At 45.5% G+C, this 144,179-nt stretch overlaps 6 protein-coding genes and 3 long non-coding RNA genes across 9 annotated transcripts; 4 read left to right on the top strand and 5 right to left on the bottom strand.

Moving 5' to 3' along the window:
- Positions 1-89,440: 89,440 nt before the first annotated feature.
- Positions 89,441-90,004, bottom strand: LOC143220117 (uncharacterized). Its single transcript, XR_013011570.1, has 3 exons — positions 89,784-90,004; positions 89,632-89,704; positions 89,441-89,519 (listed from the first exon to the last, which is right to left on the bottom strand). It is a non-coding gene; the product is annotated as an uncharacterized LOC143220117 (long non-coding RNA).
- Positions 90,005-91,723: 1,719 nt separating this feature from the next.
- Positions 91,724-93,860, top strand: LOC143220127 (uncharacterized). The gene is made up of 3 exons (XR_013011572.1): positions 91,724-91,809; positions 93,232-93,383; positions 93,492-93,860. It is a non-coding gene; the product is annotated as an uncharacterized LOC143220127 (long non-coding RNA).
- Positions 93,861-98,080: 4,220 nt separating this feature from the next.
- On the top strand, positions 98,081-100,622 carry LOC143220123 (uncharacterized). Its single transcript, XM_076445860.1, has 5 exons — positions 98,081-98,416; positions 98,627-99,121; positions 99,666-99,790; positions 99,985-100,192; positions 100,269-100,622. Exons 1-5 carry the CDS (start codon positions 98,336-98,338, stop codon positions 100,620-100,622), a joined length of 1,263 nt encoding a protein of 420 aa, XP_076301975.1. The 5' UTR covers positions 98,081-98,335.
- Positions 100,623-108,773: 8,151 nt separating this feature from the next.
- On the bottom strand, positions 108,774-111,158 carry LOC143220126 (uncharacterized). Its single transcript, XR_013011571.1, has 5 exons — positions 111,085-111,158; positions 110,960-110,992; positions 110,781-110,893; positions 109,934-110,696; positions 108,774-109,434 (listed from the first exon to the last, which is right to left on the bottom strand). It is a non-coding gene; the product is annotated as an uncharacterized LOC143220126 (long non-coding RNA).
- Positions 111,159-111,235: 77 nt separating this feature from the next.
- On the bottom strand, positions 111,236-113,353 carry LOC143220118 (uncharacterized). The gene has a single exon (XM_076445855.1). It carries the CDS (start codon positions 113,294-113,296, stop codon positions 111,236-111,238), a length of 2,061 nt encoding a protein of 686 aa, XP_076301970.1. The 5' UTR covers positions 113,297-113,353.
- Positions 113,354-113,524: 171 nt separating this feature from the next.
- Positions 113,525-117,127, top strand: LOC143220122 (uncharacterized). Its single transcript, XM_076445858.1, has 10 exons — positions 113,525-113,751; positions 114,221-114,660; positions 114,731-114,763; positions 114,862-114,894; positions 114,996-115,028; positions 115,119-115,151; positions 115,228-115,260; positions 116,011-116,131; positions 116,517-116,676; positions 116,763-117,127. Exons 2-10 carry the CDS (start codon positions 114,614-114,616, stop codon positions 117,125-117,127), a joined length of 858 nt encoding a protein of 285 aa, XP_076301973.1. The 5' UTR covers positions 113,525-113,751; positions 114,221-114,613.
- Positions 117,128-117,197: 70 nt separating this feature from the next.
- Positions 117,198-118,643, top strand: LOC143220128 (uncharacterized). The gene is made up of 5 exons (XM_076445863.1): positions 117,198-117,246; positions 117,339-117,371; positions 117,438-117,550; positions 117,635-117,852; positions 118,352-118,643. The coding sequence occupies exons 3-5, from the start codon at positions 117,535-117,537 to the stop codon at positions 118,490-118,492; spliced, it is 375 nt and encodes a 124-aa protein (XP_076301978.1). The 5' UTR covers positions 117,198-117,246; positions 117,339-117,371; positions 117,438-117,534; the 3' UTR covers positions 118,493-118,643.
- A 679-nt stretch (positions 118,644-119,322) lies between these two features.
- LOC143220121 (uncharacterized) lies at positions 119,323-120,455 on the bottom strand. Its single transcript, XM_076445857.1, has 2 exons — positions 120,422-120,455; positions 119,323-120,167 (listed from the first exon to the last, which is right to left on the bottom strand). Exons 1-2 carry the CDS (start codon positions 120,453-120,455, stop codon positions 119,323-119,325), a joined length of 879 nt encoding a protein of 292 aa, XP_076301972.1.
- Positions 120,456-121,553: 1,098 nt separating this feature from the next.
- On the bottom strand, positions 121,554-124,642 carry LOC143220120 (uncharacterized). The gene is made up of 4 exons (XM_076445856.1): positions 123,625-124,642; positions 123,205-123,519; positions 121,690-123,158; positions 121,554-121,568 (listed from the first exon to the last, which is right to left on the bottom strand). The coding sequence occupies exons 1-4, from the start codon at positions 124,640-124,642 to the stop codon at positions 121,554-121,556; spliced, it is 2,817 nt and encodes a 938-aa protein (XP_076301971.1).
- Positions 124,643-144,179: the final 19,537 nt, after the last annotated feature.

Genomic DNA, 144,179 nt, shown 5'->3' with positions numbered 1-144,179 from the left:
ACAGCTTTATTCTCAGGTTCCGGTAGACCTGTGGTGAAAATGCGAGCTTGCAATTCTTCGAATCCAAAAGCTTTCACTTGTGCTTAACAGCAGTGGTCCCCAACAATTTTATAGCCGCGGACAGGGCAACGTTTGATCATTTTATTGCGCATCGATGAGGGGGGGGGCGTCAATTGTTTATATTGTTACGGTGGCTTCGACCACTTCTCGCCGGTGAGACGGTGAGCCTCGCAGAATAAATTCCAATTTTACTTCATCACGTCGTGCTCCGACGAATCGAAATACCCTTTGTGGATGGTCGCGTATTCTTCGAACGGGTCCATCTCTGCTACGGTTGCAGAACGAGACCCGGTGCGTGGTTCCACTCTGTGTTGGTGCAAGTTTTGGTTATACAGCTTAATTCTCAGGGTTCGCAAGACCTATGGTGATATTAAGAGCTTGCAATTCATCGAATCCAAAAGCTCCCATTTGTGCTTTACAGCAGGCTCCCCAAAATTTTTATAGTCGCGAACCGGTCAACGTTTGATAATTTTACCGCACCACGATGAGGGGCGAGACGTTAATTGTTTATATTTTTGCGGAGGCTTAGGCCCCGTCTCGCCAGTGGGACGGTGAGCCTCGCAGAACAAATTCCAACTTTTCTTTATCACGTCGTCAACCGACGAATCGAAATACCCTTTGTCGATGATCGCGTATTATTCGAACGCGTCCGTCTCTGTTTCGGTTAGAGAACGAGATCCTGCGCGAGGATCCACTCTGTGTTGGTGCAATATTGGGCTGCACAGCTTTATTCTCAGGTTTCGCAAGACCTGTGGTGAAAATGCGAGCTTGCAATTCTTCGAATCCAAAAGCTTTCACTTGTGCTTAACAGCAGTGCTCCCCAACCATTTTATAGCCGCGGACCGGGCAACGTTTGATAGTTTTATGGCGCCTCGATGAGATGGGGGGCGTTAATTGTTTATATTGTTGCGGTGGCTTCGACCACTTCTGGCCGGTGAGACGGTGAGCCGCGCAGAATAAATTCCAATTTTACTTCATCACGTCGTGCTCCGACGAATCGAAATACCCTTTGTGGATGATCGCGTATTATTCGAACGCGTCCGTCTCTGTTTCGGTTGGAGAACGAGATCCTGCGCGTGGATCCACTCTGTGTTGGTGCAATATTGGGCTGCACAGCTTTATTCTCAGGTTCCGGTAGACCTGTGGTGAAAATGCGAGCTTGCAATTCTTCGAATCCAAAAGCTTTCACTTGTGCTTAACAGCAGTACTCCCCAACCGTTTTAAATAAGCGGACAGGGCAACGTTTGATAATTTCATTGCGCATCGATGAGGGGGGGGGGGGCGTCAACTGTTTATATTGTTACGGTGGCTTCGACCACTTCTCGCCGGTGAGACGGTGAGCCTCGCAGAATAAATTCCAATTTTACTTCATCACGTCGTGCTCCGACGAATCGAAATGCCCTTTGTGGATGGTCGCGTATTCTTCGAACGGGTCCATCTCTGTTTCGATAGGAGAATGCTATCGTGCGCGTGGTTCCACTCTGTGTTGGTGCAATATTGAGCTCCACAGCTTAATTCTCAGGGTTCGCAAGACCTATGGTGATATTAAGAGCTTGCAATTCTTCGAATCCAAAAGGTCCCATTTGTGCTTTACAGCAGGCTCCCCAAACTTTTTATAGTCGCGAACCGGTCAACGTTTGATAATTTTACCGCGCCACGATGAGGGGCGAGACGTTAATTGTTTATATTGTTACGGTGGCTTCGACCACTTCTCGCCGGTTAGACGGTGAGCCTCGCAGAGTAAATTCCAATTTTACTTCATCACGTCGTGCTCCGACGAATCGAAATACCCTTTGTGGATGGTCGCGTATTCTTCGAACGGGTCCATCTCTGTTTCGATAGGAGAATGCTATCGTGCGCGTGGTTCCACTCTGTGTTGGTGCAATATTGAGCTCCACAGCTTAATTCTCAGGGTTCGCAAGACCTATGGTGATATTAAGAGCTTGCAATTCTTCGAATCCAAAAGCTCCCATTTGTGCTTTATAGCAGGCTCCCCAAACTTTTTATAGTCGCGAACCGGTCAACGTTTGATAATTTTACCGCGCCACGATGAGGGGCGTGACGTTAATTGTTTATATTGTTACGGTGGCTTCGACCACTTCTCGCCGGTTAGACGGTGAGCCTCGCAGAGTAAATTCCAATTTTACTTCATCACGTCGTGCTCCGACGAATCGAAATACCCTTTGTGGATGGTCGCGTATTCTTCGAACGGGTCCATCTCTGTTTCGATAGGAGAATGCTATCGTGCGCGTGGTTCCACTCTGTGTTGGTGCAATATTGAGCTCCACAGCTTAATTCTCAGGGTTCGCAAGACCTATGGTGATATTAAGAGCTTGCAATTCTTCGAATCCAAAAGCTCCCATTTGTGCTTTATAGCAGGCTCCCCAAACTTTTTATAGTCGCGAACCGGTCAACGTTTGATAATTTTACCGCGCCACGATGAGGGGCGTGACGTTAATTGTTTATATTGTTACGGTGGCTTCGACCACTTCTCGCCGGTTAGACGGTGAGCCTCGCAGAGTAAATTCCAATTTTACTTCATCACGTCGTGCTCCGATGAATCGAAATACCCTTTGTGGATGGTCGCGTAGTCTTCGAACGGGTCCATCTCTGTTTCGATAGGAGAATGCTATCGTGCGCGTGGTTCCACTCTGTGTTGGTGCAATATTGAGCTCCACAGCTTAATTCTCAGGGTTCGCAAGACCTATGGTGATATTAAGAGCTTGCAATTCTTCGAATCCAAAAGCTCCCATTTGTGCTTTACAGCAGGCTCCCAAAACTTTTTATAGTCGCGAACCGGTCAACGTTTGATAATTTTACCGCGCCACGATGCGGGGCGAGACGTTAATTGTTTATATTGTTACGGTGGCTTCGACCACTTCTCGCCGGTTAGACGGTGAGCCTCGCAGAGTAAATTCCAATTTTACTTCATCACGTCGTGCTCCGACGAATCGAAATACCCTTTGTGGATGGTCGCGTATTCTTCGAACGGGTCCATCTCTGCTACGGTTGCAGAACGAGACCCTGTGCGTGGTTCCACTCTGTGTTGGTGCAAGTTTGGGTTATACAGCTTAATTCTCAGGGTTCGCAAGACCTATGGTGATATTAAGAGCTTGCAATTCATCGAATCCAAAAGCTCCCATTTGTGCTTTACAGCAGGCTCCCCAAACTTTTTATAGTCGCGAACCGGTCAACGTTTGATAATTTTACCGCGCCACGATGAGGGGCGAGACGTTAATTGTTTATATTTTTGCGGAGGCTTAGGCCCCGTCTCGCCAGTGGGACGGTGAGCCTCGCAGAACAAATTCCAACTTTTCTTTATCACGTCGTCAACCGACGAATCGAAATACCCTTTGTCGATGATCGCGTATTATTCGAACGCGTCCGTCTCTGTTTCGGTTAGAGAACGAGATCCTGCGCGAGGATCCACTCTGTGTTGGTGCAATATTGAGCTGCACAGCTTTATTCTCAGGTTTCGCAAGACCTGTGGTGAAAATGCGAGCTTGCAATTCTTCGAATCCAAAAGCTTTCACTTGTGCTTAACAGCAGTACTCCCCAACCATTTTATAGCCGCGGACAGGGCAACGTTTGATAATTTTATTGCACCTCGATGAGGGGGGGCCGTCAATTGTTTATATTGTTACGGTGGCTTCGACCACTTCTCGCCGGTGAGACGGTGAGCCTCGCAGAATAAATTCCAATTTTACTTCATCACGTCGTGCTCCATCGAATCGAAATACCCTTTGTGGATGGTCGCGTATTCTTCGAACGGGTCCATCTCTGTTTCGATAGGAGAACGCTATCGTGCGCGTGGTTCCACTCTGTGTTGGTGCAATATTGAGCTCCACAGCTTAATTCTCAGGGTTCGCAAGACCTATGGTGATATTAAGAGCTTGCAATTCTTCGAATCCAAAAGGTCCCATTTGTGCTTTACAGCAGGCTCCCCAAACTTTTTATAGTCGCGAACCGGTCAACGTTTGATAATTTTACCGCGCCACGATGAGGGGCGAGACGTTAATTGTTTATATTGTCACGGTGGCTTCGACCACTTCTCGCCGGTTAGACGGTGAGCCTCGCAGAGTAAATTCCAATTTTACTTCATCACGTCGTGCTCCGACGAATCGAAATACCCTTTGTGGATGGTCGCGTATTCTTCGAACGGGTCCATCTCTGCTACGGTTGCAAAACGAGACCCTGCGCGTGGTTCCACTCTGTGTTGGTGCAATATTGGGTTATACAGCTTAATTCTCACATTTCGTTAGACCAGTGGTGATAATATGAGCTTGGAATTCTTCGAATCAAATAGCTCTAACTTGTGCTTTACAGCAGTGCTCCCCAACCATTTTATAGCCGCGGATCGGGCAACGTTTGATAATTTTACGGCGCCTCGATGAGGGGGGTGGGGCGTCAATCGTTCATATTGCTACGGTGGCTTCGACCACTCCTTGCCGGTGAGACTGTGAGCCTCGCAGTATAAATTCCAATTTTACTTCATCACGTCGTGCTCCGACGAATCGAAATACCCTTTGTGGATGGTCGCGTATTCTTCGAACGGGTCCATCTCTGTTTCGATAGGAGAATGCTATCGTGCGCGTGGTTCCACTCTGTGTTGGTGCAATATTGAGCTCCACAGCTTAATTCTCAGGGTTCGCAAGACCTATGGTGATATTAAGAGCTTGCAATTCTTCGAATCCAAAAGCTCCCATTTGTGTTTTACAGCAGGCTCCCCAAACTTTTTATAGTCGCGAACCGGTCAACGTTTGATAATTTTACCGCGCCACGATGCGGGGCGAGACGTTAATTGTTTATATTGTTACGGTGGCTTCGACCACTTCTCGCCGGTTAGACGGTGAGCCTCGCAGAGTAAATTCCAATTTTACTTCATCACGTCGTGCTCCGACGAATCGAAATACCCTTTGTGGATGGTCGCGTATTCTTCGAACGGGTCCATCTCTGCTACGGTTGCAGAACGAGACCCTGCGCGTGGTTCCACTCTGTGTTGGTACAATATTGGGTTATACAGCTTAATTCTCACATTTCGTTAGACCAGTGGTGATAATATGAGCTTGGAATTCTTCGAATCAAATAGCTCTAACTTGTGCTTTACAGCAGTGCTCCCCAACCATTTTATAGCCGCGGATCGGGCAACGTTTGATAATTTTACGGCGCCTCGATGAGGGGGGTGGGGCGTCAATTGTTTATATTGCTACGGTGGCTTCGACCACTCCTTGCCGGTGAGACTGTGAGCCTCGCAGAATAAATTCCAATTTTACTTCATCACGTCGTGCTCCGACGAATCGAAATACCCTTTGTGGATGGTCGCGTATTGTTCGAACGGGTCCATCTCTGCTACGGTTGCAGAACGAGACCCTGTGCGTGGTTCCACTCTGTGTTGGTGCAAGTTTGGGTTATACAGCTTAATTCTCAGGGTTCGCAAGACCTATGGTGATATTAAGAGCTTGCAATTCATCGAATCCAAAAGCTCCCATTTGTGCTTTACAGCAGGCTCCCCAAACTTTTTATAGTCGCGAACCGGTCAACGTTTGATAATTTTACCGCGCCACGATGAGGGGCGAGACGTTAATTGTTTATATTTTTGCGGAGGCTTAGGCCCCGTCTCGCCAGTGGGACGGTGAGCCTCGCAGAACAAATTCCAACTTTTCTTTATCACGTCGTCAACCGACGAATCGAAATACCCTTTGTCGATGATCGCGTATTATTCGAACGCGTCCGTCTCTGTTTCGGTTAGAGAACGAGATCCTGCGCGAGGATCCACTCTGTGTTGGAGCAATATTGGGCTGCACAGCTTTATTCTCAGGTTTCGCAAGACCTGTGGTGAAAATGCGAGCTTGCAATTCTTCGAATCCAAAAGCTTTCACTTGTGCTTAACAGCAGTGCTCCCCAACCATTTTATAGCCGCGGACCGGGCAACGTTTGATAGTTTTATGGCGCCTCGATGAGATGGGGGGCGTTAATTGTTTATATTGTTGCGGTGGCTTCGACCACTTCTGGCCGGTGAGACGGTGAGCCGCGCAGAATAAATTCCAATTTTACTTCATCACGTCGTGCTCCGACGAATCGAAATACCCTTTGTGGATGATCGCGTATTATTCGAACGCGTCCATCTCAGCTTCGGTTGGAGAACGAGATCCTGCGCGTGGATCCACTCTGTGTTGGTGCAATATTGGGCTGCACAGCTTTATTCTCAGATTCCGGTAGACCTGTGGTGAAAATGCGAGCTTGCAATTCTTCGAATCCAAAAGCTTTCACTTGTGCTTAACAGCAGTACTCCCCAACCGTTTTAAAGCCGCGGACAGGGCAACGTTTGATAATTTTATTGCGCATCGATGAGGGGGGGGGCGTCAATTGTTTATATTGTTACGGTGGCTTCGACCACTTCTCGCCGGTGAGACGGTGAGCCTCGCAGAATAAATTCCAATTTTACTTCATCACGTCGTGCTCCGACGAATCGAAATGCCCTTTGTGGATGATCGCGTATTATTCGAACGCGTCCATCTCTGCTACGGTTGCAGAACGAGACCCTGCGCGTGGTTCCACTCTGTGTTGGTGAAAGTTTGGGTTATACAGCTTAATTCTCACATTTCGTTAGACCAGTGGTGATGATATGAGCTTGCAATTCTTCGAATCAAATAGCTCTAACTTGTGCTTTACAGCAGTGCTCCCCAATCATTTTATAGCCGCGGACAGGGCAACGTTTGATAATTTTACGGCGCCTCGATGAGGGTGGGGGGGCGTCAATTGTTTATATTGCTACGGTGGCTTCGACCACTCCTCGCCGGTGAGACTGTGAGCCTCGCAGTATAAATTACAATTTTACTTCATCACGTCGTGCTCCGTCGAATCGAAATACCCTTTGTGGATGGTCGCGTATTCTTCGAACGGGTCCATCTCTGTTTCTATAGGAGAACGCTATCGTGCGCGTGGTTCCACTCTGTGTTGGTGCAATATTGGGCTGCACAGCTTTATTCTCAGGTTCCGGTAGACCTGTGGTGAAAATGCGAGCTTGCAATTCTTCGAATCCAAAAGCTTTCACTTGTGCTTAACAGCAGTGCTCCCCAACCATTTTATAGCCGCGGACCGGGCAACGTTTGATAGTTTTATGGCGCCTCGATGAGATGGGGGGCGTTAATTGTTTATATTGTTGCGGTGGCTTCGACCACTTCTGGCCGGTGAGACGGTGAGCCGCGCAGAATAAATTCCAATTTTAATTCATCACGTCATGCTCCGACGAATCGAAATACCCTTTGTGGATGATCGCGTATTATTCGAACGCGTCCATCTCAGCTTCGGTTGGAGAACGAGATCCTGCGCGTGGATCCACTCTGTGTTGGTGCAATATTGGGCTGCACAGCTTTATTCTCAGGTTCCGGTAGACCTGTGGTGAAAATGCGAGCTTGCAATTCTTCGAATCCAAAAGCTTTCACTTGTGCTTAACAGTAGTACTCCCCAACCGTTTTAAAGAAGCGGACAGGGCAACGTTTGATAATTTTATTGCGCATCGATGAGGGGGGGGGGCGTCAACTGTTTATATTGTTACGGTGGCTTCGACCACTTCTCGACGGTGAGACGGTGAGCCTCGCCGAATAAATTCCAATTTTACTTCATCACGTCGTGCTCCGACGAATCGAAATGCCCTTTGTGGATGATCGCGTATTATTCGAACGCGTCCATCTCTGCTACGGTTGCAGAACGAGACCCTGCGCGTGGTTCCACTCTGTGTTGGTGAAAGTTTGGGTTATACAGCTTAATTCTCACATTTCGTTAGACCAGTGGTGATAATATGAGCTTGCAATTCTTCGAATCAAATAGCTCTAACTTGTGCTTAACAGCAGTGCTCCCCAACCATTTTATAGCCGCGGACAGGGCAACGTTTGATAATTTTACGGCGCCTCGATGAGGGGTGGGGGGGGGCGTCAATTCTTTATATTGCTACGGTGGCTTCGACCACTTCTCGCCGGTGAGACGGTGAGCCTCGCAGAATAAATTCCAATTTTACTTCATCACGTCGTGCTCCGACGAATCGAAATACCCTTTGTGGATGATCGCGTATTATTCGAACGCGTTCATCTCTGTTTCGGTTAGAGGACGAGATCCTGCGCGAGGATCCACTCTGTGTTGGTGCAATATTGGGCTGCACAGCTTTATTCTCAGGTTCCCCAAGACTTGTGGTGAAAATGCGAGCTTGCAATTCTTCGAATCCAAAAGCTTTCACTTGTGCTTAACAGCAGTACTCCCCAACCATTTTATAGCCGCGGACAGGGCAACGTTTGATAATTTTATTGCACCTCGATGAGGGGGGGCCGTCAATTGTTTATATTGTTACGGAGGCTTCGACCACTTCTCGCCGGTGAGACGGTGAGCCTCGCAGAATAAATTCCAATTTTACTTCATCACGTCGTGCTCCATCGAATCGAAATACCCTTTGTGGATGGTCGCGTATTCTTCGAACGGGTCCATCTCTGTTTCGATAGGAGAACGCTATCGTGCGCGTGGTTCCACTCTGTGTTGGTGCAATATTGAGCTCCACAGCTTAATTCTCAGGGTTCGCAAGACCTATGGTGATATTAAGAGCTTGCAATTCTTCGAATCCAAAAGGTCCCATTTGTGCTTTACAGCAGGCTCCCCAAACTTTTTATAGTCGCGAACCGGTCAACGTTTGATAATTTTACCGCGCCACGATGAGGGGCGAGACGTTAATTGTTTATATTGTCACGGTGGCTTCGACCACTTCTCGCCGGTTAGACGGTGAGCCTCGCAGAGTAAATTCCAATTTTACTTCATCACGTCGTGCTCCGACGAATCGAAATACCCTTTGTGGATGGTCGCGTATTCTTCGAACGGGTCCATCTCTGTTTCGATAGGAGAATGCTATCGTGCGCGTGGTTCCACTCTGTGTTGGTGCAATATTTAGCTCCACAGCTTAATTCTCAGGGTTCGCAAGACCTATGGTGATATTAAGAGCTTGCAATTCTTCGAATCCAAAAGCTCCCATTTGTGCTTTACAGCAGGCTCCCCAAACTTTTTATAGTCGCGAACCGGTCAACGTTTGATAATTTTACCGCGCCACGATGCGGGGCGAGACGTTAATTGTTTATATTGTTACGGTGGCTTCGACCACTTCTCGCCGGTTAGACGGTGAGCCTCGCAGAGTAAATTCCAATTTTACTTCATCACGTCGTGCTCCGACGAATCGAAATACCCTTTGTGGATGGCCGCGTATTCTTCGAACGGGTCCATCTCTGCTACGGTTGCAGAACGAGACCCTGCGCGTGGTTCCACTCTGTGTTGGTACAATATTGGGTTATACAGCTTAATTCTCACATTTCGTTAGACCAGTGGTGATAATATGAGCTTGGAATTCTTCGAATCAAATAGCTCTAACTTGTGCTTTACAGCAGTGCTCCCCAACCATTTTATAGCCGCGGATCGGGCAACGGTTGATAATTTTACGGCGCCTCGATGAGGGGGGTGGGGCGTCAATTGTTTATATTGCTACGGTGGCTTCGACCACTCCTTGCCGGTGAGACTGTGAGCCTCGCAGAATAAATTCCAATTTTACTTCATCACGTCGTGCTCCATCGAATCGAAATACCCTTTGTGGATGGTCGCGTATTCTTCGAACGGGTCCATCTCTGTTTCGATAGGAGAACGCTATCGTGCGCGTGGTTCCACTCTGTGTTGGTGCAATATTGAGCTCCACAGCTTAATTCTCAGGGTTCGCAAGACCTATGGTGATATTAAGAGCTTGCAATTCTTCGAATCCAAAAGGTCCCATTTGTGCTTTACAGCAGGCTCCCCAAACTTTTTATAGTCGCGAACCGGTCAACGTTTGATAATTTTACCGCGCCACGATGAGGGGCGAGACGTTAATTGTTTATATTGTCACGGTGGCTTCGACCACTTCTCGCCGGTTAGACGGTGAGCCTCGCAGAGTAAATTCCAATTTTACTTCATCACGTCATGCTCCGACGAATCGAAATACCCTTTGTGGATGGTCGCGTATTCTTCGAACGGGTCCATCTCTGCTACGGTTGCAGAACGAGACCCTGCGCGTGGTTCCACTCTGTGTTGGTGCAATATTGGGTTATACAGCTTAATTCTCACATTTCGTTAGACCAGTGGTGATAATATGAGCTTGGAATTCTTCGAATCAAATAGCTCTAACTTGTGCTTTACAGCAGTGCTCCCCAACCATTTTATAGCCGCGGATCGGGCAACGTTTGATAATTTTACCGCGCCACGATGAGGGGCGTGACGTTAATTGTTTATATTGTTACGGTGGCTTCGACCACTTCTCGCCGGTTAGACGGTGAGCCTCGCAGAGTAAATTCCAATTTTACTTCATCACGTCGTGCTCCGACGAATCGAAATACCCTTTGTGGATGGTCGCGTATTCTTCGAACGGGTCCATCTCTGCTACGGTTGCAGAACGAGACCCTGTGCGTGGTTCCACTCTGTGTTGGTGCAAGTTTGGGTTATACAGCTTAATTCTCAGGGTTCGCAAGACCTATGGTGATATTAAGAGCTTGCAATTCATCGAATCCAAAAGCTCCCATTTGTGCTTTACAGCAGGCTCCCCAAACTTTTTATAGTCGCGAACCGGTCAACGTTTGATAATTTTACCGCGCCACGATGAGGGGCGAGACGTTAATTGTTTATATTTTTGCGGAGGCTTAGGCCCCGTCTCGCCAGTGGGACGGTGAGCCTCGCAGAACAAATTCCAACTTTTCTTTATCACGTCGTCAACCGACGAATCGAAATACCCTTTGTCGATGATCGCGTATTATTCGAACGCGTCCGTCTCTGTTTCGGTTAGAGAACGAGATCCTGCGCGAGGATCCACTCTGTGTTGGTGCAATATTGAGCTGCACAGCTTTATTCTCAGGTTTCGCAAGACCTGTGGTGAAAATGCGAGCTTGCAATTCTTCGAATCCAAAAGCTTTCACTTGTGCTTAACAGCAGTACTCCCCAACCATTTTATAGCCGCGGACAGGGCAACGTTTGATAATTTTATTGCACCTCGATGAGGGGGGGCCGTCAATTGTTTATATTGTTACGGTGGCTTCGACCACTTCTCGCCGGTGAGACGGTGAGCCTCGCAGAATAAATTCCAATTTTACTTCATCACGTCGTGCTCCATCGAATCGAAATACCCTTTGTGGATGGTCGCGTATTCTTCGAACGGGTCCATCTCTGTTTCGATAGGAGAACGCTATCGTGCGCGTGGTTCCACTCTGTGTTGGTGCAATATTGAGCTCCACAGCTTAATTCTCAGGGTTCGCAAGACCTATGGTGATATTAAGAGCTTGCAATTCTTCGAATCCAAAAGGTCCCATTTGTGCTTTACAGCAGGCTCCCCAAACTTTTTATAGTCGCGAACCGGTCAACGTTTGATAATTTTACCGCGCCACGATGAGGGGAGAGACGTTAATTGTTTATATTGTCACGGTGGCTTCGACCACTTCTCGCCGGTTAGACGGTGAGCCTCGCAGAGTAAATTCCAATTTTACTTCATCACGTCGTGCTCCGACGAATCGAAATACCCTTTGTGGATGGTCGCGTATTCTTCGAACGGGTCCATCTCTGTTTCGATAGGAGAATGCTATCGTGCGCGTGGTTCCACTCTGTGTTGGTGCAATATTTAGCTCCACAGCTTAATTCTCAGGGTTCGCAAGACCTATGGTGATATTAAGAGCTTGCAATTCTTCGAATCCAAAAGCTCCCATTTGTGCTTTACAGCAGGCTCCCCAAACTTTTTATAGTCGCGAACCGGTCAACGTTTGATAATTTTACCGCGCCACGATGCGGGGCGAGACGTTAATTGTTTATATTGTTACGGTGGCTTCGACCACTTCTCGCCGGTTAGACGGTGAGCCTCGCAGAGTAAATTCCAATTTTACTTCATCACGTCGTGCTCCGACGAATCGAAATACCCTTTGTGGATGGCCGCGTATTCTTCGAACGGGTCCATCTCTGCTACGGTTGCAGAACGAGACCCTGCGCGTGGTTCCACTCTGTGTTGGTACAATATTGGGTTATACAGCTTAATTCTCACATTTCGTTAGACCAGTGGTGATAATATGAGCTTGGAATTCTTCGAATCAAATAGCTCTAACTTGTGCTTTACAGCAGTGCTCCCCAACCATTTTATAGCCGCGGATCGGGCAACGTTTGATAATTTTACGGCGCCTCGATGAGGGGGGTGGGGCGTCAATTGTTTATATTGCTACGGTGGCTTCGACCACTCCTTGCCGGTGAGACTGTGAGCCTCGCAGAATAAATTCCAATTTTACTTCATCACGTCGTGCTCCATCGAATCGAAATACCCTTTGTGGATGGTCGCGTATTCTTCGAACGGGTCCATCTCTGTTTCGATAGGAGAACGCTATCGTGCGCGTGGTTCCACTCTGTGTTGGTGCAATATTGAGCTCCACAGCTTAATTCTCAGGGTTCGCAAGACCTATGGTGATATTAAGAGCTTGCAATTCTTCGAATCCAAAAGGTCCCATTTGTGCTTTACAGCAGGCTCCCCAAACTTTTTATAGTCGCGAACCGGTCAACGTTTGATAATTTTACCGCGCCACGATGAGGGGCGAGACGTTAATTGTTTATATTGTCACGGTGGCTTCGACCACTTCTCGCCGGTTAGACGGTGAGCCTCGCAGAGTAAATTCCAATTTTACTTCATCACGTCGTGCTCCGACGAATCGAAATACCCTTTGTGGATGGTCGCGTATTCTTCGAACGGGTCCATCTCTGTTTCGATAGGAGAATGCTATCGTGCGCGTGGTTCCACTCTGTGTTGGTGCAATATTTAGCTCCACAGCTTAATTCTCAGGGTTCGCAAGACCTATGGTGATATTAAGAGCTTGCAATTCTTCGAATCCAAAAGCTCCCATTTGTGCTTTACAGCAGGCTCCCCAAACTTTTTATAGTCGCGAACCGGTCAACGTTTGATAATTTTACCGCGCCACGATGCGGGGCGAGACGTTAATTGTTTATATTGTTACGGTGGCTTCGACCACTTCTCGCCGGTTAGACGGTGAGCCTCGCAGAGTAAATTCCAATTTTACTTCATCACGTCGTGCTCCGACGAATCGAAATACCCTTTGTGGATGGCCGCGTATTCTTCGAACGGGTCCATCTCTGCTACGGTTGCAGAACGAGACCCTGCGCGTGGTTCCACTCTGTGTTGGTACAATATTGGGTTATACAGCTTAATTCTCACATTTCGTTAGACCAGTGGTGATAATATGAGCTTGGAATTCTTCGAATCAAATAGCTCTAACTTGTGCTTTACAGCAGTGCTCCCTAACCATTTTATAGCCGCGGATCGGGCAACGTTTGATAATTTTACGGCGCCTCGATGAGGGGGGTGGGGCGTCAATTGTTTATATTGCTACGGTGGCTTCGACCACTCCTTGCCGGTGAGACTGTGAGCCTCGCAGAATAAATTCCAATTTTACTTCATCACGTCGTGCTCCATCGAATCGAAATACCCTTTGTGGATGGTCGCGTATTCTTCGAACGGGTCCATCTCTGTTTCGATAGGAGAACGCTATCGTGCGCGTGGTTCCACTCTGTGTTGGTGCAATATTGAGCTCCACAGCTTAATTCTCAGGGTTCGCAAGACCTATGGTGATATTAAGAGCTTGCAATTCTTCGAATCCAAAAGGTCCCATTTGTGCTTTACAGCAGGCTCCCCAAACTTTTTATAGTCGCGAACCGGTCAACGTTTGATAATTTTACCGCGCCACGATGAGGGGCGAGACGTTAATTGTTTATATTGTCACGGTGGCTTCGACCACTTCTCGCCGGTTAGACGGTGAGCCTCGCAGAGTAAATTCCAATTTTACTTCATCACGTCGTGCTCCGACGAATCGAAATACCCTTTGTGGATGGTCGCGTATTCTTCGAACGGGTCCATCTCTGTTTCGATAGGAGAATGCTATCGTGCGCGTGGTTCCACTCTGTGTTGGTGCAATATTTAGCTCCACAGCTTAATTCTCAGGGTTCGCAAGACCTATGGTGATATTAAGAGCTTGCAATTCTTCGAATCCAAAAGCTCCCATTTGTGCTTTACAGCAGGCTCCCCAAACTTTTTATAGTCGCGAACCGGTCAACGTTTGATAATTTTACCGCGCCACGATGCGGGGCGAGACGTTAATTGTTTATATTGTTACGGTGGCTTCGACCACTTCTCGCCGGTTAGACGGTGAGCCTCGCAGAGTAAATTCCAATTTTACTTCATCACGTCGTGCTCCGACGAATCGAAATACCCTTTGTGGATGGCCGCGTATTCTTCGAACGGGTCCATCTCTGCTACGGTTGCAGAACGAGACCCTGCGCGTGGTTCCACTCTGTGTTGGTACAATATTGGGTTATACAGCTTAATTCTCACATTTCGTTAGACCAGTGGTGATAATATGAGCTTGGAATTCTTCGAATCAAATAGCTCTAACTTGTGCTTTACAGCAGTGCTCCCCAACCATTTTATAGCCGCGGATCGGGCAACGGTTGATAATTTTACGGCGCCTCGATGAGGGGGGTGGGGCGTCAATTGTTTATATTGCTACGGTGGCTTCGACCACTCCTTGCCGGTGAGACTGTGAGCCTCGCAGAATAAATTCCAATTTTACTTCATCACGTCGTGCTCCATCGAATCGAAATACCCTTTGTGGATGGTCGCGTATTCTTCGAACGGGTCCATCTCTGTTTCGATAGGAGAACGCTATCGTGCGCGTGGTTCCACTCTGTGTTGGTGCAATATTGAGCTCCACAGCTTAATTCTCAGGGTTCGCAAGACCTATGGTGATATTAAGAGCTTGCAATTCTTCGAATCCAAAAGGTCCCATTTGTGCTTTACAGCAGGCTCCCCAAACTTTTTATAGTCGCGAACCGGTCAACGTTTGATAATTTTACCGCGCCACGATGAGGGGCGAGACGTTAATTGTTTATATTGTCACGGTGGCTTCGACCACTTCTCGCCGGTTAGACGGTGAGCCTCGCAGAGTAAATTCCAATTTTACTTCATCACGTCATGCTCCGACGAATCGAAATACCCTTTGTGGATGGTCGCGTATTCTTCGAACGGGTCCATCTCTGCTACGGTTGCAGAACGAGACCCTGCGCGTGGTTCCACTCTGTGTTGGTGCAATATTGGGTTATACAGCTTAATTCTCACATTTCGTTAGACCAGTGGTGATAATATGAGCTTGGAATTCTTCGAATCAAATAGCTCTAACTTGTGCTTTACAGCAGTGCTCCCCAACCATTTTATAGCCGCGGATCGGGCAACGTTTGATAATTTTACCGCGCCACGATGAGGGGCGTGACGTTAATTGTTTATATTGTTACGGTGGCTTCGACCACTTCTCGCCGGTTAGACGGTGAGCCTCGCAGAGTAAATTCCAATTTTACTTCATCACGTCGTGCTCCGACGAATCGAAATACCCTTTGTGGATGGTCGCGTATTCTTCGAACGGGTCCATCTCTGCTACGGTTGCAGAACGAGACCCTGTGCGTGGTTCCACTCTGTGTTGGTGCAAGTTTGGGTTATACAGCTTAATTCTCAGGGTTCGCAAGACCTATGGTGATATTAAGAGCTTGCAATTCATCGAATCCAAAAGCTCCCATTTGTGCTTTACAGCAGGCTCCCCAAACTTTTTATAGTCGCGAACCGGTCAACGTTTGATAATTTTACCGCGCCACGATGAGGGGCGAGACGTTAATTGTTTATATTTTTGCGGAGGCTTAGGCCCCGTCTCGCCAGTGGGACGGTGAGCCTCGCAGAACAAATTCCAACTTTTCTTTATCACGTCGTCAACCGACGAATCGAAATACCCTTTGTCGATGATCGCGTATTATTCGAACGCGTCCGTCTCTGTTTCGGTTAGAGAACGAGATCCTGCGCGAGGATCCACTCTGTGTTGGTGCAATATTGAGCTGCACAGCTTTATTCTCAGGTTTCGCAAGACCTGTGGTGAAAATGCGAGCTTGCAATTCTTCGAATCCAAAAGCTTTCACTTGTGCTTAACAGCAGTACTCCCCAACCATTTTATAGCCGCGGACAGGGCAACGTTTGATAATTTTATTGCACCTCGATGAGGGGGGGCCGTCAATTGTTTATATTGTTACGGTGGCTTCGACCACTTCTCGCCGGTGAGACGGTGAGCCTCGCAGAATAAATTCCAATTTTACTTCATCACGTCGTGCTCCATCGAATCGAAATACCCTTTGTGGATGGTCGCGTATTCTTCGAACGGGTCCATCTCTGTTTCGATAGGAGAACGCTATCGTGCGCGTGGTTCCACTCTGTGTTGGTGCAATATTGAGCTCCACAGCTTAATTCTCAGGGTTCGCAAGACCTATGGTGATATTAAGAGCTTGCAATTCTTCGAATCCAAAAGGTCCCATTTGTGCTTTACAGCAGGCTCCCCAAACTTTTTATAGTCGCGAACCGGTCAACGTTTGATAATTTTACCGCGCCACGATGAGGGGAGAGACGTTAATTGTTTATATTGTCACGGTGGCTTCGACCACTTCTCGCCGGTTAGACGGTGAGCCTCGCAGAGTAAATTCCAATTTTACTTCATCACGTCGTGCTCCGACGAATCGAAATACCCTTTGTGGATGGTCGCGTATTCTTCGAACGGGTCCATCTCTGTTTCGATAGGAGAATGCTATCGTGCGCGTGGTTCCACTCTGTGTTGGTGCAATATTTAGCTCCACAGCTTAATTCTCAGGGTTCGCAAGACCTATGGTGATATTAAGAGCTTGCAATTCTTCGAATCCAAAAGCTCCCATTTGTGCTTTACAGCAGGCTCCCCAAACTTTTTATAGTCGCGAACCGGTCAACGTTTGATAATTTTACCGCGCCACGATGCGGGGCGAGACGTTAATTGTTTATATTGTTACGGTGGCTTCGACCACTTCTCGCCGGTTAGACGGTGAGCCTCGCAGAGTAAATTCCAATTTTACTTCATCACGTCGTGCTCCGACGAATCGAAATACCCTTTGTGGATGGCCGCGTATTCTTCGAACGGGTCCATCTCTGCTACGGTTGCAGAACGAGACCCTGCGCGTGGTTCCACTCTGTGTTGGTACAATATTGGGTTATACAGCTTAATTCTCACATTTCGTTAGACCAGTGGTGATAATATGAGCTTGGAATTCTTCGAATCAAATAGCTCTAACTTGTGCTTTACAGCAGTGCTCCCCAACCATTTTATAGCCGCGGATCGGGCAACGTTTGATAATTTTACGGCGCCTCGATGAGGGGGGTGGGGCGTCAATTGTTTATATTGCTACGGTGGCTTCGACCACTCCTTGCCGGTGAGACTGTGAGCCTCGCAGAATAAATTCCAATTTTACTTCATCACGTCGTGCTCCATCGAATCGAAATACCCTTTGTGGATGGTCGCGTATTCTTCGAACGGGTCCATCTCTGTTTCGATAGAAGAACGCTATCGTGCGCGTGGTTCCACTCTGTGTTGGTGCAATATTGAGCTCCACAGCTTAATTCTCAGGGTTCGCAAGACCTATGGTGATATTAAGAGCTTGCAATTCTTCGAATCCAAAAGGTCCCATTTGTGCTTTACAGCAGGCTCCCCAAACTTTTTATAGTCGCGAACCGGTCAACGTTTGATAATTTTACCGCGCCACGATGAGGGGCGAGACGTTAATTGTTTATATTGTCACGGTGGCTTCGACCACTTCTCGCCGGTTAGACGGTGAGCCTCGCAGAGTAAATTCCAATTTTACTTCATCACGTCATGCTCCGACGAATCGAAATACCCTTTGTGGATGGTCGCGTATTCTTCGAACGGGTCCATCTCTGCTACGGTTGCAGAACGAGACCCTGCGCGTGGTTCCACTCTGTGTTGGTGCAATATTGGGTTATACAGCTTAATTCTCACATTTCGTTAGACCAGTGGTGATAATATGAGCTTGGAATTCTTCGAATCAAATAGCTCTAACTTGTGCTTTACAGCAGTGCTCCCCAACCATTTTATAGCCGCGGATCGGGCAACGTTTGATAATTTTACCGCGCCACGATGAGGGGCGTGACGTTAATTGTTTATATTGTTACGGTGGCTTCGACCACTTCTCGCCGGTTAGACGGTGAGCCTCGCAGAGTAAATTCCAATTTTACTTCATCACGTCGTGCTCCGACGAATCGAAATACCCTTTGTGGATGGTCGCGTATTCTTCGAACGGGTCCATCTCTGCTACGGTTGCAGAACGAGACCCTGTGCGTGGTTCCACTCTGTGTTGGTGCAAGTTTGGGTTATACAGCTTAATTCTCAGGGTTCGCAAGACCTATGGTGATATTAAGAGCTTGCAATTCATCGAATCCAAAAGCTCCCATTTGTGCTTTACAGCAGGCTCCCCAAACTTTTTATAGTCGCGAACCGGTCAACGTTTGATAATTTTACCGCGCCACGATGAGGGGCGAGACGTTAATTGTTTATATTTTTGCGGAGGCTTAGGCCCCGTCTCGCCAGTGGGACGGTGAGCCTCGCAGAACAAATTCCAACTTTTCTTTATCACGTCGTCAACCGACGAATCGAAATACCCTTTGTCGATGATCGCGTATTATTCGAACGCGTCCGTCTCTGTTTCGGTTAGAGAACGAGATCCTGCGCGAGGATCCACTCTGTGTTGGTGCAATATTGAGCTGCACAGCTTTATTCTCAGGTTTCGCAAGACCTGTGGTGAAAATGCGAGCTTGCAATTCTTCGAATCCAAAAGCTTTCACTTGTGCTTAACAGCAGTACTCCCCAACCATTTTATAGCCGCGGACAGGGCAACGTTTGATAATTTTATTGCACCTCGATGAGGGGGGGCCGTCAATTGTTTATATTGTTACGGTGGCTTCGACCACTTCTCGCCGGTGAGACGGTGAGCCTCGCAGAATAAATTCCAATTTTACTTCATCACGTCGTGCTCCATCGAATCGAAATACCCTTTGTGGATGGTCGCGTATTCTTCGAACGGGTCCATCTCTGTTTCGATAGGAGAACGCTATCGTGCGCGTGGTTCCACTCTGTGTTGGTGCAATATTGAGCTCCACAGCTTAATTCTCAGGGTTCGCAAGACCTATGGTGATATTAAGAGCTTGCAATTCTTCGAATCCAAAAGGTCCCATTTGTGCTTTACAGCAGGCTCCCCAAACTTTTTATAGTCGCGAACCGGTCAACGTTTGATAATTTTACCGCGCCACGATGAGGGGAGAGACGTTAATTGTTTATATTGTCACGGTGGCTTCGACCACTTCTCGCCGGTTAGACGGTGAGCCTCGCAGAGTAAATTCCAATTTTACTTCATCACGTCGTGCTCCGACGAATCGAAATACCCTTTGTGGATGGTCGCGTATTCTTCGAACGGGTCCATCTCTGTTTCGATAGGAGAATGCTATCGTGCGCGTGGTTCCACTCTGTGTTGGTGCAATATTTAGCTCCACAGCTTAATTCTCAGGGTTCGCAAGACCTATGGTGATATTAAGAGCTTGCAATTCTTCGAATCCAAAAGCTCCCATTTGTGCTTTACAGCAGGCTCCCCAAACTTTTTATAGTCGCGAACCGGTCAACGTTTGATAATTTTACCGCGCCACGATGCGGGGCGAGACGTTAATTGTTTATATTGTTACGGTGGCTTCGACCACTTCTCGCCGGTTAGACGGTGAGCCTCGCAGAGTAAATTCCAATTTTACTTCATCACGTCGTGCTCCGACGAATCGAAATACCCTTTGTGGATGGCCGCGTATTCTTCGAACGGGTCCATCTCTGCTACGGTTGCAGAACGAGACCCTGCGCGTGGTTCCACTCTGTGTTGGTACAATATTGGGTTATACAGCTTAATTCTCACATTTCGTTAGACCAGTGGTGATAATATGAGCTTGGAATTCTTCGAATCAAATAGCTCTAACTTGTGCTTTACAGCAGTGCTCCCCAACCATTTTATAGCCGCGGATCGGGCAACGTTTGATAATTTTACGGCGCCTCGATGAGGGGGGTGGGGCGTCAATTGTTTATATTGCTACGGTGGCTTCGACCACTCCTTGCCGGTGAGACTGTGAGCCTCGCAGAATAAATTCCAATTTTACTTCATCACGTCGTGCTCCATCGAATCGAAATACCCTTTGTGGATGGTCGCGTATTCTTCGAACGGGTCCATCTCTGTTTCGATAGAAGAACGCTATCGTGCGCGTGGTTCCACTCTGTGTTGGTGCAATATTGAGCTCCACAGCTTAATTCTCAGGGTTCGCAAGACCTATGGTGATATTAAGAGCTTGCAATTCTTCGAATCCAAAAGGTCCCATTTGTGCTTTACAGCAGGCTCCCCAAACTTTTTATAGTCGCGAACCGGTCAACGTTTGATAATTTTACCGCGCCACGATGAGGGGCGAGACGTTAATTGTTTATATTGTCACGGTGGCTTCGACCACTTCTCGCCGGTTAGACGGTGAGCCTCGCAGAGTAAATTCCAATTTTACTTCATCACGTCGTGCTCCGACGAATCGAAATACCCTTTGTGGATGGTCGCGTATTCTTCGAACGGGTCCATCTCTGCTACGGTTGCAGAACGAGACCCTGCGCGTGGTTCCACTCTGTGTTGGTGCAATATTGGGTTATACAGCTTAATTCTCACATTTCGTTAGACCAGTGGTGATAATATGAGCTTGGAATTCTTCGAATCAAATAGCTCTAACTTGTGCTTTACAGCAGTGCTCCCCAACCATTTTATAGCCGCGGATCGGGCAACGTTTGATAATTTTACGGCGCCTCGATGAGGGGGGTGGGGCGTCAATCGTTCATATTGCTACGGTGGCTTCGACCACTCCTTGCCGGTGAGACTGTGAGCCTCGCAGAATAAATTCCAATTTTACTTCATCACGTCGTGCTCCGACGAATCGAAATACCCTTTGTGGATGGTCGCGTATTCTTCGAACGGGTCCATCTCTGTTTCGATAGGAGAATGCTATCGTGCGCGTGGTTCCACTCTGTGTTGGTGCAATATTTAGCTCCACAGCTTAATTCTCAGGGTTCGCAAGACCTATGGTGATATTAAGAGCTTGCAATTCTTCGAATCCAAAAGCTCCCATTTGTGCTTTACAGCAGGCTCCCCAAACTTTTTATAGTCGCGAACCGGTCAACGTTTGATAATTTTACCGCGCCACGATGCGGGGCGAGACGTTAATTGTTTATATTGTTACGGTGGCTTCGACCACTTCTCGCCGGTTAGACGGTGAGCCTCGCAGAGTAAATTCCAATTTTACTTCATCACGTCGTGCTCCGACGAATCGAAATACCCTTTGTGGATGGTCGCGTATTCTTCGAACGGGTCCATCTCTGCTACGGTTGCAGAACGAGACCCTGCGCGTGGTTCCACTCTGTGTTGGTACAATATTGGGTTATACAGCTTAATTCTCACATTTCGTTAGACCAGTGGTGATAATATGAGCTTGGAATTCTTCGAATCAAATAGCTCTAACTTGTGCTTTAAATCAGTGCTCCCCAACCATTTTATAGCCGCGGATCGGGCAACGTTTGATAATTTTACGGCGCCTCGATGAGGGGGGTGGGGCGTCAATTGTTTATATTGCTACGGTGGCTTCGACCACTCCTTGCCGGTGAGACTGTGAGCCTCGCAGAATAAATTCCAATTTTACTTCATCACGTCGTGCTCCGACGAATCGAAATACCCTTTGTGGATGGTCGCGTATTCTTCGAACGGGTCCATCTCTGCTACGGTTGCAGAACGAGACCCTGTGCGTGGTTCCACTCTGTGTTGGTGCAAGTTTGGGTTATACAGCTTAATTCTCAGGGTTCGCAAGACCTATGGTGATATTAAGAGCTTGCAATTCATCGAATCCAAAAGCTCCCATTTGTGCTTTACAGCAGGCTCCCCAAACTTTTTATAGTCGCGAACCGGTCAACGTTTGATAATTTTACCGCGCCACGATGAGGGGCGAGACGTTAATTGTTTATATTTTTGCGGAGGCTTAGGCCCCGTCTCGCCAGTGGGACGGTGAGCCTCGCAGAACAAATTCCAACTTTTCTTTATCACGTCGTCAACCGACGAATCGAAATACCCTTTGTCGATGATCGCGTATTATTCGAACGCGTCCGTCTCTGTTTCGGTTAGAGAACGAGATCCTGCGCGAGGATCCACTCTGTGTTGGTGCAATATTGGGCTGCACAGCTTTATTCTCAGGTTTCGCAAGACCTGTGGTGAAAATGCGGGCTTGCAATTCTTCGAATCCAAAAGCTTTCACTTGTGCTTAACAGCAGTGCTCTCCAACCATTTTATAGCCGCGGACCGGGCAACGTTTGATAGTTTTATGGCGCCTCGATGAGATGGGGGGCGTTAATTGTTTATATTGTTGCGGTGGCTTCGACCACTTCTGGCCGGTGAGACGGTGAGCCGCGCAGAATAAATTCCAATTTTACTTCATCACGTCGTGCTCCGACGAATCGAAATACCCTTTGTGGATGGTCGCGTATTCTTCGAACGGGTCCATCTCTGTTTCGATAGGAGAACGCTATCGTGCGCGTGGTTCCACTCTGTGTTGGTGCAATATTGAGCTCCACAGCTTAATTCTCAGGGTTCGCAAGACCTATGGTGATATTAAGAGCTCGCAATTCATCGAATCCAAAAGCTCCCATTTGTGCTTTACAGCAGGCTCCCCAAACTTTTTATAGTCGCGAACCGGTCAACGTTTGATAATTTTACCGCGCCACGATGAGGGGCGAGACGTTAATTGTTTATATTTTTGCGGAGGCTTAGCCCCGTCTCGCCAGTGGGACGGTGAGCCTCGCAGAACAAATTCCAACTTTTCTTTATCACGTCGTCAACCGACGAATCGAAATACCCTTTGTGGATGATCGCGTATTATTCGAACGCGTCCGTCTCTGTTTCGGTTAGAGAACGAGATCCTGCGCGAGGATCCACTCTGTGTTGGTGCAATATTGGGCTGCACAGCTTTATTCTCAGGTTTCGCAAGACCTGTGGTGAAAATGCGAGCTTGCAATTCTTCGAATCCAAAAGCATTCACTTGTGCTTAACAGCAGTACTCCCCAACCGTTTTAAAGCCGCGGACAGGGCAACGTTTGATAATTTTATTGCGCATCGATGAGGGGGGGGGCGTCAATTGTTTATATTGTTACGGTGGCTTCGACCACTTCTCGCCGGTGAGACGGTGAACCTCGCAGAATAAATTCCAATTTTACTTCATCACGTCGTGCTCCGACGAATCGAAATGCCCTTTGTGGATGATCGCGTATTATTCGAACGCGTCCATCTCTGCTACGGTTGCAGAACGAGACCCTGCGCGTGTTTCCACTCTGTGTTGGTGAAAGTTTGGGTTATACAGCTTAATTCTCACATTTCGTTAGACCAGTGGTGATGATATGAGCTTGCAATTCTTCGAATCAAATAGCTCTAACTTGTGCTTTACAGCAGTGCTCCCCAATCATTTTATAGCCGCGGACAGGGCAACGTTTGATAATTTTACGGCGCCTCGATGAGGGTGGGGGGGCGTCAATTGTTTATATTGCTACGGTGGCTTCGACCACTCCTCGCCGGTGAGACTGTGAGCCTCGCAGTATAAATTACAATTTTACTTCATCACGTCGTGCTCCGTCGAATCGAAATACCCTTTGTGGATGGTCGCGTATTCTTCGAACGGGTCCATCTCTGTTTCTATAGGAGAACGCTATCGTGCGCGTGGTTCCACTCTGTGTTGGTGCAATATTGGGCTGCACAGCTTTATTCTCAGGTTCCGGTAGACCTGTGGTGAAAATGCGAGCTTGCAATTCTTCGAATCCAAAAGCTTTCACTTGTGCTTAACAGCAGTGCTCCCCAACCATTTTATAGCCGCGGACCGGGCAACGTTTGATAGTTTTATGGCGCCTCGATGAGATGGGGGGCGTTAATTGTTTATATTGTTGCGGTGGCTTCGACCACTTCTGGCCGGTGAGACGGTGAGCCGCGCAGAATAAATTCCAATTTTACTTCATCACGTCGTGCTCCGACGAATCGAAATACCCTTTGTGAATGATCGCGTATTATTCGAACGCGTCCATCTCAGCTTCGGTTGGAGAACGAGATCCTGCGCGTGGATCCACTCTGTGTTGGTGCAATATTGGGCTGCACAGCTTTATTCTCAGGTTCCGGTAGACCTGTGGTGAAAATGCGAGCTTGCAATTCTTCGAATCCAAAAGCTTTCACTTGTGCTTAACAGCAGTACTCCCCAACCGTTTTAAAGAAGCGGACAGGGCAACGTTTGATAATTTTATTGCGCATCGATGAGGGGGGGGGGGCGTCAACTGTTTATATTGTTACGGTGGCTTCGACCACTTCTCGACGGTGAGACGGTGAGCCTCGCAGAATAAATTCCAATTTTACTTCATCACGTCGTGCTCCGACGAATCGAAATGCCCTTTGTGGATGATCGCGTATTATTCGAACGCGTCCATCTCTGCTACGGTTGCAGAACGAGACCCTGCGCGTGGTTCCACTCTGTGTTGGTGAAAGTTTGGGTTATACAGCTTAATTCTCACATTTCGTTAGACCAGTGGTGATAATATGATGTAACGAATATAACAGAGGCGCGAGACTCTTCTCTCTCCGGCCCGTGAATCCCGCGAGATGGCCGCCGCGAGCGCACGCGGCTTCTCGCAAGTACCGCAACGCCGACCAGGGAACCCGCAGCCGCGACCGCGAGAGGGCCACCGCGAGCACCCGCGGTCTCTAGCGAGAACCGCGGCGACGGCCGCGAGATGGCCACCGCGGACTCGCGCTTTCTCGCGGGGATATAAATACGCGCCGCGGACCCAGAGAGGGGCAGTCGGGTTCTCCGATCTAGTGGAACGATCGCTACTAGTGGCTACTCCACGAACGCTTTCTGACACCGCGACCGAGAATCAGGCTTCCTGTCCGCTTACCGCCGACTCCGTTCCGAGATCCCTTGTGGCCGACGCCCTTGGGAATCCTTCCGACCTGGCGAGACGTATTCGTGGCCGACGCCCCTATACTCTTGCACTCCGATCCTCGTGGCTGACGCCCTTGGATATCCTCCGACCGAGTGAACCGTGTCTGTGGCCGACGCCTTTTCACGCTCACACCGCCAGTCCCCGTGGCTGACGCCCAGGGACCTCCCTCACCGCTAGTACCCCTCTTGTGGCTGACGCCCTCGCAGGGTGTACTCTCCTCGTGGCCGACGCCCTTGGAGCGCACCTCCCGCTACCTCGACGCTTGTGGCTGACGCCTTTGACTAGAGGTAGATCCATCCCTCTCGATCTTCCGATTACCGTCACCAGCATCGTCGCTCTCTCTCTGCTCCGCGGAGCCGTATCTGGAATAGGGTCACCGGACCAGCCGCCGCGATTAGCTTAGGGTCACCGCGACCACCGTCCGCGTTGCCGCCGCGTTAACTGTACGATAGTCCAGCGTGGGCCAGCGTGTTCACTAGAAGTAAGTTCCGAGCGTCGGACCTTCGGGTCATCCGAATCTCGCCGCGTTAACTGTACGATAGCCCAGCGTGGGCCAGCGTGTTCACTAGAAGTAAGTGCCGAGCGTCGGACCTTCGGGTCATCCGAATCTCGCCGCGTTAACTGTACGATAGCCCAGCGTGGGCCCCTTGGTTGTTAGAAGTAAGGAGGACGATAATAAACATTGTTTATTTGACCACACCTGGTGTATCTCATTCGTGGCCGAAGAACTCTCGACGACCGACTGAGCCGGCATTATCTCCCGACCTATATCCGTTACAAATGGCGCCCGAACAGTCTGGATAATAGGGAGAACCACGGATGAGTGCACAGGTAGGGTGGATATACCGACTGAAGAAGGAGGAACTACGGGAAAAAGCCGAGGAGCTAGGAGTAGACACAGAGGGAACAGTCGACGAATTACGAGCACGACTAGCAGGAAAAATCCGCAGTATGCCGAAGGAAGATTCCGCAACGGCAGGGCCCTCACAAGAGCCCCAAAAAACCGACATACTGAAAACAATCAGTCGGTGGGGCGCCAATTTCGAAGGGAAAAACCCCGAAGACTTCATTGACCGCCTGGACGACCTCCATGACAGTTACGAGGTCAAGCCGGAGCAAACATTACGATGCTTAGCGGAGATACTGAGGGGAAAAGCCCTCCTGTGGTATCGAAACGAAAAACACAAGTGGGGGAAATGGGAAGATTTCCTACGAGCATTCAAGAAAATGTTCATACCCCAGGATCGCCTATTCAACATGGAAGACGAAATAAGGAACAGGCTACAAAGACCAGGGGAACCAACATGGGAGTATGTGGTAGACATACAAACGCTCATGCGGCGGCACGGAGGTTTTTCAGAATCCGAGCAAATCGCCAGGGTACACCGTAACCTCCACCCCGACTATCGAAAGTTTATACGGCGGGAAGAAGGAACAACCATCCAAGTTATCCTCGAACGGGCAGAGGAAATAGAACAAATAACGAAAGAAGAGAGAACCCGCTCTTCAACCAGGGCCGCCGCCGCTATAGGGCCAATAAAAACGGAGGCCACAGGTAAAGAACCAGACCCAGGGGTCGAAAAAGCAGATGTCATAAACGAGAAGTACAGCCGAGAAACGTGCTGCTGGAGGTGCGGACAGAGGGGCCATCAAAGAACAGAATGCCGCAGGCCCCAAAAACTATTCTGCTCGTACTGCGGTACAACGGGGCGATCAACCTTCCGTTGCCCGTGCAATAATGTGACGGGAAACGGGCCCAGAGCCGGTGGCAGAGGCACCGACCGGCTGAACAGCACAATGCCTCCGCAGACACAAGTCCGGACAACAGGATTTTTACGCAGGTAATTATCTACGGGCGAAAGTTTCAAGCGCTCGTAGACACAGGAGCAACACGGTCCTACATACGCCAGGACGTAGCCGAATGGAGCGCACGGAACGGAGCGAAATCCACCCCCACCGAACTGACCGTCCGAATAGCGGATAACTCAGCGGTCCCACTAGAAGGGGAAGTAGAGATCATAATGGATCTCTGCGGAAGCACGGTAGCAGTAACCTGCCCGGTACTACCAACGCTGTCACAGCCAATACTAATCGGCGTCGACATGCTCCGAGCACTAGGGGCCACAGTAACGATAGGCCCTCACCACTGGACATTCCAGGATAAAGCCGATACAATTAACGGACCGGAAGGCCTAAAGAAATGTACGAAGGAGCAAGAAAAACAGCTACAGGCACTGCTAGACGAAGAACTGCCGAAGTTCGCTCTTCTCCAGGGGACGACTCACCTGACCACCCACCGGATCCAACCAAAGACAGAGGTACCAATAAAACAGCGGTACACCCCTCGCAACCCGGCCACGCAGCAGATAATAAACGAAGAGGTCGATCGGATGCTAAAGGACGGAATAATCGAACCGTCGAAAAGCCCGTGGAGTTCACCGGTAGTAATAGTCAGAAAAACCAACGGCAAACCAAGATTCTGCATCGACTTTCGACGCGTGAACAGCGTGACAGAAAAAGATGCATACCCCCTGCCTCAGGTACAAGCCACATTAGAGAAACTAAGGGGCGCCAGGTATATCTCAACAATAGACCTGGCGAATGGCTATTGGCAAGTACCGTTGGACCAAAAAAGTCGCCCGATCACGGCATTCACAGTACCGGGCCGAGGCCTATACCAATTCAAGGTAATGCCATTCGGACTACACTCCGCACCCGCAACCTTCCAACGGCTTCTAGACACGGTAATTGGGCCAGAATTAGAGCCCAAGGCCTTCGTATACCTGGACGACATCATCGTTTTGGGAAAAACATTCGGCGAACATCTACGAAATTTACGAGAGGTACTAAACCGACTGCAACAGGCGCGGCTAAAAATTAATCCGGACAAATGCCAATTCGGCCGTACCGAACTCCGCTACCTGGGACATCTGGTAACAAGCCAGGGAGTACATACAGACCCGGAAAAAGTCAAGGCAATACGCAGCATCACCGCACCGAAGAACCTAAAGGAGCTTCGACGTTTCCTGGGGATGGTATCATGGTACCGCAGATACATACCCCACTTCGCGGACACCGCCGAACCACTGCATAAGCTTCTGCAGAAGAAGAGAGGATGGACGTGGACCGACACGGAAGAAAAAGCGTTTCAAACACTCAGGGCACAATTGGCACAAGCCCCAGTACTAGCCTGCCCCGACTTCGAGAAACCGTTTTATTTGCAAACAGACGCAAGTAACCACGGACTCGGGGTAGTGCTATCACAGGAAATCGAAGGGGAAGAACGAGTAATAGCGTACGCTAGCCGCACACTGAACGGAGCCGAGAGGAACTATTCCGTAACGGAGCAGGAATGCTTAGCAGTGGTATGGGGGATCCGAAAGATGCGTCCATACCTAGAAGGATACCACTTCTTCGTAATCACGGACCATCAAGCACTACAGTGGCTACAGAAGATCGAAAACCCATCAGGAAGGCTGGCCAGATGGAGCCTAGAGCTCCAACAGTACAACTTTACGGTAAAATACCGTCGGGGGGAACAGAACTTCGTAGCCGACGCACTGTCCCGGCAACCGGAGAACGCAGATCTGCTCGAACAGCCAAAGGATACCTGGTATGAAAACATACGGAATAAAATCAAGGCCAAGCCAGATCAAGCCCTAGGGTATAAAGAATACCAAAACCAGGTATACCGCTATATCCCGGACACAGCCGGTTTACAACCGGAAAGGGAGTGGAAAAGATGCGTCCCGGCCACGGAACGGCCAAAAATCCTACAGCTGATGCACGACGACCCAACGGCAGGTCACCTGGGCACAGCAAAAACGCTACACCGGCTCACCCAACGGTATTTTTGGCCACGGATGAGGCACGACGCCATAAAATATGTCCGTAATTGCCGCAGTTGCCTCCAATACAAGGCAATACAGCAAGCCCCAGCCGGAGAAATGTTTACGACACCAGCAATGGGACCATGGGACGTCGTCACCGCCGATTTGGTCGGACCACTACCACGATCAAACCAGGGCTATACAACATTAGTGGTAATGCAGGACAAATTCACGAAATGGACAGAAGTCCGACCACTACGGCAGGCCACCGCACCAGCAGTAACAAAAGCGTTCGAGGAGTTGGTCATCCTGCGACATGGATGCCCTCGGATCACCATCACAGACAACGGGAAGCAATTTGAAAGCAGGGACTTTCACACACTTCTCGAGAAATACGAAATCCAACACCGGAAGACGCCTCCGTACACACCACAGTGCAACCCAGTGGAAAGAACAAACAGGGTAATAAAGACCATAATCGCACAGTACACAGAGGAAAATCACCGGACATGGGATCAGACGGTCGCATCAGCCATCTTCGCGTACAACACCGCGAGACATAGTGCCACAGGGATGACACCGGCATACCTGACATATGGCAGAGAACTTGCAATGCGAGGTACAGACAGGCCACCCTCCGGACAACCCGGGGAAGATCCAACCCGAAAGGATTACACACACCGGAAAACAGAAATAGGCCGACTGCAGGAAGGATTCCAACTTGCGCAAAACGCGCAAGCAAGGGCAACAGAAACCCAAAAGCGCCACTATAATCTTCGCCGAAGAAAGTGGCTACCAAAGGTAGGAGATGCAGTCATGAAAAGGGAACACCCATTATCCATGGCTGCAGACGGATTTTGCGCAAAGTTGGCACCAAAATTCTCCGGTCCATACACAGTACGGAAAATCCTCGGGCCAACAGTCATCATGGTTCAGGCCGGCAGAGGGAAACACCACCGGGTACACACTCAAGACATCAAACCGTGTACAGGAGAAGGGGAAGACCTCCCAGGCGAACCAGCCACAGGTATAAAAGGCAGCAAGAGTCGAATAATTATCACTCAAGCTCAAGATGGGAAAAGCGAAGGAACCTCGCCCGTCATCAACAATAAGAAGAACAGCGGTGCCGCTCAGAAGGCGACCCGAAGACAGACCGATAGAGGCTCGAATCCGGCAAAGGATACGGGAAGGATCGGCCCGGTGGCCGAATCAAACTCACCGGCAACGGACACCGGTACGCTTGCCGCCGAGACATCGAAGCAGCCAAAGACAAATCGTTCCGACCAATCGAGGGCAGCCGCGGATTCGATCAGCCCGGATAATCCGACCGCCGACACAGCAAACCGCAGGGAACCCGCGGGTCAGCACCAGCGGCCAGATCAATTTTGGCCACACCGCCGGGAAAGAGGCAACAATGACGGCCAAGGTGGTCGCGAGTGGTGGCGCCAAACCGAACAGCCTGGAGGACGAGCTGCGGGCGATACAAGAGATGCTGCAGGCAATGGAAACACCCCTACCGGTGTCTCCAATGTCTGCACCCTCACCCGAGGAGAAACAACCGGTGGAAGCACCAAGCACGGCAGAGATGGCAGCCCCGACGACGGCTGGGACGTCAGCAGCAGGGACAACAGTAGAGCCGACAACAGCAGACGCCGCCCCGTCCACCCCAACCCCCCCAAACCCCCAACACCCACAACAAGTCGGAACGAGGAGCCCACCCTCGACCCCGAACCCTTACGGGTAGTCCCGACCCCCAGGGAACGAGATCTGCCGGGACCGATCGCCGCGGGAGAGGAACCCTGGACGTACTACATCCGGACGGACCTCCTCCAACCCAGGAGGCAGGTGAGGATGCCCGTCCCAGGGGGACGAGTAATTTTCAAAATGGGCAGAAACGGGATTCTGTTCGCCCGGTACAAACCGGGATAAAAAGATTATATAGCAGGGTGGTGTGTCCGTGAACGGTAAAATGTTCCTATTAGTAAATAAGACAGCGTCTGGCAATAAACAGTAAGTGCAGCGTACCCCTTTTACCTGTCGTAACCGTAACCCGAAGTAACGTACCCCGGCAGGGAAAAGTCTCCCGCCCCAACGTAAGAGGGGGATGTAACGAATATAACAGAGGCGCGAGACTCTTCTCTCTCCGGCCCGCGAATCCCGCGAGATGGCCGCCGCGAGCGCACGCGGCTTCTCGCAAGTACCGCAACGCCGACCAGGGAACCCGCAGCCGCGACCGCGAGAGGGCCACCGCGAGCACCCGCGGGCTCTAGCGAGAACCGCGGCGACGGCCGCGAGATGGCCACCGCGGACTCGCGCTTTCTCGCGGGAGAAACTGTACGCGCGGGGATATAAATACGCGCCGCGGACCCAGAGAGGGGCAGTCGGGTTCTCCGATCTAGTGGAACGATCGCTACTAGTGGCTACTCCACGAACGCTTTCTGACACCGCGACCGAGAATCAGGCTTCCTGTCCGCTTACCGCCGACTCCGTTCCGAGATCCCTTGTGGCCGACGCCCTTGGGAATCCTTCCGACCTGGCGAGACGTATTCGTGGCCGACGCCCCTATACTCTTGCACTCCGATCCTCGTGGCTGACGCCCTTGGATATCCTCCGACCGAGTGAACCGTGTCTGTGGCCGACGCCTTTTCACGCTCACACCGCCAGTCCCCGTGGCTGACGCCCAGGGACCTCCCTCACCGCTAGTACCCCTCTTGTGGCTGACGCCCTCGCAGGGTGTACTCTCCTCGTGGCCGACGCCCTTGGAGCGCACCTCCCGCTACCTCGACGCTTGTGGCTGACGCCTTTGACTAGAGGTAGATCCATCCCTCTCGATCTTCCGATTACCGTCACCAGCATCGTCGCTCTCTCTCTGCTCCGCGGAGCCGTATCTGGAATAGGGTCACCGGACCAGCCGCCGCGATTAGCTTAGGGTCACCGCGACCACCGTCCGCGTTGCCGCCGCGTTAACTGTACGATAGTCCAGCGTGGGCCAGCGTGTTCACTAGAAGTAAGTTCCGAGCGTCGGACCTTCGGGTCATCCGAATCTCGCCGCGTTAACTGTACGATAGCCCAGCGTGGGCCAGCGTGTTCACTAGAAGTAAGTGCCGAGCGTCGGACCTTCGGGTCATCCGAATCTCGCCGCGTTAACTGTACGATAGCCCAGCGTGGGCCCCTTGGTTGTTAGAAGTAAGGAGGACGATAATAAACATTGTTTATTTGACCACACCTGGTGTATCTCATTCGTGGCCGAAGAACTCTCGACGACCGACTGAGCCGGCATTATCTCCCGACCTATATCCGTTACAATGAGCTTGCAATTCTTCGAATCAAATAGCTCTAACTTGTGCTTTACAGCAGTGCTCCCCAATCATTTTATAGCCGCGGACAGGGCAACGTTTGATAATTTTACGGCGCCTCGATGAGGGTGGGGGGCGTCAATTGTTTATATTGCTACGGTGGCTTCGACCACTCCTCGCCGGTGAGAATGTGAGCCTCGCAGTATAAATTACAATTTTACTTCATCACGTCGTGCTCCGTCGAATCGAAATACCCTTTGTGGATGGTCGCGTATTCTTCGAACGGGTCCATCTCTGTTTCTATAGGAGAACGCTATCGTGCGCGTGGTTCCACTCTGTGTTGGTGCAATATTGGGCTGCACAGCTTTATTCTCAGGTTCCGGTAGACCTGTGGTGAAAATGCGAGCTTGCAATTCTTCGAATCCGAAAGCTTTCACTTGTGCTTAACAGCAGTGCTCCCCAACCATTTTATAGCCGCGGACAGGGCAACGTTTGATAATTTTACGGCGCCTCGATGAGGGGTGGGGGGGCGTCAATTCTTTATATTGCTACGGTGGCTTCGACCACTTCTCGCCGGTGAGACGGTGAGCCTCGCAGAATAAATTCCAATTTTACTTCATCACGTCGTGCTCCGACGAATCGAAATACCCTTTGTGGATGATCGCGTATTATTCGAACGCGTCCATCTCTGTTTCGGTTAGAGGACGAGATCCTGCGCGAGGATCCACTCTGTGTTGGTGCAATATTGGGCTGCACAGCTTTATTCTCAGGTTCCCCAAGACTTGTGGTGAAAATGCGAGCTTGCAATTCTTCGAATCCAAAAGCTTTCACTTGTGCTTAACAGCAGTACTCCCCAACCATTTTATAGCCGCGGACAGGGCAACGTTTGATAAATTTATTGCACCTCGATGAGGGGGGGCCGTCAATTGTTTATATTGTTACGGTGGCTTCGACCACTTCTCGCCGGTGAGACGGTGAGCCTCGCAGAATAAATTCCAATTTTACTTCATCACGTCGTGCTCCATCGAATCGAAATGCCCTTTGTGGATGATCGCATATTATTCGAACGCGTCCATCTCTGCTACGGTTGCAGAACGAGACCCTGCGCGTGGTTCCACTCTGTGTTGGTGAAAGTTTGGGTTATACAGCTTAATTCTCACATTTCGTTAGACCAGTGGTGATAATATGAGCTTGGAATTCTTCGAATCAAATAGCTCTAACTTGTGCTTAACAGCAGTGCTCCCCAACCATTTTATAGCCGCGGACAGGGCAACGTTTGATAGTTTTATGGCGCCTCGATGAGGGGGGGCCGTCAATTGTTTATATTGTTACGGTGGCTTCGACCACTTGTCGCCGGTGAGACGGTGAGCCTCGCAGAATAAATTCCAATTTTACTTCATCACGTCGTGCTCCATCGAATCGAAATGCCCTTTGTGGATGATCGCGTATTATTCGAACGCGTCCATCTCTGCTACGGTTGCAGAACGAGACCCTGCGCGTGGTTCCACTCTGTGTTGGTGAAAGTTTGGGTTATACAGCTTAATTCTCACATTTCGTTAGACCAGTGGTGATAATATGAGCTTGGAATTCTTCGAATCAAATAGCTCTAACTTGTGCTTAACAGCAGTGCTCCCCAACCATTTTATAGCCGCGGACAGGGCAACGTTTTATAATTTTACGGCGCCTCGATGAGGGTAGGGGGGGCGTCAATTGTTTATATTGCTACGGTGGCTTCGACCACTTCTCGCCGGTGAGACGGTGAGCCTCGCAGAATAAATTCCAATTTTACTTCATCACGTCGTGCTCCGACGAATCGAAATACCCTTTGTGGATGGTCGCGTATTCTTCGAACGGGTCCATCTCTGTTTCGATAGGAGAACGCTATCCTGCGCGAGGATCCACTCTGTGTTGGTGCAATATTGGGCTGCACAGCTTTATTCTCAGGTTCCGCAAGACCTGTGGTGAAAATGCGAGCTTGCAATTCTTCGAATCCAAAAGCTTTCACTTGTGCTTAACAGCAGTACTCCCCAACCATTTTATAGCCGCGGACAGGGCAACGTTTGATAATTTTATTCCGCCTCGATGAGGGGGGGGGCGTCAATTGTTTATATTGTTACGGTGGCTTCGACCACTTCTCGCCGGTTAGACGGTGAGCCTCGCAGAGTAAATTCCAATTTTACTTCATCACGTCGTGCTCCGACGAATCGAAATACCCTTTGTGGATGGTCGCGTATTCTTCGAACGGGTTCATCTCTGCTACGGTTGCAGAACGAGACCCTGCGCGTGGTTCCACTCTGTGTTGGTACAATATTGGGTTATACAGCTTAATTCTCACATTTCGTTAGACCAGTGGTGATAATATGAGCTTGGAATTCTTCGAATCAAATAGCTCTAACTTGTGCTTTACAGCAGTGCTCCCCAACCATTTTATAGCCGCGGATCGGGCAACGTTTGATAATTTTACGGCGCCTCGATGAGGGGGGTGGGGCGTCAATTGTTTATATTGCTACGGTGGCTTCGACCACTCCTTGCCGGTGAGACTGTGAGCCTCGCAGAATAAATTCCAATTTTACTTCATCACGTCGTGCTCCGACGAATCGAAATACCCTTTGTGGATGGTCGCGTATTCTTCGAACGGGTCCATCTCTGCTACGGTTGCAGAACGAGACCCGGTGCGTGGTTCCACTCTGTGTTGGTGCAAGTTTTGGTTATACATCTTAATTCTCAGGGTTCGCAAGACCTATGGTGATATTAAGAGCTTGCAATTCATCGAATCCAAAAGCTCCCATTTGTGCTTTACAGCAGGCTCCCCAAAATTTTTATAGTCGCGAACCGGTCAACGTTTGATAATTTTACCGCACCACGATGAGGGGCGAGACGTTAATTGTTTATATTTTTGCGGAGGGTTAGGCCCCGTCTCGCCAGTGGGACGGTGAGCCTCGCAGAACAAATTCCAACTTTTCTTTATCACGTCGTCAACCGACGAATCGAAATACCCTTTGTCGATGATCGCGTATTATTCGAACGCGTCCGTCTCTGTTTCGGTTAGAGAACGAGATCCTGCGCGAGGATCCACTCTGTGTTGGTGCAATATTGGGCTGCACAGCTTTATTCTCAGGTTTCGCAAGACCTGTGGTGAAAATGCGAGCTTGCAATTCTTCGAATCCAAAAGCTTTCACTTGTGCATAATAGCAGTACTCCCCAACCGTTTTAAAGCCGCGGACAGGGCAACGTTTGATAATTTTATTGCGCATCGATGAGGGGGGGGTGCGTCAATTGTTTATATTGTTACGGTGGCTTCGACCACTTCTCGCCGGTGAGACGGTGAGCCTCGCAGAATAAATTCCAATTTTACTTCATCACGTCGTGCTCCGACGAATCGAAATGCCCTTTGTGGATGATCGCGTATTATTCGAACGCGTCCATCTCTGCTACGGTTGCAGAACGAGACCCTGCGCGTGGTTCCACTCTGTGTTGGTGAAAGTTTGGGTTATACAGCTTAATTCTCACATTTCGTTAGACCAGTGGTGATAATATGAGCTTGCAATTCTTCGAATCAAATAGCTCTAACTTGTGCTTTACAGAAGTGCTCCCCAATCATTTTATAGCCGCGGACAGGGCAACGTTTGATAATTTTACGGCGCCTCGATGAGGGTGGGGGGCGTCAATTGTTTATATTGCTACGGTGGCTTCGACCACTCCTCGCCGGTGAGACTGTGAGCCTCGCAGTATAAATTACAATTTTACTTCATCACGTCGTGCTCCGTCGAATCGAAATACCCTTTGTGGATGGTCGCGTATTCTTCGAACGGGTCCATCTCTGTTTCTATAGGAGAACGCTATCGTGCGCGTGGTTCCACTCTGTGTTGGTGCAATATTGGGCTGCACAGCTTTATTCTCAGGTTCCGGTAGACCTGTGGTGAAAATTCGAGCTTGCAATTCTTCGAATCCAAAAGCTTTCACTTGTGCTTAACAGCAGTGCTCCCCAACCATTTTATAGCCGCGGACAGGGCAACGTTTGATAATTTTACGGCGCCTCGTTGAGGGGAGGGGGGGCGTCAATTCTTTATATTGCTACGGTGGCTTCGACCACTTCTCGCCGGTGAGACGGTGAGCCTCGCAGAATAAATTCCAATTTTACTTCATCACGTCGTGCTCCTACGAATCGAAATACCCTTTGTGGATGATCGCGTATAATTCGAACGCGTCCATCTCTGTTTCGGTTAGAGGACGAGATCCTGCGCGAGGATCCACTCTGTGTTGGTGCAATATTGGGCTGCACAGCTTTATTCTCAGGTTCCGCAAGACTTGTGGTGAAAATGCGAGCTTGCAATTCTTCGAATCCAAAAGCTTTCACTTGTGCTTAACAGCAGTGCTCCCCAACCATTTTATAGCCGCGGACCGGGCAACGTTTGATAGTTTTATGGCGCCTCGATGAGATGGGTGGCGTTAATTGTTTATATTGTTGCGGTGGCTTCGACCACTTCTGGCCGGTGAGACGCTGAGCCGCGCAGAATAAATTCCAATTTTACTTCATCACGTCGTGCTCCGACGAATCGAAATACCCTTTGTGGATGGTCGCGTATTCTTCGAACGGGTCCATCTCTGTTTCGATAGGAGAACGCTATCGTGCGCGTGGTTCCACTCTGTGTTGGTGCAATATTGAGCTCCACAGCTTAATTCTCAGGGTTCGCAAGACTTGTGGTGAAAATGCGAGCTTGCAATTCTTCGAATCCGAAAGCTTTCACTTGTGCTTAACAGCAGTGCTCGCCAACCATTTTATAGCCGCGGACCGGGCAACGTTTGATAGTTTTATGGCGCCTCGATGAGATGGGGGGCGTTAATTGTTTATATTGTTGCGGTGGCTTCGACCACTTCTGGCCGGTTAGACGGTGAGCCTCGCAGAGTAAATTCCAATTTTACTTCATCACGTCGTGCTCCGACGAATCGAAATACCCTTTGTGGATGATCGCGTATTCTTCGAACGGGTCCATCTCTGCTAGGGTTGCAGAACGAGATCCTGCGCGTGGTTCCACTCTGTGTTGGTGCAATATTGGGTTATACAGCTTAATTCTCACATTTCGTTAGACCAGTGGTGATAATATGAGCTTGCAATTCTTCGAATCAAATAGCTCTAACTTGTGCTTTACAGCAGTGCTCCCCAACCATTTTATAGCCGCGGATCGGGCAACGTTTGATAATTTTACGGCGCCTCGATGAGGGGGGTGGGGCGTCAATTGTTTATATTGTTGCGGAGCCTCGCAGAACAAATTCCAACTTTTCTTTATCACGTCGTCAACCGACGAATCGAAATACCCTTTGTGGATGATCGCGTCTTATTCGAACGCGTCCATCTCTGCTTCGGTTGGAGAACGAGATCCTGCGCGTGGATCCACTCTGTGTTGGTGCAATATTGGGCTGCACAGCTTAATTTTCAGGGTTCGCAAGACCTATGGTGATATTAAGAGCTTGCAATTTTTCGAATCCAAACGCTCCCATTTGTGCTTTACAGCAGGCTCCCCAAACTTTTTATAGTCGCGAACCGGTCAACGTTTGATAATTTTACCGCGCCCCGATGAGGGGCGAGACGTTAATTGTTTATATTTTTGCGGAGGCTTCGGCCCCGTCTCGCCAGAGGGACGGTGAGCCTCACAGAATAAATTCCAACTTTTCTTTATGACGTCGTCAACCGACGAATCGAAATACACTTTGTTGATGGTCGCGTATTCTTCGAACGGGTCCATCTCTGTTTCTATAGGAGAACGCTATCGTGCGCGTGGTTCCACTCTGTGTTGGTGCAATATTGAGCTCCACAGCTTAATTTTCAGGGTTCGCCAGACCTATGGTGATATTAAGAGCTTGCAATTTTTCGAATCCAAAAGCTCCCATTTGTGCTTTACAGCAGGCTCCCCAAACTTTTTATAGTCGCGAACCGGTCAACGTTTGATAATTTTACCGCGCCCCGATGAGGGGCGAGACGTTAATTGTTTATATTTTTGCGGAGGCTTCGGTCCCGTCTCGCCAGTGGGACGGTGAGCCTCGCAGAACAAATTCCAACTTTTCTTTATCACGTCGTCAACCGACGAATCGAAATACCCTTTGTGGATGATCGCGTATTCTTCGAACGCGTCCATCTCTGCTTCGGTTGGAGAACGAGATCCTGCGCGTGGATCCACTCTGTTTTGGTGCAATATTGGGCTGCACAGCTTTATTCTCAGGTTTCGCTAGACCTGTGGTGAAAATGCGAGCTTGCAATTCTTCGAATCCAAAAGCTTTCACTTGTGCTTAACAGCAGTGCTCCCCAACCATTTTATAGCCGCGGACCGGGCAACGTTTGATAGTTTTATGGCGCCTCGATGAGATGGGGGTCGTTAATTGTTTATATTGTTGCGGTGGCTTCGACCAATTCTGGCCGGTGAGACGGTGAGCCGCGCAGAATAAATTCCAATCTTACTTCATCACGTCGTCCTCCGACGAATCGAAATACCCTTTGTTGATGGCCGCGTATTCTTCGAACGCGTCCATCTCAGCTTCGGTTGGAGAACGAGATCCTGCGCGTGGATCCACTCTGTGTTGGTGCAATATTGGGCTGCACAGCTTTATTCTCAGGTTCCGGTAGACCTGTGGTGAAAATGCGAGCTTGCAATTCTTCGAATCCAAAAGCTTTCACTTGTGCTTAACAGCAGTACTCCCCAACCATTTTATAGCCGCGGACAGGGCAACGTTTGATAATTTTATTCCGCCTTGATGAGGGGGGGGGCGTCAATTGTTTATATTGTTACGGTGGCTTCGACCACTTCTCCCCGGTGAGACGGTGAGCCTCGCAGAATAAATTCCAATTTTACTTCATCACGTCGTGCTCCGACGAATCGAAATACCCTTTGTGGATGATCGCGTATTATTCGAACGCGTCCATCTCTGTTTCGGTTAGAGGACGAGATCCTGCGCGAGGATCCACTCTGTGTTGGTGCAATATTGGGTTATACAGCTTAATTCTCACATTTCGTTAGACCAGTGGTGATAATATGAGCTTGGAATTCTTCGAATCAAATAGCTCTAACTTGTGCTTTACAGCAGTGCTCCCCAACCATTTTATAGCCGCGGATCGGGCAACGTTTGATAATTTTACGGCGCCTCGATGAGGGTAGGGGGGGCGTCAATTGTTTATATTGCTACGGTGGCTTCGACCACTTCTCGCCGGTGAGACGGTGAGCCTCGCAGAATAAATTCCAATTTTACTTCATCACGTCGTGCTCCGACGAATCGAAATACCCTTTGTGGATGATCGCGTATTATTCGAACGCGTCCATCTCTGTTTCGGTTAGAGGACGAGATCCTGCGCGAGGATCCACTCTGTGTTGGTGCAATATTGGGCTGCACAGCTTTATTCTCAGGTTTCGCAAGACCTGTGGTGAAAATGCGAGCTTGCAATTCTTCGAATCCAAAAGCTTTCACTTGTGCTTAACAGCAGTGCTCCCCAACCATTTTATAGCCGCGGACCGGGCAACGTTTGATAGTTTTATGGCGCCTCGATGAGATGGGGGGCGTTAATTGTTTATATTGTTGCGGTGGCTTCGACCACTTCTGGCCGGTGAGACGGTGAGCCGCGCAGAATAAATTCCAATTTTACTTCATCACGTCGTGCTCCGACGAATCGAAATACCCTTTGTGGATGGTCGCGTATTCTTCGAACGGGTCCATCTCTGTTTCGATAGGAGAACGCTATCGTGCGCGTGGTTCCACTCTGTGTTGGTGCAATATTGAGCTCCACAGCTTAATTCTCAGGGTTCGCAAGACCTATGGTGATATTAAGAGCTTGCAATTCTTCGAATCCAAAAGGTCCCATTTGTGCTTTACAGCAGGCTCCCCAAACTTTTTATAGTCGCGAACCGGTCAACGTTTGATAATTTTACCGCGCCACGATGAGGGGCGAGACGTTAATTGTTTATATTGTTACGGTGGCTTCGACCACTTCTCGCCGGTGAGACGGTGAGCCTCGCAGAATAAATTCCAATTTTACTTCATCACGTCGTGCTCCGACGAATCGAAATACCCTTTGTGGATGGTCGCGTATTATTCGAACGCGTCCATCTCTGTTTCGGTTAGAGGACGAGATCCTGCGCGAGGATCCACTCTGTGTTGGTGCAATATTGGGCTGCACAGCTTTATTCTCAGGATCCCCAAGACTTGTGGTGAAAATGCGAGCTTGCAATTCTTCGAATCCAAAAGCTTTCACTTGTGCTTAACAGCAGTACTCCCCAACCATTTTATAGCCGCAGACAGGGCAACGTTTGATAATTTTATTCCGCCTCGATGAGGGGGGGGGGGCGTCAATTGTTTATATTGTTACGGTGGCTTCGACCACTTCTCGCCGGTTAGACGGTGAGCCTCGCAGAGTAAATTCCAATTTTACTTCATCACGTCGTGCTCCGACGAATCGAAATACCCTTTGTGGATGGTCGCGTATTCTTCGAACGGGTCCATCTCTGCTACGGTTGCAGAACGAGACCCTGCGCGTGGTTCCACTCTGTGTTGGTACAATATTGGGTTATACAGCTTAATTCTCACATTTCGTTAGACCAGTGGTGATAATATGAGCTTGGAATTCTTCGAATCAAATAGCTCTAACTTGTGCTTTACAGCAGTGATCCCCAACCATTTTATAGCCGCGGATCGGGCAACGTTTGATAATTTTACGGCGCCTCGATGAGGGGGGTGGGGCGTCAATTGTTTATATTGCTACGGTGGCTTCGACCACTCCTTGCCGGTGAGACTGTGAGCCTCGCAGAATAAATTCCAATTTTACTTCATCACGTCGTGCTCCGACGAATCGAAATACCCTTTGTGGATGGTCGCGTATTCTTCGAACGGGTCCATCTCTGCTACGGTTGCAGAACGAGACCCTGTGCGCGGTTCCACTCTGTGTTGGTGCAAGTTTGGGTTATACAGCTTAATTCTCAGGGTTCGCAAGACCTATGGTGATATTAAGAGCTTGCAATTCATCGAATCCAAAAGCTCCCATTTGTGCTTTACAGCAGGCTCCCCAAACTTTTTATAGTCGCGAACCGGTCAACGTTTGATAATTTTACCGCGCCACGATGAGGGGCGAGACGTTAATTGTTTATATTTTTGCGGAGGCTTAGGCCCCGTCTCGCCAGTGGGACGGTGAGCCTCGCAGAACAAATTCCAACTTTTCTTTATCACGTCGTCAACCGACGAATCGAAATACCCTTTGTCGATGATCGCGTATTATTCGAACGCGTCCGTCTCTGTTTCGGTTAGAGAACGAGATCCTGCGCGAGGATCCACTCTGTGTTGGTGCAATATTGGGCTGCACAGCTTTATTCTCAGGTTTCGCAAGACCTGTGGTGAAAATGCGAGCTTGCAATTCTTCGAATCCAAAAGCTTTCACTTGTGCTTAACAGCAGTGCTCCCCAACCATTTTATAGCCGCGGACCGGGCAACGTTTGATAGGTTTATGGCGCCTCGATGAGATGGGGGGCATTAATTGTTTATATTGTTGCGGTGGCTTCGACCACTTCTGGCCGGTGAGACGGTGAGCCGCGCAGAATAAATTCCAATTTTACTTCATCACGTCGTGCTCCGACGAATCGAAATACCCTTTGTGGATGGTCGCGTATTCTTCGAACGGGTCCATCTCTGTTTCGATAGGAGAACGCTATCGTGCGCGTGGTTCCACTCTGTGTTGGTGCAATATTGAGCTCCACAGCTTAATTCTCAGGGTTCGCAAGACTTGTGGTGAAAATGCGAGCTTGCAATTCTTCGAATCCAAAAGCTTTCACTTGTGCTTAACAGCAGTGCTCCCCAACCATTTTATAGCCGCGGACCGGGCAACGTTTGATAGTTTTATGGCGCCTCGATGAGATGGGGGGCGTTAATTGTTTATATTGTTGCGGTGGCTTCGACCACTTCTGGCCGGTTAGACGGTGAGCCTCGCAGAGTAAATTCCAATTTTACTTCATCACGTCGTGCTCCGACGAATCGAAATACCCTTTGTGGATGATCGCGTATTCTTCGAACGGGTCCATCTCTGCTAGGGTTGCAGAACGAGATCCTGCGCGTGGTTCCACTCTGTGTTGGTGCAATATTGGGTTATACAGCTTAATTCTCACATTTCGTTAGACCAGTGGTGATAATATGAGCTTGCAATTCTTCGAATCAAATAGCTCTAACTTGTGCTTTACAGCAGTGCTCCCCAACCATTTTATAGCCGCGGATCGGGCAACGTTTGATAATTTTACGGCGCCTCGATGAGGGGGGTGGGGCGTCAATTGTTTATATTGTTGCGGAGCCTCGCAGAACAAATTCCAACTTTTCTTTATGACGTCGTCAACCGACGAATGGAAATACCCTTTGTGGATGATCGCGTCTTATTCGAACGCGTCCATCTCTGCTTCGGTTGGAGAACGAGATCCTGCGCGTGGATCCACTCTGTGTTGGTGCAATATTGGGCTGCACAGCTTAATTGTCAGGGTTCGCAAGACCTATGGTGATATTAAGAGCTTGCAATTTTTCGAATCCAAACGCTCCCATTTGTGCTTTACAGCAGGCTCCCCAAACTTTTTATAGTCGCGAACCGGTCAACGTTTGATAATTTTACCGCGCCCCGATGAGGGGCGAGACGTTAATTGTTTATATTTTTGCGGAGGCTTCGGCCCCGTCTCGCCAGAGGGACGGTGAGCCTCACAGAATAAATTCCAACTTTTCTTTATGACGTCGTCAACCGACGAATCGAAATACACTTTGTTGATGGTCGCGTATTCTTCGAACGGGTTCATCTCTGCTACGGTTGCAGAACGAGACCCTGCGCGTGGTTCCACTCTGTGTTGGTACAATATTGGGTTATACAGCTTAATTCTCACATTTCGTTAGACCAGTGGTGATAATATGAGCTTGGAATTCTTCGAATCAAATAGCTCTAACTTGTGCTTTACAGCAGTGCTCCCCAACCATTTTATAGCCGCGGATCGGGCAACGTTTGATAATTTTACGGCGCCTCGATGAGGGGGGTGGGGCGTCAATTGTTTATATTGCTACGGTGGCTTCGACCACTCCTTGCCGGTGAGACTGTGTGCCTCGCAAGAATAAATTCCAATTTTACTTCATCACGTCGTGCTCCGACGAATCGAAATACCCTTTGTGGATGGTCGCGTATTCTTCGAACGGGTCCATCTCTGCTACGGTTGCAGAACGAGACCCGGTGCGTGGTTCCACTCTGTGTTGGTGCAAGTTTTGGTTATACAGCTTAATTCTCAGGGTTCGCAAGACCTATGGTGATATTAAGAGCTTGCAATTCATCGAATCCAAAAGCTCCCATTTGTGCTTTACAGCAGGCTCCCCAAAATTTTTATAGTCGCGAACCGGTCAACGTTTGATAATTTTACCGCACCACGATGAGGGGCGAGACGTTAATTGTTTATATTTTTGCGGAGGGTTAGGCCCCGTCTCGCCAGTGGGACGGTGAGCCTCGCAGAACAAATTCCAACTTTTCTTTATCACGTCGTCAACCGACGAATCGAAATACCCTTTGTCGATGATCGTGTATTATTCGAACGCGTCCGTCTCTGTTTCGGTTAGAGAACGAGATCCTGCGCGAGGATCCACTCTGTGTTGGTGCAATATTGGGCTGCACAGCTTTATTCTCAGGTTTCGCAAGACCTGTGGTGAAAATGCGAGCTTGCAATTCTTCGAATCCAAAAGCTTTCACTTGTGCTTAACAGCAGTGCTCCCCAACCATTTTATAGCCGCGGACCGGGCAACGTTTGATAGTTTTATGGCGCCTCGATGAGATGGGGGGCGTTAATTGTTTATATTGTTGCGGTGGCTTCGACCACTTCTGGCCGGTGAGACGGTGAGCCGCGCAGAATAAATTCCAATTTTACTTCATCACGTCGTGCTCCGACGAATCGAAATACCCTTTGTGGATGGTCGCGTATTCTTCGAACGGGTCCATCTCTGTTTCGATAGGAGAACGCTATCGTGCGCGTGGTTCCACTCTGTGTTGGTGCAATATTGAGCTCCACAGCTTAATTCTCAGGGTTCGCAAGACCTATGGTGATATTAAGAGCTTGCAATTCTTCGAATCCAAATGGTCCCATTTGTGCTTTACAGCAGGCTCCCCAAACTTTTTATAGTCGCGAACCGGTCAACGTTTGATAATTTTACCGCGCCACGATGAGGGGCGAGACGTTAATTGTTTATATTGTTACGGTGGCTTCGACCACTTCTCGCCGGTGAGACGGTGAGCCTCGCAGAATAAATTCCAATTTTACTTCATCACGTCGTGCTCCGACGAATCGAAATACCCTTTGTGGATGGTCGCGTATTATTCGAACGCGTCCATCTCTGTTTCGGTTAGAGGACGAGATCCTGCGCGAGGATCCACTCTGTGTTGGTGCAATATTGGGCTGCACAGCTTTATTCTCAGGTTCCCCAAGACTTGTGGTGAAAATGCGAGCTTGCAATTCTTCGAATCCAAAAGCTTTCACTTGTGCTTAACAGCAGTACTCCCCAACCATTTTATAGCCGCAGACAGGGCAACGTTTGATAATTTTATTCCGCCTCGATGAGGGGGGGGGGGCGTCAATTGTTTATATTGTTACGGTGGCTTCGACCACTTCTCGCCGGTTAGACGGTGAGCCTCGCAGAGTAAATTCCAATTTTACTTCATCACGTCGTGCTCCGACGAATCGAAATACCCTTTGTGGATGGTCGCGTATTCTTCGAACGGGTCCATCTCTGCTACGGTTGCAGAACGAGACCCTGCGCGTGGTTCCACTCTGTGTTGGTACAATATTGGGTTATACAGCTTAATTCTCACATTTCGTTAGACCAGTGGTGATAATATGAGCTTGGAATTCTTCGAATCAAATAGCTCTAACTTGTGCTTTACAGCAGTGATCCCCAACCATTTTATAGCCGCGGATCGGGCAACGTTTGATAATTTTACGGCGCCTCGATGAGGGGGGTGGGGCGTCAATTGTTTATATTGCTACGGTGGCTTCGACCACTCCTTGCCGGTGAGACTGTGAGCCTCGCAGAATAAATTCCAATTTTACTTCATCACGTCGTGCTCCGACGAATCGAAATACCCTTTGTGGATGGTCGCGTATTCTTCGAACGGGTCCATCTCTGCTACGGTTGCAGAACGAGACCCTGCGCGTGGTTCCTCTCTGTGTTGGTACAATATTGGGTTATACAGCTTAATTCTCACATTTCGTTAGACCAGTGGTGATAATATGAGCTTGGAATTCTTCGAATCAAATAGCTCTAACTTGTGCTTTACAGCAGTGATCCCCAACCATTTTATAGCCGCGGATCGGGCAACGTTTGATAATTTTACGGCGCCTCGATGAGGGGGGTGGGGCGTCAATTGTTTATATTGCTACGGTGGCTTCGACCACTCCTTGCCGGTGAGACTGTGAGCCTCGCAGAATAAATTCCAATTTTACTTCATCACGTCGTGCTCCGACGAATCGAAATACCCTTTGTGGATGGTCGCGTATTCTTCGAACGGGTCCATCTCTGCTACGGTTGCAGAACGAGACCCTGTGCGCGGTTCCACTCTGTGTTGGTGCAAGTTTGGGTTATACAGCTTAATTCTCAGGGTTCGCAAGACCTATGGTGATATTAAGAGCTTGCAATTCATCGAATCCAAAAGCTCCCATTTGTGCTTTACAGCAGGCTCCCCAAACTTTTTATAGTCGCGAACCGGTCAACGTTTGATAATTTTACCGCGCCACGATGAGGGGCGAGACGTTAATTGTTTATATTTTTGCGGAGGCTTAGGCCCCGTCTCGCCAGTGGGACGGTGAGCCTCGCAGAACAAATTCCAACTTTTCTTTATCACGTCGTCAACCGACGAATCGAAATACCCTTTGTCGATGATCGCGTATTATTCGAACGCGTCCGTCTCTGTTTCGGTTAGAGAACGAGATCCTGCGCGAGGATCCACTCTGTGTTGGTGCAATATTGGGCTGCACAGCTTTATTCTCAGGTTTCGCAAGACCTGTGGTGAAAATGCGAGCTTGCAATTCTTCGAATCCAAAAGCTTTCACTTGTGCTTAACAGCAGTGCTCCCCAACCATTTTATAGCCGCGGACCGGGCAACGTTTGATAGGTTTATGGCGCCTCGATGAGATGGGGGGCATTAATTGTTTATATTGTTGCGGTGGCTTCGACCACTTCTGGCCGGTGAGACGGTGAGCCGCGCAGAATAAATTCCAATTTTACTTCATCACGTCGTGCTCCGACGAATCGAAATACCCTTTGTGGATGGTCGCGTATTCTTCGAACGGGTCCATCTCTGTTTCGATAGGAGAACGCTATCGTGCGCGTGGTTCCACTCTGTGTTGGTGCAATATTGAGCTCCACAGCTTAATTCTCAGGGTTCGCAAGACTTGTGGTGAAAATGCGAGCTTGCAATTCTTCGAATCCAAAAGCTTTCACTTGTGCTTAACAGCAGTGCTCCCCAACCATTTTATAGCCGCGGACCGGGCAACGTTTGATAGTTTTATGGCGCCTCGATGAGATGGGGGGCGTTAATTGTTTATATTGTTGCGGTGGCTTCGACCACTTCTGGCCGGTTAGACGGTGAGCCTCGCAGAGTAAATTCCAATTTTACTTCATCACGTCGTGCTCCGACGAATCGAAATACCCTTTGTGGATGATCGCGTATTCTTCGAACGGGTCCATCTCTGCTAGGGTTGCAGAACGAGATCCTGCGCGTGGTTCCACTCTGTGTTGGTGCAATATTGGGTTATACAGCTTAATTCTCACATTTCGTTAGACCAGTGGTGATAATATGAGCTTGCAATTCTTCGAATCAAATAGCTCTAACTTGTGCTTTACAGCAGTGCTCCCCAACCATTTTATAGCCGCGGATCGGGCAACGTTTGATAATTTTACGGCGCCTCGATGAGGGGGGTGGGGCGTCAATTGTTTATATTGTTGCGGAGCCTCGCAGAACAAATTCCAACTTTTCTTTATGACGTCGTCAACCGACGAATGGAAATACCCTTTGTGGATGATCGCGTCTTATTCGAACGCGTCCATCTCTGCTTCGGTTGGAGAACGAGATCCTGCGCGTGGATCCACTCTGTGTTGGTGCAATATTGGGCTGCACAGCTTAATTGTCAGGGTTCGCAAGACCTATGGTGATATTAAGAGCTTGCAATTTTTCGAATCCAAACGCTCCCATTTGTGCTTTACAGCAGGCTCCCCAAACTTTTTATAGTCGCGAACCGGTCAACGTTTGATAATTTTACCGCGCCCCGATGAGGGGCGAGACGTTAATTGTTTATATTTTTGCGGAGGCTTCGGCCCCGTCTCGCCAGAGGGACGGTGAGCCTCACAGAATAAATTCCAACTTTTCTTTATGACGTCGTCAACCGACGAATCGAAATACACTTTGTTGGTGGTCGCGTATTCTTCGAACGGGTTCATCTCTGCTACGGTTGCAGAACGAGACCCTGCGCGTGGTTCCACTCTGTGTTGGTACAATATTGGGTTATACAGCTTAATTCTCACATTTCGTTAGACCAGTGGTGATAATATGAGCTTGGAATTCTTCGAATCAAATAGCTCTAACTTGTGCTTTACAGCAGTGCTCCCCAACCATTTTATAGCCGCGGATCGGGCAACGTTTGATAATTTTACGGCGCCTCGATGAGGGGGGTGGGGCGTCAATTGTTTATATTGCTACGGTGGCTTCGACCACTCCTTGCCGGTGAGACTGTGTGCCTCGCAGAATAAATTCCAATTTTACTTCATCACGTCGTGCTCCGACGAATCGAAATACCCTTTGTGGATGGTCGCGTATTCTTCGAACGGGTCCATCTCTGCTACGGTTGCAGAACGAGACCCGGTGCGTGGTTCCACTCTGTGTTGGTGCAAGTTTTGGTTATACAGCTTAATTCTCAGGGTTCGCAAGACCTATGGTGATATTAAGAGCTTGCAATTCATCGAATCCAAAAGCTCCCATTTGTGCTTTACAGCAGGCTCCCCAAAATTTTTATAGTCGCGAACCGGTCAACGTTTGATAATTTTACCGCACCACGATGAGGGGCGAGACGTTAATTGTTTATATTTTTGCGGAGGGTTAGGCCCCGTCTCGCCAGTGGGACGGTGAGCCTCGCAGAACAAATTCCAACTTTTCTTTATCACGTCGTCAACCGACGAATCGAAATACCCTTTGTCGATGATCGCGTATTATTCGAACGCGTCCGTCTCTGTTTCGGTTAGAGAACGAGATCCTGCGCGAGGATCCACTCTGTGTTGGTGCAATATTGGGCTGCACAGCTTTATTCTCAGGTTTCGCAAGACCTGTGGTGAAAATGCGAGCTTGCAATTCTTCGAATCCAAAAGCTTTCACTTGTGCTTAACAGCAGTGCTCCCCAACCATTTTATAGCCGCGGACCGGGCAACGTTTGATAGTTTTATGGCGCCTCGATGAGATGGGGGGCGTTAATTGTTTATATTGTTGCGGTGGCTTCGACCACTTCTGGCCGGTGAGACGGTGAGCCGCGCAGAATAAATTCCAATTTTACTTCATCACGTCGTGCTCCGACGAATCGAAATACCCTTTGTGGATGGTCGCGTATTCTTCGAACGGGTCCATCTCTGTTTCGATAGGAGAACGCTATCGTGCGCGTGGTTCCACTCTGTGTTGGTGCAATATTGAGCTCCACAACTTAATTCTCAGGGTTCGCAAGACCTATGGTGATATTAAGAGCTTGCAATTCTTCGAATCCAAAAGGTCCCATTTGTGCTTTACAGCAGGCTCCCCAAACTTTTTATAGTCGCGAACCGGTCAACGTTTGATAATTTTACCGCGCCACGATGAGGGGCGAGACGTCAATTGTTTATATTGCTACGGTGGCTTCGACCACTCCTTGCCGGTGAGACTGTGTGCCTCGCAGAATAAATTCCAATTTTACTTCATCACGTCGTGCTCCGACGAATCGAAATACCCATTGTGGATGGTCGCGTATTCTTCGAACGGGTCCATCTCTGCTACGGTTGCAGAACGAGACCCGGTGCGTGGTTCCACTCTGTGTTGGTGCAAGTTTTGGTTATACAGCTTAATTCTCAGGGTTCGCAAGACCTATGGTGATATTAAGAGCTTGCAATTCATCGAATCCAAAAGCTCCCATTTGTGCTTTACAGCAGGCTCCCCAAAATTTTTATAGTCGCGAACCGGTCAACGTTTGATAATTTTACCGCACCACGATGAGGGGCGAGACGTTAATTGTTTATATTTTTGCGGAGGGTTAGGCCCCGTCTCGCCAGTGGGACGGTGAGCCTCGCAGAACAAATTCCAACTTTTCTTTATCACGTCGTCAACCGACGAATCGAAATACCCTTTGTCGATGATCGCGTATTATTCGAACGCGTCCGTCTCTGTTTCGGTTAGAGAACGAGATCCTGCGCGAGGATCCACTCTGTGTTGGTGCAATATTGGGCTGCACAGCTTTATTCTCAGGTTTCGCAAGACCTGTGGTGAAAATGCGAGCTTGCAATTCTTCGAATCCAAAAGCTTTCACTTGTGCTTAACAGCAGTGCTCCCCAACCATTTTATAGCCGCGGACCGGGCAACGTGTGATAGTTTTATGGCGCCTCGATGAGATGGGGGGCGTTAATTGTTTATATTGTTGCGGTGGCTTCGACCACTTCTGGCCGGTGAGACGGTGAGCCGCGCAGAATAAATTCCAATTTTACTTCATCACGTCGTGCTCCGACGAATCGAAATACCCTTTGTGGATGGTCGCGTATTCTTCGAACGGGTCCATCTCTGTTTCGATAGGAGAACGCTATCGTGCGCGTGGTTCCACTCTGTGTTGGTGCAATATTGAGCTCCACAACTTAATTCTCAGGGTTCGCAAGACCTATGGTGATATTAAGAGCTTGCAATTCTTCGAATCCAAAAGGTCCCATTTGTGCTTTACAGCAGGCTCCCCAAACTTTTTATAGTCGCGAACCGGTCAACGTTTGATAATATTACCGCGCCACGATGAGGGGCGAGACGTTAATTGTTTATATTGTTACGGTGGCTTCGACCACTTCTCGCCGGTGAGACGGTGAGCCTCGCAGAATAAATTCCAATTTTACTTCATCACGTCGTGCTCCGACGAATCGAAATACCCTTTGTGGATGGTCGCGTATTATTCGAACGCGTCCATCTCTGTTTCGGTTAGAGGACGAGATCCTGCGCGAGGATCCACTCTGTGTTGGTGCAATATTGGGCTGCACAGCTTTATTCTCAGGTTCCCCAAGACTTGTGGTGAAAATGCGAGCTTGCAATTCTTCGAATCCAAAAGCTTTCACTTGTGCTTAACAGCAGTACTCCCCAACCATTTTATAGCCGCAGACAGGGCAACGTTTGATAATTTTATTCCGCCTCGATGAGGGGGGGGGGGCGTCAATTGTTTATATTGTTACGGTGGCTTCGACCACTTCTCGCCGGTTAGACGGTGAGCCTCGCAGAGTAAATTCCAATTTTACTTCATCACGTCGTGCTCCGACGAATCGAAATACCCTTTGTGGATGGTCGCGTATTCTTCGAACGGGTCCATCTCTGCTACGGTTGCAGAACGAGACCCTGCGCGTGGTTCCACTCTGTGTTGGTACAATATTGGGTTATACAGCTTAATTCTCACATTTCGTTAGACCAGTGGTGATAATATGAGCTTGGAATTCTTCGAATCAAATAGCTCTAACTTGTGCTTTACAGCAGTGATCCCCAACCATTTTATAGCCGCGGATCGGGCAACGTTTGATAATTTTACGGCGCCTCGATGAGGGGGGTGGGGCGTCAATTGTTTATATTGCTACGGTGGCTTCGACCACTCCTTGCCGGTGAGACTGTGAGCCTCGCAGAATAAATTCCAATTTTACTTCATCACGTCGTGCTCCGACGAATCGAAATACCCTTTGTGGATGGTCGCGTATTCTTCGAACGGGTCCATCTCTGCTACGGTTGCAGAACGAGACCCTGCGCGTGGTTCCTCTCTGTGTTGGTACAATATTGGGTTATACAGCTTAATTCTCACATTTCGTTAGACCAGTGGTGATAATATGAGCTTGGAATTCTTCGAATCAAATAGCTCTAACTTGTGCTTTACAGCAGTGATCCCCAACCATTTTATAGCCGCGGATCGGGCAACGTTTGATAATTTTACGGCGCCTCGATGAGGGGGGTGGGGCGTCAATTGTTTATATTGCTACGGTGGCTTCGACCACTCCTTGCCGGTGAGACTGTGAGCCTCGCAGAATAAATTCCAATTTTACTTCATCACGTCGTGCTCCGACGAATCGAAATACCCTTTGTGGATGGTCGCGTATTCTTCGAACGGGTCCATCTCTGCTACGGTTGCAGAACGAGACCCTGTGCGCGGTTCCACTCTGTGTTGGTGCAAGTTTGGGTTATACAGCTTAATTCTCAGGGTTCGCAAGACCTATGGTGATATTAAGAGCTTGCAATTCATCGAATCCAAAAGCTCCCATTTGTGCTTTACAGCAGGCTCCCCAAACTTTTTATAGTCGCGAACCGGTCAACGTTTGATAATTTTACCGCGCCACGATGAGGGGCGAGACGTTAATTGTTTATATTTTTGCGGAGGCTTAGGCCCCGTCTCGCCAGTGGGACGGTGAGCCTCGCAGAACAAATTCCAACTTTTCTTTATCACGTCGTCAACCGACGAATCGAAATACCCTTTGTCGATGATCGCGTATTATTCGAACGCGTCCGTCTCTGTTTCGGTTAGAGAACGAGATCCTGCGCGAGGATCCACTCTGTGTTGGTGCAATATTGGGCTGCACAGCTTTATTCTCAGGTTTCGCAAGACCTGTGGTGAAAATGCGAGCTTGCAATTCTTCGAATCCAAAAGCTTTCACTTGTGCTTGACAGCAGTGCTCCCCAACCATTTTATAGCCGCGGACCGGGCAACGTTTGATAGGTTTATGGCGCCTCGATGAGATGGGGGGCATTAATTGTTTATATTGTTGCGGTGGCTTCGACCACTTCTGGCCGGTGAGACGGTGAGCCGCGCAGAATAAATTCCAATTTTACTTCATCACGTCGTGCTCCGACGAATCGAAATACCCTTTGTGGATGGTCGCGTATTCTTCGAACGGGTCCATCTCTGTTTCGATAGGAGAACGCTATCGTGCGCGTGGTTCCACTCTGTGTTGGTGCAATATTGAGCTCCACAGCTTAATTCTCAGGGTTCGCAAGACTTGTGGTGAAAATGCGAGCTTGCAATTCTTCGAATCCAAAAGCTTTCACTTGTGCTTAACAGCAGTGCTCCCCAACCATTTTATAGCCGCGGACCGGGCAACGTTTGATAGTTTTATGGCGCCTCGATGAGATGGGGGGCGTTAATTGTTTATATTGTTGCGGTGGCTTCGACCACTTCTGGCCGGTTAGACGGTGAGCCTCGCAGAGTAAATTCCAATTTTACTTCATCACGTCGTGCTCCGACGAATCGAAATACCCTTTGTGGATGATCGCGTATTCTTCGAACGGGTCCATCTCTGCTAGGGTTGCAGAACGAGATCCTGCGCGTGGTTCCACTCTGTGTTGGTGCAATATTGGGTTATACAGCTTAATTCTCACATTTCGTTAGACCAGTGGTGATAATATGAGCTTGCAATTCTTCGAATCAAATAGCTCTAACTTGTGCTTTACAGCAGTGCTCCCCAACCATTTTATAGCCGCGGATCGGGCAACGTTTGATAATTTTACGGCGCCTCGATGAGGGGGGTGGGGCGTCAATTGTTTATATTGTTGCGGAGCCTCGCAGAACAAATTCCAACTTTTCTTTATGACGTCGTCAACCGACGAATGGAAATACCCTTTGTGGATGATCGCGTCTTATTCGAACGCGTCCATCTCTGCTTCGGTTGGAGAACGAGATCCTGCGCGTGGATCCACTCTGTGTTGGTGCAATATTGGGCTGCACAGCTTAATTGTCAGGGTTCGCAAGACCTATGGTGATATTAAGAGCTTGCAATTTTTCGAATCCAAACGCTCCCATTTGTGCTTTACAGCAGGCTCCCCAAACTTTTTATAGTCGCGAACCGGTCAACGTTTGATAATTTTACCGCGCCCCGATGAGGGGCGAGACGTTAATTGTTTATATTTTTGCGGAGGCTTCGGCCCCGTCTCGCCAGAGGGACGGTGAGCCTCACAGAATAAATTCCAACTTTTCTTTATGACGTCGTCAACCGACGAATCGAAATACACTTTGTTGATGGTCGCGTATTCTTCGAACGGGTTCATCTCTGCTACGGTTGCAGAACGAGACCCTGCGCGTGGTTCCACTCTGTGTTGGTACAATATTGGGTTATACAGCTTAATTCTCACATTTCGTTAGACCAGTGGTGATAATATGAGCTTGGAATTCTTCGAATCAAATAGCTCTAACTTGTGCTTTACAGCAGTGCTCCCCAACCATTTTATAGCCGCGGATCGGGCAACGTTTGATAATTTTACGGCGCCTCGATGAGGGGGGTGGGGCGTCAATTGTTTATATTGCTACGGTGGCTTCGACCACTCCTTGCCGGTGAGACTGTGAGCCTCGCAGAATAAATTCCAATTTTACTTCATCACGTCGTGCTCCGACGAATCGAAATACCCTTTGTGGATGGTCGCGTATTCTTCGAACGGGTCCATCTCTGCTACGGTTGCAGAACGAGACCCTGTGCGCGGTTCCACTCTGTGTTGGTGCAAGTTTGGGTTATACAGCTTAATTCTCAGGGTTCGCAAGACCTATGGTGATATTAAGAGCTTGCAATTCATCGAATCCAAAAGCTCCCATTTGTGCTTTACAGCAGGCTCCCCAAACTTTTTATAGTCGCGAACCGGTCAACGTTTGATAATTTTACCGCGCCACGATGAGGGGCGAGACGTTAATTGTTTATATTTTTGCGGAGGCTTAGGCCCCGTCTCGCCAGTGGGACGGTGAGCCTCGCAGAACAAATTCCAACTTTTCTTTATCACGTCGTCAACCGACGAATCGAAATACCCTTTGTCGATGATCGCGTATTATTCGAACGCGTCCGTCTCTGTTTCGGTTAGAGAACGAGATCCTGCGCGAGGATCCACTCTGTGTTGGTGCAATATTGGGCTGCACAGCTTTATTCTCAGGTTTCGCAAGACCTGTGGTGAAAATGCGAGCTTGCAATTCTTCGAATCCAAAAGCTTTCACTTGTGCTTGACAGCAGTGCTCCCCAACCATTTTATAGCCGCGGACCGGGCAACGTTTGATAGGTTTATGGCGCCTCGATGAGATGGGGGGCATTAATTGTTTATATTGTTGCGGTGGCTTCGACCACTTCTGGCCGGTGAGACGGTGAGCCGCGCAGAATAAATTCCAATTTTACTTCATCACGTCGTGCTCCGACGAATCGAAATACCCTTTGTGGATGGTCGCGTATTCTTCGAACGGGTCCATCTCTGTTTCGATAGGAGAACGCTATCGTGCGCGTGGTTCCACTCTGTGTTGGTGCAATATTGAGCTCCACAGCTTAATTCTCAGGGTTCGCAAGACTTGTGGTGAAAATGCGAGCTTGCAATTCTTCGAATCCAAAAGCTTTCACTTGTGCTTAACAGCAGTGCTCCCCAACCATTTTATAGCCGCGGACCGGGCAACGTTTGATAGTTTTATGGCGCCTCGATGAGATGGGGGGCGTTAATTGTTTATATTGTTGCGGTGGCTTCGACCACTTCTGGCCGGTTAGACGGTGAGCCTCGCAGAGTAAATTCCAATTTTACTTCATCACGTCGTGCTCCGACGAATCGAAATACCCTTTGTGGATGATCGCGTATTCTTCGAACGGGTCCATCTCTGCTAGGGTTGCAGAACGAGATCCTGCGCGTGGTTCCACTCTGTGTTGGTGCAATATTGGGTTATACAGCTTAATTCTCACATTTCGTTAGACCAGTGGTGATAATATGAGCTTGCAATTCTTCGAATCAAATAGCTCTAACTTGTGCTTTACAGCAGTGCTCCCCAACCATTTTATAGCCGCGGATCGGGCAACGTTTGATAATTTTACGGCGCCTCGATGAGGGGGGTGGGGCGTCAATTGTTTATATTGTTGCGGAGCCTCGCAGAACAAATTCCAACTTTTCTTTATGACGTCGTCAACCGACGAATGGAAATACCCTTTGTGGATGATCGCGTCTTATTCGAACGCGTCCATCTCTGCTTCGGTTGGAGAACGAGATCCTGCGCGTGGATCCACTCTGTGTTGGTGCAATATTGGGCTGCACAGCTTAATTGTCAGGGTTCGCAAGACCTATGGTGATATTAAGAGCTTGCAATTTTTCGAATCCAAACGCTCCCATTTGTGCTTTACAGCAGGCTCCCCAAACTTTTTATAGTCGCGAACCGGTCAACGTTTGATAATATTACCGCGCTACGATGAGGGGCGAGACGTTAATTGTTTATCTTGTTACGGTGACTTCGACCACTTTTCGCCAGAGGGACGGTGAGCCTCACAGAATAAATTCCAACTTTTCTTTATGACGTCGTCAACCGACGAATCGAAATACACTTTGTTGATGGTCGCGTATTCTTCGAACGGGTTCATCTCTGCTACGGTTGCAGAACGAGACCCTGCGCGTGGTTCCACTCTGTGTTGGTACAATATTGGGTTATACAGCTTAATTCTCACATTTCGTTAGACCAGTGGTGATAATATGAGCTTGGAATTCTTCGAATCAAATAGCTCTAACTTGTGCTTTACAGCAGTGCTCCCCAACCATTTTATAGCCGCGGATCGGGCAACGTTTGATAATTTTACGGCGCCTCGATGAGGGGGGTGGGGCGTCAATTGTTTATATTGCTACGGTGGCTTCGACCACTCCTTGCCGGTGAGACTGTGAGCCTCGCAGAATAAATTCCAATTTTACTTCATCACGTCGTGCTCCGACGAATCGAAATACCCTTTGTGGATGGTCGCGTATTCTTCGAACGGGTCCATCTCTGCTACGGTTGCAGAACGAGACCCGGTGCGTGGTTCCACTCTGTGTTGGTGCAAGTTTTGGTTATACAGCTTAATTCTCAGGGTTCGCAAGACCTATGGTGATATTAAGAGCTTCCAATTCATCGAATCCAAAAGCTCCCATTTGTGCTTTACAGCAGGCTCCCCAAAATTTTTATAGTCGCGAACCGGTCAACGTTTGATAATTTTACCGCACCACGATGAGGGGCGAGACGTTAATTGTTTATATTTTTGCGGAGGGTTAGGCCCCGTCTCGCCAGTGGGACGGTGAGCCTCGCAGAACAAATTCCAACTTTTCTTTATCACGTCGTCAACCGACGAATCGAAATACCCTTTGTCGATGATCGCGTATTATTCGAACGCGTCCGTCTCTGTTTCGGTTAGAGAACGAGATCCTGCGCGAGGATCCACTCTGTGTTGGTGCAATATTGGGCTGCACAGCTTTATTCTCAGGTTTCGCAAGACCTGTGGTGAAAATGCGAGCTTGCAATTCTTCGAATCCAAAAGCTTTCACTTGTGCATAATAGCAGTACTCCCCAACCGTTTTAAAGCCGCGGACAGGGCAACGTTTGATAATTTTATTGCGCATCGATGAGGGGGGGGGTGCGTCAATTGTTTATATTGTTACGGTGGCTTCGACCACTTCTCGCCGGTGAGACGGTGAGCCTCGCAGAATAAATTCCAATTTTACTTCATCACGTCGTGCTCCGACGAATCGAAATGCCCTTTGTGGATGATCGCGTATTATTCGAACGCGTCCATCTCTGCTACGGTTGCAGAACGAGACCCTGCGCGTGGTTCCACTCTGTGTTGGTGAAAGTTTGGGTTATACAGCTTAATTCTCACATTTCGTTAGACCAGTGGTGATAATATGAGCTTGCAATTCTTCGAATCAAATAGCTCTAACTTGTGCTTTACAGCAGTGCTCCCCAATCATTTTATAGCCGCGGACAGGGCAACGTTTGATAATTTTACGGCGCCTCGATGAGGGTGGGGGGCGTCAATTGTTTATATTGCTACGGTGGCTTCGACCACTCCTCGCCGGTGAGACTGTGAGCCTCGCAGTATAAATTACAATTTTACTTCATCACGTCGTGCTCCGTCGAATCGAAATACCCTTTGTGGATGGTCGCGTATTCTTCGAACGGGTCCATCTCTGTTTCTATAGGAGAACGCTATCGTGCGCGTGGTTCCACTCTGTGTTGGTGCAATATTGGGCTGCACAGCTTTATTCTCAGGTTCCGGTAGACCTGTGGTGAAAATTCGAGCTTGCAATTCTTCGAATCCAAAAGCTTTCACTTGTGCTTAACAGCAGTGCTCCCCAACCATTTTATAGCCGCGGACAGGGCAACGTTTGATAATTTTACGGCGCCTCGTTGAGGGGAGGGGGGGCGTCAATTCTTTATATTGCTACGGTGGCTTCGACCACTTCTCGCCGGTGAGACGGTGAGCCTCGCAGAATAAATTCCAATTTTACTTCATCACGTCGTGCTCCTACGAATCGAAATACCCTTTGTGGATGATCGCGTATAATTCGAACGCGTCCATCTCTGTTTCGGTTAGAGGACGAGATCCTGCGCGAGGATCCACTCTGTGTTGGTGCAATATTGGGCTGCACAGCTTTATTCTCAGGTTCCGCAAGACTTGTGGTGAAAATGCGAGCTTGCAATTCTTCGAATCCGAAAGCTTTCACTTGTGCTTAACAGCAGTGCTCGCCAACCATTTTATAGCCGCGGACCGGGCAACGTTTGATAGTTTTATGGCGCCTCGATGAGATGGGGGGCGTTAATTGTTTATATTGTTGCGGTGGCTTCGACCACTTCTGGCCGGTTAGACGGTGAGCCTCGCAGAGTAAATTCCAATTTTACTTCATCACGTCGTGCTCCGACGAATCGAAATACCCTTTGTGGATGATCGCGTATTCTTCGAACGGGTCCATCTCTGCTGGGGTTGCAGAACGAGATCCTGCGCGTGGTTCCACTCTGTGTTGGTGCAATATTGGGTTATACAGCTTAATTCTCACATTTCGTTAGACCAGTGGTGATAATATGAGCTTGCAATTCTTCGAATCAAATAGCTCTAACTTGTGCTTTACAGCAGTGCTCCCCAACCATTTTATAGCCGCGGATCGGGCAACGTTTGATAATTTTACAGCGCCTCGATGAGGGGGGTGGGGCGTCAATTGTTTATATTGTTGCGGAGCCTCGCAGAACAAATTCCAACTTTTCTTTATCACGTCGTCAACCGACGAATCGAAATACCCTTTGTGGATGATCGCGTCTTATTCGAACGCGTCCATCTCTGCTTCGGTTGGAGAACGAGATCCTGCGCGTGGATCCACTCTGTGTTGGTGCAATATTGGGCTGCACAGCTTAATTTTCAGGGTTCGCAAGACCTATGGTGATATTAAGAGCTTGCAATTTTTCGAATCCAAACGCTCCCATTTGTGCTTTACAGCAGGCTCCCCAAACTTTTTATAGTCGCGAACCGGTCAACGTTTGATAATTTTACCGCGCCCCGATGAGGGGCGAGACGTTAATTGTTTATATTTTTGCGGAGGCTTCGGCCCCGTCTCGCCAGAGGGACGGTGAGCCTCACAGAATAAATTCCAACTTTTCTTTATGACGTCGTCAACCGACGAATCGAAATACACTTTGTTGATGGTCGCGTATTCTTCGAACGGGTCCATCTCTGTTTCTATAGGAGAACGCTATCGTGCGCGTGGTTCCACTCTGTGTTGGTGCAATATTGAGCTCCACAGCTTAATTTTCAGGGTTCGCCAGACCTATGGTGATATTAAGAGCTTGCAATTTTTCGAATCCAAAAGCTCCCATTTGTGCTTTACAGCAGGCTCCCCAAACTTTTTATAGTCGCGAACCGGTCAACGTTTGATAATTTTACCGCGCCCCGATGAGGGGCGAGACGTTAATTGTTTATATTTTTGCGGAGGCTTCGGTCCCGTCTCGCCAGTGGGACGGTGAGCCTCGCAGAACAAATTCCAATTTTACTTCATCACGTCGTGCTCCGACGAATCGAAATACCCTTTGTGGATGATCGCGTATTATTCGAACGCGTCCATCTCTGTTTCGGTTAGAGGACGAGATCCTGCGCGAGGATCCACTCTGTGTTGGTGCAATATTGGGTTATACAGCTTAATTCTCACATTTCGTTAGACCAGTGGTGATAATATGAGCTTGGAATTCTTCGAATCAAATAGCTCTAACTTGTGCTTTACAGCAGTGCTCCCCAACCATTTTATAGCCGCGGATCGGGCAACGTTTGATAATTTTACGGCGCCTCGATGAGGGTAGGGGGGGCGTCAATTGTTTATATTGCTACGGTGGCTTCGACCACTTCTCGCCGGTGAGACGGTGAGCCTCGCAGAATAAATTCCAATTTTACTTCATCACGTCGTGCTCCGACGAATCGAAATACCCTTTGTGGATGATCGCGTATTATTCGAACGCGTCCATCTCTGTTTCGGTTAGAGGACGAGATCCTGCGCGAGGATCCACTCTGTGTTGGTGCAATATTGGGCTGCACAGCTTTATTCTCACATTTCGTTAGACCAGTGGTGATAATATGAGCTTGGAATTCTTCGAATCCAAAAGCTTTCACTTGTGCTTAACAGCAGTACTCCCCAACCATTTTATAGCCGCGGACAGGGCAACGTTTGATAATTTTATTGCGCCTCGATGAGGGGGGGGGGGGCGTCAATTGTTTATATTGTTACGGTGGCTTCGACCACTTCTCGCCGGTGAGACGGTGAGCCTCGCAGAATAAATTCCAATTTTACTTCATCACGTCGTGCTCCGACGAATGGAAATACCCTTTGTGGATGGTCGCGTATTCTTTGAACGGGTCCATCTCTGTTTCGATAGGAGAACGCTATCGTGCGCGTGGTTCCACTCTGTGTTGGTGCAATATTGGGCTCCACAGCTTAATTTTCAGGGTTCGCAAGACCTATGGTGATATTAAGAGCTTGCAATTTTTCGAATCCAAAAGCTCCCATTTGTGCTTTACAGCAGGCTCCCCAAACTTTTTATAGCCGCGGACAGGGCAACGTTTGATAATTTTATTCCGCCTCGATGAGGGGGGGGGCGTCAATTGTTTATATTGTTACGGTGGCTTCGACCACTTCTCGCCGGTGAGACGGTGAGCCTCTCAGAATAAATTCCAATTTTACTTCATCACGTCGTTCTCCGACGAATCGAAATACCCTTTGTTGATGGCCGCGTATTCTTCGATCGCGTCCATCTCAGCTTCGGTTAGAGAACGAGATCCTGCGCGTGGATCCACTCTGTGTTGGTGCAATATTGGGCTGCACAGCTTTATTCTCAGGTTCCGGTAGACCTGTGGTGAAAATGCGAGCTTGCAATTCTTCGAATCCAAAAGCTTTCACTTGTGCTTAACAGCAGTGGTCCCCAACAATTTTATAGCCGCGGACAGGGCAACGTTTGATCATTTTATTGCGCATCGATGAGGGGGGGGGGCGTCAATTGTTTATATTGTTACGGTGGCTTCGACCACTTCTCGCCGGTGAGACGGTGAGCCTCGCAGAATAAATTCCAATTTTACTTCATCACGTCGTGCTCCGACGAATCGAAATACCCTTTGTGGATGGTCGCGTATTCTTCGAACGGGTCCATCTCTGCTACGGTTGCAGAACGAGACCCGGTGCGTGGTTCCACTCTGTGTTGGTGCAAGTTTTGGTTATACAGCTTAATTCTCAGGGTTCGCAAGACCTATGGTGATATTAAGAGCTTGCAATTCATCGAATCCAAAAGCTCCCATTTGTGCTTTACAACAGGCTCCCCAAACTTTTTATAGTCGCGAACCGGTCAACGTTTGATAATTTTACCGCGCCACGATGAGGGGCGAGACGTTAATTGTTTATATTTTTGCGGAGGCTTAGGCCCCGTCTCGCCAGTGGGACGGTGAGCCTCGCAGAACAAATTCCAACTTTTCTTTATCACGTCGTCAACCGACGAATCGAAATACCCTTTGTCGATGATCGCGTATTATTCGAACGCGTCCGTCTCTGTTTCGGTTAGAGAACGAGATCCTGCGCGAGGATCCACTCTGTGTTGGTGCAATATTGGGCTGCACAGCTTTATTCTCAGGTTTCGCAAGACCTGTGGTGAAAATGCGAGCTTGCAATTCTTCGAATCCAAAAGCTTTCACTTGTGCTTAACAGCAGTGCTCCCCAACCATTTTATAGCCGCGGACCGGGCAACGTTTGATAGTTTTATGGCGCCTCGATGAGATGGGGGGCGTTAATTGTTTATATTGTTGCGGTGGCTTCGACCACTTCTGGCCGGTGAGACGGTGAGCCGCGCAGAATAAATTCCAATTTTACTTCATCACGTCGTGCTCCGACGAATCGAAATACCCTTTGTGGATGGTCGCGTATTCTTCGAACGGGTCCATCTCTGTTTCGATAGGAGAACGCTATCGTGCGCGTGGTTCCACTCTGTGTTGGTGCAATATTGAGCTCCACAGCTTAATTCTCAGGGTTCGCAAGACCTATGGTGATATTAAGAGCTTGCAATTCTTCGAATCCAAAAGGTCCCATTTGTGCTTTACAGCAGGCTCCCCAAACTTTTTATAGTCGCGAACCGGTCAACGTTTGATAATTTTACCGCGCCACGATGAGGGGCGAGACGTTAATTGTTTATATTGTTACGGTGGCTTCGACCACTTCTCGCCGGTGAGACGGTGAGCCTCGCAGAATAAATTCCAATTTTACTTCATCACGTCGTGCTCCGACGAATCGAAATACCCTTTGTGGATGGTCGCGTATTATTCGAACGCGTCCATCTCTGTTTCGGTTAGAGGACGAGATCCTGCGCGAGGATCCACTCTGTGTTGGTGCAATATTGGGCTGCACAGCTTTATTCTCAGGTTCCCCAAGACTTGTGGTGAAAATGCGAGCTTGCAATTCTTCGAATCCAAAAGCTTTCACTTGTGCTTAACAGCAGTACTCCCCAACCATTTTATAGCCGCAGACAGGGCAACGTTTGATAATTTTATTCCGCCTCGATGAGGGGGGGGGGGCGTCAATTGTTTATATTGTTACGGTGGCTTCGACCACTTCTCGCCGGTTAGACGGTGAGCCTCGCAGAGTAAATTCCAATTTTACTTCATCACGTCGTGCTCCGACGAATCGAAATACCCTTTGTGGATGGTCGCGTATTCTTCGAACGGGTCCATCTCTGCTACGGTTGCAGAACGAGACCCTGCGCGTGGTTCCACTCTGTGTTGGTACAATATTGGGTTATACAGCTTAATTCTCACATTTCGTTAGACCAGTGGTGATAATATGAGCTTGGAATTCTTCGAATCAAATAGCTCTAACTTGTGCTTTACAGCAGTGATCCCCAACCATTTTATAGCCGCGGATCGGGCAACGTTTGATAATTTTACGGCGCCTCGATGAGGGGGGTGGGGCGTCGATTGTTTATATTGCTACGGTGGCTTCGACCACTCCTTGCCGGTGAGACTGTGAGCCTCGCAGAATAAATTCCAATTTTACTTCATCACGTCGTGCTCCGACGAATCGAAATACCCTTTGTGGATGGTCGCGTATTCTTCGAACGGGTCCATCTCTGCTACGGTTGCAGAACGAGACCCTGCGCGTGGTTCCTCTCTGTGTTGGTACAATATTGGGTTATACAGCTTAATTCTCACATTTCGTTAGACCAGTGGTGATAATATGAGCTTGGAATTCTTCGAATCAAATAGCTCTAACTTGTGCTTTACAGCAGTGATCCCCAACCATTTTATAGCCGCGGATCGGGCAACGTTTGATAATTTTACGGCGCCTCGATGAGGGGGGTGGGGCGTCAATTGTTTATATTGCTACGGTGGCTTCGACCACTCCTTGCCGGTGAGACTGTGAGCCTCGCAGAATAAATTCCAATTTTACTTCATCACGTCGTGCTCCGACGAATCGAAATACCCTTTGTGGATGGTCGCGTATTCTTCGAACGGGTCCATCTCTGCTACGGTTGCAGAACGAGACCCTGTGCGCGGTTCCACTCTGTGTTGGTGCAAGTTTGGGTTATACAGCTTAATTCTCAGGGTTCGCAAGACCTATGGTGATATTAAGAGCTTGCAATTCATCGAATCCAAAAGCTCCCATTTGTGCTTTACAGCAGGCTCCCCAAACTTTTTATAGTCGCGAACCGGTCAACGTTTGATAATTTTACCGCGCCACGATGAGGGGCGAGACGTTAATTGTTTATATTTTTGCGGAGGCTTAGGCCCCGTCTCGCCAGTGGGACGGTGAGCCTCGCAGAACAAATTCCAACTTTTCTTTATCACGTCGTCAACCGACGAATCGAAATACCCTTTGTCGATGATCGCGTATTATTCGAACGCGTCCGTCTCTGTTTCGGTTAGAGAACGAGATCCTGCGCGAGGATCCACTCTGTGTTGGTGCAATATTGGGCTGCACAGCTTTATTCTCAGGTTTCGCAAGACCTGTGGTGAAAATGCGAGCTTGCAATTCTTCGAATCCAAAAGCTTTCACTTGTGCTTAACAGCAGTGCTCCCCAACCATTTTATAGCCGCGGACCGGGCAACGTTTGATAGGTTTATGGCGCCTCGATGAGATGGGGGGCATTAATTGTTTATATTGTTGCGGTGGCTTCGACCACTTCTGGCCGGTGAGACGGTGAGCCGCGCAGAATAAATTCCAATTTTACTTCATCACGTCGTGCTCCGACGAATCGAAATACCCTTTGTGGATGGTCGCGTATTCTTCGAACGGGTCCATCTCTGTTTCGATAGGAGAACGCTATCGTGCGCGTGGTTCCACTCTGTGTTGGTGCAATATTGAGCTCCACAGCTTAATTCTCAGGGTTCGCAAGACTTGTGGTGAAAATGCGAGCTTGCAATTCTTCGAATCCAAAAGCTTTCACTTGTGCTTAACAGCAGTGCTCCCCAACCATTTTATAGCCGCGGACCGGGCAACGTTTGATAGTTTTATGGCGCCTCGATGAGATGGGGGGCGTTAATTGTTTATATTGTTGCGGTGGCTTCGACCACTTCTGGCCGGTTAGACGGTGAGCCTCGCAGAGTAAATTCCAATTTTACTTCATCACGTCGTGCTCCGACGAATCGAAATACCCTTTGTGGATGATCGCGTATTCTTCGAACGGGTCCATCTCTGCTAGGGTTGCAGAACGAGATCCTGCGCGTGGTTCCACTCTGTGTTGGTGCAATATTGGGTTATACAGCTTAATTCTCACATTTCGTTAGACCAGTGGTGATAATATGAGCTTGCAATTCTTCGAATCAAATAGCTCTAACTTGTGCTTTACAGCAGTGCTCCCCAACCATTTTATAGCCGCGGATCGGGCAACGTTTGATAATTTTACGGCGCCTCGATGAGGGGGGTGGGGCGTCAATTGTTTATATTGTTGCGGAGCCTCGCAGAACAAATTCCAACTTTTCTTTATGACGTCGTCAACCGACGAATGGAAATACCCTTTGTGGATGATCGCGTCTTATTCGAACGCGTCCATCTCTGCTTCGGTTGGAGAACGAGATCCTGCGCGTGGATCCACTCTGTGTTGGTGCAATATTGGGCTGCACAGCTTAATTGTCAGGGTTCGCAAGACCTATGGTGATATTAAGAGCTTGCAATTTTTCGAATCCAAACGCTCCCATTTGTGCTTTACAGCAGGCTCCCCAAACTTTTTATAGTCGCGAACCGGTCAACGTTTGATAATTTTACCGCGCCCCGATGAGGGGCGAGACGTTAATTGTTTATATTTTTGCGGAGGCTTCGGCCCCGTCTCGCCAGAGGGACGGTGAGCCTCACAGAATAAATTCCAACTTTTCTTTATGACGTCGTCAACCGACGAATCGAAATACACTTTGTTGATGGTCGCGTATTCTTCGAACGGGTCCATCTCTGCTACGGTTGCATAACGAGACCCTGCGCGTGGTTACACTCTGTGTTGGTGCAATATTGGGTTATACAGCTTAATTCTCACATTTCGTTAGACCAGTGGTGATAATATGAGCTTGGAATTCTTCGGATCAAATAGCTCTAACTTGTGCTTTACAGCAGTGCTCCCCAACCATTTTATAGCCGCGGATCGGGCAACGTTTGATAATTTTACGGCGCCTCGATGAGGGGGGTGGGGCGTCAATCGTTCATATTGCTACGGTGGCTTCGACCACTCCTTGCCGGTGAGACTGAGAGCCTCGCAGAATAAATTCCAATTTTACTTCATCACGTCGTGCTCCGACGAATCGAAATACCCTTTGTGGATGGTCGCGTATTCTTCGAACGGGTCCATCTCTGCTACGGTTGCAGAACGAGACCCTGCGCGTGGTTCCTCTCTGTGTTGGTACAATATTGGGTTATACAGCTTAATTCTCACATTTCGTTAGACCAGTGGTGATAATATGAGCTTGGAATTCTTCGAATCAAATAGCTCTAACTTGTGCTTTACAGCAGTGATCCCCAACCATTTTATAGCCGCGGATCGGGCAACGTTTGATAATTTTACGGCGCCTCGATGAGGGGGGTGGGGCGTCAATTGTTTATATTGCTACGGTGGCTTCGACCACTCCTTGCCGGTGAGACTGTGAGCCTCGCAGAATAAATTCCAATTTTACTTCATCACGTCGTGCTCCGACGAATCGAAATACCCTTTGTGGATGGTCGCGTATTCTTCGAACGGGTCCATCTCTGCTACGGTTGCAGAACGAGACCCTGTGCGCGGTTCCACTCTGTGTTGGTGCAAGTTTGGGTTATACAGCTTAATTCTCAGGGTTCGCAAGACCTATGGTGATATTAAGAGCTTGCAATTCATCGAATCCAAAAGCTCCCATTTGTGCTTTACAGCAGGCTCCCCAAACTTTTTATAGTCGCGAACCGGTCAACGTTTGATAATTTTACCGCGCCACGATGAGGGGCGAGACGTTAATTGTTTATATTTTTGCGGAGGCTTAGGCCCCGTCTCGCCAGTGGGACGGTGAGCCTCGCAGAACAAATTCCAACTTTTCTTTATCACGTCGTCAACCGACGAATCGAAATACCCTTTGTCGATGATCGCGTATTATTCGAACGCGTCCGTCTCTGTTTCGGTTAGAGAACGAGATCCTGCGCGAGGATCCACTCTGTGTTGGTGCAATATTGGGCTGCACAGCTTTATTCTCAGGTTTCGCAAGACCTGTGGTGAAAATGCGAGCTTGCAATTCTTCGAATCCAAAAGCTTTCACTTGTGCTTAACAGCAGTGCTCCCCAACCATTTTATAGCCGCGGACCGGGCAACGTTTGATAGGTTTATGGCGCCTCGATGAGATGGGGGGCATTAATTGTTTATATTGTTGCGGTGGCTTCGACCACTTCTGGCCGGTGAGACGGTGAGCCGCGCAGAATAAATTCCAATTTTACTTCATCACGTCGTGCTCCGACGAATCGAAATACACTTTGTGGATGGTCGCGTATTCTTCGAACGGGTCCATCTCTGTTTCGATAGGAGAACGCTATCGTGCGCGTGGTTCCACTCTGTGTTGGTGCAATATTGAGCTCCACAGCTTAATTCTCAGGGTTCGCAAGACTTGTGGTGAAAATGCGAGCTTGCAATTCTTCGAATCCAAAAGCTTTCACTTGTGCTTAACAGCAGTGCTCCCCAACCATTTTATAGCCGCGGACCGGGCAACGTTTGATAGTTTTATGGCGCCTCGATGAGATGGGGGGCGTTAATTGTTTATATTGTTGCGGTGGCTTCGACCACTTCTGGCCGGTTAGACGGTGAGCCTCGCAGAGTAAATTCCAATTTTACTTCATCACGTCGTGCTCCGACGAATCGAAATACCCTTTGTGGATGATCGCGTATTCTTCGAACGGGTCCATCTCTGCTAGGGTTGCAGAACGAGATCCTGCGCGTGGTTCCACTCTGTGTTGGTGCAATATTGGGTTATACAGCTTAATTCTCACATTTCGTTAGACCAGTGGTGATAATATGAGCTTGCAATTCTTCGAATCAAATAGCTCTAACTTGTGCTTTACAGCAGTGCTCCCCAACCATTTTATAGCCGCGGATCGGGCAACGTTTGATAATTTTACGGCGCCTCGATGAGGGGGGTGGGGCGTCAATTGTTTATATTGTTGCGGAGCCTCGCAGAACAAATTCCAACTTTTCTTTATGACGTCGTCAACCGACGAATGGAAATACCCTTTGTGGATGATCGCGTCTTATTCGAACGCGTCCATCTCTGCTTCGGTTGGAGAACGAGATCCTGCGCGTGGATCCACTCTGTGTTGGTGCAATATTGGGCTGCACAGCTTAATTGTCAGGGTTCGCAAGACCTATGGTGATATTAAGAGCTTGCAATTTTTCGAATCCAAACGCTCCCATTTGTGCTTTACAGCAGGCTCCCCAAACTTTTTATAGTCGCGAACCGGTCAACGTTTGATAATTTTACCGCGCCCCGATGAGGGGCGAGACGTTAATTGTTTATATTTTTGCGGAGGCTTCGGCCCCGTCTCGCCAGAGGGACGGTGAGCCTCACAGAATAAATTCCAACTTTTCTTTATGACGTCGTCAACCGACGAATCGAAATACACTTTGTTGATGGTCGCGTATTCTTCGAACGGGTCCATCTCTGCTACGGTTGCATAACGAGACCCTGCGCGTGGTTACACTCTGTGTTGGTGCAATATTGGGTTATACAGCTTAATTCTCACATTTCGTTAGACCAGTGGTGATAATATGAGCTTGGAATTCTTCGGATCAAATAGCTCTAACTTGTGCTTTACAGCAGTGCTCCCCAACCATTTTATAGCCGCGGATCGGGCAACGTTTGATAATTTTACGGCGCCTCGATGAGGGGGGTGGGGCGTCAATCGTTCATATTGCTACGGTGGCTTCGACCACTCCTTGCCGGTGAGACTGAGAGCCTCGCAGAATAAATTCCAATTTTACTTCATCACGTCGTGCTCCGACGAATCGAAATACCCTTTGTGGATGGTCGCGTATTCTTCGAACGGGTCCATCTCTGCTACGGTTGCAGAACGAGACCCTGTGCGTGGTTCCACTCTGTGTTGGTGCAAGTTTGGGTTATACAGCTTAATTCTCAGGGTTCGCAAGACCTATGGTGATATTAAGAGCTCGCAATTCATCGAATCCAAAAGCTCCCATTTGTGCTTAACAGCAGTGCTCCCCAACCATTTTATAGCCGCGGACCGGGCAACGTTTGATAGTTTTATGGCGCCTCGATGAGATGGGGGGCGTTAATTGTTTATATTGTTACGGTGGCTTCGACCACTTCTCACCGGTGAGACGGTGAGCCTCGCAGAATAAATTCCAATTTTACTTCATCACGTCGTGCTCCGACGAATCGAAATGCCCTTTGTGGATGATCGCGTATTCTTCGAACGGGTCCATCTCAGCTACGGTTGCAGAACGAGACCCTGCGCGTGGTTCCACTCTGTGTTGGTGAAAGTTTGGGTTATACAGCTTAATTTTCACATTTCGTTAGACCACTGGTGATAATATGAGCATGCAATTCTTCGAATCAAATAGCTCTAACTTGTGCTTTACAGCAGTGCTCCCCAATCATTTTATAGCCGCGGACAGGGCAACGTTTGATAATTTTACGGCGCCTCCATGAGGGTGGGGGGGCGTCAATTGTTTATATTGCTACGGTGGCTTCGACCACTCCTCGCCGGTGAGACTGTGAGCCTCGCAGTATAAATTACAATTTTACTTCATCACGTCGTGCTCCGTCGAATCGAAATACCCTTTGTGGATGGTCGCGTATTCTTCGAACGGGTCCATCTCTGTTTCTATAGGAGAACGCTATCGTGCGCGTGGTTCCACTCTGTGTTGGTGCAATATTGGGCTGCACAGCTTTATTCTCAGGTTCCGGTAGACCTGTGGTGAAAATGCGAGCTTGCAATTCTTCGAATCCAAAAGCTTTCACTTGTTCTTAACAGCAGTACTCCCCAACCATTTTATAGCCGCGGACACGGCAACGTTTGATAATTTTATTCCGCCTCGATGAGGGGGGGGGGCGTCAATTGTTTATATTGTTACGGTGGCTTCGACCACTTCTCGCCGGTTAGACGGTGAGCCTCGCAGAGTAAATTCCAATTTTACTTCATCACGTCGTGCTCCGACGAATCGAAATACCCTATGTGGATGGTCGCGTATTCTTCGAACGGGTCCATCTCTGCTACGGTTGCAGAACGAGACCCTGCGCGTGGTTCCACTCTGTGTTGGTACAATATTGGGTTATACAGCTTAATTCTCACATTTCGTTAGACCAGTGGTGATAATATGAGCTTGGAATTCTTCGAATCAAATAGCTCTAACTTGTGCTTTACAGCAGTGATCCCCAACCATTTTATAGCCGCGGATCGGGCAACGTTTGATAATTTTACGGCGCCTCGATGAGGGGGGTGGGGCGTCAATTGTTTATATTGCTACGGTGGCTTCGACCACTCCTTGCCGGTGAGACTGTGAGCCTCGCAGAATAAATTCCAATTTTACTTCATCACGTCGTGCTCCGACGAATCGAAATACCCTTTGTGGATGGTCGCGTATTCTTCGAACGGGTCCATCTCTGCTACGGTTGCAGAACGAGACCCTGTGCGCGGTTCCACTCTGTGTTGGTGCAAGTTTGGGTTATACAGCTTAATTCTCAGGGTTCGCAAGACCTATGGTGATATTAAGAGCTTGCAATTCATCGAATCCAAAAGCTCCCATTTGTGCTTTACAGCAGGCTCCCCAAACTTTTTATAGTCGCGAACCGGTCAACGTTTGATAATTTTACCGCGCCACGATGAGGGGCGAGACGTTAATTGTTTATATTTTTGCGGAGGCTTAGGCCCCGTCTCGCCAGTGGGACGGTGAGCCTCGCAGAACAAATTCCAACTTTTCTTTATCACGTCGTCAACCGACGAATCGAAATACCCTTTGTCGATGATCGCGTATTATTCGAACGCGTCCGTCTCTGTTTCGGTTAGAGAACGAGATCCTGCGCGAGGATCCACTCTGTGTTGGTGCAATATTGGGCTGCACAGCTTTATTCTCAGGTTCCGCAAGACCTGTGGTGAAAATGCGAGCTTGCAATTCTTCGAATCCAAAAGCTTTCACTTGTGCTTAACAGCAGTACTCCCCAACCATTTTATAGCCGCGGATCGGGCAACGTTTGATAATTTTACGGTGCCTCGATGAGGGGGGTGGGGCGTCAATTGTTTATATTGTTGCGGAGCCTCGCAGAACAAATTCCAACTTTTCTTTATCACGTCGTCAACCGACGAATCGAAATACCCTTTGTGGATGATCGCGTCTTATTCGAACGCGTCCATCTCTGCTTCGGTTGGAGAACGAGATCCTGCGCGTGGATCCACTCTGTGTTGGTGCAATATTGGGCTGCACAGCTTCATTTTCAGGGTTCGCAAGACCTATGGTGATATTAAGAGCTTGCAATTTTTCGAATCCAAACGCTCCCATTTGTGCTTTACAGCAGGCTCCCCAAACTTTTTATAGTCGCGAACCGGTCAACGTTTGATAATTTTACCGCGCCCCGATGAGGGGCGAGACGTTAATTGTTTATATTTTTGCGGAGGCTTCGGCCCCGTCTCGCCAGAGGGACGGTGAGCCTCACAGAATAAATTCCAACTTTTCTTTATGACGTCGTCAACCGACGAATCGAAATACACTTTGTTGATGGTCGCGTATTCTTCGAACGGGTCCATCTCTGTTTCTATAGGAGAACGCTATCGTGCGCGTGGTTCCACTCTGTGTTGGTGCAATATTGAGCTCCACAGCTTAATTTTCAGGGTTCGCAAACCTATGGTGATATTAAGAGCTTGCAATTTTTCGAATCCAAAAGCTCCCATTTGTGCTTGACAGCAGGCTCCCCAAACTTTTTATAGTCGCGAACCGGTCAACGTTTGATAATTTTACCGCGCCCCGATGAGGGGCGAGACGTTAATTGTTTATATTTTTGCGGAGGCTTCGGTCCCGTCTCGCCAGTGGGACGGTGAGCCTCGCAGAACAAATTCCAACTTTTCTTTATCACGTCGGTAACCGACGAATCGAAATACCCTTTGTGGATGATCGCGTATTCTTCGAACGCGTCCATCTCTGCTTCGGTTGGAGAACGAGATCCTGCGCGTGGATCCACTCTGTTTTGGTGCAATATTGGGCTGCACAGCTTTATTCTAAGGTTTCGCTAGACCAGTGGTGAAAATGCGAGCTTGCAATTCTTCGAATCCAAAAGCTTTCACTTGTGCTTAACAGCAGTGCTCCCCAACCATTTTATAGCCGCGGACCGGGCAACGTTTGATAGTTTTATGGCGCCTCGATGAGATGGGGGTCGTTAATTGTTTATATTGTTGCGGTGGCTTCGACCACTTCTGGCCGGTGAGACGGTGAGCCGCGCAGAATAAATTCCAATCTTACTTCATCACGTCGTCCTCCGACGAATCGAAATACCCTTTGTTGATGGCCGCGTATTCTTCGAACGCGTCCATCTCAGCTTCGGTTGGAGAACGAGATCCTGCGCGTGGATCCACTCTCATCGATTCGAAAGTGAAAGTGAAATTCTGGATCGTCGACTTAACCGCGCATCCCTTAGGCCTTCTACCACCGGCTGTGCAGTTCGTCGACCTGGCCGTACGTCCCTTAGCTTTCGGTACTGTCGTATACCTGAAGACATCTGTACAGTTCGTCACCGAGTGTTCCAGTGACACACATTTCGAAGCAGCAAATGGATTTACGGCTGAATAAGTGAGTTTTCAGTACAATCAGTTTCTGCTTCTTCTCTCGTTCGGGTAACGTTGCCGTAAGTCGGGTAAAAAGATCCACCCATATGAATTGACAAGTAAAGTTCTTCCGACCGACAAAAACTGTAAAGGGTAATGTTGTTCAGAATCGTGGTCTTGACAACATATCCAAAGCTCATCCAAATCGGGTAAAATATAGTACAATCGATCGATTTACAATTAAAAGTTTTTACATTTATCGCGTAAACTAAAGCCGGCCGACAAAAACTGTAAAGGGAAATGTTGTTCAGAATCATGGTCTTGACAATATATCCAAAGCTCATCCAAATCGGGTAGAAGATAGTACAATCGATCGATTTACAATTACAAGTTTTTACATTTATCGCGTAAACTAAAGCCGGCCGACAAAAACTGTAAAGGGAAATGTTGTTCAGAATCATGGTCTTGACAACATATCCAAAGCTCATCTAAATCGGGGAGGATTCACATAATCTCGAGAAACTCTTGTTCGTTACGGCATCGCGGCGTTACACCACGCTCGTCTCCCGGCGCGCCGGGCTGAACGTGCCATCGCGCGTCTAGGTCGCGCTCTGATTGGTCCGTGTTTTTCGTTAATAACTCCTAAACAAAGCCCCGGCTGACATTGGTGCAAAGGAAAATGTTGCTTCAAATGACCTAAGGAACCTCCCATTTCCCGGAGTCGAAGGGGTCTTGGGACACCCTGTATATATATATACATATATATATGTGTGTATGTAGATCGAGAAATATATTATTATCATGTACAATTCCTCGTTGTTGCTATTACTTTTCGACCAGGATAGCTCAGATTCTTTGAGAATACCGAAAACCGAACACTTGAAAAATGTTTTTCAATTAAAAGCTGGAAGATTTAGATGTTGTACGCGCCAATGGGTCGTCGTATATACACGTATCGTATAGATCGTTTATCAATTTACCACTTGATACGCGACATACATACATACATACATACACACATGCATACATACATGCATACATGCATGCATATAGAGAGAGGGAGAGAGAGGTTACCGATCTATGTTCACAGAATTTTGTGATTCGAAATTATCGAACGCGAAACGCGAGTTCGAATATATTCGATGCGACGATGTTGAATCGTACGTTACGCGTACTATTCGCGAGGAAAAAGACATCGCGAAAGATCTCTCGATTCGGTATAATTGCACGCCGTATACACACACGATATGTGTGTCGCGTAACATAGAGATGAGAATAATAAACATTAATACACGAGAACGCGCGCGCGCGCGCGCGAATGATGTTGATTCACGGTTGAGCACGTTTCCTCGTTACGTCCGTAATTTTTTTTTTCGCCACGGTTGCAGTGTAATTATTATATCGATCATTACCACGCAGCGCTGCGTAAACAGATACGTGGAGAATATATAAAAGATATCGCGTTCGTCGAGGGATACGTAACATGTATGCAACGAAACAAATGAAAAAAAAGAATACAACTCGTGCAACGTATGGATCGACATTTTTATAATTATCGGCATATACGCTAACAGATATAATACATTTGTAAAGTATAATATATTAATAAAATTATTCTACATTTATATGCGATCCATTTTTCGTTTTAATAAGTACGCATAACTGAAAACGGATATTCGCGTACGTACGATACGTATCAACAAGAGTAGGATATATAGGCGGGTTCTGGATCACTTCCAAATTCAGGCGGTTCTGAGGAATTTTCCAATTCACGGGAGAGCGGTACCGCATTGCACAAGCATTACGTCATCTAGGCCAAGGACAAAGCTGTTAGGCACCGCCCCCTTCTTTCTGACGTCATCTAGGCCAAGGACAGAGTTTCTGAGTCATCACTTAATGGTATTGCACAAGCATTACGTCATCTAGGCCAAGGACAAAGCTGTTAGGCACCGCCCCCTTCTTTCTGACGTCATCTAGGCCAAGGACAGAGCTGCTGAGTCATCACTTAATGGTATTGCACAAGCATTACGTCATCTAGGCCAAGGACAAAGCTGTTAGGCACCGCCCCCTTCTTTCTGACGTCATCTAGGCCAAGGACAGAGCTGCTGAGTCATCACTTAATGGTATTGCACAAGCATTACGTCATCTAGGCCAAGGACAAAGCTGTTAGGCACCGCCCCCTTCTTTCTTACGTCATCTAGGCCAAGGACAGAGCTGCTGAGTCATCACTTAAAATTTTTTCGCGTGGAGGGGGGACAATCCCTCTGAAAGGTGATACTCCTTTGGTATTGCACAAGCGTTACGTCATCTAGGCCAAGGGCAAAGCTGTTAGGCACCGCCCCCTTCTTTCTTACGTCATCTAGGCCAAGGACAGAGCTGCTGAGTCATCACTTAAGGGGTGGTACCGCAGGGCGGTATTGCGCAAGCATATATTACATCATATTTTTTCGCGGGGAGGGGGACAATCCCTCTAAAAGATTATACTCCTTTGGTATTGCACAAGCATTACATCATCTAGGCCAAGGGCAAAGCTGTTAGGCACCGCCCCCATTCTTTCTTACGTCATTTAGGCCAAGGGCAGAGCTGCTGAGTCATCACCCTTATCTTTAAGGGTAGCAACGAATAAATAGGACACGATGGAATGTGAATTGTAGTCTTCGCAAACGTTCCATCGTTGCAAGCGTTTTATCGTGGTAAAAGTTATTCTCTTTGGTGTTGTTTCATGTAAGATCATTCATTGTTCCATACGTGACGGTTTTCGCATACTGTCCGTTAGACTTGTGGAATGAACGTATCGAGGAAAAAAGATGAAATGACAGCACCAACGTTGAAAATTTAGCTTGGCCTCACGTTATAAATTCATACTTGAGCGATCATTTCTCCATCGAGCTGAAAACATTGGTGGTACGTTTAATGCGAAACGACACAACGAGTCGTGTATGTTTCACTTACACGAAAAGATTTAGTCAAGTTGTGGCGCGATGGCCGGTGATCAATTCCCCGTCCGCGATATTGAACATCATCGAAACGGGCGAACATCGCATCGTTGGATGCAAAGTGTAATTATATTTTTGAGAACTGGAAATTTAACGAATGATATCAAATCAAAGTTGAAAGGAATATTTTGTTAACAACCGTGCGGTAGCAAGATAATTGAAACGTTGTTTTTTTTTAAACTTTTTTTATTTTTTTATTTAGATGAATCAAATTATGCAAATCCTGGACTTGGACGGATTCATGGTTGGCAAAAAATTTCTATGCGAAGAGTTGGCAATAATAAATATGCATGATGGTTCATTTGAAAAAGCCGATTTTAAACTGAACATAGATTTTTCCGATTTGTCATACGCAGACAGAAGAACTGTTACTTACATTAGAAATTACATACACGGAATTCCATTCAAGGATTTTGGACATGAAAAATACAGACAAGCAGATATATATGATGTGATAAAAAATTTTGTTTCTAATTATGAGAATCCTTTAGTTGCTTACAAAGGAGGATCGTTTGAAAAACAACTATTGCAACATTTAGGAATACAATCGGTAAATTTAGAAGTATTTGGTTGTCCAAAATATGAAGAATTAATAAATTATCCTGGATATAATGTTACTAATAATCATATATGTCAGCTTCACTGTTACTCATCGAAGCACAATCATTGTAGTTTAAGCAAAGTTATAACATTTCGCGAATGGCTCAATAAACATATTATATGAATTACGGACTATATTTATTATATGATGTCCTTCGCTCGGAAAATATCCCTACCAGACCAACCGCATGATTATCGTTTTGAATATGAGAGACTTCAGAGTTTTGACAACTGGGGATATAATGATATTGTCAATCCTAAAGATCTTGCCGCAGCAGGGTTTTTCTACATAGATTTGGAGGATTGGGTGAAGTGTTTCGAGTGTGGCTTACAACTGCATGAATGGGAAACAGAAGATGATCCGGTGATAGGACATAAAAAATGGTCGAGAAAATGTCAATTCATTCGCGGAAAAAGTTGTGGCAATGTACCGATTGGGATGGACTCCGAAACGATTCAGCCACTACCACGCGGTAAAGACGAATGTGGATTATAATGTACTGTCTATCTTATACATGTTAAATAGTCAGTCTGCAAGTTGTTCGGGGGCTACCGTCCTTCTTCAATGCTGACACGAAAGCTTTGCACACGTCGCTCGCATTTTTTACTCTTCATTAAAATAAAATTATTTGAGAATATCTCTTTTGTATTTTTTTTTATTACAACATTACATACAATTCCTACAGAAAAATGAAATTGAAGCAGAATTATCGCAATATAAAGTATAGTCGTTTAGAAAAAATTAATTATCATAATTAAAATACGAATAGAAAAAATATAATTAAAGTATATTCGTTTTAGCTATCCACGAATTATGTGATGCGTCCATTCCCAGCCATTTTACATATACTTTATTTCCTTTTCTGCGTAATATTTTTTCAACTAAGTATATGTCAGAATATTTTACCGCGCGTATCTCATGTTCATAAAATCCTCCGGCAATAGACCGAACATATTTTTTGCAAAGTCAGCATATTTTCAGGGGACTTGGTTTCATGTTTCGCGATACCCCCTTCTTTCTTGCGTCATCTAGATCAAGGCATACCTTAGAGTGGAATAGTTGCTGAGTCATCATACCCCTTATCTGTAAGGGGTATCATATTTCGAAACATGTTCGAACGTGTTTCGCGGTACTCCCCTTTCTTTCAAGCATTACATCATCTAGGTTAAGGGCATACCATAGAGCGGAATAGTTGCTGAGTCATCACCCTTATCTTTAAGGGTATCATATTTCGAAACTCGAACACGTTTCTAAGAGCGGTATTGCACAAGCATATATTGCATCATATTTTTTTCTAAAAAATTAGACCGATTTTGCAAAGTCAACATATTTTTCAGGGGACACGTGCACTTGGTTCACCTTGAAACGTGTTTCGCGGTACCCCTCCCCCTTTCTTTCAAGCATTGCGTCATATTTTTTTCTAGGAAGAGTGAAGGGATACATGTTTTAAAAGAGTGTGTGTCGTCGATGCCGAGTATCAAAATGTTTGTCAAGTGCAGTGGATGGGGCTTTCCCCCATCATAGAAGTTATCAAAATGTTATGTTCGGTAACATAATCCCCTGACAATCTGATTGAACTGAGCCATATAAAGGGTTATCGAAACTGTCAGGAATCTTAGAAATCAAACTTCTACCCCCACTGAAAAAAATGTACATCGTATACCGAAGATTGAACGTATGTTCTTCAAAATTTTAAAAAAATTTCTTTGCGTTTCTCAAATATTTTGTAGTCAACGATGGTCCTTCGGGCAAGCTCGCGCATGTTTTCAGATAATTTAAAAAATTTTTTTCAGATTTTACAAATCTCTCTCTCTCTCTCTCTCTCTCTCTCTCTTTCAACCCCGTACTTGTATTGAATAAACCATCCGAAGTTCATTATTTTTTATATCAAAATAATATTGAATAAACCATTATTTATATTACTACTTACTATTTTGCTTACTACTTACTACTACTATACATTATTACTATTATTTATTGAATAAACACAAAATTATTTGAAAGGTCTCATTTTTTTTTTTATTTAGAACTATCTTCCTCCTCCTACTATTACAATTCAACTCGTGTAAAACGGCTGGAAATGGATGCGTTGTAGATATATTCTTAATTTATTCGATAAATACTCATCCTAGCGCTTTGATACTTGATATTTATTGTTAAAATAAAAGAAAGAGACGCGAACAGTAGCCGCCGCTGGTTCAAAGGCCTACGTTGTCGCTGTTCTTCGTTACCTTCGAAATTACAGTAATAATATCATCCACTCTCCATACAGCGAGATATTTTTTTACATTAGTGGTAGGGATTCTTCATTATTCTTTGTTTCCTGCGAACAGACAGTTATATATCATGTTATATATACTTTAGTGTATTTCTTTCTTTGAAAAAATTTTATTTACCTTCGAGCGACGATTCTTTGACGAATCCGCAGACGTCCATACCGCGCGGGTTTGGCGGGATTGTATCGGGATCGACTCCGATCGGTACGTTGCCGCAGTTCGCCTCGCAAACGTATCCGCAGGATCTCGACCAGGCGCGATGCTCCTTCATGGGATCGTCGTCCTCTTCCCATCGAGTCAGCTGTATGCCGCATTCAAAACATTCGACGAAATCCTCATCACCCAGATGGAAAAATCCTGCGATGGCGAGTTTTTCAGGCTGAACGATGTGCGAGTAACGCCAGTTGCGGAAACTTTGGAGTCTGTCGCGCTCGAGACGATAATCGGGTGCTGCTGTGGGATTCTGATCGGTTGTTGCTACGGCTGCAGAATCCATCTCTGATTTCGCAATCATTATGAAAACACTATGCGGAAAGTAAAAAGAGTTGTTGTGTTTTTTGGCGTGGAAAAAATTCAAAGTTGCGTTTTATAACTGATACTTTGCATGTTTTTTATAATTGTTAACCCATGCTTGAAATGTTTGCACTTCGCGCAGACAGCAATGGTATGTAGCGTTATTTGTTGGTCGCCAACAGTGAAGTCGACACGGTTCACCGTTGACAATTTCATACACGGGATCACGAACTAGTACATCATATTTCGGACAGTTGAAATCTTCTAAATTTATGGAGTTTATTTTCATTTTCCGAAGGATGTCTCTCTCGAAACATCCTCCTTTGTATGCTACGACGGGATTCGCGTAATCACGCACAAAACTTTGTATAATTTTGAATATATCATTCTGTTGATATTTTTCATAGCCGAAATCTTTAAATGGAATCCCGTGTATGAAGTTGCTGACATACCATGCAGACTTTCTGTCGGCGTCGGATAAACAATGAAAGTTCTTCCCTAAGCGAAATTCAGAGAGTTCGAACGAGCCGTCGTGACAAACATCGATAATGGCCAATTCTTTGCATATAAAATTTTTTTCTACAATGAATCCGTCCATGTCAATGATTTGAGTGATTCGATCCATCTACATAAAGAAAGTTTTTTTATCAAATTTTCAATCACTTACTAATTTTTTATACTCACCGTTGAAGAAAAGGATGGGATGATAAAAAACACACGATGTAACTCCGTATAGCGACCGTGATTTTCAACGTTTGTTATGATATAACTTCGTACAACGACTGTGACGAGCAATTTATAATGAATACCCCTACCACTAATTCAAAAATCTATGGGGAGGGGATGATATTATTACTGTATTTTTTCTTTTTAATAAATATGAGTTTAATTGTATGAGTGGGGGGAGGAGGATTGTTTTTAAATAAAAACAAATATCTTTCTCGTAATTTTTTATTTGATAAAGTATATATTTTTATCTGCATAAGCGGTTTAAGTAATTTTTTCGAACAATGTTTGTCAATTCATGCTGCAACCAAAGTATACGTGGACACGCTTAACGCGAAGCTTGAATCCGTGATCGTGAAAAAAACTGGTCAAAGAACTGAAAACCGCTAAAGAGACGATAAAGTCTGAACTATTAGCTAAACAGGATGAAAAACTGATCGAAGACCTGAAAACCGTTAAAGAAACGATAAAGTCTGAAATACTGGCAAGAAACGTGTCGACGGTCCTTGAGGGAAATCCATGGATAGCAATCGTCATATTGCATACTATACATGCGCTATACCTGTACCTGTACCTGTCTGTAGCTGCTCATGTACCTGTCTATACCTGTCTGTAGCTGTTCCTGTACCTATCTGTAGCTGTTCCTGTAATTGTCTATACCTGTCTGTAGCTGTTCCTGTACCTGTCTATACCAGTCTGTAGCTGTTCCTGTACCTGTTCCTGTACCTGTCTGTACCTGTCTGTAGCTGTTCCTGTACCTGTCCATACCTGTCTGTAGCTGTACCTGTACCTGTTCCTGTACCTGTCTGTACCTGTCTGTAGCTGTTCCTGTACCTGTCCATACCTGTCTGTAGCTGTTCATGTACCTGTCTGTAGCTGTCTGTAGCTGTACCTGTACCTGTTCCTATACCTGTCTGTACCTGTACCTGTACCTGTTCCTGTACCTGGCTGTACGTGTCTATAGCTGTACCTGTACCTGTACCCTATACCTGTATTATCGATATTAAGTAGCATTCATCGAGTCATATCAAGTTACCATAAAATCATCAACCTTGAGGCGGTTCCCCTTATCTTTATCTTTTCAAATGCATGTAGGATCGTGTCCGAACGGAAACACGTTCGAACTTCGCTCAACACGTGTGGTCCGCAACCGCTTGTGGTGACGTCACTTCCCGCGAGTTGATGTGAAAGTCACATACCCCCCTTCTTTCTTTTTAGTTTCTTTTTTATTTCTGGGGGGTATGTGACTTTCACATCAACTCGCGGGAAGTGACGTCACCACAAGCGGTTGCGGACCACACGTGTTGAGCGAAGTTCGAACGTGTTTCCGTTCGGACACGATCCTACATGCATTTGAAAAGATAAAGATAGGGGGAACCGCCTCAAGGTTGATGATTTTATGGTAACTTGATATGACTCGATGAATGCTACTTAATATCGATAATACAGGTATAGGGTACAGGTACAGGTACAGCTATAGACACGTACAGCCAGGTACAGGAACAGGTACAGGTACAGGTACAGACAGGTATAGGAACAGGTACAGGTACAGCTACAGACAGCTACAGACAGGTACATGAACAGCTACAGACAGGTATGGACAGGTACAGGAACAGCTACAGACAGGTACAGACAGGTACAGGAACAGGTACAGGTACAGCTACAGACAGGTATGGACAGGTACAGGAACAGCTACAGACAGGTACAGACAGGTACAGGAACAGGTACAGGAACAGCTACAGACTGGTATAGACAGGTACAGGAACAGCTACAGACAGGTATAGACAATTACAGGAACAGCTACAGATAGGTACAGGAACAGCTACAGACAGGTATAGACAGGTACATGAGCAGCTACAGACAGGTACAGGTACAGGTATAGCGCATGTATAGTATGCAATATGACGATTGCTATCCATGGATTTCCCTCAAGGACCGTCGACACGTTTCTTGCCAGTATTTCAGACTTTATCGTTTCTTTAACGGTTTTCAGGTCTTCGATCAGTTTTTCATCCTGTTTAGCTAATAGTTCAGACTTTATCGTCTCTTTAGCGGTTTTCAGTTCTTTGACCAGTTTTTTTCACGATCACGGATTCAAGCTTCGCGTTAAGCGTGTCCACGTATACTTTGGTTGCAGCATGAATTGACAAACATTGTTCGAAAAAATTACTTAAACCGCTTATGCAGATAAAAATATATACTTTATCAAATAAAAAATTACGAGAAAGATATTTGTTTTTATTTAAAAACAATCCTCCTCCCCCCACTCATACAATTAAACTCATATTTATTAAAAAGAAAAAATACAGTAATAATATCATCCCCTCCCCATAGATTTTTGAATTAGTGGTAGGGGTATTCATTATAAATTGCTCGTCACAGTCGTTGTACGAAGTTATATCATAACAAACGTTGAAAATCACGGTCGCTATACGGAGTTACATCGTGTGTTTTTTATCATCCCATCCTTTTCTTCAACGGTGAGTATAAAAAATTAGTAAGTGATTGAAAATTTGATAAAAAAACTTTCTTTATGTAGATGGATCGAATCACTCAAATCATTGACATGGACGGATTCATTGTAGAAAAAAATTTTATATGCAAAGAATTGGCCATTATCGATGTTTGTCACGACGGCTCGTTCGAACTCTCTGAATTTCGCTTAGGGAAGAACTTTCATTGTTTATCCGACGCCGACAGAAAGTCTGCATGGTATGTCAGCAACTTCATACACGGGATTCCATTTAAAGATTTCGGCTATGAAAAATATCAACAGAATGATATATTCAAAATTATACAAAGTTTTGTGCGTGATTACGCGAATCCCGTCGTAGCATACAAAGGAGGATGTTTCGAGAGAGACATCCTTCGGAAAATGAAAATAAACTCCATAAATTTAGAAGATTTCAACTGTCCGAAATATGATGTACTAGTTCGTGATCCCGTGTATGAAATTGTCAACGGTGAACCGTGTCGACTTCACTGTTGGCGACCAACAAATAACGCTACATACCATTGCTGTCTGCGCGAAGTGCAAACATTTCAAGCATGGGTTAACAATTATAAAAAACATGCAAAGTATCAGTTATAAAACGCAACTTTGAATTTTTTCCACGCCAAAAAACACAACAACTCTTTTTACTTTCCGCATAGTGTTTTCATAATGATTGCGAAATCAGAGATGGATTCTGCAGCCGTAGCAACAACCGATCAGAATCCCACAGCAGCACCCGATTATCGTCTCGAGCGCGACAGACTCCAAAGTTTCCGCAACTGGCGTTACTCGCACATCGTTCAGCCTGAAAAACTCGCCATCGCAGGATTTTTCCATCTGGGTGATGAGGATTTCGTCGAATGTTTTGAATGCGGCATACAGCTGACTCGATGGGAAGAGGACGACGATCCCATGAAGGAGCATCGCGCCTGGTCGAGATCCTGCGGATACGTTTGCGAGGCGAACTGCGGCAACGTACCGATCGGAGTCGATCCCGATACAATCCCGCCAAACCCGCGCGGTATGGACGTCTGCGGATTCGTCAAAGAATCGTCGCTCGAAGGTAAATAAAATTTTTTCAAAGAAAGAAATACACTAAAGTATATATAACATGATATATAACTGTCTGTTCGCAGGAAACAAAGAATAATGAAGAATCCCTACCACTAATGTAAAAAAATATCTCGCTGTATGGAGAGTGGATGATATTATTACTGTAATTTCGAAGGTAACGAAGAACAGCGACAACGTAGGCCTTTGAACCAGCGGCGGCTACTGTTCGCGTCTCTTTCTTTTATTTTAACAATAAATATCAAGTATCAAAGCGCTAGGATGAGTATTTATCGAATAAATTAAGAATATATCTACAACGCATCCATTTCCAGCCGTTTTACACGAGTTGAATTGTAATAGTAGGAGGAGGAAGATAGTTCTAAATAAAAAAAAAAATGAGACCTTTCAAATAATTTTGTGTTTATTCAATAAATAATAGTAATAATGTATAGTAGTAGTAAGTAGTAAGCAAAATAGTAAGTAGTAATATAAATAATGGTTTATTCAATATTATTTTGATATAAAAAATAATGAACTTCGGATGGTTTATTCAATACAAGTACGGGGTTGAAAGAGAGAGAGAGAGAGAGAGAGAGAGAGAGAGATTTGTAAAATCTGAAAAAAATTTTTTAAATTATCTGAAAACATGCGCGAGCTTGCCCGAAGGACCATCGTTGACTACAAAATATTTGAGAAACGCAAAGAAATTTTTTAAAAATTTTGAAGAACATACGTTCAATCTTCGGTATACGATGTACATTTTTTTCAGTGGGGGTAGAAGTTTGATTTCTAAGATTCCTGACAGTTTCGATAACCCTTTATATGGCTCAGTTCAATCAGATTGTCAGGGGATTATGTTACCGAACATAACATTTTGATAACTTCTATGATGGGGGAAAGCCCCATCCACTGCACTTGACAAACATTTTGATACTCGGCATCGACGACACACACTCTTTTAACACATGTATCCCTTCACTCTTCCTAGAAAAAAATATGACGCAATGCTTGAAAGAAAGGGGGAGGGGTACCGCGAAACACGTTTCAAGGTGAACCAAGTGCACGTGTCCCCTGAAAAATATGTTGACTTTGCAAAATCGGTCTAATTTTTTAGAAAAAAATATGATGCAATATATGCTTGTGCAATACCGCTCTTAGAAACGTGTTCGAGTTTCGAAATATGATACCCTTAAAGATAAGGGTGATGACTCAGCAACTATTCCGCTCTATGGTATGCCCTTAACCTAGATGATGTAATGCTTGAAAGAAAGGGGAGTACCGCGAAACACGTTCGAACATGTTTCGAAATATGATACCCCTTACAGATAAGGGGTATGATGACTCAGCAACTATTCCACTCTAAGGTATGCCTTGATCTAGATGACGCAAGAAAGAAGGGGGTATCGCGAAACATGAAACCAAGTCCCCTGAAAATATGCTGACTTTGCAAAAAATATGTTCGGTCTATTGCCGGAGGATTTTATGAACATGAGATACGCGCGGTAAAATATTCTGACATATACTTAGTTGAAAAAATATTACGCAGAAAAGGAAATAAAGTATATGTAAAATGGCTGGGAATGGACGCATCACATAATTCGTGGATAGCTAAAACGAATATACTTTAATTATATTTTTTCTATTCGTATTTTAATTATGATAATTAATTTTTTCTAAACGACTATACTTTATATTGCGATAATTCTGCTTCAATTTCATTTTTCTGTAGGAATTGTATGTAATGTTGTAATAAAAAAAAATACAAAAGAGATATTCTCAAATAATTTTATTTTAATGAAGAGTAAAAAATGCGAGCGACGTGTGCAAAGCTTTCGTGTCAGCATTGAAGAAGGACGGTAGCCCCCGAACAACTTGCAGACTGACTATTTAACATGTATAAGATAGACAGTACATTATAATCCACATTCGTCTTTACCGCGTGGTAGTGGCTGAATCGTTTCGGAGTCCATCCCAATCGGTACATTGCCACAACTTTTTCCGCGAATGAATTGACATTTTCTCGACCATTTTTTATGTCCTATCACCGGATCATCTTCTGTTTCCCATTCATGCAGTTGTAAGCCACACTCGAAACACTTCACCCAATCCTCCAAATCTATGTAGAAAAACCCTGCTGCGGCAAGATCTTTAGGATTGACAATATCATTATATCCCCAGTTGTCAAAACTCTGAAGTCTCTCATATTCAAAACGATAATCATGCGGTTGGTCTGGTAGGGATATTTTCCGAGCGAAGGACATCATATAATAAATATAGTCCGTAATTCATATAATATGTTTATTGAGCCATTCGCGAAATGTTATAACTTTGCTTAAACTACAATGATTGTGCTTCGATGAGTAACAGTGAAGCTGACATATATGATTATTAGTAACATTATATCCAGGATAATTTATTAATTCTTCATATTTTGGACAACCAAATACTTCTAAATTTACCGATTGTATTCCTAAATGTTGCAATAGTTGTTTTTCAAACGATCCTCCTTTGTAAGCAACTAAAGGATTCTCATAATTAGAAACAAAATTTTTTATCACATCATATATATCTGCTTGTCTGTATTTTTCATGTCCAAAATCCTTGAATGGAATTCCGTGTATGTAATTTCTAATGTAAGTAACAGTTCTTCTGTCTGCGTATGACAAATCGGAAAAATCTATGTTCAGTTTAAAATCGGCTTTTTCAAATGAACCATCATGCATATTTATTATTGCCAACTCTTCGCATAGAAATTTTTTGCCAACCATGAATCCGTCCAAGTCCAGGATTTGCATAATTTGATTCATCTAAATAAAAAAATAAAAAAAGTTTAAAAAAAAACAACGTTTCAATTATCTTGCTACCGCACGGTTGTTAACAAAATATTCCTTTCAACTTTGATTTGATATCATTCGTTAAATTTCCAGTTCTCAAAAATATAATTACACTTTGCATCCAACGATGCGATGTTCGCCCGTTTCGATGATGTTCAATATCGCGGACGGGGAATTGATCACCGGCCATCGCGCCACAACTTGACTAAATCTTTTCGTGTAAGTGAAACATACACGACTCGTTGTGTCGTTTCGCATTAAACGTACCACCAATGTTTTCAGCTCGATGGAGAAATGATCGCTCAAGTATGAATTTATAACGTGAGGCCAAGCTAAATTTTCAACGTTGGTGCTGTCATTTCATCTTTTTTCCTCGATACGTTCATTCCACAAGTCTAACGGACAGTATGCGAAAACCGTCACGTATGGAACAATGAATGATCTTACATGAAACAACACCAAAGAGAATAACTTTTACCACGATAAAACGCTTGCAACGATGGAACGTTTGCGAAGACTACAATTCACATTCCATCGTGTCCTATTTATTCGTTGCTACCCTTAAAGATAAGGGTGATGACTCAGCAGCTCTGCCCTTGGCCTAAATGACGTAAGAAAGAATGGGGGCGGTGCCTAACAGCTTTGCCCTTGGCCTAGATGATGTAATGCTTGTGCAATACCAAAGGAGTATAATCTTTTAGAGGGATTGTCCCCCTCCCCGCGAAAAAATATGATGTAATATATGCTTGCGCAATACCGCCCTGCGGTACCACCCCTTAAGTGATGACTCAGCAGCTCTGTCCTTGGCCTAGATGACGTAAGAAAGAAGGGGGCGGTGCCTAACAGCTTTGCCCTTGGCCTAGATGACGTAACGCTTGTGCAATACCAAAGGAGTATCACCTTTCAGAGGGATTGTCCCCCCTCCACGCGAAAAAATTTTAAGTGATGACTCAGCAGCTCTGTCCTTGGCCTAGATGACGTAAGAAAGAAGGGGGCGGTGCCTAACAGCTTTGTCCTTGGCCTAGATGACGTAATGCTTGTGCAATACCATTAAGTGATGACTCAGCAGCTCTGTCCTTGGCCTAGATGACGTCAGAAAGAAGGGGGCGGTGCCTAACAGCTTTGTCCTTGGCCTAGATGACGTAATGCTTGTGCAATACCATTAAGTGATGACTCAGCAGCTCTGTCCTTGGCCTAGATGACGTCAGAAAGAAGGGGGCGGTGCCTAACAGCTTTGTCCTTGGCCTAGATGACGTAATGCTTGTGCAATACCATTAAGTGATGACTCAGAAACTCTGTCCTTGGCCTAGATGACGTCAGAAAGAAGGGGGCGGTGCCTAACAGCTTTGTCCTTGGCCTAGATGACGTAATGCTTGTGCAATGCGGTACCGCTCTCCCGTGAATTGGAAAATTCCTCAGAACCGCCTGAATTTGGAAGTGATCCAGAACCCGCCTATATATCCTACTAACAAGGTATCATCTGTTATAAGAAGCTGCTTCGCAACGAACGAACGATCAAATGTCATCGCGATTAGCACATTTTTTTCCGAATAAATCGAAACGCTTACGATATTATAAATTTGCAAATTTATCGGCGATACGGGCAACTGATACGGCGGCAACGTACAGCGGCCGGAACAGTGGACAGCAAAATTTATCGCAAATTTCCAACGCGGAATGAGACGTATCGCGCGAACTCGTTGTACTTCGATGGAACCGATAGAATCTGCGACAAAAGCGATCAGCGGAGAAAAGTACGCACCGCAGCTTCGATCGTAATTCCAATTATTTCTGGATTACACGATACACGCGTATCGATTTAAAAAAAAAAGAAAGATTCCTCGACGCGTGATTAATATCACACGGAACGTTCAAACTACTGTCGAGAACAGTGTAGATTCACAGATATAAAAGACGAAACGGCGATACGAACAACTATATTTTCAGACTCACGCTTCGAGAATGGGTTTTTATCTACGCGCAACGAGTAGAAAGAAATATCAAAACTAGATGCGACAGATTCGTCGACGAATGATTCCGATATTACCGCGCGACAGGAAAACGATGCAGCGGATCCAGAGGTACGAAGCATTCGCGCAGATAAAAAAAAACCGGTATCGTTCGAAACAGACCCCGATATCGCGAAACATCGAATTTTACGATAGGTCCGGGTACCCGTTGTTTCGGTGGCAAGATCGCTGCCAACATCGATTCCCATTACCAAGGAATTCGATCGATCGAAAGATCATTTCGCGTCGTTGCAACGTCGATTCCGCGCGAACGTATTTTCGTACAACGCGGGACGTTGCATCGAACGACGAAAAGAAAAAAAAAATAAATCGACTGAAAGCTGCAAAATTATCGATGCTTTCGTTTTTGAATGGCTCTGATTGGTCCGTGTTTTTCGTTAATAACTCCTAAACAAAGCCGCAGTTGACTTTGGTGCAAAGGAAAATGTCTCTTAGAATGGTCTCAGGAACCACCCCCTTTCGGGATTTTCACGAATTTTGGGACACCCTGTATATATATCAAATAGTAATAAACTATACTAAATACTAAATACTTCGTGACACGTACAGTTACAGTTTGTTGCGCATAGTTTGCAACAGCTCGTTGCGCGCAAGTAGATTTTTATTTTGCTTCTCGAGTTAAGTATTTTTACGTATTCTCGCGTCGCGTATCGTTCGCGCAACGCATAAATACATCAACTAATTTTTCATATTTTGGTTTCCATTTAAATTATAACACTTAATTATGTCCAGTTTTTATACATTCGTAAGCGTATCTTTTACGCGTTACACGCGCGCGCGCGATGTACCGCGCGATATAAAATATTTCGCAAGGTTTCAAGCTTGCGAAACATTTTGAACCGAACTTTCTTTTCTACAATTCACACGCGTCGACGTTCGCGACAATGCGCGTTCATCCGCGATACGATACTAGTAGTCGACGAATGATCGCATCGGGGTACACACCTTACCGATCGCAACGGAATCTAGATATCGAAAGTCATTTTTACTTCTCGCGAATCAACCCATCGTTTCTTCGCCGTATCGCGCGGCGCCGCGTTACTTTTCGCTTCAAACGGTACACGTATCGGATGGTAAAAACTTACGCGTTCATTTTTGAATTCCAATGCGATTCGTTTCGATACTTTTTCGCCGACATCACGCGAACCGCTGTCTTCGCGTATGTTTTCTCTTTCTTTCCGTGTGTGTATGTGTGCGTATGCGTGCGCGCGTGCATCGTTATCGTTACGCTTACACGTGGAAAGTAATCTTCATCGTTCCTTTCGATTCTTCTCGACGATAACACGGGCCGGATGTTCCGATGGCGTTCCTCCCACGTGCGCGCTGCCGGGTCTCCGCAAGGGCGAAAAAGAACCTAGGTAATCGCTGGCTACAGCTTGCGTCGTCATGATGCGAACAAGTATTTCCGACGTTTTCGTTCGATTCGCGAGAGCGGTGGTACGTGTATCCTGTCGGTGCAGCGTCGTTAAAGTTTCTCGCGACGATTACTAAAAATTGTCGTCGATAATAATTTAAAAAAATATTACATTTTGCGGGGTAAACACACTCGTTGACACAAAATAAAATACCTCGTACATACCTCGTCGAACTCTTTCGCTGGCCACCGCGCTCCTCTCCGTATCCGTCTCCGTTGGATTTTTTCATCTTTGGAGCTATCCGTCATCCGCTCCGTATACTATAAGACGCGACGATCGATAACGTCCGAGAACTCTGCAATCGCATGAGAGAAATGCATGTAACGGCATAAATGAAAAATAAAACGGACGCTCCGATTATGGCAGCGAAGAAAAATCCGATACGAAAAGAGCGCAGCTCCGCGTCGCGGAAAGATGCAACGTATCACCGACATTCGACGTAACTTGATTTATTTTATATTATATATTACGCATATCGTATTATATATTATATTAAATGTAACTTTATAATTTCTATGTACGTACCTCTTCTTTTACTTTTACTTTCATTTATTCATTATATTTTTCCGTTCCACGCGCCGTCGCGCACGGAGTGTTCTTCTCTCTGTAATATATGATGAAAATTACATTAACGTCGATCAGAGCGTAAACGTATGATGTTGATACAAAAATAGTTGGACGAGCTGTCACGTAACGTAACCAAGTATTTTTCTAACCTTTTCGTTCGATTCGAGCGGTGGTATGTGTATCCTGTCGGTTCAGCATTTTCCAATTTTCTCGCGACGAATGCTGAAAATCGTCGTTTAAATATTACCTTTTCGTGTGGTAAAAGCACGCTCGTTGATACAATAAAATACTTTGTACATACCACACCGAGCTTCTTCGTTGGCCACCGCGCTCCTCTTCGTATCAGTCTTCGCTGGATTTTTATCTTCGGAGCTATCCGCCATACGCTCCGTGTGCGACGAAACGATCGATAATGTCCGAGAACTCTGCAATCGCACGAGAGAAACGCATGCGACGGCATAGATACGAATAGTTGCCTGTGTTGTCGCGATATAAACGAGTATTTCTTACGTTTTCGTTCGATCCGAGCCGAGGTGACACGTATCACGTCAATGCGGCATTTTCAAATTTTCTCGCGACGAATGCTGAAAATCGTCGTTTAAAATATTACCTTTTTGTGGTAAACGCGCACTCGTCGATACGATAAAATACAATACTTTGCTCACACCGCGCACCGAGCTCCTTCGTTGGTCACCGCGCTCCTCTCCGTATCCGTCTCCGCTGGATTTTTATCTTCGGAGCTATCCGCCATCCGCTCCGTATACGCGACGCAACGATCGATTTGGTTCGAGAACTCTGAAATCGCATAAGAGAAATGCATGTAATAGCATGAATAACAGCGGACGCTCCGATTACGGCGCAAAGAGAAATCCGATACGAAAAGAGCGCAGCTCCGCGTCGCGGAACGATGCAACGTATCGCCAACATTCTACGAAACTCGTTTAATTTTATATTACACATTACACATCGTATTATATATATATGGTATTAAATGTAATTTCATTATTTCCATATACGTACCTCTTCTTTTACTTTTACTTTTCATTTATTTATTATATTTTTCCGTTTCACGTGTGCCGTCGATTTTGAAACTCGCGGATACGTAAATAATGCCGTGGTCCACGGTGTTCTTCTCTCTCTGTCTGTAATAATATACGATGAAAATTATATTAACGTTGATCAGAGCGTAAACGTATGTAAACATTTAGTTGCACGAGCTGTCGTACAACATAACCAAGTATTTTTCTAACCTTTTCGTTCGCGATCCTATCACCGAGCGGTCGAGCGGCGGTAATTTCAGGAAGGGTAAGCTGCCCTGCACCGATTGGCTGGCGACTAGCCGCCAACGAGAGAGAGGTCGACCGACCAATCGGTTGCCGATTCGGACGAGACAGCCAACGAGAAGAAAGATTACGGGAGGTAAAATAAATAAATAGTTTTTCATCGATTCGTACAAGGTTTACCGTTCGCGGTTTCACGAACATACGTCGACGCTTGCCGGAAATGCGCGAAAGATAAAAATATTTCGCGAATGATAATTTTTTCGATATGTTTTCGAGAACGCGATATACCGTGTACACGCGTGTACACGATATACGCGTCGACGAGGTACACGTTCCATCCATCGAGGAGTCCGTATCTCGCATCCGCGAAAGAGGGACAGATTTTTTCGCGGAAATTCTCTCCGTCCATTTGGCGTGCAAAAAAGTTACCTCGGAGCGGTGTTTGAATCGAATCCAACCGTTACGATACGACGGATGGCCGCTAGAGGCGCTGCGCGGAAAGACGGTAACGTATCTACCGTGTTGGGTGGATGAAACGGGGTTCCTCGAGTACCCCGCAGAATTTTAAAAAATTTATTCGATTCGATTCCGAAACGAACGAACGCGCGACGAGTGTATTCGCGTACATTTCGTAACTCGTAGACTCGTAGGACGCGTCCCGCGGAGTCTTCTCGTTCGGTAAGATTATTTCGATACATTCCCGCCTCGATATAACTGCCTCGGGGCTCTAGCCGCTCCGCTACCCAATAGCGGATACGTTACCGTCTTTCCGCGCAGCGCCTCTAGCGGCCATCCGTCGTTTCGAAACGGTTGGATTCGATCATGAAGTAAGAGTAAGGAGACCTATCTCGATAGCGTATAGAAGAAAAAAGTGGCGACAAAACTTGTTCCCGTAATGGGGAGGTACGCCAAATGGAATGGCATGAACAGAGAATGTCAGTGTCAAACACGTGTCAAACGATGAAACGGAAAGGTTAGAAATACATGGTTATGTAATGACCGGTGAAGAACTAAGGCTTTAGACCAGGTTAGGTCCATAAGCTGGTAATTATGATACAAAACTTATTGAATACATTCTATCCTTATGAACTAGGTTAACAGTACAAAAATAAAGATATAAAATACAATATTAATGGTAGTATTGGGTTAATAGAAAATACACAGTGATAACAATAACATCATATAGAATAGTATTAATAGAGGTTATAATCTTATTTACAGCTAAAGTTTCTTTGGCACAGTTATTGCACGTTTAGTACTAATGAGTGATACGTTAAAATTATCTGCTTCTATGTATAGGATTCTAATGGCAAGCACTGACTTAAATAAAATTGACATTTATTTTGGTTATGAAGTGGCTAATCTATTTAAGTGCACTTGTGTCTAGATCTTTCACAAATGAATCAATGTGATATGGATCTCTCCATCCTTATATTTCTAATTTCCTGTGAAAGGATTATCTTTCTTCTGTGTACTTTGGGCAGTCCTATAGGATATGGTTTAGATCTTGCTCTTCATGTCCTCACCAACATTTTATTCTATAAGTAATACCTAATGTATTGAACGATGAGGCGAGGTTGTGAAGCGTTATATACAGGGTGGCCCACATAACTCTGAACAGCTCAATATCTCGAAAACTATGCCATCGATTTTAAAGTTCTTAGTCTTAAATTGCATGGAACTGAAGGGCCTTTCTGACTACATAAACGTGAAGTGGCCTCCCTTCCCCTATAACGGGGGAGGGGAGGTACCTTTGTAATTTTAAATGGAACCCCCTATAAAATGTTACATATTTAGATTCTACAGGAAAAAACAAGTCAATTTTGTCTGAAACATTTTTTTGTCAGATACTTCCATGATGAGATATAACAGTTTGAAGTTTCGAGTTGTAGGTACTTGAAGCGCTCGGAAATAGCGTTATGGAATTATACGCGCTTGAGTCCTTTGCTTATTCGTGAAAAAATAAAATGTACTTTAAATTAAATGTTAAAAATGTCCACCACGGGCTTGTAAACATAAAAAAAACGCGGGTATAATTCCATAACGCTATTTCCGAGCGCTTCAAGTACCTACAACTCGAAACTTCAAACTGTTATATCTCATCATGGAAGTATCTGACAAAAAAATGTTTCAGACAAAATTGACTTGTTTTTTCCTGTAGAATCTAAATATGTAACATTTTATAGGGGGTTCCATTTAAAATTACAAAGGTACCTCCCCTCTCCCGTTAAAGGGGAAGGGAGGCCACTTCACGTTTATGTAGTCAGAAAGGCTCTTCAGTTCCATGCAATTTAAGACTAAGAACTTTAAAATCGATGGCATAGTTTTCGAGATATTGAGCTGTTCAGAGTTATGTGGGCCACCCTGTATATAAATTACAAAATTCCATTCAAAAGAAATAAATTATATTCTATAAACAAACTACTTTTACATTAATTAAAGTTAATATAATTAAATATATTACAGAGAGAAGAACACTGGACCAGAGAATAATTTACATATCTATATGGACATATAGATATAATTTTGTATTCAACAAATTTGAAATCAATATGAATACATGTACATATGTACATTGCTGTAGGGAAAAAGAAGCAACAATATTAAAGGATACTATAGTATGTAATATTTATACATAATATAAATAGTTGTAAAAGAAACAAATACCGTTAAAAAAATCAATTTTAATCACTGCAAATATTAACAAATATTAATCTATCGACTAGAGGCTCTTTACCTTGGAGACCTGCTGCGGATATGGGTACGACCGACGCGACACCTCCACGTGGCCCTCTCCTGGATTTTCAAGGTTCGAGGGGAAGATCCGGACACCTCCGCAACTGCGGTGCTCTTCGCGTTCGAAAAACTCTATCTCCCTGTTACAGGTTTCCAGGAAACTCGAACGCTTATACAGAAAAGAAAACTTTCCCCGGATCTTCCGACGGCGGTCTGAGAGCGGCAAAAACCCCATATTTTCAAGTTTTTTTTTTTACTGCGGTAATCTGCGGCTTTGGGTTTTATCCGTTTTATCTCATGAAATGTCGGTGAGAAACGCGTCAAAGAACGCTCCGCTTTCTGGAATATTTGACGTCTATCGTGCGTTATATTTATGTTGAATTATATTTCATTTTAAATATATTTGTTTTTATGTTTAATTTATGTTTAAAATGTATTATTTATTATTCATTTATTATTTATTTTTTAATTTATTTATTATTTTTCGTGCCTGTAAATAAACTTTATGTACTGTGACGTTGCAACGTTTGCGACGTCCCTTCTCCGTTAATTCCGTGCATATTTTCGAGAGCGATAAAGGACCGGACCGCCCTCTAACGGGACACGTACCGAGACAGGATTCGAGAGCGCTCCTTTAAGAGATCCCGATATTATCGAGGACCTCCTAATGACATCTGTCGCGCGTGCCGAGAACGGCAAGTTTCAGGGCCGTATATGGAACGCGCAGAAGGAACCACCGACCGTCCGAATTGTCACGGGAAATGAACAATCGCCCCAAGGTCAGGAAGCGCCCGACGGAAAAGCGAATGGCCGTTTCGAGAAATTAGAGCTTGGTGCGAGGACACTCGGCAAGCAAACCGGAGGCGCCGCCAGGACAGCAGCTTGCGAACATCTCGTCCGATACGGACTGACGGAACACCCTGACGTCGTCTCGCCCCATCAAGGGAGAGCTGCCCCGGGGTCGGTGCCCTCGTAGCCAAGAAGAGGAAGCCCCTCCGCTGGTCAAGTCGAGCGATAGGCTCCTTGACCAATTTCGTGATTGCCCGGGGCCCTAGGGCGCGAAGAGGGAACGCTCCTGTGCCGTCGAGTCACGCCGTGGAAACACGCCATAGGCAATTCGGAAAAGCGGTCGAGTGGGGGGAACCGCGTTCGATCCGCTAGGCGGCCGAAAATCGATGGATCACTGTCGCGCTGGCTATCGTCCGACATACACGCCATTTTTCCGTCTTGTACTGCGAACGTCGTAATTGCGCCGCGGAGAGGTTACGTGTCCTGTGAGGATTTCCGTGAGCTAGGGACAACGTCCACCCGAGCCCAGCTGTCGCACGCTCTACCGGGAGCCGGTCAATTACATCTGAACGAAAAACAGCACGAGAAACGGTAAGTCGCACTTGTGATCCATTCGGTATTTTCGTTGCGCGCCGGCTCGACCTTCGTCGTGCGAGGACGAACGCTTCCCGTTCCGTCCTCGATAATTCGCTCGCATTCCTCTCGGAATGCTTTGAGATTGTTCGGGAATATTTCGGGAGAGTTTTCCTCCGTAGATTGCGTGCGGAAGAGTGTCTTCCGAGGAGTCGCGTTCGTGAGAGTGATTCAATTCGGTATCTTCGCGTTTCTCGAATCCTGTGTCTCCTGTCGAAGCGCGTATTCTGTCCGTCGGCGTTCGATCGCGTAATCGATAACGTACGCGTCGGGGCGATTCACGTGCGAAAGTCATCGCGGCAGTCTCGCAGTTCGCCGGTCATCTGCGCCTCGCGTTTCCGAAGTTCGTTGCGAACGAAACGGCGATAATCGTCAGCGGTATCGTTGCGAGCGAAATCGGTAGGACAACCGCGCGGCGAACGGCCATCTTTTCGCTATCTTGTATGAAGAGCGCGGGCTCTCGGGTCGCGGCCACGTGGCCGCTGATTTTGTAAACCAACGACTGCTACAATAAAAAGCTCGAGACCATATCGTAGTCGAATTATTCGATTCCCTGTGAGATCCGTCCTGCCGAGAGGGCTGTCCTAGTCATCCCGTGTTCGAATCAGCTGGCCCAGTCGCGACGTCGTTTTCGATCCGCGGATCTCGAAGATTCGACTCTCGACCTCGGCTTCTCCGAGCTCGAGCCTTGTTCCGCGTTTCGTGTGGCATCCTTGCGGTGCCTGGCGCCCGAACCTTTCGTTTGTCGTGAGGAAATCGTCGAATCATCGAGTCTCGTTTGTCTCGGGCGGACCGCGTGTACTCGGCTTGCACGCGGCCTGGTCTCCGTACCTGCAAGGCCCGAAGTTGACCGGCTTCCGCGAGTCAAACCGCTCGTCGGAAAAAGGTTGACGTGACAGTACCTGTATATAATAAATTTCCATTAAATCTTGTACATAAGCGTGTACTGTTTATTTCATTTTATTTTATTAAAAATTACATTAAGAATTACACTTCAATACACTAGCTTATCTAATTTTGGAGGAAACTAAAACGGACAAAGTAAGGATAGAAGCGGGGAAAAGAGCAATAAAATATGAAGAAAGAACGAAACGGTTGAACAAGAATAAAATAATCCAAGAATGCTGGAAGGAAATAGACGCGAAGCAAGAAGAGAAAAAGTCGAAATGGGAGGAAATGATAGATTTATACTATAGGTTAAAAATGATGGACACTCAGGAAATAGAAACAGAGAGTGGGAGAAGAATGGAGTTTGCAGAAGAATTAGCACAAAGAGACAGGGCAGAGCAGGTACAACAATGGCAATACTATTATAGATAGATAGAATATTATTATATATATTATATAGATAGAATATTAGGGGGCAGATACAACGCGAATTACATACAAATACGGGACAGCAAGCGAGCAAACTATCTAAATGGAGATTGCAAAGGAAGAGACCAAAGCATATACATATGATCGCAAGGTTTAGATGTGGGAACGAAGAGCGGGGAAACAAATACTGGAACGGAGCAAATGAGACAGTATGCAGATTATGTAAAGGGGAAAGATATTATGGGGACTTTAACCCCCCACCCCCTATCAGAATTCGCGGCCTGCCGATCGACCCCCCATTTGTTTTTAATAAATCTCTCCCCCTTATCATTGTTTTTGCCCCCTCTTTCCTTATTTATTTATGTATTTTATTTATTTATTTAGTTATTGATTGTTTTAATTAATTAATTAATTTATATTTTAATTAATTTATTTATCACACTTTTATCTTTAATTAATTAATTTTTTTATTATTATTATTTATTAATTTATTTTATTATTTTTACGGGGTCGATCAGGGGATGGGGGAGGGGACTGACGCGAGCCGGAACTCGCCTCGGTCCCCTCCTTGTCGCGTGCGGAAACCTCCCTCCTCGGCCGGACGGGAATCCTTTGGGTTCTTTTCCCCGAGCAAGGAGGGGTGATTGATCTCCAGGGGTCGCGGGTTACACGAGCTGGGGCTCGTGGCACCCAGGGAATGGTGACCCGCACGGATTCCAAATAGTTTAGGTAGGTTTTTGGGGGGAGTGAAGCTCCGGGAAAGGGGCTGTCTTTTTTCCCCTCTCTCTCTCTCTTTTTTTATTCACTTTTTTGTTTTATTCAATTTGTTTGTTTTATTCAATTTGTTTGTTTCATTCAATTTGTTTGTTTTATTCAATTTTTTTGTTTGTTTTGTAACAGACCTGTACGAGGCAGGCCTGTCACTATGAGACACGCGCCGAACATAACCGAGCGACGCCGAAGATCACCGAACGCGCCGTCCGTATACGACGCGCTACGTTGCACGATCCCGCGCTCCAAGCCATATTCGGCGGGAAACGGACGCCGAGGTTCCGCCATCTTGAGGAAGGCGGAAACTCGACGTCACACATCCGTTTCCTTCACACCATTCCCCCACCACCAATCTTCGCCTATAAAAGGCGATGCAAACGAGGCACGGGCCTCTTTTTCCAGCCTGGGCAGCATCCTGGGCACATCCCAAAGTATTGGTAAGTGTTACTGATACTTTCCTACTTTCCCACGCTCGTCGTCGAGTTGTCCGCAGCATCGGCCTCCTCGACACCGGCGTTTCCTACCGGCGTGACAGCAAGCACGCCAAACAGAGAGGGCAGCATCCTTCTCTGCCGTTCGGGCAGCATCCCGAACACCCTTCTCGGGCAGCATCCCGAGAACTCCGACAGCTACCGGAGACGATTAAATGTAGGGGCAGCATCCTCTACATTTGCCGTAGAACCGCCACGAGGGACTTCCCAACTCGTGGCCGGGTTTTCCTGAACCGTTCCTCCTGAACCCAGTCGCCGGTATCCATCGCCAGGTCCACGCGATCGCGTCGCGCCGCGATAAACGGTCGCACCAGAAGCACCAGAAGCGCCAGTAGAAGCACGGGCCGATAACACGATTCATCCACACAATGAGTCCGCGAACGTACGTTGAGTAAGCCCGGAAATACATAAACACGTTGTCGTTATTTCACACCCCGCGCACTTCGTCCAATTTTAGCTTCCGTCGATTCTCTCGCCGATTCACGAACCTGGCACGACGAGCTATCGCAGCACGAGAGGGTACGACGCCGCGACGACATCTCCGCCGGAAGCAGAACCGTTACAGTTTTAAAAAAAGTGATACTTATCAGTTCTTAACAGAGCAGTTCTTTCCTTGCATCAATCAAGACAAGGCGAAGTGACGGAAAAAGAATCAAACGAGTCTGTGAGAAACGCGATTCCTTCAAGTCAAACAATCATTGAACTGGCTGCCCAAAATTAATTTGGCGTGCAACTATCCGATTACATTCGCGAGCCAATGTGTCCGCGAGCAAATACGGTATTAACATATTTATTTTTTTTTTTAGAAGTCAAGTTTGGGTTGCCTGTTTAAAATGGCCTGTAGCATCAAGGGATGCAAGTCAAGGAGAAACCAAAACGAATCTTCTAAGAAAACCTTTTTTGCTGTTTGCGCAGTAAGTATTTATGTTTCAAAGAATAATATTTTCATTTTACTTCCAAAGCGCTAAATATATCCTATGGGTATACCATGAAGTATATACTTATATACATATACTTTATATTATATAATATGTGTAACGTCCGTTCAGAATTCCCGACTCGGCTCGTAACATATACATCATATTTAACAACTGAAATTTATAATTTTATTGTATTTCTTTCAGTCTTGGCACGATATTTTAAGTAGTCACACTACAAAAATAACAAAGAACAGTTCTGTTTGTGAACTGCACTTTAAGCCAGAAGACATCATCAAAGAACATGCAATTGTACAAACTGATGGAACAGTTAACCATATACATAGAAAAAGAGCACTATTAAAACAGGGAGCAGTCCCTTCAATTTTTCCCTCAATTCCTGCACCATACTGTGAGCGGTTATTAGATAACATAACTAACTATGAGTCAGTGCTAGGCCAAAATCCATCTACGTCGCATGCGATAAAGAGGACAACACAAATAAAAGAAAGATGTTTTATAATAGAAGAGGAAAAGACTACATTTTCTATAGAAGAAATGAATATTGCAAGAAATATCAAAGTTCCGACAATTTATTGGCTTGCAAACATTAGTGATAGCCGTATGCTGTGGACGTGTTGGACTAATGACTTCTCATATGCTTTAAGACATGTCTGTGTTACAACAAATATGAAAGTGCAAGTAAATATACCCAGTCAGCCCACCCAGCAGAGTCCCTGACCTGCAGATTACGGGCAACACAACGCTTGGAGCTGCTCGATTTTGGACGGGCCATTTGGCGCGCCAATGAGCGCATATCACCTTCAGAAACTTGAGACCAGGGCCTGCAGGCCGGGCCGGGATTCAGCCTGTTTTTGAGAGGGCAACATGGTCACACTAATGCGGCCAATCAGGCCGATGCTGATATACAGAACACAGGATTAATAAATAATAATAATTATTATTTATTATTAATTTATTAACCTAGTTTAATCTTTTATCTGGCGTTTTTGACTACTGAGAAACCCGTGTTTGTATTATCACGCAATGAGAACGCGAATCCCGCTCCCTTGCAATCGAGTTTCTGCAGGTGGTATGCGCGCAGTGGCGCACACAGGGGCCCGGCCAAAATCGAGCCGGCGTGCTATCTGGGATAATTAAAAAAAAAGAAATACACACACGCACGCCCAAACATATATATTTACATCTATAATGTTCATTACACTGTTATTAAAATATAAAACAGGTATTTATTGGAGAAAAGGAGATTCCTTTTTATCCGAAGATGATTGTAAATATGGAAGAAATAAAACAAATTTTGTTGACGTTACAAGATTATTTTCCTTGTGCGGGAGTTAATGATGAAAACAGGTTAGTGTATCAAATCATATTTTATGTTTTATGCATGAAGTAACAAGTAAAATTTGAGTTTATTTTTTTATATTTATAAAAATTTTTTATTTTTACTTTTTAGGGAGTTTTCTTTCATATAATTAGTTATATATGCAGCAGTTATACATCTAATAATATGCACTTTAATTAAAATGTACTTATTCCTTTTACAGAATTACAAATTGTTGTCGCGGTTTTGTAATGAAAAGTAGATTTGGGTCAACAAAGAAAATGAGATGTTTGCCTTGTACAAAAAGTTGGAAGATGTCATTAAGAAAAGGGCATAATGTAAAATCAATTCAAAAATTACAAAACAAACACAGAAAATTACAATTATTGAATTCTAACTTTAAACGTCAAGAAGAGAGACTTCGAAGCAAAGTATGTACATTAAATACATTCTTTTACAAAGTTAAATGACTGTTTTAATTGCAATTCTAATTTCAACGAATTGTAGATTTCAAAATTGTACAACAAAATTGCACATTTAAAAGAAGAATGCAGTAGATGCAACGAGAACGTGATCAGAGAAATGATTAAAGAATTGCCGCAAACCCAGCAATTAGCTGTTGAAGCTTGCTTTGCAGCAGCGAAGTGCAAAAATAAAAAGGGCATGAGATACGCAATTGAATGGATATACGAGTGTATTTTGCTGCGAATTAAAAGTACAAAAACTTATAATCACCTAAGGTCGCGCAATATCTTAACATTGCCGTCTGTTCCGGCCACCCGTCACAGAGCCGATCCGCCGAACCGGCGTCTCGACAAGCATCGGTTACCGTCGTCTCAGCGTCCCCACCACGCGCAATGAACAGGTGATTTCGGGCATGAGACGACGGTAACGGTCGGACGACATCGATGTATACAGTCGGTTTTGGTACCACGGCATACGTGTACACAACAATAACGCGCTATACAATCTCACAGTTACGCAACTGAACCGTCGATCTTGAACTCGGGATTTCCACAGTGCTACTCGTCATCCACCGTTTCTTGTCGATTCAGTTATTCGCCACAGATATTTATACCGTGTCATACATTTACGTTAATATATGCTTCATCGTGAGTTTACTACAGTGTTCATTTCTTCCACCCACTAGCGATCCTAGTTCATCGGTCCGATCTCAAACATTTTTGGTCCTTCGAGCCGGATAGATCGGCGGCTTCATATATCGATCTGAGATCACTAGTGGGTGAACGTAGTGACCGTCGTGAAACCGCTGCAGTGGATTCGTGTACGCCGTTACATGTCAAGTGCAGTCAACGGCCATTATATTTGAACCATTCTGTGACCGTTCGCGCCCGCTCGCCTGTGTACTGTTTGTGTCGCGTTCGCATCCCGCGTGACCTCCCGCTCGTTCCCGCAACCGCAGGTTCAAAATGTCAACGGCCAAATCGTTGTTCTACCTGCAATTCGAACTGTATACGCTCATCGGCAGGGCTGTAGCTACTGCGAAAAAAAAAGGGAATGGCCAACCTCACTGAGGCCTACATCCAGGCACGTTCGGATGCAGTCGTCCGCAACTGGGACGACTTCCGTGCGAACCATGCACAACTCCTCAAGCTCTGTACTGCCGATGAACGAACCGATGACTATTTCGTCCGGAATCTGCGTGATGAGTGAGAGACACTGGTCCTCGACACTGACGCCGCTCTTCGCACCATGCTCAAGGAGCTCTCAACCCGAGCATCCGACTCGAACAATGAGTCGAGCTCCGACTCAAAATCTGTCGCGACAACGCAGAAGCCGCGACTGTCCAGCGCTCATTCGCTACAACCTACGTCGCAGCACGGAGCATCCAACGTCACCCCCGCATCAACATCCATGGAGTCAGCACCTACACACGAGCCATCATCCGTAGCCGCTCATCAGGTCACTCCAGTGTCGTCCAAGGGTATTACTGCGTCGTCCGATGTCATCGCCGCCAGCGGGGAACGACCACCAGGCTCACGTCTTGGCTCGCATCGTTTCCGCCTACGCTCTCGCACTCTTGCGCCTCCACTCTTGCGCTGTCGCGCCTCCACGCTCGCGCTCACGCGAGATCGTGTCTTCGCGCTTATGCTCTCGTGCGCCCACGCGCCTGCACTCTCGTGCGCCCACGCCCCTGCGCTCTCGTACGGTCACGCGCTTCCGCTCTCGTGCGCCCACGCGCTTCCACTCTCGTGCGGTCACGCGCTTCCACTCTCGTGCGCTGACGCGCCTCCGCTCTCGTGCGCTGTCGCGTCTCCTCTCTCGTGCGCCTACGCGCTTTCGCTCTCGTACGGTCACGCGCTTCCGATCTCGTACGATCACGCGCTTCCGCTCTCGTGCGCCCACGCGCCTGCGCTCTCGTACGGTCACGCGCTTCCGCTCTCGTACGGTCACGCGCTTCCGCTCTCGTGCGCTCACTCGCCTCCGCTCTTGAGCGCTGACGCGCCTCCACTCTCGTGCGCTGACGCGCCTCCGCTTGTGCGCTCTTACACTTGTGCTCGTGCGTCTTCACGCCTCCGCTCGCGCGCCAGCGCGCCTCCGCTTTCGTATTCTCGCGCCTCCGCTCGCGCGCCAGCGCGCCTCCGCTTTCGTATTCTCGCACCTCCGCTTGTGGGATCTTGCGCCTCCGCTCATGCGCCTCCGTTCGCGCGCTGTCGCGCCTTCGCTCTCGCGCCGACTCTCTCGCGCCGACTCTCTCGCGCCTTCACTCTCGCGCTCTTGCACTGTCACCCTCCGCTCTGGTGCTCTCGCACCTCCGCTTGTACGCTCCCGTACCTCTGCAGATGCGCTTTCGTGCCTCCGATCGCGCGCTCTCGCGTCTCCGCCTCCGCGCGTCCGCTCGATTGCTCTTGCGCCTCCACTCCACTTTCATGCTCCCGCACCTCCGCTTGTGCGCTGTCACGCCTCCGCTTTCGAGCTCCCGCACCTCCGTTTGTGCGCTGTCACGCCTACGCTTTCGAGCTCCCGCACCTCCGCTTGTGTGCTACTGCTTCTCCGCTTGTGCGCTTACTCCTATGCTCGCGCATTTTCGCGCCTCCGCTCGTGCGCATTCGTGCCCTCGCTCACGCGCCTCCGCTCATGCGCTCTTGCGCGGCCGCCATTTCGCTACCAAGCTTCAGCGCTCGCGATCTTGCGCTCTCGTGCCTCCGCTTTCGCGCCTACGCTCACCAGCTCTTACGATCTTGTGCCTCCGTTCGTGCGCTCACGCGACTCCGCCATCGTGCCTCCGCTCGTGCGCTTCCGCGTCGCCGCTCATGCACTCTTGCGCCGCCTCTATCTCGCTACCAAGCTTCAGCGCTCCCGTCCTTGCGCTCTCATACCTCAGCTCGCGTGCTCTCGCGTCTCCGTTCGTGCGCACACGCGCCTCCGCTATCGTGCCTTCGTTCGTGCGCTCTCGCGCCTCCGCTCTTGCGTACTCGTGCGCTCTAGCGCCTCCACCTCGTGCCTCCGTCTTCGCGTCTTTGATCACTATATTCGACAACCCCGCACCTTTCACCGAGACTGCGTCTCGGCAAGGGGGAGAGTAATGTCCCGGCCACCCGTCACAGAGCCGATCCGCCGAACCGGCGTCTCGACAAGCGTCGGTTACCGTCGTCTCAGCGTCCCCACCACGCGCAATGAACAGGTGATTTCGGGCATGAGACGACGGTAACGGTCGGACGACATCGATGTATACAGTCGGTTTTGGTACCACGGCATACGTGTGCACAACAATAACGCGCTATACAATCTCACAGTTACGCAACTGAACCGTCGATCTTGAACTCGGGATTTCCACAGTGCTACTCGTCATCCACCGTTTCTTGTCGATTCAGTTATTCGCCACAGATATTTATACCGTGTCATACATTTACGTTAATATATGCTTCATCGTGAGTTTACTACAGTGTTCATTTCTTCCACCCACTAGCGATCCTAGTTCATCGGTCCGATCTCAAACACCGTCCATTCAGACACTAAATCGTTATATGAGGAACGTAAAAGGCTGTTACGGTTTTCAAATGAGCATATTCGAAATGCTAACAAAGAAAACGGCAGACATGAAATCTGAAGATGTACGAGGTACAAATACATTTAAGTTGCATAAATTAATTTTGTTATTACAGATTTGAGGCTTTCACATCGCGGCATCGTACAGTTACTTCTGTTGAGGCTTTCGGGTGAAAGCCGTGTCTTGGCTTACGATTTGTTACGTATCAATTTTGTTAATTTATAAAAATGGTTATTGTTTAAAATCCCACGAGGGGATTATTTCACTTTTGCAGTTTTTGTTTACGAGTCGTCGCGTCGGTGAGGCGCTTTGCCACTGTATACATTTCTTTTTATTATATTAAATATAATGTTGTTGTAATTTAACTCTCAATTTCATTTCTACATTTCTCTTCCCTCCTTTATCCTTGCATCTATCCTTCTCCTTCTCCTTGTATATTTTAATAGCCAAAATAATGTTTTTTAGGTGTTTTGTTGGTAGATAAAATGAAACTATCGCAAACGTTATATTTTAATCGAATGAACCTAAAAGTTGAAGGATTTGTAGATTTAGGCCAATATACTAGGGAAGATCAAAAAACGAAAAAAGGGGACCATGCATTGGTGCTCATGTTTCAGCCTTTTAAAGGTACATGGGTCCAATCGTTGGCTTGCTTCTTGAGTATTGGCAGCGCAAGTTCATCAATTTTACACAAAATTATTATAGAGTGCATTATTTTAACGGAGCAATCTGGATTAAAAATCGATGCTGTAGTATCAGATGGAGCCTCATGGAATCGATCCATGTGGAACATATTTGGAGTAACTGAAGACTCTGTTAGCATACAGCACATAGTAGACCCAGAAAGACGTTTGTGGTTTATTTCAGATTTTCCACATTTGATCAAATGCCTTAGAAACAATTTTTCTCAGCTTGATCGATATGCAGGAATTTGGGTGAGTTAAATTTAGAATCAGAAGTAACAAATAGTCCGAAAATTTATAGTACATACAATTCATACAGAATGTTTCGTACTTTTCCGGCAATATGTACTTTTTCTAATGTACATATTGGACAGGAATAAACATTGAGTTTGTAACATTCCGATTTCGCGGTGCCCTGTAGCTTAGGAGTGAACCAGGGTTCGCAGGTAAGTAAATGAAATGAAGGCGAAATCGGGTAACGAACTAAACTTTATTCCGCTAAGTGCGGTTCAATGAAAGTAGTATTACAAACAGAAAATCCTCCCTGCAGACCGGCGAATCCGGTCGCGTAACAAAAATATATTTTGGTGACCGCGTTGACAGCGGAGTGGGCCTACGGCCTCTCGTTAGTTGGATCGGCGTCCCGGGTCTAGTGGTGAACAGAAAAGATAATCCAGCGATAATTATAAAGCGATCAGGCGGTCAGGTGCAATCGATATGTACTGATACGCGACGAATGCTTTCGTGGAATCGGTTCCGAATATTCGGCGGTACTGAACGCAGTATCGAACGGCGCGGGACCTCGCGGGGTCGTTACGAATTTGCGCTGGAAGGTGGGAGGTGGCAGGATACGGTCGGAGGTCACGGCCCGACGCAGCGTAGGCGCCGTGGTTTTCCCCCAGAAGCACCTGAGAGACAAACCACGGTTCGTACGTATCTCAGAGGCACCTGAGAGTTTCGGACCCGCCGCCGCCACACCAAATCGCGACGTTTGACCGCAGAGGTTCGACTCACGGACAGAGCCGGAGGCCAGTCGCTCCGTGCTGGACGGTCGGAGAGCCGAGTGGTGCCGCAACCCTCGCCCAGAAGCACCTGAGTGACGGGTTACAGCCGCACGCACCTTAGAAGCACCTAAGGGTGTTCGTGCCCACCACACCGACACGACGGGTCCGGTCCAGCCAAGGCGATGGCACGGCGATCTCCGGGAGCCGGGACACGGTGGGAAGTCGTCTCCTGGAACTCGTGCTTCCAGCCTGCGTTCTGGACGGATGTATAGCTCTGAAAAGGGCTCGTACAATCCGGTGTGCACGGGAGTGGTTCCAGGCGGACTCCGCTCGTTCGGTATTCCGGCGCGACTTATATAGCGCCCGAAAGCGCGGACCATGGAGAGTGCCGCTCTCGGTCGGCGGCCGCGGCGCTCTCGGATTGGCGCGCGCGTGTGTCGCTGGAGTTTATAAATATAAGTCGCCGTCGTTCGCTCCCTATTTACGCGTCGTTCGCGGCGAGGTACAGCTCGTCGCAAGTTAATGTTTTTTGCGCTTTCGATAAATATTATCAACGATACTCCAAATATCATGTTATACAATATTTTTTTGTTTTCTTAAAAATTCTAGAGAATTCTCGAGAAATATAGTCTTATTTCTCATTTTTCGAGAAATGAAAAATGTTGAGAAATCAGGAACACTAGTAGTAGCATATTCGAAGTTAGACAATACGTGTACAATACGAACGTTTGATCGTGTTTATATTGTTTGTAATTGCACATATTTCCTAATGTGTGAGTGATAATAATTGAAAAATGTGTTTTTTTCTTACATGCAGACTCCGGATGGTGTAGTTTCTTTAAAACACTGGTATGCAGTACTTGCCATCGAAAATCCTCAAGGATTTAATTTAAAATGCAGTTATAATTTGGATGAACAACACATTAGACCAAAATATTATCAAAAAATGAATGTTGCAATGGCATTTCGAGTATGTACTTACATGTTGTCTATATGTATCGCTTTACGTAATTTTATTGGATCGATAAAGATATGATTATTTTCACGTTGAAATGTACTTATGCGATTTTTAATAGTTTTTCAGTGTGGCACCTGCCATGGAAATATTTAAAGAAACAAATATTCATCACGATTTAAACGATGCTGATGGATCGATAAAATTTTGCCAAAAAGTGCATGCATTGATCACTGCAATGAACAGTCGTACTCCAAAGAATTCATTACGACCGGACAACCAAATGTACAAGGTAATTATATAAGTGTAAACATTGCAAGTAACTTTATAGTGCAATGACAATGAATTTTAATTATTATAAAATTTGATTAATTACATTCTTTTTGTGATCATATATATTATGTATGTTCGAATTTTGCAGGATATTGAAAACTTTTTAAATTTTATAATTCAGTGGGAACAAAAAGCTAAGGAAATGCGGTACAGTTTTATAACAGAGCAAACTTGTTATGGACTCAAAATTTCTTTAAAAGCCACTCTTCAAATTTGTGATTTTCTAATTGATAAGTGTGGATTCCAGTACTTGATGACATCTAGACTAAATCAAGACAATTTGGAGGTATAATTATATTTTAAGACGGTTTTTTAATAAAAATATTAATAAAACTTGTATATAATTTATAATTATTGTTGTAGAGATTTTTTGGGATGATGCGAAACTCTTGTGGATCGAATGATCATCCGGATTCGCAATTGTTCTTACAAATGTATAGATTAGTATCCATGTATTCTCTGATAAAACCTCCAAGAGGTTCTAATGTGTCAACTAAAGAAATAATGGATGTCCTTATTAGTATTAAGGATATAGAGAATATGAAAGAAAGAGAAGAACAATGGGTAGATCAAATTGATACTATCCTCGACAGAGGAAGAAACACTGAAGTGTTGGCGTATGCCCCGTCAATTCTTGTAGACCATGATTCGCATGTACATAGTACGTCAGATTACATACTGACGTACGTTGCTGGGTATGTGGCCAGAAAAGGGAAACGATTTTTTAACAGTAAAAGTCATCATAAGAAGATTATTTGTTAAGAATGTCTGAAGATGTTGGCTTTACAGCCAACTGATAAAATACCAGATACGCACAAATTGATTCAAATAAAAACTAAAGGATCTTTAATAAATCCTTCAGTGGCATTATTTGATTTGCTGTCCACTTTAGAAAAGGGAATCATGGGGGCAACAAGTTGTGGAAAGATTAATGTAAACACATTATTTGACATAATGGGATTAATCAATGATGAAAGAAATCCTATTAAGCTCATTGGCTGCGAAGAACACAATCATGATTTCACGAAGAACATTATTCGTTTTTATTTAGTAACGCGCATGTTCTTCCTGGTCAAGCGGGCGAACAAAAATAACAACTTAGAAAAAGAAAAAATAAAAGAGACCAGGAAAAAGGTAAAATTAGTTACAGCAAACAGAGATATTCCCCCCCAAAAAAGGGCCAAATAAAAATAAAAATACAGAAATAAAAGAAACGAATGCAGTCGAAACGTGTGTACAAAGGAAATAAACTAGAAAAAGGCGAAAATAAAAATCATCGTATAAGGTAATCATATAAGTGTAAACATTGCAAGTAACTTTATAATGTAGTGACACTGAATTTTACTTATTATAAAATTTTATTTAAAATTAATTTTTGTGATTATATATATTATGTATGTTCGAATTTTGCAGGATATAATAAATGCATCGTAGTTCTATAACTGAACAATAATAGAATTGAGATGTTGAATATGCTTGGTGGAATGGGTGGCAAAATATTTAACAGAATATACAAAAAGAATACTGCATGCATGTCTATGAGTTATATGCGAGAAAGTGGAATAGGCCTACAGGGGATACCACTGACAAAAAAAACGCGCCGACAATAGTACCTCATAGGTGGGGTGGAAATCTATTGAAACAAGTTCAGTTAATTCCGAAGCGTGGTATAAGCCCATTAGATAAATTGTAAAACCGAGTCCATTTCTTGACCAAAACGTTGAAATAAAGATATACATACCCAGCCAACCAAAAATCTAAATTTGGTCGACCTCCTGTGCGCGCATATGCCGAGCTAGTGTCGACCGTAGGACCAGGGTTTGGACATGGGCATGAGGTCGGCATCAGGTCGGCACGAATCGACCGAATGTGCCTTTGTGGCAGCACTGTCGCACTGATGAATATCGTTGTACAGGGCAGCACCGTCAGCGAGTGTAGGTCGCACTAATGTGGCAGATGGCGGCGAAGTAAATCTCTATCGTACCAAATACACGCATTCATTCTCGACAATTCGAAATACCCATACAAATTTTATTTAGTTCTCCTATTTGTTATTTTTTCTAGACTAAGGATCTTTATGCGAAATAAAAATTATCTGCATCGATTACAAGAGACACAAGCTAAAAATTACAATGCCGTACAAATCTCTTTACAGTTCAATTTCAACTAATTTACATTTAAATTTATTGAATACACTTATTTTAATGTAAAATATTAAGAATTTTAAATTTTTATTACTACATATCGCAGGGAGTTGGTGGGTGAAGGGATTCTAAATGAACGAAACAGGAAATAATTAATAAATAGTATATTTTGTAATTTATTTTGATTAGTTTTCTTTATTACTCAACTTAGATTCTTACATATTAGGGATTCGCTGTACATACATAGGCACACCTGGTCCATGGAAATTTCATTACTTCAGAAGCATCTTCTGGTTGGGATTTCTGGTCGAGTCTGGACATATTTTCCTGATTCTGCGCCTCTTCTCCGGAACGGCGTGCTCCTTCAGGGTAACTCGAACATAAACCAAATATAAATGAAACTAATATAAAATATAACTAATATAAACCAAATAAATTTTTACAAACCTTGGCTTGCGCGGACACTGCTCGTTATTTCGCATTAATCTTGCAGTCCATTCATATGCGGGGGAGTCACATGTCCTTGTAGTCAGGTTGCAGAGCTGGAGAGAATACTATTTTGAATAGTAAATAATAAATAATCCTATTTATTTTAAAGTATATGTACAATTTCGAAAATAAAATGATTTATTTGAGGCAGTAATTTTTGCAAATAGTATTTGAAAATAGTATTTTATTTTAGGAATATTGAAAATATTTGGACTTTGTCTTTATATTTTCAATTTCAATTTTAAATAGTATTGCTGAAAATAATGGTTCGCATTCGAGAAACATACACTGTATGCTTATCAACTAGCCTCAGTAGGCACAAGAAATACAATATTCTATTTTGTGTTTCAGATTATTGAAATAGAAATATTTTATTTTGTGGTTCCGATTGTTAAAATGGAAATATTTTATTTTGTGGTTTCGATTATTAAAATGGAAATATTTTATTTTCGAAATCGTATATCTTATAAAAAATACTATTTTCTTTAAGCAAAATAAGGTTGAAAGTATTAAATAGTATTTGAAATATTTGTTTCGCCAAATAATGCCCACCTCTGTCAGGTTGGTAGTTGAGGACGGCTCGGCGCCGCACAGTGGAACCTCTCGTCCAAATCGGAGACAAAATCAAAGAACTTTCGATAGAAATGAGGTAGAGCGATGAAATTTTTTTAAAATTGAAGCTGAAACTTGGCAGAATATGGGAAAATAGGAAGATTATGGTACGAACGTTTTATAACCTTGAGAAAATTCGTTAAACAATTTGTTCACAAAAATCGATTTCTTGTAAAATCCTGAGGTCGTAGACAAATTTTGAGACCAGATTTAAAATCAGCGTGAAAAAATCTACAGGAAATGATGTATGGCATGTTACAAAAAAATTTTTTTCTACCCGTGGTATTGCAAAAACCACAATTTTCGTGACATTGTGCAAGTTTGACGATTTTTTTCAAGGTTAAAAAATGTTCGTACCATAATCTCCCTCTTTTTCCCATATTCTGCCAAGTTTCAGCTATAATTAAAAAAAATTTCAGCTCTCTATCTCATTTCTATCGGAAGTTCTTTGATTTTGTCTCCGAAATGGACGAAAAGTTCCACTGTGCGCCGTCGCCGTTTTCGTCACCGGGGTAAACGTGGTCATCCTCGTAGTCGCGGCCTGTCCAACATCCGCGAGCATCGGCTCCGGCGAGGGCGTCGCGGAGGGTTCGCTTGACGATTGAAGTGCCCGCGCACCCGCTGCTTTGCCTCTTCAAGCGCTGCCTTCCCCGCCGCCGCGAAATCCGTTGTCGTTGGTACCAGGTTGACCGGATCGTAGTCTCTGTAACATTCATGTGATAAATAAATATATTAATCGATGAATTAATAATTAGATTCAACTGAATAAAAGATGTACAATGCTTACCGTGGATGGCCCTCATTATCCGTCTGTAGTACAGTAGGCGGGTCCCACGGATACCCGACCACGTGCGCAACGTCACGACAGTGCCGCGATTCTTCCAGTTATTCCGCTGTTGGCTGTGGAAAATTTGTACATTAATATTAATTAATTGCAATTATTATATATAACCTCGTGTTACTTACTCCACCTTCTTCTCCAATTGCTGCAGTCTGATACTAAAACAAAGGTTGATAAATTAATACATTTATATTAATTAATTATAATTATTACATGCTAACGATTTCATATATAACCTCGTGTTACTTACTCCTTTTCCTTTTGCACGCGTAACCAATAGATTTCCGCATTACCCTGGAGGTACTATTGACAATGCGTTTTTTTTCAGTGGTATCCCCAGTAGGCCTACTCCACTATACATAAAAAATACTCACGCAAGTACATAAAAGGGTGTAATGTCCTTACGTTTTCTCAGCGTGCGCAAGCACTTTGACAACCCATTGGGATGAGATACCCAATGCGTCATCGCCGTTTGCATGCGTGCTGTTCAGCGGCATTCGATAACATTTTGCCGTGACATCTTGTATACTTACAAAGGTTACATCTGTGCTCAAAGCCGCACATTTAAAAATATCCAAATCCGAAGAGGATAATAATACATCGTAAAATTGATCTATAATTTCAAAACGTCTAACACCTAACGTGTACGCATCTTCGCACGGGTGAATTGATGCGATAATACAAATTGATCCGTCGCGTAAAATGCAGCAGTTGTCGCGATCGTTTTTGGAAAAGCCTAAATTGAAAAATTTAATCATGGAAGCATGGACAGTGGTAGTGGAATAATCACTACATCCCTCCGTGCTACCATGACTTTTTAATTCCGCCATCCTATTTACATACTGTTGGAGGGGTTTACCCGGCGTTTTGATATATCTATTAAAAATGGACATTGTGTCTTCGTACGCAAACGCGGAAAATGAATCTAACGTTCCGAAACGGCTGGCGTCATCCGCCAAATGAAGGAGGCAGTGGACATTATACGATAAGAAAGATGAACCGTAAAATTCTTCGGAAGTAGAAACAAACAATTCCAATGCCGCTTTTGCAAAATTCACATGTTTCTCTATAAGCGAGGGTGAAACTAATATCCTAATCGCGATATGGAGCAACAAAAAATGAGTATACACATTCGTAGCTAATATCCCGTACATTACTACCGGGCCGGTATATAAGAGAAATTGGCGAAACTCGGTCGCTTTAAAAGTTGAATATTCTTCTATTGGCCTCGGGCGTCTAGAAAAATCGGATGGACAGTACTTATCGAGTACTGCCATTCGCGCGGAGATGATAGAAATCATGTTTCGGGACAATCTTGTTTCCTTTGAATAATTACCAGACACCCAGGCGGATAACAATTTCTTTACAATGCCCAGACAAACAAGGTGCATGTATTCGAAGGGAACCTGAGAAACCATTCCCATTTGGAGGGCCGCTAATGGACTATTTCCTTTTTGATGATATTTATCGGGGCTATTGGCATAATCATTATCGCATCGACGATGATGATTGATGCCACGGAAAACCCGACGTTTCCCTATTGTGGTACCGCACAATTTACATTTGGAACAAGGATTAGAAGATAAATGATTTTTGTGATTTAAAATAAAAGCCCGCGCTAGTGCATCCGCAATAAAACATCTCAACTGCACAGGGATTGTTTTACCTTGAAAAATAATGCCTCCTTTCGACATCATCACATTGATGTCGGAGACAAATTTTTGAAGGTAAATATTACAATCCCCGGGTTTATTTGGACCTTTATAGATGCCTACAACCATCGGTTTGCTATTACGCATATTTATGATTCGAATTTGAATTGGCCAAAGCTGAACTTTTTTGTGGGTGTCGATGGTGCACCCGTCAACATGGAAATCTAAAATTAAACGTTCGGGAATGGTTTCGAGGGTTTCACATAAGTATTCTATTATTTTAGACTCTACCCCGAAATGAACATATTCACCAGGCTCCACCACAGACGTGGTGACTCTGGTGCGTGGCGTGGAAAGTAAAGTTCTTGCATCTATTGGCAACTTCCGAAAACACGAATGTTTGTGCAAAACGCGTAATATGTTATTCGCCTGGGTGTGCGATATGTTATTGTCCACGAAACAAGTGGCTAAACTATCGCGAAACGAGGGTTCTGACACAGCGACAGCAGATGGCCGGGCTGTGTCATTGCGCGACGGAATTGACGAAGGAAAAGAACTCGAAGTGCCGGGCATGTCGTGATCAATATCTATGTCGATAGTAGGTTGACGCGAAGACTCGACATTAGAATACGCGAACGAAGACGAGCTGGTGAGAGGAATATCCGGTACACTAACATTAGCGGGGCGTGCTGCTTTTTTACGCGACCTCAACTTTGTTCTTACTACATTCAAAACGCGCCGTTTTTGACTGGAACTCAATTCCCGAAATGGTTTCCGCGGTAACGACGTTCGTAAGCTTTTGCTAGACATTGGCAAAATGAAATCGAATAACCGATATAAAAAAAATATAAATACCTTCCTTTCACGTGCTGGTCCAATCGCGTAATCCAATGAGGAAACCACTAAGCACCTATAAGCTCCTATAAGCACTAACTAGTATCACCTACTGTCGTGAATAGCAATAGAAGCGGTGAATAGCCCGCGAAGAACACGCGAAGCGCGCGTCCAACGAAAACAGGCGAAACGCACCTCCGCGAAGAACAAGCGAAGCGCGCGTCCAGCGAAAACAGGCGAAATGGGCCTCCCGCGAAGAACAGGTGAAACGCGCGTTCCGCGAAAAAACAGACGAATAACGTCGAGACAAAAGACAATCGAACAACGGCCCACGATTCTGGCATTACTATCTCTGCCGGCAATAGATCCTGAGAAGCGCTCCCGTTCACTTGCGACATAAAAATTCTCCGAACATCAGCATCATGGATAAAGTAAGCTTGAATTTTTAATTTCTACTTGCCGAATTGTTTGATCGTATCGTTGCCATTGTTGCTGGCACTCCTCGTAGACTGCACGTGACACTGTAATGTAATTTAAATTAGATAACTATTGTACATATTTTCATTTGCACAGGAAGCAAGGTAAGTATGTATTACATTTTTTTAACTTACTTCTCATCAACAAATTTGTCAACTACTGACGATATCTTATTTCCTTATTTTCATCACTAGAAGTTGAAAAATTCGTTGACAAGAAGTAAGTTAAAAAAATTAAATACACTTATGTACCTTACTTCCTGTGTAAATGAAAATATAATTATCGACAATACATGTTCAATTAAAATTACATTACAGTGTCTCGCACAGCCTACGAGGAGTGTCAGCGACAATCGTCTGTTTTTTTCTTCCCATTCTTTGATTAATGATATTAATATTCTCTTTCGATGTTCATACATTTCAGAATCAACAACGTCCAAAAAGGCGGCAACAGTTGCCAGCCAAATATCAAACAGCCTCGGGGGAGGCAGAGCCACCCCGCAAAATATCGCAGAAGCAGCAAAAAACCCCCTCACGCGAGGATATGCTGTTACTGCTGCAGTCCAGTATCGAGTCGTCGGATCCGCAGATGAACATTCAATTCCCGCCAAATCCTCTGATCCAGAATCGTTCCTCCTCGTCCAACAACCCTAAACCTTCCCCACCACTTCCCATCCCCATCCCGACTCCGACACTCCAGGCGCCTCCTCCGCAGCAAGACAGGTGAGAAGCACGAGTTGCACATTTGTTTTAAAATTTAGTAATAATTGTAATTAAATTGTATAGTAAATGGTATCACGTTTGTATTTGTTTTAGTATGACGATATTGCTGCATCTTGTCCAGCAGTTGGGGCAGAGGTTTGAGTAAGTAATACAATAACAATTACAATTGATTGTAATTAATTAATATTAATTTATCAACCTTTTCTTTTAGTATGGGACTGCAGCAGTTGGAGCAGAAGATGAAGTAAGTTACACATGGTTATATTTAATCGTTAGTATGTAATGATTGGAATTAATTAATATTAATTTATTAATTTATCAATTTCTCAACCTTTCTTTCAGTATGGGACTGCAGCAATTAGAGCAGAGGGTGGAGTAAGTGACACGTGGTTATACATACGTATTCGCTAGCATGTAAAATTACAATTAATTAATATTAATTTATTAATTTATCAATTTCTCAATCTTTCTTTCAGTATGGGACTGCAGCAATTGCAGCAGAATGTAGAGTAAGTGACACGTGGTTATATGTATTCGCTAGCATGTAATAATTGTAATTAATTAATATTAATTTATCAATTCATCAACCTTTGTTTTAGTATGGGACTGCAGGAAATCCAGCAAAAAGTTGAGTAAGTAACACGTGGTTATATATAATAATTGTAATTAATTAATATAAATGTAATAATTTAACAACCTTTGTTTTAGAATGAGTACGAAGCAATTGGAGAAGAAGGTGGAGTAAGTAACAACACGTGGTTTTATATACAGGGTGAGTCCGCAGAAACAGAACAACTAAATATCTCCGTTACTTTTCGTTGTACAAAAAAACTTCTTAGGACAAAGTTACACTGTTTGAAGGGCCACGTGTAACGGTGTAAGGGAAAATATTTTCAAGGTAATTTTTTACAAGATTTCAAGGTCATCCATATTTTTTTAAATGGAATGAGGTATTTTTTAATACATCAATCGATGCAGCTGGACATTCGTTATAAAAAAGTACTAATTTATGTATGTCGAAAAGTGAGTAGTTCACGAGATATTTTGATTTAAATAACTCTAAAACACCATTACTGTCGTAGTAACAATAAGACGTTAGCGTCTACTTGTGTAACGTTTTACTACGACAGTAATGGTGTTTTACAGTTACTCAAATCGAAATATCTCGTGAACTACTAACATTTCGACATACATAGGTTAGTACTTTTTTATAACGAATGTCCAGCTGCATCGATTGATGTATTAAAAAATACCTCATTTCATTTAAAAAAAATATCAATGACCTTGAAATCTTGTAAAAAAATAACCTTGAAAATTTTTTCCCTCACACCGTTACATTTGGTCCTTCAAACAGTGTAACTTTGTCCTAAGAAGTTTTTTTGTACAACGAAAAGTAACGGAGATATTTAGGTGTTCTGTTTCTGCGGACTCACCCTGTATAATGATTGTAATTAATTAATATTAATGTACGAATTTCTCTACAACCGTCAGGAAAATAACTGGGATGGTACGGGCCGAGTATCTAGGGCAACGACCGCACTGGCTACCGCTAGATTCTCAAGAGGATATCCAAAATTTTGAGAATTGTCCCGATAGCGACTACCACAGTGTCGTAAGTATATTGCAATAAAGGAGAATATTGTGTTATTAACCCTCTTAGTGCCGGGCGAAATAGAGGTGCCTATGCGAGAAAAATCGGCCGAATTTCACAGTTTTACAAGGGTTCGGGAAAATGCTTATAAAAACCAAACGAGAAACGATATTTACATGATTCAAAAAGCTGCGTATTATAGATGAAATACAGAACTAAACAATGATACTAGTTTTTTTGTAATTTTTTTTTTCTCCCGCAATGCGAATAGTAAAGCGCTACGAGACGCGGGCCGATATATCGGCTCTGGCACTTCTCGCCAGTGTAGCAGAAGCCGATATATCGGCTCCCGGCACTCAAAAGGTTAAGTTTATGAATATAAAAAGTAATGTTTATTTTTTTTCAGGTTGGGTATTTGCACCAATTAGGAGGGCACTCGTTGCGAGAAGCAGTCAGAGCTTGTTTCGACGATGCCCTCTCCGGCACTGTGGCATTGATGCATACGTGGACGGGCATCCGTGGAACCCGCCCGCTGTATAACACGCGGATAGTGAGGGCCATCTACGGTAAGTATTGCACATCTCTTATTCATTACAATCTAATTATTAATTTATCGATTATTATATATATTTTATTTAAATGAATGTTACAGAAGCTACGCTCCGGTCAGCCTCCTATCCAAAGGGTACGAAGGCTGATTTCGCGGATGCCGGGAAGGCGGCGCTCAAAGCCGCAAAGCAACGGACACGGCCATCGGCAAGCGTACCCTCCGCCGACGCCCTCGCCGTAACCGACGCCCGAGCATGCTGGACATGTCGCGACGACGACGACGACGACGGCGACGACAACGACAACTCGAACAATAACTGCAACGACGACGACGACCACAATAACAGAAACGGCGACGTTATCGACTACGTCTTGGACCAAAACGACGACGATGCCGTTTTCGAGTACCTCCGTGCCGAAAACGATGACGGTATAGAGTACTTAGAACCGGAGTTCAACGACATGTAACAACCTATAAATAGTGGAGTAGGCCTACTGGGGATACCACTGAAAAAAAAAACGCATTGTCAATAGTACCTCCAGGGTAATGCGGAAATCTATTGGTTACGCGTGCAAACGGAAAAGGAGTAAGTAACACGAGGTTATATATGAAATCGTTAGCATGTAATAATTATAATTAATTAATATAAATGTATTAATTTATCAACCTTTGTTTTAGTATCAGATTGCAGCAATTGGAGAAGAAGGTGGAGTAAGTAACACGAGGTTATATATAATAATTGTAATTAATTAATATTAATGTACAAATTTTCCACAGCCAACAGCGGAATAACTGGGAGAATCGCGGCACTGTCGTGACGTTGCGCACGTGGTCGGGTATCCGTGGGACCCGCCTACTGTACTACAGACGGATAATGAGGGCCATCCACGGTAAGCATTGTACATCTTTTATTCAGTTGAATCTAATTATTAATTCATCGATTAATATATTTATTTATCACATGAATGTTACAGAGACTACGATCCGGTCAACCTGGTACCAACGACGACGGATTTCGCGGCGGCGGGGAAGGCAGCGCACTTCAATCGTCAAGCGAACCTTCCGCGACGCCCTTGCCGTCACCGATGCCCGCGGATGTTGGACAGGCCGCGACTACGAAGATGACCACTTTTACCCCGGTGACAAAAACGGCGACGGCGCCGAGCCGTCCTCAACTACCAACCTGACAGAGGTGGGCATTATTTGGCGAAACAAATATTTCAAATACTATTTAATACTTTCAACCTTATTTTGCTTAAAGAAAATAGTATTTTTTATAAGATATACAGTTTCGAAAATAAAATATTTCCATTTTAACAATCGGAACCACAAAATAAAATATTTCCATTTTAACAATCGGAACCACAAAATAAAATATTTCTATTTCAATAATCTGAAACACAAAATAGAATATTGTATTTCTTGTGCCTACTGAGGCTAGTTGATAAGCATACAGTGTATGTTTCTCGAATGCGAACCATTATTTTCAGCAATACTATTTAAAATTGAAATTGAAAATATAAAGACAAAGTCCAAATATTTTCAATATTCCTAAAATAAAATACTAGTTTCAAATACTATTTGCAAAAATTACTGCCTCAAATAAATCATTTTATTTTCGAAATTGTACATATACTTTAAAATAAATAGGATTATTTATTATTTACTATTTAAAATAGTATTCTCTCCAGCTCTGCAACCTGACTACAAGGACATGTGACTCCCCCGCATATGAATGGACTGCAAGATTAATGCGAAATAACGAGCAGTGTCCGCGCAAGCCAAGGTTTGTAAAAATTTATTTGGTTTATATTAGTTATATTTTATATTAGTTTCATTTATATTTGGTTTATGTTCGAGTTACCCTGAAGGAGCACGCCGTTCCGGAGAAGAGGCGCAGAATCAGGAAAATATGTCCAGACTCGACCAGAAATCCCAACCAGAAGATGCTTCTGAAGTAATGAAATTTCCATGGACCAGGTGTGCCTATGTGTTAACGACAGTATTTATGGACTGGCTCGCAGGACTGTGGTTTGGAGAGTTTTTAATAACTGGTCGTGTGTACGGATACTCTTTGATTTTATTATATAAGAACCTGACGAGCTCTCTTACAGCAGTAACTTTTCAATACGGCGATTAGACTCTCACTGGTCTCTTGAGACCGGCACGCGAAACGGCAGCGATTCGACAAATATTCGTTACAGTTCAATTTTGCCAATCAGGAGTTGAGACGACACTTAGACAAAGACGCAGGGTCAGGTTACAAAAACTATCAACAGTCACGAATGACGGAATCTCTGGAACGCGTAGAAACAATACCGGCTCAAGCAACCGGCGAGCTATTAACGGCTATTAGAATGATATCTCGCTCGCGTATATATGGTTTTAAACATACCGCCCGCCTTGCGTCCAGAGGAGGCAAAACGATATATCTTGGTCTTCGCAAATTAAGTATTATAAGAGAGTAATTTCGTGTACGTTGGAACCTTGATATATAAATGACAATTCACAGCAGTAAACGAAGATAAACAGTAGTCCGTCAAAGGCAACAAAAAAAACTAACAATATTGCTTCTTAAAATAAGTACATAGAGTAAAGATGTAACGCAGCTTATAATCTACCTTATACATTAACGCAAAGGATACAAAAGTATAATTGGTAATTACTTGGACGAATCTAAATTTTCATTTTGTGACTTGACCGGCAGCGGGCAAATCTGGGTTATAGGTCGTTTCAATTCACCGTCCACGGTACGCACGGTGACAACGCGGACCTTTTCGTCCGGGCCAGGATGTAACTGAGTAATGCGCGCGAGTTGCCACTTAGAAGGGGGAAGTAAAGAATTTTTTAAAAGAACAAGTTCATTTACGCTCAAGTTTGCGCGATCCTGCTGCCACTTTCGACGTTGATGCAACGTATGTAGATAGTCAGAGGACCACGAACGCCAGATTTGTTCGGTAATTTTTCTGACTTGTTGCCATCGGTCAAGTCTATTCGGATTTATCTCCAAAGCGGATTCCTCTGGAACCGCGATAAGTGGCCGCCCGATAATAAAATGACCGGGTGTCAGCGCCGATAGATCGGTAGGTTCGTCGGTAAGAGCGGAAATCGGACGAGAGTTCAAACATGCCTCGACCTGGCATAAGACGGTAGAAAACTCAGTTTGAGATAAAGTATGCGCTCCCACTGCTCGCTTTAAGTGATACTTGGCGCTTTTTACTCCAGCCTCCCAGAGTCCACCAAAATGAGGAGCGGAAGGGGGGATGAATTTCCAGGTGATCCCGTCATTAGCCAGCAAGTTTTTGAGCGAAGGATCAGACAGGAGAACTTGAAAGGTTTGCTTCAATTCACGATCGGCACCACGGAAGTTCGTGCCGTTGTCAGAGTACAAGTTAGTAGGAAGCCCTCGGCGACTGACGAATCGTCTAAAGGCAGCTAAAAAGGCAGCGGTGGAGGAATCTTCGACAAGTTCGAGATGCACCGCTTTGGTAGCAAGGCATACGAACACTGCGAAGTAATATTTTCTCGTCTTTTGACCTCTACCGACAATTGGAAGTATGTGAATTGGACCGGCATAGTCCAGCCCAGTATGGGAAAATGGAGCCGAGGGAGTGACTCAAAAGTTTGGAAGGTCTCCCATCAGCTGAGTAGCAGCTTGCGCCCTTTGCCGAATACAGGGAATGCATCGATGTATGTGGGCGCGTACTAAGGATCTAGCCGAAATTATCCAATATTGTTGCCGAAGAACTCGAAGAGTTAACTGCACGCCTCCATGGAGAGTGCGCTTGTGTACATGATCGATTAGAAGTTCCGAAATTCGGTGTTTCGGCAATATAATTGGATGTTTTTCTTCATAGCTTAGAGCGGCATGCTCGAGCCGCCCGCCAAGCCGAATTAATGAATCTTTCCCGAGGATGGGATGTAAAGAAATAAGCGAGCTGGATTTCGGAACCGGTGCATGATCCTTTAAAAATTTGCTTTCAGCATGAAAGTTTTTCTTTTGAACGTAAGACATCCAATACAGAGAAGCATTTCGTATCTCGGCAGCAGATAAAGACAGTGAATGGTACAGCGAGCAAGTAGACGACATACGTAGTTTTTTACAAGAATTCTGGGCGAATCGAAGTATATATGCAGTGACTCGACAGAGTCGCGTCCAGCTTGAGTATTGATATAGAAGATCCCATTCAGGGTGTGTCGACAGTAGTTGAACCTGTATTTTACGAGATTCAGATGAGGCGATTTCTCGTGAGTCTAGCTCTTCGCTATTCGAACGAGTGTGATCAGGCCAGAAAACGGATGGACGAGATAACCAATCCGGTCCAGACCACCACAGCTTATGAGTAGCGAATTCAGAGACGGAGATGCCTCGCGAGGCGCAATCAGCTGGGTTTTCTTGAGAACGTACATGTTGCCACTTTACCTGCGGAAGCCGAGTTTGGATCTCGGATACGCGATTTGCGACGTATGTATTCCAAGTAGAAGGATGTTGTCTAAGCCAGGCTAAGACGACGGTGGAATCTGTCCATCCGTAAATGCGAGATGATGGAAGTTTTAAGGATGACGAAGTCCACTCAAGCAGTCGGGTTACTAGTACGGCAGCGTTTAATTCCAAGCGAGGAATGCTGATAGTTTTGAGAGGAGCTACTTTACTTTTAGCAGTCAGCAGAGTAACTTGTATATCCGAAAGGGAATGAAGAACTCTCAAATAAACTACCGCGGCGTAGGCACAATGTGACGCATCGGCAAAGCCGTGTAATTCGATCGCGATACTGTTGCTGTGCAGTCCGGTCCAGCGAGGAATTTTGACCGAGCTCAATTGAGGCAAAATGTTGCAATACGCAGTCCATTTTTTACGAAATTCAAGGGGGGTATCTTCATCCCAATCTTTCTTTAAGAGCCAGAGCTCTTGAAGCATTATTTTTGCAACAATAATCACGGGAGATGCCCATCCTAATGCATCGAATATTTTTGAAACGATCGAAAGAATACTTCGTTTTGTACACTTTTCCGACAGACAACAGTCTACCTGAAAGCGGAAAACGTCTTCGGAAGGGGTCCATACGATACCAAGGACCTTTAAGGATTCATCTTCACTGAGAAAATGATCGGACGCGGACTCACGCTCCTCAGAAGGAATGTTTTCAAGTAATTCGACCGCGTTAGTAGCCCATTTTCGAAGTTGAAAACCTCCACGATGCAGGAGTTCTACTAGCTGCCGACGAATCTCGAGGAGGGTATGAGTATTGTCCGCGCCGAAAATAGCGTCATCTACATAAATGGAATCTTGTAGAATAGGCACGGCAGCGAGAAAATTGTTTCCCTCGTCAAGAGCCAATTGATCAAGTACCTTAATGGCGAGGTATGGTGCAGATGCGAGACCGTAGGTTACGGTAAGCAATCGAAATGAAGAAACCGGCAGCTGGCTGTTCGGTCGCCATAAAATTCTTTGATAGTCGGAATCAAGGGGATTGATTAGAATTTGTCTGAACATCTTGGCGATGTCAGCAGTGTATACGTAGCGAAATAGTCGCCAGCGCAGTATGATAGCAGCTAAATCGCGCTGTAGCTTTGGACCGACCATAAAGTAGTCGTTTAGAGATTTTCCGGACTTGGTTTTAGCGGAAGCATTAAATACGACTCTGAGTTTGGTCGTACTGCTAGAAGGTCGCACTACAGGATGATGAGGAATATATATCGCAGAAGAGTTTGAGGCTTGCTCTTCCGCTATGCGTTCCATGTGACCCATGGAGAGATACTCTGATAAGAAGTTATGATACTCCGATTCGAGTATCGGTTGTTTGAGCAGTCGTTGCTCCAGTGTCGAGTAAAAGCGAGATGCGATTGAGTATGATCCGTCGAGATCGAATGGAGGTTGACTCTTGAACGGGAGTCGCACTATGTATCGCCCTTGAGAGGAGCGGGTGTGGGTGTCACGAAAAAAGCGATCGCACCGTTCGTCTTCTTCGGAGAGAGGGAACTTGGAGGGAACTTCTTCAATTTCCCAGAAACGACGTAGCGAATTGTCTAAATCTTCAGAAGATAGACAATTAACAATGGAAGTAGATTCCTGACGAGAATCTTCGAGTTTGGCAGCTGACACAGAGTTTATGAGATTTACAGCAGAGGAGGATTCCTGACGAGAATCTTGATTTTTGATGGGACCGGAAAGGATCCATCCCAGCGAGGTAAGCTGGGCAGTAGGAGTACCGAGAGGACCTTGGCGGAGGTCGTTCAGCAAAAGAGAGCCGTATAAATCGGCACCGATTAAGACATGAATTGGATGGCAACTGGAAGGGTTCGGATCAGCTAGCTGGAGATTGCGTAAATGTGGCCAAGACTGCAAATCCACACGGGATTTAGAGCCGGCGTAAGCAGTGATACGCTGATAGACAAAGGCTGACAGTGGGAACGATACTTTAGAATTGTGATACGCGAGATTTTGCCAACCCGTTATACTGATCACCGAAACATTGAATTTGGAGTCTCGTCCGATATCTTTTCGTTCGCATTAACTGGCATACTGATTCGGTTATAAAGCTACAGGAAGCTCCTTGATCAAGTAACGCGCGAAGCCTGAAGGCACGTCCTTCAGCGGTACGGAGTACGACCCAAGCAGTAGCGAGCAACGTATTTGGAACGGAGAGGTCCGCGGGAAGGACTGTCTGCACTAATACTTGCGACGCAGTACAGGAATCATTAGAAGAGCTTTCTTTATCGACGTGGTCGTTAACTGAAGTCTCGTTAATAGCGTTAGTCGCTTTGCTTGGGGAACCGGCAGCGCGATGTAAGAGCGAATGGTGAGTTCGCTTGCACAGAAAACATCTACCTGGATTTTTACAGTCGGAAGTGACGTGACCTGAACGCAAGCAATTAAAGCAAATTCTATTTTGTTTAACAAATGAGATTCGTTGATCAATTGATTTGGATTTGAATCGGTCACATTTAAATAGAGGATGATTACCGGAACACTCGATACATTTGATAATCGAAACATTATTCACGCTCGAGTGGTTTCGCGGAACGTCAGACACAACTTTGTTTTTGCTAGAAACACCGTCGCTCGTGGCGATCGTATCGGTAAGACCGCGGATGCGAAGAGTCATGAACTCGTTAATTTCTTTGTACGTGGGATAGTTTTTTGAACAACCGCGTTCTAAGAGCCACTCATCGCGAGTGCGTTTCGCAAATTTTTGTGCGATCAAATAAACTAACAAATCGTCCCAAGAATCAACATCGCGTTTAAGATTTCTCAGCGCGGTTAAAGAAGATACAACGGTATCTCGCAAATGTTTGAGTTCCGACGCAGATTCGGTTTTCATAGACGGCAAGCTAACGAATTGGTGTATGTGCGCCTGTATGAGCGCGGATTCATCATTGTATTCGTCTACAAGTATTTGCCAGGCAGCTTCGTAGTTTTCGTCGGACATGCTGATATTGTTAATTAACAGCGCCGCGTCACCGGTTACATGGATTTTAAGATAATGTAGTTTTTGAGTGTTCGAAAGGGACTTGTTCTTGTCGACGCTTGATTCGAATAGACCACGGAAAGTTCCCCATTGACTAAAATCACCAGAAAACTTAGGCAGGGAGAGACGCGGTAATTGTACGGATACAGAATTGGCAGCGACGGAAGAATCCGTATTAGGACTTATCTTTGAAGTTCCACCGGCGATGTCCAGCTGGGCGATGACCTCGTTGAGAGTATCAGAAGCGTCGAGGTAAGCGGTCTCGGCATCGAGAAAAACGTTGGCCTTGAAATAGGGTATAGTCTTCTGGTCCTCCGCTTTTGTGACCAGAAGCAGCCTCGAGTGAGTTTGGCGACACTCAATCCACAGTTTCTCCAGTTGATCCAGTCGACTTTTCACTTTGACCAGCGTGATTTGGGGTTTTGCCATCTTTTTATAGTTCACGATTACACGCTTAATTGCGGCAATCGCAGTATCTTGCTGAATTAGCAAGCTTTCACTGGTGTCGGTCATTTTTGTAACGAACGAGTTGTAGAGATGAGTCCAAAGCAGAAAAAACGAGCGAGGGTCGAGCCGTGCGCCTTTATCAGGGAAAGGCGATGGTTTCACTGAGTCTTTAGAATAACCGTTCAACACTTGCACAGTTCGATTGAATTCGACACAGTCACAGCGATTATCCGGCTCGAAGGACCAAAAATTTATGTTAACGACAGTATTTATGGACTGGCTCGCAGGACTGTGGTTTGGAGAGTTTTTAATAACTGGTCATGTGTACGGATACTCTTTGATTTTATTATATAAGAACCTGACGAGCTCTCTTACAGCAGTAACTTTTCAATACGGCGATTAGACTCTCACTGGTCTCTTGAGACCGGCACGCGAAACGGCAGCGATTCGACAAATATTCGTTACAGTTCAATTTTGCCAATCAGGAGTTGAGACGACACTTAGACAAAGACGCAGGGTCAGGTTACAAAAACTATCAACAGTCACGAATGACGGAATCTCTGGAACGCGTAGAAACAATACCGGCTCAAGCAACCGGCGAGCTATTAACGGCTATTAGAATGATATCTCGCTCGCCTATATATGGTTTTAAACACTATGTATGTACAGCGAATCCCTAATATGTAAGAATCTAAGTTGAGTAATAAAGAAAACTAATCAAAATAAATTACAAAATATACTATTTATTAATTATTTCCTGTTTCGTTCATTTAGAATCCCTTCACCCACCAACTCCCTGCGATATGTAGTAATAAAAATTTAAAATTCTTAATATTTTACATTAAAATAAGTGTATTCAATAAATTTAAATGTAAATTAGTTGAAATTGAACTGTAAAGAGATTTGTACGGCATTGTAATTTTTAGCTTGTGTCTCTTGTAATCGATGCAGATAATTTTTATTTCGCATAAAGATCCTTAGTCTAGAAAAAATAACAAATAGGAGAACTAAATAAAATTTGTATGGGTATTTCGAATTGTCGAGAATGAATGCGTGTATTTGGTACGATAGAGATTTACTTCGCCGCCATCTGCCACATTAGTGCGACCTACGCTCGCTGACGGTGCTGCCCTGTAAAACGATATTCATCAGTGCGACAGTGCTGCCACAAAGGCACATTCGGCCGATTCGTGCCGACCTGATGCCGACCTCATGCCCATGTCCAAACCCTGGTCCTACGGTCGACACTAGCTCGGCATATGCGCGCACAGGAGGTCGTCCAAAATTAAGCCAATCAGGACTTGAGCACCTCCGAGCGTAGATTGGACAATGATTTGCCGATCTGTGCCCTAGGCACGGCATGCCCAAGGCACGCCTGGTTAGCTGGGTACATATAATCCTATTATGTGTAAAAACTTATTGTACTTTTAATTACATTATAAGAAAACTACTTTATTACAACTACTTTTAATTATATTATAAGATACCACCCCTTTATTTTATAAAAATAATTAGATTTTGAAAATTAAAAAAAAAATTTATAACATTATTTTTCTTCAAATTTTGTGTATTTGCACGTCCTGTCATAACATAACCATATATTTCTAACCTTTCCGTTTCATCGTTTAACACGTGTTTGACACTGACATTCTCTGTTCATGCCATTCCATTTGGCGTACCTCCCCATTACGGGAACAACTTTTGTCGCCACTTCCAAACTGTACAGATAGATCTCCTTACTCTTACTTCATGGATTCGATTCGAACACTGCTTCGGACGCCGCGGACATTTTGGCAGCCATTTCGCGACGAGAATCTGCGTCGAAGAATTCCAACGGAAAATTGGTAAGTAAATGTTCGCGCGTGTGGCCGGAATTTTCTCTTCCCGTTAAGCGTTCGATGCGACGCGTTCGTTCGATTATTTATCCTCGGGTGAATACACCGGACAGACAAACGTACGTTCGACGTCGCGTCGTTAACCCGTAACGACGAGGCGAATCGTATCACCGTTTCGCGAGAATCGACGCTACTCGCGCGAACGGAAGGTAATCGCATTTTCGTTCGAATCGACGCGAGTACTTTACGGTCGGATACAACGAATGTCTTTTTCGGAAAGATCGACTCGGTGTACGTAGAATCTCGATTCGACGAGGGATCGCGAAGGTTTTTTTCTTAAACGCGTTGTTCGGGAAAAATACGATCCCCCCTCGCTGTGCAGCCGACAAGAGTTACCGTTCATCGGAACAGCGAGGAACCGCGAGATACGTTCGACGGAATTTCGAAGCGTCGCCACCGACATCTCCGAGTAAAGCGAGCGGTTCTCGAACGCCGCGCGTATCGTTGTCTCGGTGAAAACGTTTCGATCGTTTTCATACATTTTCAGATACCGAGAAAGAAAGAGAGGGGGAGAGAGAGAGAGAGAGAGAGAGAGGGAGAGAGACGAGCTCGAAACATGTCGGCACCCAGGACGGATCCAGGGAGAAAGACCGGGCATACGAACGCGGCGGATACTCGTGGGAACGGCCGACGTTGCGATTCCAGCGACGACATTGAAGTTGCGTCCGCCATTCCGTCGTTGCTCGATTTGCGTCTCGAGGTACCACCGAGTCTTCGACGATTCAGGATGTCGTCGACTCGTTCGCCTGGACCATCACCGGTGAATACGTCACCGGCGGAGACAGCGACGAATGTGGTAAATATTTTTTTTCATCTCGGCATTTGCGTGCGCGCGGCACTGTTCGACGAGTTTCGCGCGTCGCATCGTTTCGTTTCGAGTTTTCGAAATTCGGGTCACGCGACGAGAAACGTGTACATCTTCTTTTTTCACAGCCACCTGTACTCGACGGCGCAGAAAACGAGCCTAGAACACCGTACTCCGGCGATCCGCGGGAAGATTTGAGACGAAAAGCTGTCGGGCTGCATCTCCCGGAACCGACGTATCAACTGTGTCGCACGACGATCACGAGGACGAGAGAGGAAGGAATGTTCGCCCGAGTGAAGGTTCGTGGAAACTTGATAGTAAAACGGTTCGCATCGTCGTCGTCGTCGCCGTCGTCGAGAACGAGCGATACGAGATGAGAAATCGTATTTTGATCGAACATTTTAAATATATACCCTGTCGTGCTTTTACGGTCAAGCTCGTTTCCTGCCCAATCAGAGTCTACATATCCGACTAGTATGTCTTTATAATCGTTTCTTCTGTAAACTAAGCGGTGTTTCGATGATCCTTCAACATATCTTAGCGCTCTCTTCAGACTTTGCCGTAATTCTTTATTATTCTTAGTCTGGTATCTATCGAGTAAGTTAACAGCTAAACATAAATCAGGCCGTGTACGCAACGTAGCATACATCGAGCAGCCAATAACATTTCTGCACGGTGCTTCGTGATACTCGTCTGAATTTAAGGCGTTGTAATCTATTATTTTTCAGGCATCGGAGCGCTCGCACTCTCACATTCATCCGTACCGAATTTTTTTTAAACATTTCGCAAATAGAGACCTGTTGGTCCGAAGTAATTATACCCTCCTTTCTTTCTATATTTATTCCTAGAAATAACCTTACTTCGCTCGTATCCGTCATTGGAAATTTGTGTTTTTCAAGTAATTTTTGAAACTTTTCACTGCGCGTTCATCGGAAGTTGCTATCGAAAGATCATCTACATACGAAATCGCATATATATTGTTACGGGTCTACCGGCATACTAATGTTACGCGTCTGTCGGTATACCCGTTGTATAGAATTGTTGGAAGATTCAGGTTGGTTACAGCGTCGTTAGGAAAACGACGCTGGAACGAAAGAGAGTCGAAAGACAAACACGAGACAGAGCGGACGTTGCAGACGTCAAAGGCGATAAAAGCGATTTAGCCAGAGATAAGTTGCCTTCCTCCGAAAAGTAGCGCATTACGGTTATTGAAAGTGTGTTCATTTATTTAGCGAAATAGAGACTTCGTTACATTGGTGTCAGAAGTGGGATTCTGCGGCTGAGCAAGCGACTAGCGGAACGAGATGCAGACTCGGTCTGTTCGTTTGGAGGAGCGTCTCGCGGCTTTGGAAGCTCGACTGCTGGAAAACCAGGCGAATTTTCGAGCGGAGGAGTTCACGTCCATGCAAACACAGTTAGCGAATAATCAGGCCAGTCTTTGCCAACTTACTTCTCTTTTGGAGAGATTTGTAGGGGATGGGAACCGTGAGGCCGCCGGTGACGTAGGTTCACGCGCGTTCAATCAATGTTCGCGTCCGTGCAATGCTAATCCATCTTTTTACCGCGTTAAGCCCGCAAAATTTAACGGTTCGGGTTCATGGAGACTGTACTTGACACAGTTTCTTACCCTGGCAAAGAATAATAACTGGGATGACACTACTAAGAGTCTGGCCCTCGTAGACTCTCTTGAGGGTGAGGCCCTTACGGCCCTGTCGTGTCTCGAGGAATCGAAACGTACCGACTTTGACGCGCTTGTTTCTCGATTAAATATTCAATATGGCAATGAGCACTTGGCTCAGCTAGACCGGTTTAGGTTCTTTAATTATAGACAACGTAGGGGAGAGTCTCTTCGGGCTTTGGCTAACCAAATTTGTTTTCTTTCCCATTCGGCTTTCCCTGACGCGACACCGGAATTTCGCGATAAACAAGCGCATCAGAGGTTCCTCGAGGCGATCGGGGACCACAATCTCAAGAGAGATGTTACTCTTGCTTCGATGAATTGTTCCACACTGGACGAGACACTCGCGATCGCGGTGAGGGTGGAAGCTCTAAATTTTCAGGACTCTTGGAGGTCCCAGCAGCCTATGCAGGAGAGTGCGAGGATGGACACGCGCCGTTTTCGTCCATACGGGGGACAGCCACGTGACTTTTGCAGACCTTTGACTTGCTGGGAATGCGGAAAAATTGGTCATATTTCTTCAAATTGTTCTTTGAATAAGACTAACGCTTCGGGAAACCAGAAGGGATCGTTGTAAAGAGGGTTGCAAACGATCAAATACAAGAAAATACCCTCTATCGAATTTCTTCGGTTAATAACGTCGCGGTCGAGTCTGGTGTTAGCGTCATGGGCCTTCTGGATGGTCATTCCCGAAAGTTCATTGTCGATACCGGTTCGCGAGTTTCACTCCTAAAGGGGACGTCAGTTGAGGGTTGATGCTCAATGTCAGGCGAAATACATCTTAGATCCGTTACAGGAGAGAGGGTTCAGATTTTCGGGGAGCGTAGCACTTTTGTTGAGCTCGGAAAACTACGCGTTCGGCATAGGTTCCTCGTTGTCGATATCGAGGAAGATTGCATTTTAGGGCTGGATTTTCTGTCGAGATATAGGTGTTCGGTCGATTTGGAGAATAACTGTTTGCATATTGCCGGAGTAGACAAAGTTTGGTTTAATGATTGTTCTATCGATGCTTGGTCTTCGGAAAGTGGCGAAGGCATTGCAGGAGATTCTGAAGACCGGGTTTGGCCAGAGTTTTTGTTTCCGATTTTGGAAGAAAATTCCGTACTCCTGGGCCAGAGTGAGAAGGAAGACTTTAGGAATTTTCTAATTTCATTTCAAGACGTCTTCGCAAAAGATAAAAAGCAGTTGGGAAAGTGCAAGGTAGTGAAGCATCGAATAGATACGGGAGGTCACGCACCTATTAAACAAGCTCCCCGTAGGGTTCCCGTTCAGCGAAAGGACGAAGTACGGCAGTTAATTGCGGACATGGAAAACCAGGGGGTGATTGAAAAATCGGTTAGCTCTTGGATGTCCGCGGTGGTTTTAGTTAAAAAGAAAGATGGTTCGACAAGGTTTTGTATAGATTATCGCCAGCTAAACAACATAACGAAGAAAGATTCGTATCCCTTACCTCGGATTGATGATACTCTGGATGCGATTGCGGGATCTTCGTGGTTTACGGTTTTGGACCTGCAGAGTGGTTATTGGCAGATCGAGATGGATGAGAGGGATCGCGAAAAGACTGCGTTTTCAGTAGGCGAAGGGTTATGGCAGTTTAGGGTGATGCCGTTTGGGTTGTGTAATGCTCCAGCTACGTTTGAGAGGTTAATGGAAAATGTTTTGGGAGATTTGACTTGGCGAAAGTGTCTCGTTTATCTAGACGATATTATCATTTTTGGGAAGACGTTCGAAGAGGAACTGCAAAATTTGCATTTGGTATTTAATAAACTACGCGTAGCAGGTCTTCTTGTGGCTCCTCAAAAATGTTCTTTTTTTCAAGCAGAGGTGAAATACTTAGGGCACATTGTTTCTAGGGAAGGTGTTAAAACGAATCCGGAGAAAATTTCCACGATCAGGGAGTGGCCTAGACCGAGGAATAAGTCGGAAATGAAAAGCTTTTTAGGGTTGTGTACTTATTTTTCGCGGTTTGTAAAGAATTATGCCACTGTTGCAAGGCCGCTTTTTGACTTGACGGAAAATAAAAGTTTTGTTTGGTCAGAGGAAGCGGAGAAAGCTTTTGAAGAGTTAAAAATTTGTTTAACTTCAACACCGATTTTAGCTTATCCTTCGCACAGTGATCCATTCCTGTTAGATACGGATGCTTCGAATGTCGGTATAGGGGCGGTTTTACTGCAGGTTCAGGATGGTGAAGAGAGAGTGGTTGCTTATTTTAATAAATATCTAAACAAATCAGAAAAAAACTATTGCATTACCCGAAGGGAGTTGTTGGCGATAATTAAAGCTATAGAGCATTTTCATCATTACTTGTATGGAAGGAAATTTACAGTACGTACAGATCATGCGGCGTTATCGTGGTTACTTTCGTTTAAAAACCCTGTGGGTCAGATAGCCAAATGGTTAGAAAGACTTCAACAATACGATTTCACGATTTGTTATCGGAGTGGTAAATTACATTCCAATGCTGATGCGTTATCTAGAAGACCTTGTTGGACAGATAATTGTAGGCGTTGTTTAAATGCGGAAAGTAGGGACGAACATTGTCAGGAGGTTGAAGAAGTTCCAATCCTTCGTACTCAGTGTTCTTTGTTTGAAACGCAGGATTGGGAGAGTTCTCAGAGGAATGATCCACACTTAGAATTGGTTTTTAAAAGTAAACTGTTGGGAAAAAAGCCGCCTAAAGAAGTTTTGACGGCTACGTCACCGGAGGTTAAATTTTATTTCCCATTGTGGGAATCTTTAGAGATTCGAGATGGTCTTTTATTCAAAAAGTGGGAATCTGCGGAGGGAAAAAAGATAGTTTGGCAATTAGTGGTACCGAGAGAAAAGAAAGATGCAGTTCTTCGTGAGGCTCATGATTCGACTGCTGGGGGACATTTCGGCATCAATAAAACAGTTTCTCGGATCAGGGAACGTTTTTATTGGGTTAATTGTATTAAGGATGTAGAAAAATGGTGTAATCGTTGTGAGGTTTGTATCTCCAGGAAAGGCACGGCTAATCGTGGCAAGGGATTGTTGCAAATTTACAATGTAGGTTCTCCTTTCGAGAGAATAGCTTTAGACATCTTAGGTCCTTTACCAAAATCATTTTCTGGAAACCGTTTTATGTTAGTTGTGGCAGATTACTTCACTAGATGGCCAGAAGTAATACCTTTACCAAATTTTCAGGCTAAAGCCTTAGCTAATGCGTTAATTAAGGATATTGTAAGTCGTCACGGAGTTCCTCAAGAAATTCATTCTGATCAAGGCCGAACTTTTGAATCAAATATTTTTAAAGAACTAATGATTTTATTGGGCACTAAGAAAACTAGAACGACTCCTCTACATCCACAATCGGATGGTCTTGTAGAAAGGTTAAATAGGACAATTCTTCAATATCTTTCAATGTTTGTGTCTAAGCATCAAAGGGATTGGGACGAGGTAGTCCCTCTTTTTCTTCTTGCGTATAGGTCTGCTCAGCATGAAAGTTTAAAATTAAGTCCATCAATGATGTTATACGGTCGAGAAATTTGTTTGCCATTGGATTTGTTGCGCGGAAGTCTTCCAATTAAGAATGTTTTGTATTGTGATTTCAATTTAGATTTGAGAGATAAAATGGATACTATTCACAAATTCGTTAGAAAGCAACAAGAAATTTCTTCGTTTAAAATGAAACAGCAATATGATTCTAAAGTAGTGGAGAAATCTTTTCGGGAAGGGGATTTGGTATGGTTATATCAGCCTCTCAGAGTAAAAGGGAAGTGCCCTAAACTTCAATGTCATTGGGATGGACCGTATGTTATTAACACAAAATTGAGTGATGTTGTCTATAGGATTAAGAAGAATAAACAGAAATTTAAAGTAGTGCATGTTAATAGACTTGCAAAGTTCAATGATAAGTAGTAGTAGTAGAAATTATTATTAAAAAAATCAATAATAAGCCTTAGTTTTCGAAGTTGCTAACGTTATTCCTGGTTTGCTAGGAATCGCTGGTCTACTAATTTACAGGAGTACAAGAAAAGAAAAGGAAAAGCAAGTTGTGGAGGGAGAAATTGAAGACCGCATACATTAGAATTATAATATTGTTGTTATTTTGAAGTTACTAATTGTTAATTGATATTGTTGTATTTCGGCCGCTAACCACTCCAGGTTTTTAAGCCGTGGTTTTCCCTGGAGCGTCGGGCAAATGCCGGGTTAGTTGGTGATTTTGGAGGGTCCACGGTGTTTGTTTCATTATTTTTGCTCCTACAAAATCACAGGTCATTTTTTTTTTTTTAATAAAGTTCGTTTTTTTCAGAGGAGGGGGGGAAGTGTTACGGGTCTACCGGCATACTAATGTTACGCGTCTGTCGGTATACCCGTTGTATAGAATTGTTGGAAGATTCAGGTTGGTTACAGCGTCGTTAGGAAAACGACGCTGGAACGAAAGAGAGTCGAAAGACAAATACGAGAGAGAGCGGACGTTGCAGACGTCAGAGGCGATAAAAGCGATTTAGCCAGAGATAAGTTGCCTTCCTCCGAAAAGTAGCGTATTACGGTTATTGAAAGTGTGTTAATTTATTTAGCGAAATAGAGACTTCGTTACAATATTTTTGCAAACGTGGTCTTCGTTAATTGGAAGATATAAGCAGCGATCGACCGAGGAGTTTTGGAAACCGTGCTCTTCAAGTATTACGTCGAAACGTTCGTACCAGCATCGCGCCGACTGTTTTAACCCGTACAGAGCTTTATTCGGTTTACATACATGACCCTTTCTTTCGTATCGATGCCTTCCGGGACACGCACGCGAATCTCCTCTTTTAATTCGCCGTTTCAAAAAGCCGTCTTAACATCCATTTGACGAATTAATAAATTATTTTGATAGACTAGACCGTCTAATCCGAAACCGTCTAACAAAGTAAATAAATAATTACAAATAATAAGACTAATTTGTACAATTGAAGTTAAACTCGACACAATGAGACTACAAAACAAAAAAAAACTAGAAGAATTAAATCAACAAAAGGAAGACAAAAACAAGAAACTGCAATAAATTAGTGAATAAATAGAAGCAACAACGATAATCAGACTGACAGAATAAATAGAACAGAGAGAAGAACAACATAAAATCAATAACAATTCATAAATATCATATGGCAATAAATAATAACAAGATCAAAAATATCACAGGTGCAACAATTCAAAAGAAAAATATATTATAAGCCACTGTTCAAAATTTTATACTATTGGATTCTCAGTTCAAAATTTTACCAGAGCCATTCAGTTTTATCAAATGTTGAGAACCACAGAAGAGAGAATTTTCCAATAATAATTCAGTAATGTTTGAAAGGCAGCCATAAAAACATTTTCAATAATAATTTATTAAAGTAAGAATACTTCCTCGGAATCACTGATCGGCACGACAATTCAATCAATGTCTTTGGAAATACCCTTGAATGGCTCGTATGAAATATAATAGACTAATAACTTTTCAAAATCAACAATCTTTCTTCGAATTCAGTGATTGGAACCACATTCAATCTCTGTTGTCGGAAAGATTGTTCAGCGGCATACCATAATTAGAACAATATAAATGGCCATAATACACAATAATCAAAACAATAGTAATGGCAAGAGTACACAATAATCAAATCAATGCTCGTTGGCTCGTAATAGCTAATGGCTGTCGTAAACAAGTTTTTCAACGCGTGTTCGCCGTCACGGTACCGATCGCGTCCGAAATCCGCTCGAACGGCAGCGATTGAGAAAATAAACTTTCCTTGTGCGAGCATCGCGTCTTCGACGTATCCCTAATACAACAGCCCTCACACAGGTTAAATTTTCTGTTGAGAGGGTTCGTAGTAAGCAAGGAAGGGTTGAAGGTAGATTCGGAAAAGATCCAATCTATTCTGACATATCCAGTACCGAAAAACATTAAACAAGTGCGGCGATTCTTGGGTATGGCCTCCTGGTACAGGCGGTTCATTCCAGGATTCGCAACACTAGCAGAAACTTTAAACAACCTTTTGCGGAAGAATCGGGAATGGGTATGGAAGGACGGACAACAATCCGCCTTCGAAACCCTAAGGGATATGATCGCTGCCGCCCCAACTCTTTCTTGCCCGGATTTTTCGCTGCCGTTCACCTTGCAAACGGATGCAAGTACAGTCGGATTAGGTGCAGTCTTGACTCAAGAAATCGAGGGAATCGAGAAAGTAATTGCCTTCGCAAGTAGATCACTTACGCTGCCGGAAAGGAAATACTCAGCTACAGAGCTGGAGTGCCTTGCAATAGTCTGGTCAGTAGAGAAATTTAGAGCTTATCTAGAGGGTTATAGATTTACGGTAATAACAGATCATAATAGCCTGCGGTGGTTGAGGAAATTACAGAACCCATCGGGTCGTTTAGCGAGATGGGCCTTGCAACTTTTAGAGTACGACTTTCAAGTCGTGTATCGGCAAGGTGCCCTAAATAGAGTGCCGGATGCACTATTACGTGTTTTTGAGGGGGTCGAAGGAGAATTAGAAGTCGCTGCCGTAATAAAACCAAAATGGTACGAAGGGAAGTTCGCGGAAATAGAGAGCAACCCTGACAAATTTAAGGACTGGTGCATTAGAAGCGGGGAATTATATTATCGGAGGACAGACCCACTCATTGCGGAGACGTTGGGTCAAGATACCAATGAGCGGAAATTGGTGATCCCGGAGGAGCGCAGGACCGAGATTTTGCAAGAGGCCCATGACGGTCCACAAGCAGGACATTTGGGAATAGAGAAAACGTATCATAGGGTAGCGACTAGGTATTACTGGCCCGGCATGTATCGGACCACCGTAGAATATGTAAGACGCTGCACAACCTGTCAGCTAACGAAAGTGGAGCAAACACTCCCTTCCGGGCTGATGGGTCGGCGCCATATTAACATGCCGTGGTCAGTGGTCGCTGTCGATATAATGGGTCCTTTTCCGCCAAGAAAATCCGGTCATGCGTACCTCCTGGTGATGCAAGATCTGTTTACACAATGGATCGAGTGCGCCCCGCTCCGACGTGCAACAGGACCAAAAATTGCAGAGGCTCTAGAAAATTTGATATTTTCGCGATGGGGTACACCCGATGTACTTCTGACAGATAACGGCACTGAGTTTGCTAACAAATGCCTACATCAGCTCGCCGAAGAGTATGGCATTCATATTACAACAACCCCTCCGTACCATCCGCAGGCAAATCCGGCAGAAAGAATAAATCGCATCCTGAAAACAATGATAGTTGCGTTCTTAGAGAGGGATCACAGAGAATGGGATATTAATTTATCGAAGTTCAGATTCGCGTATAATACGGCCTATCATTCGGTATTGCAAACGTCCCCAGCCTTTTTAAACTTCGGGCGAGATCCGCGACCATTTAGATGCGTGCGAGCGGACAACGAACCGCCAGTAGAGATGTTAGTGGAACCGACCGATCATTGGAAAGGTAGGGTAGCTCAGCTACAAACCTTGCGAAGCTGGGTAGTAGAAAATTTAGAGAGTGCCTATAATACACAGGCAAAATATTATAATTCGCGACATTTAGATAAAGAATTTGAGGTAGGAGATAAAGTGGTAAGACGACAGCGAGCACTTTCGTCAGCAGCTCAACATTTTGCGGCAAAGCTGGTTCCCAAATTCAGTGGACCAGTAATAATTACGAAAAAGATATCCCCCAGTAGTATATTGCCTTGCTACTGAAGACGGCCGAGACTTGGGGAAAGTTCACATAAGTGACATAAAAGCGTACCTTCCATCACACGCCACAAGCACACACAAGACTAATGTGCTCAAGTTTTCCCCTACAGAATTAAAATCGTAGTCGCTGCCGTAAGGAGTAGCGGCCAAGTCAATTTGCTGCCGGAGGAGAGCGAAAATGGAGCTGCAGAACATCTAAACCGAGGCTCTAAAGCAACTGGAGGAGACCCAAGATACCCAAGGGGTCACACAGTTCCTGAGGAACCACCTCGAGGGAACAACAACAAGATCTGTGGCTACTTAGACCAGACAGAACTACTTGGTAATCCCGGGAAGAGCACGTAACTGCCCATCCGAAGAGGAGGTGTCCGTATCACGAGAAGACAGCTCGAGCTCTTCATTCTTCTCATTAGAAGAGCCAATAGAGACGAAACCAGAAGATTTAGACGATACCCTCGACGACATTCCCGAGGATATATTAAGTGAGTCAGAGGAAGCAATTGCGATCGCTGCCATACCGATCCAGAACGAGCAGGAGGAAACAATCGCAATCGCTGCCGTACCGATACAGAACGAGCAGGAGGAAGCAATTGCGATCGCTGCCGTACAGATCCAGAACGAGCCGGAGGAAACTATCGCGATTGCTGCCGTACAGATCCAGAAAGAGCCGGAGGAAACAACTGAAATCGCTGCCGTGGAAATCCTGAGTGAACAGGAGAGTCCAGACGAAATCGTGGCATTAGAGGTCCAGGAAGAGGCAGAAGAACTAACGACTGTCGCTGCCGAAGTAACCACAATCTCCACAGACGAAGAATTGGACTCAACTGAAGAGGAGGCCACAATTATTGCTGCCGTAGAAATAGAAGATACGCAGAAACTAAAAGTGGAGGAGGCTACGGTCGCCATAGAAGAGAAACAAATGACGATAACCGCTGCCATAGAAGAGAAGGAAACAAGCAATCAGCTGATAGCACAATGGACACCTGGACGTATGCTGGAAATCGGGGAGAGAAACGCGAGAGAAAATAATGATTTCGAGTACGTGCATCGACACGGTATACAGAGATTAAGACAGGAAGAAGAAGAAGAAAAAGAAAAGAAGCGGCTACTGGAACAGAACGTGCAAACATTTAGGAACATAAAAATAATAAGCCCTATCATACCCCGAAGACCAAGGCAAACATCCATACCGGATAAGCAAGTATTATGGAAAGAGAGGTTAACTAATAGGGACCACTCGCCACCGGTTAGACCGTTCAACTTAACCCCGCTCTTAACGAGGGAACCAAGACCAATAAGGCAAGAACCAACGAGGGAACCAAGACCAATAAGGCAAGAACCAAGGAGGGAACAGGAAATACAGTTGACAGACAGACAGAGAGGCTGTTGGCGATGCGGAAGACGCGGGCACAGCCATAGATATTGTAATGCCCCAGCCTCCGAATATTGCTTTAGGTGTGGCAGAGGTGGCTATACCTTCAAGACGTGCCCAAAATGTGGCCCAGAGTGGAAGGAAGGAGGCCCACACCACCCTTGGGGATACAACAAATAAGAACTAAGAAGATAGTACGCTGCCGTGATAATAATAATAATAATGTTCCTACGTTAATTATAAGTTTTGTAACCAAAGATAAGAAATTTAGTTTGCTGCCGAGGAAATATTAGTCCGTCCAGCTGTTAGTTCAGGTCAAGAGTAGTTTAGATTAAAAGAGAAAACACAGTTTCTTTTCTTTCGTTGCCGCAAGAGAGGCGAAAAGCCAAAGATTTAAAGTACAAAGTATCATAAGGAGAATTATGTATAACTAACCTAACAAAGATAGGATATTAAAAAATCGTTGCCGAAATCGGAATACAATTTACTGTAGAAACCCAATAGGTCACAATGATCAAAACAGCGGTCGGTTAATTAGCGAATTTGCGAGCGCTTAGGTAATATACCCGCTGGTCGTCGAAGGATCCTCGCCCGCATTGGTGTACAACATTCAGTAAGTATTTGGTGTAAAGGGGTAAGGTAGCGAATATATGTTGGGGTAAGGTTGTAACGATTACGTCTTAGGCGCGAGACTTCACTCCTTGTTCGCGAGCCGCGAGGTGGCCGCCGCGACACCGTCGGTTTCTCGCATATGAAAATAGAGCAAGTGAAGGATAAATAGGCTAGCGCGGAAATGCAAATTCGAGTCGGAGTTTTCGAGCAATCCGGCGAGGCAAGTAGCCCACCGAACCGCACCGAAACCGAGACTTCTCTCCGTCCGTTACCGATTCCCGATCACCGATTCCGAGGCCTACGCGGCAAACGACCGTAGGAAATCCCTTCCAGCGGGAGGCAAACGACACCGCACCTCCATACGTTTTAATCTTTCCCCCTCCGATTCCCAATTACCGATTCCGGGATCTAAGCATCCACCGAGAGATACCGCTGATCTCTACCGACCGCGACCTCATCAGGTCACAAACGATCGAAACCGCGCCGGATACCGTTGATCCGCGATCGATCCACCGCCGACTCAACACACCGCTGCGCCGTCAATATTACCTCCTACTGTTCCTCTGTACTGATCAACTAATTGCAAATATATATATTTATATGAACCCAAAAGCCAGTGTTCTCATTTACGGAAAACGAATCCTCGACAACTGACTGAGCCGGCGAACTTCTCCCGAAATAGTTATCACAAGGTGAACAAGTAGTTTTGTGTTATTAGATGGAGCGAGTCAAGGGAGAACGTCCGCTACCCAGCCCGCGAAAGCCTGATTGGTGGCTGCCACCGGTATGGCCCGGTCTCCCCGAGGGGGGGGGGGGTGGAGTTGTGACGTGGCAAGATTGCCTACGTCACTCGAACCTCCATAACGGAATACCGGGCCACTCCAAGACCGAGCGCTCTCCCTGGGCACGAGTGAGACCCAGAAAAGCGTATTCTAATGTTTTGAATGTCGCGCCAAATTGCGCGACGGAAGTTTACAGGACCGTATCCGGGTCCCAGGCGGGATCCGGACATTCTACTTTCAACGTAAAGGCAACGAACCTCGAGGATAAGCACCTCGAGGCAGGCGAAAGGCAGGACCCCGAAAGGAAATAACGAGAGATTGTCAAGGCCCAGGACTGTCAACCTGGAGGCGCCGACGAGGGCATCCGGTGCAGAGACGATCAACCACTCTACCCTGTCGTCGCCTCGTCCGGGAAGAAGCTGCACCGCAACCGGATTGGCTGACGCCGATCGTCTCCTCGGGAAGCGGCCAATCGGAAGACAGCGCTGCCGGAAGCCGGAAGCCGAACGCCGTCGCCTGGGATTCGTCAACGCGAAATTCCGTATTAGCGATAGGTCGAGACGTTGCGCGAAGGAAGTAGAATCGAAAAGTGGGGGACGCCCTGCTTCCGCATACCCGAGCTACCGCGTGAACGATCACTGCGTCTTTGGAATCGTTAACGAACAGTTGTCTCTTTAAACGATTGCTAAGAATTATTGTATTTTGCGCCTGCTGAGACCGAGGGAAATAGAGATTCGCTGCCGTTCATCTGTTGCCGAATTACCAGTGGTAAGCGCCGATCAGGCTTTCGATATTAATTATTCGTGAACTTTGTGTTGGCTCGGGTAGCGCGGCGAGGTTAGGTATTCGCGTCGCGAGAATTAACGGCAGAAAAGGCGGACGATATTAGTGGACATGGTCTGTGTCAAAATACGGCTCCTTCGCATTGTGAAGGATATCGTTTTGGTGATACGAATCCGGTCGGATAGCGGGGACCGCGTGGCCGCATTGTGACGGTTGTACGACGCCAGTTTGAACGCGGAGTCGCGGATTCGTGATAGAATCGCTGCCGCCGTTAATTCTGATTAACCTGCACTCGCTCCACGGTGTGAAGCCGTCGCGTGTTCGATTCGCGGTCGTAAACTCTGTTAGATCGACGTAAGTCCGAGAGAAACCGCGAATTCCATCTGAGTTCGGTCGGAAAACGGCCTTCGAGGCCTTCCGCGTCGCGAAGTTCTTATCGCTGCCGAATTCTTCGCGAATTAGTAAAGTACGAGAGACATAGCGCGTGCGATTTCCACCAGTCGCGATAATACGCGCCGGCTACTTTTGTAGTCGCTGCCGAATCGTCGGCAGCTCAGTCATTTCGTTAAATAAACATCTTGTTAGCCGAAACGTTGTCTATTCCTTGTGTGAAAACCTTCCCGTCGCGGGGAACGTCTCGTGTTCTCCCGACGTAGAATCCTGCGCCTTCGCGATAGCTATTCAGGTTTCGTTTGCTACGTCTCAGTCTCGCGAGTCCAACCGCGTTCCGCTTTCGTGTCCAGATTACGATTCTTTCGCGTGACACCTTCGGGTGTCTGGCGCCCGAAATTTCATCAAGTTTGCTTATCGAATAAAGAGACTGTGAGCGTATTTTGTCCCGAGAGGACCACGCATCGCGCGGCCGAGCGTGGCCCGGCCTCTCGCCTGTAAATTCTCGGTGTCGCTAATCATCGTTCGACCATCTGTACGAAAAGTTAAGAAAGCGACGTGACAACCTCTAATTCTTTTAAAATATCTGAGAACCAAACTAAATGTTTTACACTCTCAGTCAACGCAATAAATTCGGATTCCATCGAACTTAACGCTATACATTTTTGCTTGCTTGATTTCCACATGGACGGAACATCGTTGAAGTATACAATATATCCGATTGTTGAGTGCCTTCGCATGAGATCGCACCCCCAGTTTGCATCCGAATATGAAATCAGACCTGTATCCTTGATACTTGATAAATTTAATATGTAATCCTTGGTGTTGAATACGTAGTTAACTATGTCTACAACCATTTTCCAATGCTGAAAATTATAACGATTACAATATTGTGACATTAAATTTACTGAGAAAGATATATCTGGCCTGCTTCTATCAGCCAAGAACGATAAACATCCAATCAGTGACCTGTAAGGAAACTTTTTCATTAAATTATTCTCAATTAATTCATTTCCCTCCTTGGGTGGTAAAGTACCTATTTTTAATGGTAATTTGACATGTGTTTTTGGTAATTCTTTTAGTTTATCCATTAATTTCTCAACATAGGTTCGTTGGTGTAGGTAAAAATCAGTCTTATCTTTCTCAAAATTTACACCTAATATATATTTTACCTCGCCAAGCTCTTTAATGTCTACTTTTGATTTTATCTGTGCTACAATTTCTTTAATTAATGTTTCATTTTTGGCAAATAACACAATATCATCAACATATAGCAATAAGAATACTTCATTATTTAAACCATATACACAGTTGCACCTCAACAACTTATTAAAACCCAATGACTTTAGAATATTTTCAAACTCATTATTCCATTCTCGACCGCTTTGATGTAACCCATAAATTGCCTTTTGTAATAAACAAACTTTATTTTCTTTTCCTACTACCTCGAATCCCTTCGGTTGTCTCATATAAATTCTTTCTTTTAACTTTCCATACAAATATGCCGACTTTACGTCTAACTGCGTATGACACCATGACAATGTTGATACTAATAAAATAAAGAAAAATCTAAGTAAGGAAAAACTTACAACTGGCGAGAATATCTCAGTATAATCTATCCCATATCTTTGGTTAAACCCTTGAGCTACCAATCTAGCTTTGTATTTCTGGTTATTGCTCTCGGTATCGGTTTTTATTGTGTAGACCCATCTATTTCCGATTGCCTTTTGATTTGGTGGTAAATCTGCCAACGTCCATACTTCTCTATCCTCCATTATTTTCATTTCGTCTTGCATAGCCTCATTCCATTGTCTTTCCTCGGGATGTCCTTGAGTTTCTTCAAAATTTCTCGGAATTTCTGCCGAGTACACTTCATCTTGAAATATATAGTCTAATGGATCATCTTGACTTTCATAATTGCTCAAATGAATTTCCTTCTTGTCCTCTTCTTCCCCTTTTTGATCATCAGCTTTTGGTTCAAATGAAAAATGCTCTGGTTCGAACTTCATTTTGTTAGTTGCACAATATTTTTCGACATCACTCAAAGATCTTAATCTTGTATTACTTCCGGGTGGGCAATAGTATATATCGATCCTTTCTTCCTTCTCTTTTCCTTTCGTGTTCCTCTCAACTCTCCCCCACTCAGAAATATCAACATGCCTCAATACTTACTTTGGCATTTCTTCCTTTTTCTCTTCTTTAACTTTCGTCGTTTTTCTCTCTCCTACATATGTATCGTCATCAGACGATGATTCTTCGTCACTTGTAATAATATTGCAATTCATATTTAATCTTCCTTTTCCAAATAATGTTTTGACTCCATTCTTGTTTTCATCAATCTTTACATGTATCGTCTCTGCTATACTCCTATTCTTTGGTAACCATATTCTATATCCCTTGGTTTTTAATGCGTATCTCACGATAATTCCTAGATCTGCCTTCGCTTGTAGCTTATTTCTTCTTGCGTTCGGTATGTGAACGTACGCCAAAGAACCAAAAATTCGTAGGTGATTTATCGACGGTTTGTGACCCCAGCATCTTTCTTCAGGTGTAATGTCTTTTAACGATTTGTGCACGCATCTGTTTTTCACGTGAACAAAAGCATGCAGTGCTTCAGCCCAGAAATTTGCTTGTAATCCACTGTCTTACAACATGGCTTTTACTCCTTCCATCGCCGTCCTATTAAATCTCTCTGCAACTCCATTTTGTTCTGGGGTATATGTAGACGTTCACTCTGCTTTTATTCCTTTCCGTCTCAAAAATGCATCGAATTCTGAGTGACAAAATTCCTTTCCATTGTCTATTCTAATCATTTTCAATTTCTTGTCGTGTTGTCTTTCAACTTGAGCTACGAATTGTTTAAAATATGTAAAAACATCGGATTTATTTTTCATGGTATAAATAAATACCTTTCTGGAATAATCGTCTATTATTGACAAAAAATATCTACAACCGCCCAGTGATGTTACCGGGGATGGTCCCCATACATCCATGTATACTCTTTCCAGTATTTCATTTGACATTATCCCTGATACTGGTTTAAACGACGACCTTGTCGCCTTTGCCATTTGGCATATATCGCACATACCCATATCTCCATTTACTTTTTCCATACCTCTTACGATATTCTTCTTTCCCATATAGTCGATAATGTTTTTGTTTATATGACATAATCTTCTATGCATTGTATTTATATTAATATTATCTTTTGTGCATCTTGTGCAGACATGTACGTTTCATCCTTTCTTCTATCTGGTTTTCCATACAATATATATAGCTTCTCTTTTCTATAAACCGTAAAATAGTATTCCTTTTCCACTGTATACACTACCATCTTGTTATTTCTCCAATTTATGTGAAATCCTGCTATGTCCATGCATGATCCACTTATCAAGTTTCTCCTCATATTAGGTGCGTATAGAACATCTTTCAATTTTATTTCTACAAATTTGTTTCTATCTTTAGCATAAAATATGATGTCTCCTTTCCCTAATACTTGTGATTTTGCATTTTTATCCCCTACTAGGATATCAGTTGGTGGCAGTTCCTTGAAATTTCTGAACCAACTCTTTTCTTTACAAAAATGAGACGTGGCTGCACTGTCAATCAACCA

The sequence above is a fragment of the Lasioglossum baleicum genome, unplaced genomic scaffold (assembly GCF_051020765.1).
Source record: "Lasioglossum baleicum unplaced genomic scaffold, iyLasBale1 scaffold0211, whole genome shotgun sequence".
Taxonomy (NCBI): Eukaryota; Metazoa; Arthropoda; class Insecta; order Hymenoptera; family Halictidae; genus Lasioglossum; species Lasioglossum baleicum.
The sequence above is the reverse complement of the archived record's forward strand: the minus strand, read 5'-3'. Positions and strand labels throughout refer to the sequence as shown.

Coding starts and splice junctions, on each gene's coding strand:
- LOC143220123 (XM_076445860.1), top strand. CDS start 98,336: ATGGCCTGTAGCATCAAGGGATGCAAGTCAAGGAGAAACCAAAACGAA. Junction 99,791..99,984: donor GGAGTTAATGATGAAAACAG/GTTAGTGTATCA, acceptor TTCCTTTTACAG/AATTACAAATTGTTGTCGCG. Junction 100,193..100,268: donor AAGAGAGACTTCGAAGCAAA/GTATGTACATTA, acceptor AACGAATTGTAG/ATTTCAAAATTGTACAACAA.
- LOC143220118 (XM_076445855.1), bottom strand. CDS start 113,296: ATGTCTAGCAAAAGCTTACGAACGTCGTTACCGCGGAAACCATTTCGG.
- LOC143220122 (XM_076445858.1), top strand. CDS start 114,614: ATGACGATATTGCTGCATCTTGTCCAGCAGTTGGGGCAGAGGTTTGA. Junction 115,029..115,118: donor CAATTGCAGCAGAATGTAGA/GTAAGTGACACG, acceptor CCTTTGTTTTAG/TATGGGACTGCAGGAAATCC. Junction 116,132..116,516: donor ATAGCGACTACCACAGTGTC/GTAAGTATATTG, acceptor ATTTTTTTTCAG/GTTGGGTATTTGCACCAATT.
- LOC143220128 (XM_076445863.1), top strand. Junction 117,853..118,351: donor CAACTACCAACCTGACAGAG/GTGGGCATTATT, acceptor TATTCTCTCCAG/CTCTGCAACCTGACTACAAG.
- LOC143220121 (XM_076445857.1), bottom strand. CDS start 120,455: ATGTACACAAGCGCACTCTCCATGGAGGCGTGCA. Junction 120,168..120,421: donor ACTCTCCATGGAGGCGTGCA/GTTAACTCTTCG, acceptor ATTACTTCGCAG/TGTTCGTATGCCTTGCTACC.
- LOC143220120 (XM_076445856.1), bottom strand. CDS start 124,642: ATGACCGACACCAGTGAAAGCTTGCTAATTCAGCAAGATACTGCGATT. Junction 123,520..123,624: donor CAAATGTATCGAGTGTTCCG/GTAATCATCCTC, acceptor GCTTGCGTTCAG/GTCACGTCACTTCCGACTGT. Junction 123,159..123,204: donor ACTTGATCAAGGAGCTTCCT/GTAGCTTTATAA, acceptor GCGAACGAAAAG/ATATCGGACGAGACTCCAAA.